This window comes from Epinephelus lanceolatus, chromosome 12 (assembly GCF_041903045.1).
Source record: "Epinephelus lanceolatus isolate andai-2023 chromosome 12, ASM4190304v1, whole genome shotgun sequence".
Taxonomy (NCBI): Eukaryota; Metazoa; Chordata; class Actinopteri; order Perciformes; family Serranidae; genus Epinephelus; species Epinephelus lanceolatus.
Genome location: NC_135745.1, coordinates 38,535,765 through 38,654,529, shown reverse-complemented (window position 1 = coordinate 38,654,529; position 118,765 = coordinate 38,535,765). Strand labels below are relative to the sequence as shown.

The window sequence follows — 118,765 nt, the reverse complement described above, 5'->3', positions numbered from 1 at the left end:
CACCCATTTGTTTCCATTTGTTGTGTTTGGGCCAAGTGAGTTACTGCGCTACAGTGACCTCTAGAGGGAGTTTATGTTATAAAACATTAAAAGGAATAAAGGATCAGTTAATAAATTAATAAACAAAATTGTAACATCAATGATCGTGCTGTTTGATTTGGGTTTTGTTTTAGAGTTTGTCAAACACAAACCATACCATCTCAACGTAAAGATTTGTTCATATTAATACACGATGTGCATAATGTACAGAGGTTACATTTGGGATAGGGCTCTACAGGCAAATATTAAATTCAGCCCAGACACTAAGTAGTGAGGTTTGTGCTTTCATTAATGACTTTTGGAGACTTGCAAATTTCTGTCATCATCTACTTGGCAGCAATTAGACTTTTTAAAAGGCGTTCAGGTTGGGATGCAAAAATGGGATGATTGTCAGCAGTCTATTGATTGTGGTCTGCAATAATAAAGGCACACTAAAAAAATAAACACTTAGGGATTAAACTGTATTGACTGTTTGTTTGGCTTGATGTAAGATATTTTGGTTGCACTACTGTCCCTCCCTATGTTTTTCAGATTTAACAAAGCAAAAGAAAGTTGCTGTAACTTTGCATGGGTGTTCTTATTTAGTCATTTTTGGCTGCTAAGAGCATGTTCTCAGTTTTAACTTTCCTGTCTTTAAACACTAATATAGTGCGTGATAAAGAATATGCAAGACACTGGAAAGTTTAAGTTTAATAACATACCACTAGGGCAAGTGGCAACCCCCAAACTACCTCCTCTCTGCAGGAAAATAGGATCATCCACACACTGCAGCCTTACATTAACCACACCCCTTCTCATGTTGCAGCAAAATACTCGACATCGTTTTTTTCTGTTATTTTCCCAGAATACACCTGGAAAAGTACAGTGACGAAAGTACATACTGGTGGGAAGTTCGACACTATTAAAAGAGCTGAAACTTTTGAACCAATTCAATGGAGTATGCCAGGAATGAGTCCTACAACTTGGAAATTGGTTAGCATTGTACCATTTGAGGTTCCCTCATCTCAGAGTCAATGAGTTTTGGTTAGATGCCTGAATTAAGGTCTGTGGTTAACACAAACTTAGGAGACTTTCATGTTCTGTTCTATGACATAAGATACATAAGTAAAATACTCCACTTGTGAACTTTACGGCATCTACGTGTCTAAAAAAAGGCAATTGCTAACAAGTGGCTAAATGAGACTACGGAACGTCATCACGCGAAGGTGTGCACAACACAGTCTTGTTATGGTGGTGATTTTAGGTGGTGCAACTATAGTGTAATTTGTTAATAGCCTAACATTAGCATTTTACTTCTTGAAATTGCATTTAGGCTTCAATAATCATGAAAATGGTGCTCACCTCTGAACAAACCATGTAAGTATAAAAAACTTTTGTTTGCCACAGAGGTATTTTCAGCAATAATCCAAAACCCAAAGGAAGCCTTCAGAAAAAAAATAAACTCATCCCAGGAGCATTCTGTGATTTGTTAATTTACCTTATTACACGGCTCTATTAAATGCTGTATTCTGATTGGTCAGTAGCGGCATTCTGCGGTCTGATATTACTGTGTAATGACCGCTGCTAGTAGCAACGGTCATTACACACAGTTGCTACGTGGCCCAGCGTTGCTAGGGATGCTGCCCTGCAACACTGCAGCTGTCAAACAACTTCCGAGGGAAAAAACAAACAGAAGTGGCTGATTTTAACGGATGCCACTGAAGAAAAAGAATACCTACAGACTTTCTCTGCCAAAAACAAAAGAAGACGGATTTGAATACACACTCGGCAGTCATGCTTAATGACATTTTACGCGAGTTTTATGCCTCGGTTCAGTCCACTAAGCCTGGGTGAGTACAAAACTTTCACCAAAAGTTGTCGAATCCGGTCGGTTTTAATGCACTTCGCAGAGGCAGACAACATTATTTATTTAACTGATAATTAGCCGTGTAATAAGCGGGATAATGTATAATGAGCTGGTGAATACTGGGAAAATAACTCCCTTCAGGGGAATGAAACCCCTCCGCTGCGCGTCAGGGTTCTATTCCCCTGTCGGGAGTTATTTTCCCAGTATTCACCGGCTCAATATACATTATCCCTTACGTATTGATTCTAGTAGGCTTATAGGTCATGTATGCAACACAAAAAAACAATAATTAAAGAATAGCTGTATAAATGACAACATGGAACAATTTTTTTTTCCATAGAGATTATATCTAATGCTCTGAAGTTCTTGATTTTGAAACACTGATAAATAGAACTTAATTTTACACTGAAAGCAGTATTATGACATAATGTAATATTGTAATAATGCAGGCTTATTAAGGCAGTGAATAAAGCAGTCCTTTATGACAGCTAAATTCAAATGCGCAAATGATAACATTAGACACAGGCAGTCAGACAAAACAATTTAACCAAGTTACTATAGTTTGTATGTGTAGCCTAATGAAAAACACAGTTTTAAAACTAGGCATAAGCATATGAATTCAGAATTAACAATATAGTATGAGCTTTAAAAATATATACAAGTATTAAGGGAGTCTAGCTTGCAACATGCTGGCTTCAGTTGAATCGCATTTGAACGGATCGTTTACGATCCGCCCATCAACAGATGACAACAACAAAACAGACAGAGCTACTGAGAGGGTGTTAGCGTAGTTAGCTACCTGAGATAAACAACTGGTGGTTTTGTCCGTGTGCTACACCATCTCCGCTTGAGTTCGCCAAATTAGACGTTTCTTTTACAGCACCATGGTTAATCCGTGCAACCAGCCATGGTTGTCAGCTATTCTAGTGTAGTTTAGTCTAGCTAACGTTAGCTGAGTGGCTTGCTAAGCTAGCTCTATGTATGCCAAGCCAAAACGGGTTAGCTAGCTAGCCTGGTTGCTAGCTTGTTAGCTAACCAACTCGCCTATGCGAGGTGGAGACCAAGAACGGGGAGATGCGAGCAAAGTGAGGTAAGGCCAACGAAATCACTTATTAAATTAATTCAATGTGGAATCCCATCCTTATACAAATATACGTCTTAGCAGGGGATGTTGGCTATTTAGGCTAATCTTATTACATCTGTCAAATTCAGCGACGTTAGAAATCGCTATCTTGCGCTGTCTTGACAGCTGTGTTAGCTAATAGCCAGTTAGCGCAGTCAGCGGGTTGTTATTGACTAGCTAGCTTGCTAGCAGCTGCTGGTGGCCCCTTGTTAAATTGGCACTGTAACCATGACTAACCGGAGTCCTCGAGGTTAACGTTAATAGCAACGTTAACGGCCAGTGTTCTCAGTCCTTTAAGCAGTAAACATTTGTACTCCGGTATCGTTAACCCTTAATGTTAAGAGGCCCGCAGAGGGACAGTTAATTACGGCAACGAGCTAACGTTAACTAACAGTCACATAGTCTGTGATAGCAACTTAGCGGGTAAGGTGTTTTATGTTGTCATGCTAACAACAGTTAACAGTTAGTGGGTAGTTGGCGCTGGCTGTCCTTTGTTTTATGTTTAACTTGGTGTATTACCAATGTAGCCTTCTGGTTCACCGCTAAACGTCAGCTATGTTAACTGTTTACTTCTTTAGGCAGTTTTGAAAGTTTGCCTTTGTCTTACATCAGACCAGCATATTTAGTGACTTCTTACATAATATAAATTTGACAGTGTCCAGTAACAAACGACATGGTGACTCAGCTTCCAATCTAGTTATTCAGTAGACAAGATAAAGGGCCTTACACGTTTGGGTGAAAGGGGATGATATATTGCCCTTACTTAAAGATTATGTCATAAATCATGTACCGGCACAGGCTATGATAATAGTGTCCTTACGTAATTATACATACATACATACAACAGGTAGTAATCAAGTGGCTTTATGGCATTGTAGTTTGAGTTAATGAAAGCATCACCTCAGCAGATCTTATTTAGTAATAGTAAGTTAAACTAAATGAAATGTAAAACTTGAGATTACTAGCCAAATCATGTTCATGTGTGTGTTATTTTTTCACAGGGTGGCCTTGAATGAATAAATGAGCAAGACAGGCAAATGCGAAGAACTCTGGGAGATTCAACATGAAGTTGTATGTGTTCCAGGTCAACAATGGCAGCACATTGACATTTGACACCGATCTTGCTGTCCAAACGTAAGAAGCAGGCATTTTACTGATAGTAGTCGGGAATAGTGGTCAGTACATCTTAGCTATTGTGACCTAAATATGTTCTTTCTTTGTCTCAGTGTACTGGAGCTTAAACATGCCATCCAAGCCAAATATAAGATTGCAATTCAACATCAAGTCCTTGTTGTCAATGGAGGGGAATGTATGGCTGCAGAGAGACGTGTCTGCAGCTACAGTGCTGGCACTGTAAGTTTCTACAATTTATTAGTGTGTTTTGTATTTGCCTTGAGGATATACAGGTTGCATTTGTGATGTACTGATTACTTATGTTTGACTGTTGCTCTTTAGGAAACCAACCCCATATTCCTGTTCAACAAAGAGATGATCTTGTGTGACCGGGATCCAACGATCCCTAAAACCACCTTCTCCATTGAGAGTGAGATTCAGGTTAAGGTGGAGGAGTCTCTACTGATGCCAGCTGTCTTTCACACTGTTGCCTCGCGAACACAACTTGCTCTGGTAGTTATCTTTTTCTTTCTTAAGCTGCCTTTCACTGGGGCATCTCTGGCCCAAGAAAGTGTGTTGGGATGTTTGCTTGTCACTGTGAGCCTAAGACATAAAATAATTGTAAGTAATCCATTAACTATGAAATGATCCTAACTTGTGTTGTCTTTATTTTTTGTCTCTTCAGGAAATGTTTGAAGTTGCCAAGAAACTTTGCTCTTTCTGTGAACGATTGGTTCACGATGAACACCTTCAACACCAAGGCTGGGCTGCTATTATGGCTAATCTGGATGACTGCACTCTGTCTTATCAGAAGTTGCTTGTGAAATTTGACACTTCATACGCAAACTATCAACATGACCTGGAAGAAATTAAAGTCAAACTTTCAAAGTAAGTATTGGTGTCGATGACATAATAATACAAAGTACTGTATGCTTATATCCGCATGTTGCCTTCTCTGACACGGTAACTAATTATTTAATCAAAATCTTAAATCAAATTCAAATCAATTAAATCAAAATATTAGCTCAGTTAAATAAGTGAAATACCAGTAAATAAATCCGAGTTGTAATATATTCCTCCTAAAAGGAAATTATCCTGATGAACTTGATGTCTTGCTTTTGTTATGGTTGCAGGTTAGGGACATCAGTGTCTGTCATGGCGAGGATACCTCTGCTGGAATGTCTGACCAGACACAGTTATAGAGAGAGCATAGAGAAGTCCAGCTCCACCCCAGGGAAGGATTCAGATGAGACAGAAGAAGAGAAGTCCACTGACTCTGTTCTCTGCGCTACTGATGCACAGAAGCCCTCCAAGTCATCAGCATCCTTCTCTGCTTCGGGGACGGCCACATGTGAGTCAACTGGAGATCAGGAAACAAATGAAATGACTGACAGTGGTGGGCTGAGAGCTGCGCTATTAGATGATGATGATGATGATGCTCCAGAGCTCGCCAACCAGCCCTCCTTCAATGTCACACTGTTAGACTGGATCAACGTGCAAGACCGACCCAATGATGTGGAATCGGTTGTGAGGAAATGCTTCGACTCCATCAATAGGGTGAGTCACAGATGTATAAATAGACACGTCAAAACAGTGCTCTAAATATGTAGTCATGAATTGTAGTGGAAAATCTCACAAGCCTTGACTGAAATGTTGTTTCTTTCAGCTTGACCCTCGGATTATTCAGCCATTCCTGGCAGATTGTCGTGACACAATTGCCAAGCTAGATAATCAAAACATGAAAGCCATCAAGGGGCTTGAGGACAGGTTGTACGCTCTAGACCAAATGATTGCAAGCTGTAAGAAGTTGGTGAATGAACAGAAAGAACTTGCTCAGGTACGTCAAGTAAAACACTATTAAGTTACTCTCTCTCTTTAATTTTTTTTTTTTTTTTATGAATTGTGCTCACATGTTATCTCCTGCAGGGATTTTTGGCCAATCAGAAGCGGGCTGAAAACCTGAAGGATACATCTGTTCTGCCTGACTTGTGTCTGAGTCACACCAACCAGCTGATGATCATGCTGAACAACCACAGGAAGCTGCTAGACATCAAAAAGAAGTGCACCACTGCCAAACAAGAACTTGCAAACAACCTTCAAGTCCGACTCAAGTAAAACTGAAAACCACTTCTTCCCCATTGTGCTTGTTTAACAACCCACTGGTTTCTGTACATAGTGCTATAAGCTTATGTGACTGACTTAAGACTTCCTGGTTTTTAAAAATGCCAAATTAAAGACAGTCATGTTTGTAACTTTAATTATTTTTCATTAGATGGTGCTGCTACGTGATGCTTCATGCAGACCAGGATGGGGAGAAGCTTCAGGCGCTACTCAGACTTCTGACGGAGCTAATAGAAAGAGTGAGGGTGGTGGAGGCCCTTAGTACCGTGCCCCAGATGTACTGCTTGGCGGTTGTTGAAGTCGTCAGGAGAAAAATGTTCATGCGCCACTACAGAGAGGTCAGTGCTGAACGTCATTATTGGACAGTAATCATGCTTTTAGACAGTGTGTTTAGCGCTGAGCACATAATTTACATATTTAGCTCGAACTGCTCTCTGACTTTGCCACTGTTATGAAGAGAGAACAGGCCTATTATGTTGTTTGCTGATGCTTGATAATTAAGTTCATTCTAATCTTTTTTTCTCTTTGTTTATTTGTGTGTTTTGGAGGGAATACTTGCTTTTCAGCATTTTTAACATGTAATATCTAACATTCCTAACAACAGGCGCTTGAGCTGGCAAAATAAACGGACATTGTGGTCTTGTATCTTTTTGAAATGGAACTGGTCTTTATGCCCGTTAATGTGGGGCATCCTATTTAGCAGGCTCATGGAGGACTAGGAGTGTACAGCTGTGCTGTTTGGGAGTTGCGCTATTGGTGGCCACTCCCATAGCATTAGCATAAGGCTAAAGAATAAGGCTTTATCAGCTCTGTAAATCTTTGCTGAGGGCACCTGCATATATATTACGCTTCAACTGATAATGACTGCTGTCTTACCTCTTTGTATTGCTGTGTCTAAATACACAGTAAGAGTGAGAAATAGTTGGAAGCCAACAATGGAAGTGATTTTCTGTTGCGCTTCTTTGCTTTCGCTTTCTATTTTTCCTAAACAGTGTCTTAAGTAGTTTCCTGATCTCCTTCTTTTTAATTTTAAGGGATAATAAGACATCAAGTGTACACTGATTGGCCAGTAATGAAATTGAATAATCTCCTTTTTTGACATACTCATAATATAAAATTGCACAGGACAATTAAAATCCATGCTAAGGAATGCCTCCAAGTTCAGAAAGCTGACATTGTCAGGCACACAAATATTACTTTGTTGTTGTAATATCTTTACTATCAATCTTTTCAGTGGGCCTACGCACTTGTGAAGGATGGGAAACGACTTTATGAGGCTGAGAAGTTCAAAAGGGAATCCTTTGGGAAACTCTTTAGTAAGTGTCTTTTGAAAACTCAGCGGACGACATTTGGGTTGTCACTGCGGAGCTCAATGTGCTTTTGATATAACACATAGATTCCAAACGAGATCGGAGTTTTGATGCATTCACTTATTTCCTTTCAGGGAAGTCTTTCCTCAGAAATCGTTTGTTTAGAGGACTCGATTCATGGCCTCCAACATCATTTTGTGTAAGTTACAACTGAAGAGCATTTTGACCAAGCTGTTTTTGTGTATATTGTTTCCTCTGTATTTTAAGAGGTCTTTTTTCTGCTCTGCTTATTATTGTTTACAGACACGAAAGCCCAGAAGGTTTGATGACGAACTTCCAGACATCTCACTTGATGACCTGCAGTACTTGAAATCTTGTTGTCCTGTAGAGGTGCAGCCTTTCCTTATGTAAGTCACTGTCCTCAGTTATTAAAATGGCTTTAGATATAACCTTATCAGTATTCGTAACACTGCCAGAACTAGCCCAAGATGTGGCCAGTGAAAACATACATGTGGAAGTTTGTGTCCATTTCTAAATCAAATTAATCAAATCAAGTCCATTTATGGTAACTGATGTGTTTTCTGTAGAAAAATAACCAAACATGCTTTGTCAGTGAACACAACAAACAACTTGAAAGACTCCTGATCTTGTTTTCAAATGTCTCACAAGTTTATATATACATCTAATGGTTATTTTCATTATCAATTAATCTGCTAATTATATTCTTGTTTAATCATTTTGTCAAAAAAAATGTCTGAAAATAGTAAATATACCATGTGTTCCTAGAGCCCAGATTTACAACTTCAAATGGCATGTTTTATCCAACTCATGGTCCAAAAATCTAAAGCAATTCAGTTTATTATCTTGTATGATTAAAAAAAAAGCATAAAATTCTCCCATTTAAGTGGCATGAAACGAGCCAATAATATTTCAGTGACCGAAATAGTTGCCATTTTATTTTCTTTTTATCAACCAATTGATCTATCAACTAATCTTTGCAGCTCTACACAAGTAATCCAACAGCACTGAGTATGTTTGATAAGGAAGGGCTGGGGCGCACAGATGTGCAGGAGACCATACATTAGACACAAGAGATGTACAGGCTGTTGATTTTAAAGCTCTAAATTACTGCATTTATTTATACATTTTTATTGATTGCTTTGAAGCCTGATCCTGTGGTGTGGAAACTGGCCTGAGTCCCAACCATTATAGCACTAATGAAGACTTTCTGCCCGAGGCTGTCAGCACTGAAAGATCTCTTAGAAATCTTCTGGTAGTCTCAATTCTGTCCTCAATGTGATTTCTAATATTTTTTTCTGCAGGGTTCCCACAATGTGTGACTTTGAGCCCTTACATCGCCATGTAGACACGCTTCACCAGCTGGTCCAAGCTGCACAGAGTGTGGATGAGATGTCCCAAACTATTACTGACCTGCTAAGTGAACAAAGGGTAATGACAGGTTCATTATGAACCATTATTTGTGTTATTTTATTTCCACTTGGCGTGAGCCTGGAGGGGATCATGTGTTTAGTTGGGGGTAAGCTTGCATGTGTGTATGTGTCTGTCTGCAGCTAATCTCACACTTTACTGGACCAATCAGCCTAATATTTTGTGTGTACAATAGTGACTGTATGCTCAGGGATCACTTGTGGTTTTGGTTATTTACTGTTTTATATGGTCATTGACTGCCGACTCCTCGCTTCTCTTAACCGGCTGGTAGGAGTCACAAGTCATCAGCATTACTTAGCAAAAGTAAAGAGCAAAAGGCATTTCTGGAAATGGTCTCGGCTGAGAACAATAAGTAAGCTGTCTGTTGCAGGCTATATTTTGGCCTTCATTATCGCTCATAATCTGACATCCAAATAAAAGTTTGGTTTTATATTGAACTGGAGCATCTGCAGATTAACTCAATTTCCAATATGTTCTGATCCACTGAATATTACATAAAGAAAAAATGATATTGTTATCTTTGCTGACATCTTGACTGTAAGGGAGCTGGGTGGGACAATTCTACAGGGCGCAGCTGGGCAGCGTACAATATCTAGAATGGCTGCGATCAGCTCTGCTGGCTGGTGGAGATCTAGTTTTTCTAGTTAGTAAGCGGAAATTTAGATTTAGTCTAGAATTAGTCAAGGTTACTGGTGTAATAAATATTTCATTCTCTCCCTCTCCTTTCATTTGTTCTGTCTTTGCAGGTATCCTGTAGTCAGAGATCAACCTTGTTGACCCCACAGTCCGGAAGCATACCTGAGACTACAACACCAAGGTCCTCCAAAACCCCTCCCTCTCTCAGCCTTCAGGGACCGAGCTGCCAGCCACTACATGTTCCCGTCCCAGCTCCTCTAGAGGACTTATCCCCAGACAGCATAGATGCGCAAACATTTGACTTTGAAACCATTGGCCACCCGAACATGGATCCAGTCCTACAGCAGGGCTCGCTTGACTTGGATTCTCTAGCGGAGAGCCCTGAATCTGACTTCATGTCTGCTGTCAATGAGTTTGTGATTGAAGAGAACTTGACCTCTCCAAACCCCATCAGTGACCCTATCAGCCCCGAAATGATGGTGGAGTCGCTGTACTCTTCAGTCATTAACGCTATTGACAACAAGCGTATGCAGGATACCACAATACTAGAGAGGGAGAACTCGAGGATCACTGTCCTCAAACAAGTTATTGATAAGTACCGGTCTGCTGCAGAGGAGTCTCATTCCAATTTCAGAAGTGTAAAGGATGATCTCTATCACTTGAGAGGCATGGTATTAAAAGAACAACATGACTTTGGCTTTGTTTTGAGGAATATGACCACAGAGGTGCGCAACATTGTGGACAACATCTGCCAGACCCACGAACTGGAACTGAAGGAGCAGCATCAAAGTGAGCTTCTCTCCCTTCGGCAAGAGCTTGAGAAGCAGGTTCAGACACTAACAGAGGAAAACCAAGTAAACCAGAATATCGTCAAAGATGTCCAGCACGCGATGCTCGAGCTGGAAGGCCTTATGGAGCGCAAGGAGAAAGAACTGACTCAGCTTGAGAATGAGAAAGAGCGATGGGCTGAAACAGAGAGTAACCAGACGGATAGAATCAAAAACCTGGAGCAGATGATCAGTGATCAAACTGAAGAGATCAAGACGCTCTCAGCTTCTAGAGACTCTCTGACCAGCCAGCTTGAGAATCTGCACTTTGAGATTGAACGTAGCCAGCAGAAGATCCGGCAGGAGCTGGAGGTTGTTGAGCAGTCCCACCTAAAGGAGATGGAGGAGAAACTGAAGCAGGAACACAAGGCCAAACTGGAGACCCTTACCAAGGATCACCAGGAGGCTCTGGAACATCTGGCTGCTGAAAAAAGTGCAAAGTTAAGTGAGGCAGCTGATCAACATGCCACTGCACTTAAAGAGAAGGACAACCAAATTAAGGACTTGGAGGCTCGTGTTACTGAGCTCGCTGAACTCCGGTGCAAAGTAGAGGTGGAGCTAGCCCTCAAAGAGTCAGAGACAGAAGAGATCAGGCTCCTATTTGAGGAGGCCAAGATGCAGCAGGCTGAGGCTGTTAAATCCCAGGTAGAGGCTGCAACCAAAGTCCTTGGCGATGAGCTGGCAGATATCAAAAAACAGCTTCATGTAAAAAATGAGGAGTATGAAGTTGACCTAGCAGAGCTGAGGACTCTCATGAGGATTGAGAAGGATCACTGCATCTCAGAGCTGGTGGACAGACACGAGGAGGAGACTATTTTGTTACGCAGTGAGCTCTCCTCCTTGCAGCGGCAAGCCCAGGATGCTGAGAGGAACCATGCTGAGCAGCAGCAGAAACTCAAGCAGGAATTTGACCAGCAGTCGTCGGCTCTAAGCGAAGAAAAAGAAACGCAGTTCAGGAGTTTCCAGGAACTGGAGCAAGAGTTGAGGACTGTTATCAGCAATTTGCAGGCAGAAAATGACCTGCTCTCCAAAAAGCTAGAGCAGGACAGACAAGCAGTCGAGAAAGATTTAGAAAAAGAAGAGGCCTCTAAGTTTGCATCACCAGATGCCTTTAAAGAGTTAGAGCAGCAGAAGGAGGACATGGAGAAGAGACTCTTAGACAAAATTAGACAACTTGAGAAAGAGCTTCAGGAGAGACAGTCCTCAGAAAGGTAAATGTTCGATCACAATGACACAGGACATATATAAATATAGCTTTGGTTTGTTCTTTTGAAGATAAGATGACTGTAGTAAATTTAATCTGCTTACATTTAAAATGACACTGAAACAACATCTGGGGTCAGATCAATAATCTAGTTAACTGTTAATTGAGAATGAACTGTTGAAGGGACCTATTAAGCTCATTTCTAGGTTCATACTTGTGTTTTGGGTTTCTACTAGAACATGTTTACATCCTTTAAAGTTCGAAAAACACTTTATTTTTCTCAGACTTTTCATGCTGTAAGACCTGTACTCACCCTGTGTCTGAAACACCTAGCACCTGTCTCTTTAAGCCTCCCTCCCGAAAAAGCGCAGTCCGCTCTGATTGATCAGCGTTTCTGTGTCTCTGCACCATTGTTGCAGTTGCAAAATGACTGTAACAGAGTATAGCGTTACTTTCTACCATGAAAGAACTCACCAGTATAAGCTTCTAAACACAGCTAGACATGTTCCAGCAGGAATCTGATCAGAAATTGGGGATAAATTAACACCATTTGGAAGTTTCCCTGAGTTTAGTATGTAGCTACATATAGCAGTGTAGGCTAGATCGTAGAGCCTGGAGCCGATGACCATATAAAGACATCACCAGATGACATCAGAAAAAACTAAAGTAGAAAAAACATTGGAAACAATATTCAGAACGATCTGAAGCCTGAGGTTTTTACATACTTTTACTTTTGTTATTGGAAACTTTGGCCACATTTAATATGAACATCCAACACTGTAACAGAAAATAAGGAAAAAAGCATAATAGGTCCCCTTTAGTATTCTTTGTCTCTGTGTGCTTGTATGTCCTCGTAATTCCTTCTAAGAATTAAAGAGTATTGTGTGCCTTTCAGCAATGTGGGGTTGTCGCTGCAAGCTGAGGGGCGTGCAGATGCCGGAACACCTCTGTCTCTGGACTCGGCACTACAGGAGCGGCTGCAGCAGGAGAGGGCCTCCCTGCAGTCCCAGATGGACCTCCTGGAGAAGAGGAAGAATGAGGAGATGCAGAACCTCAAGACATCACTAATCGCAGAGCAGCAGGTTTGTATTTTTGGGCTGTAAATTGCCGGGGAAGTGCTTTGTCTCATGATGTTAAAGTGTAGTGGTTACTAATCCTTTCTCTTATTTCACTGTAAAACAGTTTAGAGTAGATATTTGCCATAGCTGATGATATATTGTTCCTAATAATCGTAGACTGCTTTAAACTTAATCAACACTGAATTTCCAGCTGCATTGCACACAAGAGATGCAGCTAATGACTGTTCACATTTTAGTTGTGAGTGCACCGCAAGATATGTGAAGATCCACATAGCTCTGCAACAGATAGAGGTGGACACTGAGCTAATACGGTATCCATCCTGTTCATATCAATGAAGATGGACTAAATATTCAAAACACCTTTAGGTTTAATGCAATCCAATCCAACAGCACCGTAAAGTCTCTAAAATGACTTAAGTTCATGAAGGTAGGCTGTGTCACAGGGCTGGTGAAAAGGGTGTACCTAATAACTGGCAACTGAGTGTAACTAAGGTTAACTACATAACAGCACTTACTTTGTAAGTTCTTACTTTGTAAAATCTTTAACTTTTAATAGTTATTGACACTTTCACTCTCGGCCACTTGTATAAAAGCAACTTGATATCCATTATATATTTTGTTGAGTTATGTACTTAGATTATCACAAACCTACAACTTTAAATCCATAAAAATCTGTAATTTTATTCAAGGTAATGCGTTTCATTTGGTCATCTGTCAATGGCATCATGTCCCCGTAACCCTCTGTAGTTGCTCTAACTTCTGAAGAAAGAAGTTGAACACCATATGATAAGTTTGAGAGTCAGCATTAGCTAACATTAGCTTGACTGTTTCATTAGAATGAAATGCCACAACATGAATAAATTCAGTTCAATTCAATTTTATGTATAAAGCCCAATATCACAAATCACAATGGGGAAAAGAAATACGGTAGAAACGTCAGGAAGAGCAACTGAGGAGGGATCCCTCTTCCAGGACAGACAGACGTGCAATAGATGTCGTGTGTGCAGGACAAATCAACATAATAAATTTACAGTAATCCATAGAACATAATGATACATAAAGAGAGGGTGAATGTGAATAAGTGTAAAGTAAAAAAAAAACGGTAACACTTTACTTGAAGGTATCTACATAAGGGTGACATGACACTGTCATAACTATGACATGACACTGTCAGGAACTTGTCATAAACATTATGTACATGTCAAACGTTTATGACTGCTATCATTAAGTGTCATTTTTTGTAATGACAAGTTGACATTGTTTGGGTTGTCTTGATTATGACAACTTGACATTAATTAAAGTGACATTACCAGAAGTTGTCCTTTTAATGACAACTTGACATTAACATAAAGACATCTTCTGGTAATGTCATCCTGGTTAATGTCAAGTTGTCATTAAAAGGACATCCCAAACAAATGTAATGTCAGCTTGTCATGACAAAGACAACTTCTGGTAATGTCACTTTGATTAATGTCAAGTTGTCATAATCAAGACAACCCAAACAATGTCAACTTGTCATTACAAAAACCGATTGACACGTAATGATAGCAGTCATAAACATTTATGACATGTACATAATGTTCATGACAGGTTCATGACCGTGTCATGTCATACTTATGACAGTGTCATGTCACTCTTATGTAGATACCTTCAAGTAAAGTGTTACCAAAAACGAATACATTTCCACATCAGTAAACATGATTTCTGCCAGTCATGTCACATAGATTTTCATCGGCAGCAGTGGTTGTTTATCTCACACTACTTCACAACATCATCAAAGTCCATCTTTTGTTATTTTTTTGATTGATAAAATGATAGAAAGAAGGTGTTTAAGCCCTACACATCAACAGATCAATCTTCATCACTTGTCTGGCACTGATCTTGATCCGTCTGATCTCTTTACACCTAAAGATCCTCAAGAGGCAGCAGAAAGATTTTCTTAAGTTTTAACAAATTGCTTAGTAATGCTATTCATTAAGTTTTTTGTCAGTCATTGATTACAAATATTTCTCTGAATCTCTGTTATGGAGATATTGGACCTCTCTCTGTTACACCACCCTTCATAGTTTAAGCTGATAAGACTTTTGTTTTGCAAAAAAAAATATTACATAATTAATCTGTACTTACTGTAATTTGAAATAACATTTGAGCCCACATAATTATGTTTCATGTTGTTTTTTTTATTTGCCAGGTACAATAAATGGTGAAAAGATCAGACATGGAACAATACAAAAAAACAAATGGATTATTAAAAATCCAAAAAACAACTGTAACTCCCACGGCTGCAGGCTGATCTGCATTATTATTATTCAAACTTAGCAAATCATTTGTGCTTTGGTGTAAATTCTCTGTTGTGACCAAAATGGCTGTTAACCTTGTTCAAACTCTTCTCTCATCTCTTCTGTAGACTAATTTCAACACTGTTCTAACCCGAGAGAAGCTGAAGAAGGAGCAGATCATCAATGATCTCACAGAGAAGTTGCGGAAAGTTACTCAACAGCAGGAGAAGGACAAAGGTTAGTGCTGCATATACTGATGAGGGTTATCAATTTATGTCTAATGAAAGAAGTCATTGCTGCAAACTGTCTTTAAACATGCTGCTCATGTTATGTTAATGTTAAACCTAATCATTGGACTCTACTTCTTACTGCCATATTTCAAGAAAGAAAATTCTTTAGAGTTTTATGTGAAAATAAGCATGTTCTGCCTGTCAGTGGCCCTTATTTATCTGAACTTATTGCAGCTCTGATAGAGACACTTTCTGAGGACCGAGCCAGTGTCATGCAGGAGAAGAAGCACTTGGAAGAAGAGCTTAACCGCCTGCGCAGCACCGCACTGGTCTCCTCTGCCTTCTTCACTCCTAACCCCTCAGCTCAGGAGATCACAGAAGCTGGAGCAGCAGCGAGAGCTCTGCCTGTTGCTGGGGCTTTTTCCTCTGAGCCCATGGCTGACACCGACAGACTGGCCTCTGTGGCAGCCATTCGAGAAGACGAACAGGTTGATTCAGCAGTGGAAGCCAGCATGGTGACCGTCCAGTAAGCATCTCCTTGCAAATAAACATTGTTTTGTTGATACTTTCCGATATATTGTAGTGATTGTGATATAGTTTACTGTTACATGTTTACACACAAGAAACCAGGTCACTGGGAAGAAATCAGGTTAGGGCAACGCCTTTATCTGTTTTAAGGCCTGTGCTGACACGCACTTGTCCCGTCTCCACACCTAATTAACCAAGATTGACACATTATAAGTAAACTAAATTATATATAAGAGACCTGTTTAGTAGTGTGTGACACTAAAGCCAAAAAAAGGATTTTCTTTTTAGGTCAGAGCATTTCTACAGTTCACAGAGAGGACAGTCTGTTTATAGAGAAGCACACAGGTTTTCCTTACTGTGTGTGTGTGTGTGTGTGTCTGAATTTTATAGATAGCTCACTGTTCAGCTGTAGAAATTGAGTTATTTAGATTTAAGTTTTGGTTTATATTAATGTTCCAGCGTCCCCATTCGCGTTCTAGACGGTGCAGCTGTCGCAAAGACAACCAGATTGCTCTGCAACTACCAGTTCCCACAGTTACTTTAGTTGTTCCACCATCCGTCATTTCAGCACGTGGGGATTGTAATTACAAAGATCTTACATTGACACTCTTTGGTAACTGGGGATAGCTACAGGGGAAAGCGCTATCCTCGTCCTGTTTCGGTTGCACTTGCTTTGTGCTGTAAATCAAGCTTTCACTTTCCTGGGAGATTGTCCTTGCGTTCCAATACCCATACTACCATAGTAAATAGTATGCCAGAAAAAGATTTAGTTCTCCCAATACACAGTATGTCAAATGCAGTATGCCAGAACTACAGGATGTTCTACTGCGTCCAGACGCATTTTGCAGTACACAAGCCAGCATGCTTCTCTGGCCATTCTGACCCACAATCCTCTGCGCGGCAGAAGATACATGGCATCGACCACAGATAGATTATAGCTCAGCTGACAGAGGCCGCGATGGCGGATGGCGGCGCATTCAAGTGATGACCAGTGGAATAGATTGTAATAATAAGAAGAGGAGTTGTTTAAGTGAACAAAATAATCAGAAAGATAACCAACAGCAAAACGACATCACTATGACAGAGGAATGCAGGTAAAGTTTAACTTTAATGAATATAACATGTTAGAATCTATAATGTATGCAGATATCCCTGAAGGTTAAAACTACTGGCGAATTCGATGAATGGCGTTAACGTTAAGATCTTGTGCATTCCAGATCGCAAACTTTTTCTTTCTGCTTCAAATTTCACACTTCGGACTGCAACAGATACATGAGTAAGAGGGTCAAAGTGCAGCGTTATGACCAAGTAGTATGTCCCGTTTGTACACATATTCCACACAACAGTATGTACTTTGTCAGGGCAGCTGCACTACATACTGACAGTAAAATTAAAATGTATGTAACCAGGAACACAGGGTGTACATGGTGACAGACAGAACTGCATAGTGAAAGTGAGTCTTACAGGGACAGGTTTAAATGCTGATGGTGTCATTAATTTAAAGCTATTATTTTGTGCAAGTAACATTTACTTTATAATGATAACTTGAAACAAACTTTTCTGTTTTCACCTAAAATATTTTGATGCAAATACACACCATTTTTGATCTCTCCACTGCTCTCACTGCAATACTTTTGAGTTTCTTGTGTTCGTCATGTACATGCACATCTCTGTAGAAAACTGTCACATACAATCTTTATACCTAGTCAAGATATCAGGTCTTCAGCAGAAATGTAGCTCTGCTGAACCAGGTTTCTTTTCCTCCTTGTATGACAGAGGATATTGTGTTGTTTACATGATGTTAAAGAGATTTGATAACTGCAGAAAGCTGACAGTCATCAGGTAGCCATAATGACTGATAACTTACTGTATGTGTTGTACAATCAAAGGTGAATGCCACTGAATTACAGCAATCAGTCTTCAGTGCAGGGGAGTTCTCTTGTCATAATATGCTGCCATTATCTAATGTGTCATTTTGCTCGATCTACCAACAGTAAAAATAAATTTGAAAATTGTACTATAGGTGTACTTCGTTCTTTCAGAGGTTAAGAATATGTTTGGTTTTTTTTGCATCCCAACACTTTTGCTTTTACAAGAAACTAATACATATCATTGTGTCACTTTAACGTGCCCAGCTATTATCTGGAACTGTAATAATTGGAATATGAGCTTATTCAGATTGCTGTACTTTAAGAAAAATGTGATATAGTATTCTTTGCACATTTGTTATTTGCAGTATACCATTAACAAACTTACAGCAGACCTAACAGTGGCTGCGTTTATACACAGTATCAGTTATGACGACATGATACTGGTTGCCAGTTGCTGACAGAAAGCTGCCTTTGCATTTTTGAAGAAGGAATTAACAGACCATTGTTTAAAATATCCAAAAAATGGATGGAGAGAAAGGACATTTGACAGTGGAAGGAAGGCAGGCTAGGATCAGACAGTGTAAGTTTTCCATTTATAACTAATTAAGATTGAGAACTATTAAGTTTTTTCAACAGTATAACATTTCTACATAATACATACAGCTTTGCTAGCATGTCTTGAAGGACATTAATCAATAATCTGATGTTCTCTCTTGTAGTGACAACATCCTGATGTCAGAGGAGAAACAGCGGATACTCCTGCTTGAGAGGGTAAATACACAAACGCTATCTATCACATTGAATTTGAGAGCATAAGACGCTGTGTTTCTGGATGTCTGTCCTCTTTTTAATTGATGTGATGTATGTTTCAGACTTTACACATGAAGGAAGAAGAAAACAAGCGCCTCAGTCAAAGACTGGTCAGTTATTATCTCTGTGGGCTATGTAGCACCTGCTCCACTAGGTGGCAGTAGCATCAAAGAGTAAAATCCTGACCCAGGAGGCCAAAGAGCTCAGAGAAGAGAAATAATTTTTCAGGAACAGTGTTATTAGAATGTGCAGAGGGATGAATTTTAGTGAAATGTGCAAAACAAAAACATGTATACAAATACACATATTAAAAAAGTACTTTTGTGTTTTGATATTTTATTCTAATCAGCCCTGACTTTACATAATTCACAAAGGATGGTGACACTGAAATTAGAGTATAATGTCAGGGTAAAAGTGCTCTTACTAATTACTACACCTATTTCTAGCAGATGCCCAAAATGTTAGAAGTCTGTAGCCAGTGTTGTTAACCATTCAGTGTAACACGTGTAACGTTGCCCTAATCCCTCTCTTTGTAGATGTCTCAAAGCATGTCGTCTGTGTCGTCACGGCATTCAGACAAAATCGCCATCAGAGAGTAAGTGAATAAAAAATAAAGCGTTGTACTGTTGTGATTTTTGTGTTTTAGCTGTTTTTGTTTTTATCTAAAACTCTGACCATCATTACATGCGGTGTAATTATACACATTATTGTATAATTACTTAATGTGTTGTCTTTTGTGATTATCATTTTGCGGAAGTCGGTGTCATCATCCCTTTGTGTCTTTGTGTGTCTCTTTTTCAGTTTCCAGGTAGGCGATTTGGTTCTAATCATCCTGGATGAAAGGCATGACAACTACGTGCTGTTCACAGTTGGTCCCACCCTCTACTTCCTCCACTCAGAGTCTCTCACTGCACTGGACCTCAAACCAGGTCAGCTATTGCCCAAATGTTTTGTGACAATGATGAGAACTGTAATGAAATAAATATGTAACAGTGGTAGTTGGTTATTAGATTTCATAAATCAGGCATGAGTGGATCTATAACAAAGATACTTTATGTACAGGTGTTCTCAAAAAACTGGTTTATGCTTTATTTTGACTGCAGTTTTCATTTTGGGTTTTATGTTACACGCACAAGCATTTATGTGTGGTGAACTGAGTGTTGAGTGAGTTTTTGTTTTTAATGAGTCGAATTGTTTTTACTGTTCAGCATCAGGGACCTCAAGACGGCCGTGGGTACTTGGAAAGGTGATGGAGAAGGAATATTGCCAAGCAAAAAAGGTACAGCATTTGCCAAAAGTTTTAATCTGTTTTTTGTTTTTTTGTGCCTTTAATTAATATTCAAGAACCAGTGTACTGACATAAATTAAATATGGTGCTGTGATTATTATTATTTTTTAGTTAAAATTTCCACACTGGGTTTAGATGTATTTATTTTTGATGTGTTAAATTGAGCCATGTCAGTGATGCTGTAATGTTCATGTATGCACAGTGTGAACCTTCTGTCTGTCTAACGAAGCTTTATTTTCTTGTCTCTTTAACTCCTCCAGGCCCAGAACAGGTTCAAGGTTCCTTTAGGAACCAAGTTCTACAGAGTGAAAGCTGTTCCATGGAACAGAAAAGTATAATAGCCAAGTAATGAGCTAAAATGTATATTTATATTGCTTAATTTTTGAACAGAAACTTCACATCATAATTCATAACTTGAAAATCGAAAGACCTTAAAAACGAGAGAATTAAGATGGTCATCATGCTATTTTCAGTTTGAGTTCAATATCCCACCTGCTACCACATTTTTTTGTTTTCTTTTAAACCCAGATTTGTTATTGTGGACCAAATGCTATTAACTTTATTAGGGCATCGCCCTATACACTGTGGCATTATGCCATTTGACCTGTGTGTAAAATTGAACAAAATTTGGATGTTAAATATTAGTTCTCATTATCAGCATTTGTCCTTTTGTGGAAAATACTGTGTCATTATCAACATAATTAAATAAAAAATATACATTTATTATAAATGTTTATGGAGGAATGTTCATGGCATGCATATTGATATATTTTCTTTGATTTACTTATCCAGATAAATGTTGTAGTTGGAAATGTAGTTAATGCTGTTTGTTACTCACAAAGCAGTGTGGCCCTCTGTCAATACTGAAATGTACATTATGGCTGACTGATGGAAACAGTCGTCTTTGCAATCCTTGAAATGCACTTTCAAAAACAATGCTTTTGTTGATTTGAAAAGGGAAGTTAATTGAGCTGTCAGAACTAAGTAAATATATCAGCACAAACTTCTCACTATCATAGAATATTGATATGTAGAAAGGAATACTTTGTGACTGTGTTTCATTATCGGACGACATTGTACATTATCCATCAGATCACACATGTAACAATAAATGACTGTATTGTAAAAGATAGAGTTTTGAAACAATAAAGGATTGATCCCAAACATATTCTGCTGTTTTTATCATGCCCAATTATTGTTGTCTGTATTTTGGAATTATATGTGATGCTAAGAAATGTACATGATGCTTCTGAGCTCACCGTTACAATCATTAGGGGGTGAAAAGTTTTCCTGGTTCACGGATAAAAACTAATTTACTACACCAGCAGATATCTGGTATTTTTCACCAAGACACTCTCCTCTGCTGAGATTTCTGTATTAACTAGCGAGAAACCATTTTATTATAGCTTGTTACTATTAAATAAAATACAAATAATAGTGACTTTTAGTGCATATATGATAAATAGCTTTTTAATGATGCTTTTAATATTTTCTGGGGGATTCAGGAGTCAACGTGGAATAGCACAGTATAGTGTATTCATTTGATTTAGCATTTTTGCTTTTGTGGAAACATTAATGTTGGCACGCTGCTGCAGGAAACAGACTTCAAAAAGGCTTCAAATCGGGGCCCAAGAACGATGCGGCCCTCATGGAGAAGGAAGCCCACCAACATCACTTTCCCAGTTCACAGCGGGGAGCATAGCAGCTCTCCGCCGAGCACTCTCTACCATGTGGGTCTAGGGGTGTTTTAACAATGTTTAGCTCTATTTTCTCCATTTAGCATAAGCCTGTTGTCACATTTGGATGGCTCCTTCATAAATTGATGGTGTGATTCCTACAATTTCGGGACAGGCCTGAATGACAAAATATGCAACACAACATTCGATACCGAGGTGGCTGGCAAGCACCAACCATGTGCACTGGACAGGCTCTTAGTGTAAATGTTTACAACCCCCCACTGAGCTCAGTGCTGCTGGGAGTCACTCTCATCAGGCTGAATGGGATTTAACATTGCCATGTGTAGTCTCTAGCTAGTTCCACCATTAAAACTGCCTTTGACTTGCTGTCAAACTTCTTTCTATAACACTTGACTACTTATCTTTAGTACTGTATCATATAATTGGCTGTTGTTAGGCAGGATGCATGGCAACTTACAACGTGGTGTGCATCTCCGTTTTTGTTCTGTGGTATTTATTTCAACAGGAATTTCGCATTTAATTTAACAGGAAAAGTAACAATAGTGTTATTTAAAAAAACAGTACATTACAATCCTCTGTTGAGTGTTTCATAATAAATAATAATTAAGTTAATTTCATGTAGAAGATCAAACGTAGAGATTATAAAGTGCCCAACAAGGAAATTAAACAAAATTGTATGGCAAAAAAAATCAGATGATCAAAAACAGAAACCTATACAACATGCATACATATAGTAACGTATGGATACACAGACACTGAAACATATCGCGCAAATTAAATTTTAAAAAAGCCTTTAAAAGAAAATACAAATTTTGCAAGTACGTTTACCATAGAAATACTTTTAATGGACAAAACAATAAATTATACACTATTATACTGACTATCATGCGGACTATTTTCTTTAATTTGTTTTTGTTGTTGTAAATATTAAAAATAATGTTACTGTGTGTTGAATCCTTGGAATGATCTAATTTATGAGGAAAAGCCTCACTAAAATTTTAAATTTAACTTTATACTGATTACTAGCAACATATCTTCATACACGAGTTAATTAAAATTAATCTCTTCTATCAGTATTGTGCAAAAAAGTTAAAAGGCAACCTGAAGTTTCTTACGTACGCAAGCATAAATGCATCACACACATACTCCAGTAATTGTATAAGGACAGGTATATTAATGCAGCTTTCAAATGCCATCAGCTGAAATCCAAAGACACATCATAATGGCTTTTCTTTGCATGTCAACATATGCTGGAGGCACTAAATTAAGGTTTAGACGAGTAAATGTGAAATATCAAAACGATGTCAGAGACAACTCGCAAAGAATGCCATGCAGTCTCAGATCTCGCCCTTTGTCACTGATATCCCCTGTATTTCAAGATAATACACAAGTTGTATTTGATTTCCCAATATCTCTGACACTATACTAGATAGACGGAGCTGCAAATAAACAAGCATTATTCGCAGAGTAAATATATGCATGAACTTCAAATGATGGATAAATGAAAATAAATAGGGAAGCCTTAACATAACATTTATATTTTCGAAATCTAAATGGAACGAGTGTGTTGAAGAAGAGCCAAGAGGCATTAAGGCTGAAACTGCAAACCAAGGAGTAAATCGACTTAATGCCATCACATTTCCACCCTATTCATGCCTAAGAAAAGGGTTAGGGAAAGAGATTAGGTTATATATCTGCTGTCAGGGACTGAAGAGACCAAGAAGAGAACTTCACCTAAACAGAATGATGATCAAACAGACATGCTTTAACAGACATGCTTCATAATCTCATCCGTTATTGTCCCCTCTCTGCCTTGACTACAGGTTCAGTAGAAAATCTTAGACAGGGGCAGATTAAATGTGTGATGAAATGTCTGAGAAATATGTGAGAATGCGCAATATAAGGATGGTTGATTTTCTACCCACATGACGAACATAATCACTATTAGTAACACATATCCACATAAATATGATAATTCAAATTTTAAACACATTTATTGGGTTCATATTGGAAATCATCACCATCTGATGGCATAGTTTTATGGATAATTACCGCCAAAGAGATAATGCAGCATATGAAAGGAAAGCTTTGAGGCTTCTCCACTCACTGGGAGGAGAGTGCGTAGGTTTAGTTGTGCATCTGAGCTGTACCCAAAAGGCAAATATGTGGAAAGTTTGGTGACAAGCATCCAGGCATGTGGTTAACAAGATTGCATCTGGTGAGCAGGAAGTGTAGGATATAACTAAACTACGTATTTAAAGGGCAAATTATTTTCACATTAAGTTCAATGCCATCGGTAATCCTTCCAAATATAGACAGAACTATTTCATTTTCAGTAGGAAAATAATTATTCAAATACCCTATAGTGCAAATCCCGTTAATTTAGTGCATGACACAGTTTTTGATTTCCTACCACAGAACAAAACGGAAAAAGAATCCACTAAACATTAAAATCTGTTGTCTTATTTTGGTAATCTGGCTGCTTACTGACAAGTAAATAATCAATACAAATAGTTCTGAAGTGTCTGAAAATAGACAGGCGATTTAAACTGTAACTAACAGCCATGCATTTTCCAGCTGCAGTGCAGTGTTGAGGAAATGACACCAGCTTTGATGGGTTGTATAGCTTTTGAGATGAGCCTCTTTATGCCGCTTGCAGTTCCATTATGGCTTTGTTCGAAAGCTTGTTTACCTGCTGATAACATACACTGGTGGATTCAGGAGCACCGATCCAAAATCTGCTGCCAAAGTCACTCAAGTCTCATTGTACTGCAGGAGGGGAAGAATGAAATGTTTATGCGGAGGGGAATGCAAATGCTAAATGTGAAATCAAACTATGGGACCAATAAGGGATCAGAATAACTTTGCCAGGTTTTATTTTTAGCCCAGTTGCAATGCTAGCTTTGTGGAACACTCTTCAGTTTAGCCTCTGTGCATCTGTGTGCTTAGGTTTTACTCTGTGGAGAAATGCTGTTCCAATTTTACCAAAATGTTCAAACTGCAGATTATTATTTTTTCAAATAGGTCGAGTCGAACATCATCTAATTCAATCAAGCCGCTTATTACTTTAATTAAACCGTAATAACCTACCTGGTTGAGGAAAATGCCTGATTGTGCCACTGTTTGCCTCTGATAATATTCAATATCAAATAACCAGCAGATCAAAAACTGCTCATCAAATCTCATCGTTGTACATCACTTGAATATTTTTGGATTTCACTGTTAGAAAAGCTATGGTCTCAGGTCAAAGGAATAGCCCCTTGGTTTGCATATTAAAGAGGATTTGCTAGACCTCTGTTAGCCATGCATCCCCATGCAGGCAGGTCTCCAGGGGGCCAGCAGGGCCCCACAGACGGGCAACTAGGGGGCCAGGTGACCCTGTCTCTGAGGTTAGCAGGAAACACTAAAGAGGGATGGGCAGGGAGCTGAGGAGCCACTGAGTGCGAGTGTGCAAGGCTGGTGATGGCAGCTGTCAATGGTTTGGAAGGAGAAGCAGACAGATTGTGCGTTCTGTTGGTGCAGCCAGTTCGCCACCTGGCAGGCTTTTCCTTGTTAGAACTTCTTGCTGTTTCTGTTCTCATCAGAGAAATGTTTTTCCTCTTATCCTCTGTGTTCAGGGGAAGTTAAATTTGTCAAAATGTTTAAAGATGTTTAGTGAAATGCAATTGTTTAAAGTATGCTCTGTGTATTCTACAGAGCTGCTGCTGCTTTTGTTTTTTTAACCAACACGGTAAAGAAGATATATTTATGAATGTAAACGCTGCTTTAAATTACGCACTACTTAATTAAAAAAAAAAAAAGTAGCCACATACAAAATTAAAAAAATACAGAGGGTACGCCTTGTGAGTGTTGACCCTGTGCTACATTATTTAACTGTGCTTGTAAGAAAAGGATATGTTTTAAGGGGTAGGATTTACTTATAATAAATAATCTGGAACTTTCAAATCCCATCATAGCCGTAAATACTGCTCCATGTTGTTCACTTGTTAAGAAGAAATGCAAACGTAAACCATGAAAAGCTTAAAAGTACATTTAAAAATCAAATTTGGCAGTCAGTCCTTGTTCCAACAGGATTAAAAAAAGTCTTTCATTTGATATAAATATATGCAAAGAGAGTGGTGTGGTGATCTGGGTGCCAGAGGTGGCGCTTTACTCTGGATATTCTGGCTTGGGCCTGTAAGGGACATAAATTAACATGAATTAACACATGCATGCAATAAGAAAATAATTAATTCAAGTTATCAGTCACCTCTTCCATTCCAGGAATCTGATTGACAAGATAAAGTAATGTGCAAACTGCTTTTCAAAGCTAACAGCCTGGAGCACCCCTCCTATTAGTTAGTCATTCCCTCAGTATCACACCCGGAATCTGTCATTTCACAATTTTCTCCTATAATGCATATGTGCCGCTCTCACCACTCCACTACAGCAACTGCCATCTAACAAGTTGACACAGAGAATGATACAATTCACGTCCAGTATTCAGTTCCATATACAGCAAGCATCTGAGGCAGACGGGTCAAGAATATGGTACATTCTGTTCTCTCTCAAAATCGCTTTTCCAGGACTCTAGAGAAGCTAGATGAAGCTCCCATGATATCCTTCAAACACCTTCGGCAGTTTTTAGGATTTAAAACACTCAACCAGGTGTAAAAATAGTCTGTGTTCATGAAATTATGCAACATCTCACACCTGTCTACTTTACAGAAATCTTACTGTGATTCCTGGTCGTCATGCTAGTTTTTTTTTTAGTTTTTTTTTACCATTATTAAACAAACAAATGCGTTGTCTATTTTACAGGCCAAAACTAGATGTCACATAACACTCAAAATAAATGCAAATTCATATATAGCATATACGTAGCATCCACAGTAAGACAGGTCCTCAAAGACAACGAGAAAGCTTGACGGTTTAAAACAATTAAATTCCTCATGAAACATGTTTTGAATGTGACCTTTGAGCGCTCGATGCAGAGGTTGTGTTTGCCTATAAAACGTAGCCTATTTTGCAAATTATTACAAATTTTACAAACCCAAACTGGGACGTACGAACATTCAGTTTTGTGGAGTTGCTATGCTACGGCAAATAGCTAACATTAGGCTAGGCTACATTATTGTCTCCATGCTTTTGAATCAATATAATGACATTTTTTATAAAAAATGTTTTTATTAAGAATTTACAGCCACAACAAATAACATGAAGTTCGATCTGTAATCAACACATCTTTAGATAAATAGGTCAGTTAAAGCATTTTCGTCCTTTAGCATGTTGTGTGCTGCATTAGCTAATTTAGCCTGCTAGCATTAAAGAAGAAGCCGGGGATGTTTTTATTTTTTTATTTTAACATAATGGCATTTTCTTATCAATTGTATAAAAATGTTGTAGGGGAGACTGGGTTTGGTTAGCACACAGCGATTTTCTGGTACTTAAAAGGTCACAGAAACAGAAATGTAACATTAAAATGTTTGCTTTGAGGGTAACATTTATTTGTCATAGTATCAAAAGTAAAAAAGTGGTCTTTAAACCAAACGGCGTTAGACAGAGATATTAGAAATGTGTTGCTTCTAGTTAATAGACAAAGGAATCAGCTATATTTTGAAATAGTATTTGAAAGTCTGTGGTGAGTGATGGTTAACATGGCTAACATAATTTCATCAAAAAAATTGGGTCAAATTTTAGCAGGGTTTGGGGGTTGGCTGGCAAATGTGCCAAACAATTGAAAAATTAAGAGTTGTAACTATAGCCTAACAGAATTTTTGAGAGGTTAAAGCAATTTTAAAAGAATAAAAATATTGCTTATATGGTTAGCTAATTACTATTGTTTTGAATGGTCATTAGCAAAAGTAACCGGACATTCCTACCAATAGGCTACATTGCTTAAAAATGTTTGCATTTAAAAATGAACAGCTACTGTATTAAATATTCATGTTTTCTGGTTGTGGTTGAACTAAATGTTCAAATTCTTTCTACTGTCTGCTTCATTTTTTGTGACTATAGCATTTTAACATTGTGCCAGCCAACCCCAAAACGTGTTGCAACCAACCCTGGGATGGGGCTGGTTCGCACAAATGCACAATATGACTTTAATTACAAATTTGCAGCTAAGACTGTACCCTTTAATTTGCTGCTTGTTAGAATATTATAAGATAAATTATACCAGAGAAATATGTACAAGAGTTAACAAGAGTTAGCAAAGCATTTCAATTATTTCTAACATTGTCTGCTATGTTAGCTAGTTTAGCCTGGTGCTTGAGTCGACCCTCGCTAATTGTTCTATTTCTAATACCTGCATTTTTTTAAGAAGTTGGATACGTTAAAACAGCCTTTTTCTGACTTATTAGGCTTTATTTAACCGATCTGGTTACAACGATTCTTGAGTTGACTAGTTTAGTTCAAGTTAAATTAAGCTAGTTAGCAGCATAGCATTGTTAAGCTAGATGGAACATCATTTAGCTAGTGAGCACAGTAGCAAATTAAAAAAGTTATACATTTTGCCAGTTATAATTGTGCTTAATTTGTATTGTCTGGGTGTTTGCTTGTGTGCATATGTTTTGTTAGCTATGTGCAATGTTTTATCATTATGATAATTATAATGCCATTTAAAGAGTATAACGCAGCTATGAAATTAGTTTGCAAAAAGGATTAGTTTGTCAATATGTTTATGAAGTAAGAGCAAAGTGGCTGAGGTAAAGCAAGCTGCAAACCAAACAGCACACTTGTCCAATTTGGGTAGAGAGGAAAAAAAAACTCCAGAGGATGATAGTGTGCACAAAAGTTGTTCTGTTGCCCGTGAGTGTGGTGTCAGCCAGTCCCAGTCCCTGCGGCCCTCACCGTGCACTGTGCAGGCCTGACGGGAAACTGACTGCAGCTCAGGACATGGCCTCGTTTGTTCACGGTCCCCCCTCTCTGAAAAGAGTTATGCTGTCTGTTTTGAATGGACAGCGTTTTTCTTTGTGTGCTCGATCAAAACAGAGGGCAAAGTTAGTCAGCAAGTTGCATAGCTTCTGCATTCTGATTCTTCAAGCCTCTTTTGTATGAAGTTTAGCACAATGTTTTACACTGTGTTTGACCTGAATGGCATGCTGGAGGTAGGAACCTTTTTCCACACTACAAAATAGAAAAGGGTAGAATGTAATTTTGCTATCAGATATTACTCATTCATGCTTTTTTTGCTGTAGAACTAAAGTAAAAATGATCACATGGGTTAAAAAACTCAGCTATAATACAGAAAATGACAGAGTGCAGTGTTGCTGAAATATTTATATGCTTTTATCTGATCTATTTCCTAACCACAAGGTATTTGCCTGCGAATCCCTGGCACTTTTGATATTACCTGAAGGCAAATGGTATATAGATTTATACAAGTTATTTACAACAACAGCCAAGCCATTCCTCTGGAAACTAGGCTGCAGATCAAAGGATTGTTTTGATCTCTACTTAGCATATTTGTTTAACCTAGCCAGTGATTCTGAAAAGTGCACAAGCTTTTCGGTGATATGCAGAGCACCCTTTATCCGTCTTTTTCTTCTGTTAGCTCTGGATTTAAGTACTTTCTGTATTTAGGAGACAACTGGATTTGCCAGCTTTTGAAATTTAGTTGCCCACTGCTAGCAGTCTTGGCACTCAGAAATAGATAACTAGGTATGTTCCACTGCTAATCCTGATCGGCCTTGTAATAGTATTTGCGGACTGTACAGCACTCAATTAGGGCATAATGTGCTATTTTTATTTCCTTTAAGTTGGATTAAATGTGAAAACATGTTTGTTTTTTTTCTCAGTTTCCATCCACTGTTTACCGTGTGGGTACTTTGCAAAGTATTGTTTTATACTGTTTCAATCAGTACCACTCTCTCCACACAGGATTGCAAAATGTCAGGAGGAAAACAATGTCCAAACGCTCTCTAAAAAAGGTGCCAGGGCAATCAGGAAAATTTCTGGAATGCTTAAGAGAATGCATATGCACACAATGCCCTAATTCTCTCTTACTTTGGGTTTGGGAAAGATGAGCCCAGGTTTATTGAGAGCCAAAAAAGGGGGCAGATGGCTCACAAGAGGGATAAACCTGGGAAGTCATGCTGTAAATGTGTTTTACAGAAAACAATGAAAGGAGCGGACAAAGCGATTGTGGCAAAGTCCTTTGGAAAATGGAAAAGCAGCTCTCTAAGGTCCAGGACCATGGAGAAGCCGGATGAGCCGTCCGAGGAGAGTAAGGAGGAGAGCCTTTCCAACTGCACCTGTGAAGCCCCCCAACTCGGCAAGAAACCAGTTGGTAAAAGTACCTTATTTTCTTATTTCAAATCCATTCACACTGCTGTGTCTCTCAGCTTATTTTTTTCTTGTGGCAATTTTAATTATTACTGTGGTGACTTTTTTTTTTTTCATTTGACTCTCTGGCCTGCCATATCCGGTGAACAAACAAACCACATTGTTGGGCAGGAGAATTCCTTTTGAGGCAAAGTGTGTCTCCGATGATACAGTGTTGCCAGAAAAAGACAAAGCAAAAAATAGCAAACACAAAAACAGTCACAGGTGCATGGGAAAAAGAGAGAACCGAGTGAATGGTCACTGCGGTCCCCAGGAGGTCTTTCAGTGTTAGCCAGTGCGGTGGGTGGACTTCTGACAAGGACGTTGGTTAGCAGCCAGGTGGAGTGTGTAACTGAGAATGCCTCTGTTTATTCTTTTCACATGCTAATGTGGCTCCTATGTGACTTTAATGCGGCAAAACTTTTTCTTGGAGTTAACATTTTTGTTGTTTCAATACCTGCTCTTGTATCACAGTGGTGGGCTGATTCAAAGGCTCCACGCTCTTTCATATAGGCTTGGGACGGTGCCAGGGATAGAGATATATTAACTGTGCTGTATGTAAAGAAAGATTTTACACCGGTGGAATATTTTCAGTACAAACGGGTACAAATTTGGCTTTTAGAAACATGAACAGGACATTGTCATTTGGGTTAAAATCATGATTATGGGACATTTTTTTAAAGCATTAACATCACTACAGATTCCTGGAGGAGGCAGTTCTGGTGGTTCAGCGTTTATGTGGTGATAGGTATGTAACAAAGCAATATGGTCAGGCAAAAATGGCTTTCATCTGCTCTTTATGATGAATATTAAACCACGCAAGATTTGGCTCTTGTCTTATTTGCAGCCAATTATGCTCCAAATAGTATAAAATGTGTACTACAGTATCTTATAGACTCGCATCCATCCAAATAAGAGAAATGAGGCTTCTGACACTGCAATGAAAGACTACATGAGGGCCCAAGTCCTGAGCAAATGCACCCCTATGTGGACAAAGTAAGAACAGTGGGGTATTTAGATGAAACACACCATGCAGTCCTTATAGTGCAATTGTATCTCTTTCCTACATTGCTATCTAACTTGTTAGTATAATGGGCTATCAATATTGCAGTAAACATGCTCTAAAATATATCTTTCATTAGTTCGTGAGCCAGCCTAATGTCTAATCCAGGAGCACAAAAGAGCAATATGGCCTCACACTATGGGTCTTTCCATACCTTGTAGTGTACGATCTGTAAATAGCTTAAAAGGCATTGCATCTGCCATCTGCACTTCTAGGAACTCTTCTGCATAACCATTAAAACAAGCTGTCTCAGAGGACATCATTCGTATTTCAGCCTCAACCCTGAATTACTGTGTGTTCATTATAATTATAAGGGAGGAGTGTTGCCAGGCTAGCCTGCAGAATGCCAGGTGCACACTTCCATAATCTACCATTTTAAACAACTCAGAGCATTAACAACAGTATCTACATGCTATTCAGCCATTAGTTCACTTTGGCTTTCATGCTCAAACTCACATCAGTCATCCGAGCATTTTGTTTGCCGCAACAGACATACAGGAAGAAAGTGCAATACTTTGTAGTGTTCCATTTTCCTAAGCCTGCTTAGGTTATGTGACTGAGCCATGCCGCTGTGTGAAATTTTATCCCGATACTGGCACTGTATCCTTGTGAGGGAGTCTTGTAAAATAGGTTTACTTAGCGCCTTTGCTGGCATTTTCCGAAGATAGCAAATGCACAAACACTGTCCATGATCGGATTAACTGTTCAACAAAATGATGTAACTCTTTGTCTTTCTTGTGTGGCATAGGTTTCTCTGCTTAAGTTTAGTGGTCATCCGGAAGAGAATGGAAACATTTGAAATCCAGTCACATCATTATAATCCATATATTATAAATGTAATAGATGACAACCCTGGTTAGTCATCCTTTGTCACATAAATGTGCCATGTGACTATACCCCAGAGTGAATCACTCATCCACTAAATTCACTAGATTTTCCAGATACTGTCTCAAACTGCACAACAACGATCCTTAATTAACACAAGTCCTAATTTGTAAGGCATTTAATTTTGAACTTAGCCTGATGTTCCTCTCCAGTGTTGAGGCACAGGATTTAAATTGCATGTGATAAGTGTGAAAGATTTTTTTTAAGCATCCATATACAGTATAAAGTACGCTATGCCAAGTACACAGAGAACAGGAATTTGCACCTGAGGACATATAGCTATACATCCAGAGTCACAAGGTGTGTCAAGACAAAATGTTAATTACACAATTTATGACAGAAATCAGTTGAAATATCTCCACGGATCTCGCTTATTTACATTTTAATTACTACTATTACTTATTCTTATTTTTTGGATGTGACCTTAGCAAGCCCAATTCCTCCCCTACACTAGAAAGGAGCAAAATGACTGTTTTCCACTGGAGGTTTAGATGCTTGTTTATCACTTTTAAATACCATCATCTTTGCTGAAATCCCCTCTCAAAAGAACCTTTCACTTGCTGGAATAAATTCAAATTAAAATTTAAATCCCTCTTTGCATTTCTTCAGCCTTTTTTAAAATAGCTGCCTCCTTTTAGAAAGCTGTTTATGTAGTGATCTGTTCATAATCCAGTTTGTTTCTCAACAGCGAAAAACACAGAAATCGTATTATCACTATCTTGGAGAGATGATGCGAGAAATCAGGAAGTATAAATGTCTGGATCTGTGGAAGTTTTCAAAGTTGTAAAGCTGAAGAATGTGGCAAAAGCCTTTTCAATAAAGTAGTCTGTAACACTGCGATTTGACTTGCAAATATGCAGAAATATAAAGTACATTGTGCCGATAACTCAAAAAACATTTCACCAACCTTTAGCAGAGCTAGTGTACAGATAGACAATGTGTGCTCATTCAACAAATCCACAATATTTTGGCATGTTTCAGACAATGTAGACAGTATTCCTCACATGCTGCAGATAGATGGCTCATCAGAAATGTTGATGTGTATGACATACAGCTATTTGACTGAGAACTGAGAGATTAACCCTTGGCACTGAGGCTGACAGGTCACGCAGATCTCTGTAAAGAGCTCTTTTTAACCTCTTCTTAATCTTAGGAGGCGCTCACCTTCGAATACACAGAGAAAAACAATATCTAATCAGAAATGTAACAAATATAAACAAAATAAGCAGACATTTACATGCAATGCCTTTTGATAACAATCCGTCTCAGATGTAAAATGACGCAGAAGAGGCCATAGGGAAATTTAATTTGCTCAAGCTAGATTGGATTTATTGTTTGGAAACAAATTATAATTGTGTCTCCAGAAAGTTAACCAAGATCTAAACAAAAGGAAATCAATGACCCACCCCCATTAATCACTCAAAGCCAGCTACTTGTGCTGAAGAAACTAACTTCATAATCAATTTCTTTGTTTTGCTCAAAGGACATTTGCATTTTAGTTCATGTCAGCAAGCTTCCTGTGTCTGGTGCAATCAAAAATTGCAAGCCATCCACATTAATGGAGTTTTTTTTTTCTATTTATTCAAGTGCATATCTCTGAATACTCAAGATGATTTTAGCTTATTATGCAAACTACCCTACAAATATTTTAAAGACGGAGGAAAAAAATATCCTTTTGAGTGGCAGACTTAACTTTTCTGATGCTTCTCATGCTTCCAGTGTCACAGTAAAACATGCTTTCTGTATGCTACATCCTCTGACATGTTTTCTTTTGGTTTTAATGACTAACCAACCAATATCTGCGCCTTAGGATCTTGCAATTGAGCACCCACGGGACTTCTGAGACCAGACAGAAATGCCTCCTGTTAGTTGTGTCTAGACATACTATTACGGCCACCAAGGTCATTATCAAAGCACGCATTATACACACCTGTTACCATTGTTTAGATGCTCGTTTTTGGCTGAACATCCAAGCTCTTATCTGGCCATTTGTAGGCGTGTCTGCTTCATTGTCTGCCCGCCGGAATAGAAAAGATGGGCAGGGACCCCTAGAGACGCCCAGATTTGGACCTAACCTCTCAATGACACAACACAATAAGTCCACGGCCTATGAACTACAAAAGCCAGACATCGACTGACCGGTCATGCATTGATTCCTGAGATGTAAGCAATCAGATGCTCTCATGTGAGGGCAGTAAATGTAAGGAGCCAGCAGTGACCACTAATGACTGATGCTTTTAGTTGTTACTGGATCATTTGAACATGCAGTAATATGTATAATTATGACATTTAACCATGTTGATTAACATTTTTCTGGATCAGCGTGGTTTAGGGAATTAACAGTGAATGCTTATCTTCCATGCACCGTCACATACAACTTTTCATGTGATTTTTACACCACAAACATTGAAGCTTCGTAGCTTGTCACTGATCTGTGGCCAGTTAGTCTCAATCAGATGCTCTCATTTCAGGGCTGTTAATGTAAACAAGTAGCGACCACAGATAATTTATGCTTTTAGTTGTTACTGGATCATTTAAACATGCAGTAGTATAGATTATTATTAGTTTTAGGGATTACCAGTGAAAGTTTGAGGGCGGTAAATGTAGAGAAATAGTGCTGACCACTAATGACTGATGCTTTTTATAGGTACTGATAAATAATTGAGATAATTACAAACAACCGCCATTTTAATCAACTGTTTTTCTGAAACCATGCAGATTTAGCAACTGCAAGTAGACGTTTATTACCATGAACAAAACAAACAGTCTTAATTGTGATTTTTACATAACTAAAGTTGAAGTTTGGTCATTTGTCGCTGATCTTCGGCCAGTTAGTTGCATCAGATGCTCTCGTTTATGATAGTAAATGTAAAGAAGAAGTAGTGACCACTTGTGATTTATACTCTTCATTGGTATGGTAAATAATTTATACCTGCAATTATACAGATACTTGTGAAAGATGACCATTTAAATTAGCCATTTTTCACACAATGTACAACTTTAATTGTGATTTTTACACCAAAAAAGTAAAAGTTTGGTCATTTGACCACTAATAATTTAGGCTTTTACTTCTTACTTGATCGTTCAAACATGCAGTAGTGTAGATACAGAGTGCTGTAGACATAGTAGTATAGATTATTGTGAAATTTAACCATGTTCATCATCCTTTTCCTGTATCTGCATGGTTGTAGGAATTACCAGTGAACGTTATTTACCATGCACACAGTGTACGGCTTTAGTTGTGATTCTTACACCACGAAATTTTGCCATTTGTGACTGATCCTTGGCCAGTTAGTCACAATCAAATGCTCTCATGTGAGGGCAGTAAATGTAAGGAACCAGCTGTGACCACTAATGATTAGTGCTTTAAGTTGTTACTGCAGTAGTATAGATTATTATGAATTTCAACCATGTTTATCGACTATTTTTCTGGATTCGTTTGGTTGTAGGAGTCACCAATGAGCATTTATTTCCATGTGTGCAACATACAGCTTTTAATGTGATTTTTACACCACTGAGGTTGAAGTTTGGTCATTTGTCACTGATCTTTGGCCAATTAGTTGCAATCAGATGCTCTTATGTGAGGGCAGTAAATGTAGAGAACAAATAGTGACCACTACTAATTTATGCGTTTTAGTTGTTGGTAGATCATTTAAAAATGCAGTAGTATAGATTATTGTGAAATTTAACCATGTTCATCAACATTTTCCAGGATCTACATGGTTATAGGATTTACCAGTGAATGTGTATTACCATGCACACAATGTACGGCTTTAGTTGTGATTCTTACCCACTAACTTCTTCACCATTAATGTTGAAGTTTGGTTGTTTGTCACTGATATTTGGCCAGTTAGTTGCAATCAGATGCTCTTATGTGAATACAGTAAAATGTAAACTACACGTACTGACCCTCAGTGCCTGATGGTTTCCATTGGTACTGATGAGGTCAATAATTTAGACCTGTGATTATTAAAGATAATCAGTGATTGTTCTAGCACCACAAGGATTTACCAACTTCAACTAGACTTTCATTACCGTGCAATCAACAAACAGCCTTAATTGTGTTTTTTTTTTTTTTAACACCACAAACATGCGTGTTCGGTCACTTTTCACTTTTAGTGAAACTGTGTCCTTGGCTACCTATTTATTATATCAGTTTTTGAGGACTACCCAAGTATGTTATACCCCATGAGATGACGATTTCATGAGTTTGGACAACAAACTCCAACATAACAGAGACCTAGTTCCAAAAGGCATCAGTTGAAGGCAGAGATAGAAGACATCCTATATTTGTCCATAAAACATTTGAAATGTTATTGAAGTGTCTTCAAAGGACACCGAATAAACATATTGTAAGGTTGCCCACGGTCACACACACAAATCGCCCCAAAGGGGATTGCTGGGAAGTAATCTAATCATTTCTTTTAACTGAGACACAGTGACATGCAGTGTAGATAATGATCCCCATGAAAAATGTACTGTATTTTCAAAAGAATATTCCCTGTCTGCTGACATTAACATAAAGATAGTTCTACATCCTGGAGCCATATCAACAACATGTACTTATGTTTGGTTCCTCATATTTGCATATGCAAATATTTTTTTTAAATTTTAATTCAGTCCTTTTATGTGACTTTGTGTGATGAACAAGCGGCATCAAGTGGTTGCACAATGAGGGTTCACCACCACCAAGAAGAAGCATTTATGTCATTTTAGACCAAGCTTATAGCATTATAGCTGAAATTAACCACAGTTTAATATAGATTTTTACACATCTATCATATTCAATGGCACAGTGTGAATATGCATTGTTGTTTGGGTGTATGGGCTGCCATGCGAAATTAGTCGCTTTGCTTTGTTGGAATAACGGGGCGGGGTGTTGAGTGAGGGGGTTTGTTGAAGTTATACCGCTGACATTTTGATCTCTGCAGTGCATTAGAAGAATTCAGTTAAACATATTTGTGTAGGTTTCACGGGAGGAAGGTATAGTGCTCGAAACAACAGGGTGCCGTGACCCTTCACTTTGCTTACATAATTTGCAGCAGAATGCAAAAAGCTTTTAGACACAGATGTGACCCATTGTAATACCTTTCTAAATGCAATCAAACACTTTCTACAAATATGAGCAGGACTTTTTAAATGTGAACCCTTGTTTGACATGTAATTTTGTCCAACCCACTCCTCTTTCATTTCTCCATCAGCTCTCTCCAGTTATGCCCACATTTTCAGTTGATGAAATAGCTTGACAAAACACTAGTTTGTGTTCTATGCCTGCTTTGAATGAGGTCTTTTTTTTTTAGAGATTTAAACAGATGTTGGGGCCAAAAGAAAATGTAACATTTTGTAATGGCGGTGCAGTGTGGTTCTCAATATGTTCCTCTCTCACAATTTATCAAGATTGCTTTACATGAGTTTTTTGTGTGTGTGTGTTTTCTTCCTGATTTCTAGCTCAGGACATAAAATAATCATCCCCAGAACAAGCTGTTTGTAACCTCGCATGGAGATTGTCTGCATCAGCAAACAAAGAACATGTTATTTGATAAGATGCTTAGATAGATGATTCTTTACTTTCATATGTCTGCACGATTACAAGGCACAAATGGTGAAAAGAGGGGGAAACCAAGCAGGTCGACTCTCTTTGTATGTCTCTTTCACAGTGTACCATGAATTGCCTCTTGAAGACAGTTAGAAATTAGACTTTCAAATGAGGCATTAAACAAGGTGATGATCAACTGCCAAACCTTAAGTAATGATATTCTCCATCCTCAAGTCCCCAGCCTTGCATAACCAAATGCACAAATCACAGAAAAAAGAACTGAAAATACATTATTATTACATATTGTGTTCACACGTCAGTCCCCGGGGACCGGGGGGGACATCACCGACAGATAAGCATGTTTGGGTGGCCCCTACCATCAGCTGGGGAAGGGCTGCGCTTGGATCTTGAGGGGGGCCCCCTCATGGGTATCACTTATTTTAAATCCTGAGCCACACCATCTCACCCCCCCTCTCTTTTGCCCCCCTCGCCCCAGGCTCCACCCAGAAGTGTGGTTGCCTTTGTCATTGTAATCTGGCCCTGTTTGCTAAACGCTTCCACTGTTTACTCTCTGCTATGGGGGCTTGTATGAACAGGAGTCAGCAGGACGCAGGGTGACATCACTTTGGCTGGGGGGGTGTTTGAAAAGCTGCATTTGTGATTTCTCGGGGCCCCTTTCTTCTTTTATTCTTCCCTGTCTCTATCCAGGCCTGTCGAACGCATGAGCTAACTCAGGAGGCTAACATGGCCTACAGGGAGGAATTACACCTAATTACTTGAATAACTGCTAGGCAGCAGCCTTCCGTAGTCACCGAAAATCATTTCCAGGTCCCTGCCTTTTACTGATAGCCAGACTTCTTGTCACAGAAAAGCCCAGACAAAGCTTTTACATTCAAATGGTCCAGGAGAAATGAAACAGACTGACAGGTACAAACATTAAAAAGGGGGGAAATCAAATTAACAGACAAGGATTTCATATCATCTATTTTTGTTGTTGCCGTAGCGATAAAGTCGCAGACATTGAAACTGGTCTGTTGAGCCATTGTTATCATCCCTGGCCATCTGCTGCTGAGGAGTGACATTCCCTCTCATTTGCATGATGAGTGATGTATGAGGAGCTTGGGAGGGCATATGCCCTGGTCTTATGACAAAGCAAGAGAAAGTTTTTTTTAAACACATAGAATAAGGATTGATATATATGAATAAGGCTGGAAGAAGGAGCAGCTAAAAAAAGGGAATAAATCACCTGTGAGTGTATATGTGTGTGCACACGTGTGTGTTTGCCTGCATTTATGTTGCATCTTCGCTAAGCGCACACAAATCTGTGGTGTCTGTGCATGTGTCTGTGTGAGTGTACGCGCGCATGAGTAGAGGCTAGTGCGCGCATCTGCCTTCTTGTGTGCCTGTTTGTGTGTTTTGCGGATGTGGGAGTAGAGCGAGGAGGGGGGTTGGTGGCTGTTGATGTGCAAATGTGCATCATGTTGAAGGGCTGTGAATGGGGAGGTGTGACGTAAAAAGGGACCCGAACGCAGGTGCTTATCTCGAGGCTGTCAAAGGCACAGTATGTCATATTCCTGGGGACTACCTTTCAAAGCCACAGCACCAGCTCAGCTATCAAGAGACTGGGAGAAAATCAAACTTTTTGGATCACAGCACTAGGTTGGTGTCAAAGTTCTTTTTATTTAATATACTGTCAGTTTGGTCAGCATTTATCATCACTGATACTCTGTGTCGCATACGTGAAGCCTTTTAGCTCATGCTGTTAGATGCTGTCATGTGAAAACAGGAGTGTTAAAAACTTAGATTTGCACTGAGATTTACTCAGCTGCTAAACTTGTGTTCTGCGGATTTCACGAGCTTATGTGAAATAGCATTGTGCTGGCAATTGTTTTCAACTGTGTCAGGCAGTATTTAGAAAATATTGCACTGCTGATGAACATTGTTTGCTTGATACAAATCAGTGTTCTTAAAATCTTTGCTGGAAAGCGAGCGCAGCTTCAGTGCAGGTTTCAGACAGTTTGAGAAGAGATTAAATGGCTCAAACTGTTTTTTGAGAGGCATGACCTATTTTTGATCATCCAGATAGCATGAGATACTGTCTATCTAGATTAAATTCACAGCATTTGTGTGGAGTATAAGCTTGTCTTAGAAGAGCACATGTTCGTATTGTGTGCAGAGACAAAGCATTGTCAGGTTGCCTGTGGCTTTGACAGTGACAGCTGTACATACAAGACCACTGAGCCTAATGCACTTAAACATTGACTCTGTGTTCCAATAACATATTTGAACAGTCAGTGAAGTATTTTATTGCGTCCTGCTCTGGCTTTCTGTAATTTGCATTGTAAGTCTGGTAAAGTTAGAAAACTACATGCTAATGTTGACTGTAGTGTGGCAGTAATATTGTCTACAAATCAGATTTTGTGTTATAATTTGCCTTAGATTTGTCTTAACTCATCAAAGCATTACATCCTGATCTGAATATCTGTAATTATCTGCACTGTGACTGTGGTAAAGTTTAAAAAAAGATATGCTAATGCTACATGTAGTGTGATCACAGTCTACCAGTGAACTTTTGTCTTATATGTTGGCAAGTTTGAACAAATTCAGAGGGGCAAAAGCACTCGACAGTCTCCAGAGCAACTATTGATTTAGGAGGACGGATGTTGGTTGGAAAAGTTCATCATTTACTAGTAACGTGCGGCACACTAATGGCTCAGGAGCTGCTTTAATATCCAACTTTAAGTTGTGAAACACAAGTAGGATATTTTTAAATGAGAGCAGATTTAGGCCTGAGTCTTTTTAGATTCAGATTATTCTTATGAGCAGCAGAAAATGAACAATCTAGAGTCTATAAGTGAGAATATGTACGTAAACTAACATCTGCCAGTCATATCTATTGCCATGTCTTTCAGAGACTTTATACTCTGCGACTGAGGTGTTAAATCATTTTTAGGTTTGGAGAATTTCACCGGAAAATTTGGAAATTTTTCAGTGCTAAAATAAATTGAAATGCCGGTTGTCATTCTGCCTGTTAGCCTCCATTTAATCACAACTCTGATCAGCTTATTCCAGTCAGCTCGCATCTCTCAACAAACAAGAAAAGAGCAACAAAAGACATTAGATAACGCAGCATTGTGTAACAGTGTCACATCTCGGTAATCCTTTGAGAAAGTTTGGCGAGTTATTCAGAGGCGATAAGAAGACAGGACCTGTGAGCGAGGTTATAAAGTTACACCTCGACTCTTTGTTTTAATTAAAAGCAGCACAGGCTGCAGCAGGGCTGTGTGGTACAGCAGTGATAAGTGAGAGGCATTATTCCTCTCTGCTCCCCGCCCTCTGCTTCAAAGCACAGGGATGTTAGTTGCTACACAACATATAAATGTAACCTCTGCTCGCCTCCAGGAACTGTCCATGGTACCTGCTGCAAAACAAAACTGGAGCCACTGACTTATTCACACAGCTGCAATGCACACGAAACTTCTGTAGTGGAAAATAAATATTTTCACCTGTTTCTATCAATCTTCAAAAAATAAATAAAATATAAAGTTATTCAGATTTCTAATACCTTCTTTTAATTTTAAGTCAACAGCCGTCGGGTGCACACAATGTACACGACAAAATCACGCGAAAATGCTCAGCATACATGTCAGCCTCTTATATATTGTGTTACCTGCTTTTTTTTCACCCTACTCAAACTTCAGTTAGTTAATCCAGGAAAATGAATTATGTGGATTTAATTCAACAAGGTCTCAGAAATGATCCATCTGCTGTTGAGCAGCTGGTGAAAGGATAAATGTAATTAATTACTTAACTTTTGAACAGTATTCCAGACAAAAACACTGCTGTTTATGTGTCCTGCTGGGAAAAAATGTAAAGCAACACTGTGATATATATACACCTTTCAAATTATTATTTTCTCTCTTTAGTTCTTAGAAACATATTTTAATTAAATAGTCTGTTCAGGTAGCCTCCTATATCGTTTAAAATTAGTATTGTGTAAATGTATAATCTATGTATGTTTAAATATTTGTTATAATATATGACTTTAAAATGTTATTAGTAAGATTGCATAAATTAAATTTCAGCCATAATAAAAAATTAAAATAAATATTAAAATATATAATTAAGTGTGTAGAATTGTAAGTAAAAGCAATCCTTATTATATAAACGATACAGATTTACACTGTAATTTTTTTATTTTTTTTTCTAGTTGTTCCTTTAGAAGTGGACTGATCCTGTGCAGACACTAATTATTACTACAAAAATCATTTTAAAATCTTAGTTAAATGTTAGTGTTGTATAATGGCAGTCATATTTCGTAGCTTGGTTCTTCTTTACAGCAAAAATGATGTTAAAATGTTAACAAGGTTAAAACAGGTGGGATTTTCCTAAAAAAGATAATTAAAAAAAACAACAACACACACATTAAAAAAAAAAACCTTTTTAGTAAATACTTATATTTGCTTGACAGGGCAAGACTATGAAATGTTCCCAATTAATATTACATGGGATTTTATTCCGCCTTTCTTGTTTTAAAAATATATTTCAGAATTTACCTTGATTGTAATATACCTCATTGGCTGTGGTTTTGTTTGTTGGCCTAACTATAAAGGATCTGCTTATACCCTTGTGGGTTGGGAAGAATTAGGATTTATGAATTTATTTCCTCTGTTGTATTGTTTAAACAGCTTTGGTTTAGTTTTGATCCCTTCCTCTTGCCTTTGAGGCTGTTCCACGGTGTCAGCTGTTGACTGATAGTAAGAGAACTGCCTCACAGTGTGAATGAAAGAAAACTAGCGGTTGGTAAACACTGATAAGGGATAAATAGAAAGCGGTCAGGCAGAGATAGTTCTGTGGGAGCCCAGATTGTGTGCGGTCTGTTAAAATGAGATTCTGAGCCTGTCCTTTTTATTCTTCCTCCCCTCCCCTCCCCTGTGCGGCGTTTGTCTGGAAAATCTCCAGTGACCCGGCTCGGCAGTCCCAGGCTGCAGTATTCTCTTTTTGTATTTGTTTTGTTTTCTAACAAGGGTCAAGTTGGCCAATAGACACGTCCCTGATGCTTATAGACAGCTGTCATGACTTCAAGTACTTACAGTAGTTACATTTTACACAGATTCATGGTTCTGCACCAACAAGCACTGCAGCAAGAGATTTGGTGAAAAGCTAAATATGCACTTGATTTTGAAACCAGGTTTTCACGTGTGTTTATTACATATCGTTTCATAATTTACCTCCAAAATCCTGCAAGATTTTTTTTTTTTAAAAGCTGAGTAGCAGCTGAACATCCATCTTTTCTTATATCACCTATTACATATGTGCTCAGAGTATCATTTTCAAGTCAAAGCTACATGTATATATATCACATGCTATATTAATTACAGTCACATAATTACACATTTACACTCTCTTCACTACAGACCCCAAGGAATATAAATCTTATTTCTCAATTAGAATCACTCTAAATGACTGTTTTATTCAATTCTTTTTTTAGGAGCAATCTGTCCTATCCAGTAGTCATTGATTTTTTTTTTTTTTTTTTTTTTTTTGCTGGGGTGAATCTATCTTTTATGTGATTAAAAAGACCTTCAGAGGTCTTACCTTGAGGATCACCATGTGGTGTATTTACACAGAAAATAATTCAGCCCATTGTAGCCCAGCAGCTAATGAGATTGGTTGTTAAGTGAATGACACAAAGGCTACAAAAAAAAAAAAAAAAAAAAAAAAAAAAAAGCTTAGCGTTTCGGGTGAATATCACTGTGTCCCTGTACACACACATACATACACACACACACACACACACACACACACACACGAACCAAACACACTCTCTCAGCAGCGAGACTCTGAACTACCCTGTACCCCACCTCGATATCCTTCTGCTCCGTCTCCTCCCCGATGTCACTATGAGATGCAAAACAAAGGCTAAAAAGGGCATGGTAAGTCGAGCTCGCGCATTCTGCCCTGTCGGACATGTTAACATGGGTGCATTTTAGATGCAGGAGACAAGTGATGCTGTTTGTCTGTGTGAGGATGTGCTGTGTTGTGTAAGCCTCAGGCTCAGATAAGTAGATTCATTGAAGGGTCAGTGACAGTGATGCTGTTTTATGTGACTCAGAATAAGATCGCCACGTTTTTTCTTGACCATTCTTAACTTCTGAATTGCTGCTGAAACTTTTCTCTCCATTTCTCTCTGTGAGCCACTTGGACTTGAACTCCATGTTTTAAAAGTAAAAAGGTTAATTTTTGGTGCCTGTATTTTTGTTAATGGTGCAGGCTACTCACATGTAGTTTATTGTTGTTGATCCTTGAGTAAAGCTTGACTCAGTGTCGTCCAAGGATTTATCTAAAAAGCACTGAGAGGCAATAATAGAGGAAGGCATGACAGCACGAGAGAGGGTCTTGTTAAGCACCCAGACTCAGTTTGTATCGATTGCTGAGCTGTTTAGATACTCACTCAAAAGTGAATTGATGTTGTCTCGACACAACGCTGTGCAGATATCTTGCACCTTCCCTCGGACTCCTCGTTTTGATCTCTGAATAGCAGCATCAGTGGTGATTGCTGAAACACAAACATTTAAGTGCATTAGCTTATCATGCTCCACTGTCAGGCTGGAAACTGGGTTAAAGTCCATCGCGTATATTAAACCCTGGACTTAAGTCAAATTTACATTTTGTTAAAGATTACTCCTTTTATTGATGCATATAATCATATTCATGGACCATCTGCTGATTTGGCAAGCATGGATCAAACTCACAAAACAGCCCTGCTAACCTTTTAAGTACAAAATAGTCTGGCTTAACTCTGCTAGCCCAGAAGTGTGTGTGTGTCGTGTGTGTGTGTGTGTCGGAGAGAGAGTGTGAGAGATTGTATGGATATTGGATAATACTTAATTTAGATCCTCCAGGCTGCTCATGCCATATTTTATTTTATCATGATCGCTTTTGGTGGCAGACCAGCGCTTGTGTTTGAACAACTGAGCAAATAATGTTTGTCTGACAATAAGCAAAGCGAAATCTTTGTATGGCACGAGGAATCTGATTAAACTCTTGACCACAGCGTACAGCTCTGAGTTTATATCCGTCGCCATGGTTACGCGGATTTCACAGTGCAGCGTTGCACACTTCCACCTGGTTGTGAACAGCCATACGGGCCTCACCTCTTGTGGTGTAATAAAACACCGCTTAAGGCTTTTTTTTTTCTCTCCTTCTTCTTGTTATTTTGATAACTGATTTAGTCCTGAACTATCTGCCAGTGTGTGTTTCACAGAAATAGGAATTCACCATTGGGCATCCTTACTGCATGAAATACTTATGTTCGACTCATTCCAAACAAAGCTTACGCAGATTGAGAATTCATATGCCAGAGGTAAATCCGAGTTAACACGGATTTATACTGGCATGAGTTAAAGGACTAGAGTTTGTAATCCAGGTGGCCAAGGGATTTTACCATACAGTGGCAAAAATCACTTAAAACTCCCCCAACATCCTAAGCCACTGAGCTCAGTAAGCAGACAGATTGTTCAGAATTGATGACAGCACAACTATATCAGAGCTGGACTCTGTGTTTGTGTGTGTGCATGTATGTGTACCCACGTGTTTGTGTGTATGCCGAGTGTGTTTGTGTGTGTGTGTGCGCATATGTGAACATGTTTGCTTCCTATATATAGTCAATTAGTACTAAATGGGCTCTTTAGAATAAGACCTTGACAGATTGGTATTATTTTGCTTCAACAGGGTAGGGGAGGTGTATTGGGAATACTGCCTTCTATCTGCATAAACATCAGTAGCCTGAATAAAAAGGCAGCAACCTCTGACTGATTAGCAAAGTGATCAAAGTCGCTATAATATTCAAGTAATCAATGTCTACAAAGTCTTTTGCTTGATCGCCATATCCAATACATTAAAGATACTGGAAGAAAAACAAAAGTGCGCCTCTATATGTGTATGGGTTAGTGTGTGCATGTGTGTGTGTGTGTGTGTGTGTGTGTGTGTGTGTGTGAACGCACGCACCCGTGTGCACATGTGTGTGGAGGACAGAGGAGCAGAGATAGAGTGGAGTTGTTTAATGACAGGAACAGCTGACTCATTTAGAGAGAGCAGTGAAAGGTAATTAACCCTGGGAAAACTACAGCTGCCATGCGAGCTGTTCACTTCAGCGCAATCTGATTAGGAATCACTGCTCGAGTCCCTGACTCCTTTCAGACACTGTGTGTTCGAGGTAAACTTTTCCCTTTGCCCCGGAGAGCCCCGGAGCACTGGAGACCTGCCTTTTGTGACGGGGGGATTAGCTGGAACGGTTACTACGTTTCTCCAAATTGCAGACCACCTGGTAGCATTCATGCAACCTCCTCCATGAAAGGGCCTCCTTGGGCAGGAACAATGAGCAGGATTACTCTGCTCATTGTTACACCAGGGCTGGAACTTCTTTTTCCCCAAACACCTGTCCCCAAATTAGACAGGTTTGAAAAAACATGTTCATGACAGAATTCAAAGATTCAAACTAACATGAGAGTGGTTTGGCAGACTGGAGACTTGCCAATGGACGGATTGTCTGCCACTCCATTTATTATGCTATTGATGCATAGTGTAGTGCAAGAAGATACTAATTTTATTTGTCTCAATATTTTTGGTGTTCTTAATTGGATTGAAATTCACAAATAAAATAGCATATCATCTAGGCCCCTTTCATACGATAAGGGAACTCAAAGCACCAGAAATTTGGTCAAAAACAGAAATTGGCTCTTTGATGTCAGAAGAAACAATCTGGACTTGGTGCCTTTGTGTGGTCCGGCTCCAGATGAACTCAATTTAGAGGGAAGGCTTTGGGATGACTTTGGAAAGCGATTACAAGATTCATAAATCACCTCGGCAAAGGTGTCACCATCTGACTCTTTTATGGGACTCTTGCTAACTCCGTCCAATAACAAGTTTCCCCTGTAGTTATGCCATCATAACAAATCATTGAAGCGATAGCGGCTAGCCAGGCTCCTAATTGTCTGTTAAGAATTCTCTGAGCTGTGTTCTTTTATTGAAGCATCTCTGTCTTGGAGAAGTGATAAGATGCCAATACGCTCCTCTATAAAAGTACTCTTTGGCAAAAGGCACAAACACTTTGCTTGGCCGTCAGGGTAGCTGTGAGGCTGTTATATCTGAAATCGCAGTTGACTTCAAGATTTTTGACTGTGTCTGCATGAATCCAGAAACCTCCATCAGAAGGAGGAATGCTCATAAATTGCCGGCAGAATAATTTTCTTTTACAGCATTTTTTTTTCTCTTTTATTTGAAAGGGCATATAAGCACAAGTAAAAGTCCGATATTTTTCCTTGGTTAAAATTTTCACAACACTCATCTTAATATTTAAATCATTCAAGGTATAAAGGACTATAAATGAAGCACATTTTCCAGTGTTGATTAGCTGTCAATTTTACTATGTAGGTGACTGATAATTTAACATAGTAATATAAAAAATAAAGATTTTATGCCAAGTTTTAGACATAAATTAGACATACTAAACCCACTTTGTGCCCCCCCCCCCCTCCTAAAATATATCTCAGCCATTATTCTAATGTCCAGCTGGTATTTAGGCACACAGGGCGTCTGATGGCTCCCTGGCCACCTCACAAAAAAGACAAAAAAAGAAAAGTTGTTTATCTAAATACTCTCTGAACAGAAGTTGATTTTAATCTCTGAGCAGAGCTTAATTTACTCACCACGAATTCCATTTGCATCTCAATGAAAAATGGCAAAAGCAATCGCCTGCTTTCTGCACACAATTCTACCTGCTTTCCACAGAATAGGTGTGAGCACAAGCAGGTACGCTCCTGCCAGCTCACCTTTTGCTTCATCTAGAGTTTATGTTTGGCATGCTTCTCTGCACACCTCAAACGTCCCATAGGGTAAATATAAATTATGATCAGTTCGCTCTATCCTCAGACATTCATTACAAGGAAATATGAAAGTAAAAAGGTGCTATCTCCTTGCCGTTTGCTCTTTATTATACATAAACAGAAAACACTTAGCATGTAAAATTAATGTGAAAATTATTCCCGGGGTAAACTATAAACACAGAAGTTACCCCGCACATTTACCCTTTTTTTCTCCTTCCCCTAGATCAGAGTGTAATTGCCAGTAATCAGGTCTGTTTGCTGCTGATAAAACCACTCTGAATGCGAGGAACCCTCTTTGTGTGATGACTCAATTATGCCAGAAGTGGCTCATCAAACCTGGCCCATCAGCTGCTTTAATAAATAAGGAGGAAAACTTGCTGCAGGCGCATTATAATTCCATTCATTCCATAATTAAATCCATTCCAGTTTTAACCCTTCACTCAGTGTGCTTCTGGAAGAGGAAACAAAAACAAGGAGAGAGGGAGAGAGAAAGAGAAGGGGGGGGTTGATACACACCAGACAGTGACCTTGCACAGAGCACCCATCCGTTCCCTATAATTCAAAATGATACTGTTGAAGAAAGGTTAAGAGAAAAAGGCTCGTGGAGAAAAGGATGGGAATCAGTTAAGACGTGGCTCCTGTTTTTTATGTATGCATTGTTTCCACACACAGCCTTAGACAGTAATTATATTAAAGGAGTAATCTAATCATAACAGTTGGTTGGTTGAGTGTGCAGCACTGACATTTTGAAATCTTATTTTGTGTAATCTCATTTGCCTCTATCATCTCGCCTGCACCCCCCACCCCACCCCCTATCTAAAGGAAATGTAAATAATGTAATTAATTTTATGGTCTCCAGAATCTTACTTTGCGACTCCGGGCCTGCTTTATTGGTTTCAAGATGAGGTATCAGCACAGTACCACTGAGTTTTTTTTAAACTCACATCACAATAATGTCTGTGTTAATTACATGAGAGCGTCCCAAGTGCGCGGATAAGCTGGGAACAAGGGGACACAAAGACTCAAGGTCAGTGATGAATATCCACAGCAGCTGCACGGCATTAATAAGGCATTATATGAAAATAATAATAATAGCATCACTTACAACAAAATGTGGTTAGAGTGTGGTTAGAGTAATGTCAGGAGCGCCGGGGTGTTTTACAGATATTTCCTCACCACCATCTCAGCTTGGATCCAGCCTTTCTGATAATGGTGCGAGGCAATGGTTATTCATGATTGCTGGACTGGGAAGGTCCCTCTCTTTTTCTACCCCCAGTCGCAGCCCATTCTCTCCTCTGTGGTGGGAATGCTAGCAGATGGGGTTAGGGGGGAATGGGCTGGGCTCAAGGACAGCTAGCAGCCAGATTAACACATAGAAAATCTCATAGACCCTCAGCATCAGGCTGCCTCCTTTCCCCCTGAGAAATCTGCCCTAGACGCAGAGAAACACTCCTCTGAGAAGCATTATTTGTGTTGGACTTGAGGAGGGGTGGGGGGTGCATAAATATGATTCAGCAGATGACGAACCAGCTCAAATAGTAGTGAGTCTTTTTTCATATGCTAATGAAACTGAGTGAATAACCCTCCCTCGCTCCCCCCACCTCCTCTTTTTTCCCCCAGTTTTGTTTTTCCGGGGAAGCGCTCTGTGAGCTATAATTAAGAAGATGTTTTTTTTTTTCAAAGCTAACAGAAATAAATAATTCCATAATAAGATCTGTGAAGTGAAGAGGCTTAATGTACTCATTGTGTTCATCCTTGTTTTCCCTCTTGGATGTTTTGTATTAATTAGAAGCAAGCAATTTGATCTCTGTCAAGCAATCAATTTGCATCGTGTTTCTTATTCCATGTGAGGTATTAATGTGCTCTTTCCACCTTTTTTCCTGACTGCATGTTCACATCCATGTCTCCAGATTAGGAAAATGCAACGATAGAAACCCCCAAAAAGACAAACCAATGATTTCAAGATACACTAAAAAAAAAAAGTTGCAGATTTTTAAACACATGTATCTGGTGTTTTTTTGTCTGTTATAGATAATGAATTACACGATCACCTCCTGAGAGATAACAAGTGTGAAAGCATTAACCGGGGTGGACAGTGCGGATCCGGCATCTTTTCCTACAGAGCGCTCGGAAAACTACAATCAAAGGTAAACAATCGGACACAGACGGAGCTTAAACGCTGCACACAAAGTGAGAATGACTTCTGTTAGGGACACAAAGTCTCTAAATGGTTGTGTAACAGTGTTTTGGATAAGTAGCACGCTAAGTGGTGGAGTGTCACTGCACCTTTGACCACAGTGATCACAAACTGAGCTTGTTTTTTTTTTTTTTTTTTTTACTTATGCAGAGCTGTGGGTGGCAGCCACATAATATACTCTTTTAGAAGGCATTGCTGAGTCTGCGTTTTCTAACATGTTGGTTGATACTCAGGTCGTCTCGGCTGGATCTGTAGCTCATGGAACTTTCTTTGAAATCATAATAAAGAGTTTGGAGAGATTTGCTACGAGGTTTTGAGGTTTAGACTGTAGCTTTGTTTTAACTAACCCACTACAATCATTTTAAAATACATCAAACACACAGTAAAATAGAATATACGAGAGACATGTACCCTTCAATATTCACGAAACTAAACACATCGTACACCATAAACTGATGCAGAAAGACACAAATATGTAAATAAAAAGTGTTTGATGCGCAATTTTTTTTGGCGGAGGACCCCAACATCCACCATTTCACATGTGCCCCCTCCAGAGTTGAAACCTACGCCTTTGAGATACAAGATCTTGTGTTTTGGAGGCAGTGATGTAGAGTGAAAATGTTCTGTACTGCTATCAACCCATGAACAACAGCCCCAGTTGTGTCTTTACAACATTTTACAAGAGTTGTTGGCAACTACGCAGAATTTAATGCCAGAGAAGACGTACAGAAATCACAGGAAATCTAGATGGGGATACGCATTGTTTGAACACTTACATAATTTTAGGTGAGAGAATTACTTAAAGAAAAGAAAAAGAAAAAAGTATTGTTGTATGTATGTTGAATGTATTTTTAATTTCCACTAGCAACACTGTACTATGACTTCCCTATTTAGCATACATACATATTTGATATATTACATTATCATGTAGCTGTATGCAGACAGAAGTAAGTTTTAAGTGTTTATTAAGGTGTGTGGTATAACTTCTATAAATTATTATTACACCTGAATATTGTCACTATTATCTGTTGGTCGACCAGTTTCCACTTCTGGATGTCCACAGAAGGAGCTGTATTTGTTGACCAAGGCATTAACACACACTTTTCCCACTGTTCCCTTTCATATATCCAGGATCTAAACACTTTATTTCATAACACCACACTCTGTATAGAAAAAGAATGATACATTGACCAAAAGAACTGCCGCACAATAATAATGAAAAGGTAAATTATATAAAGCCCTCGGCCAGATTGTGTAGGGAATGTCAAATAAAAGCTCTCGTTTGACCCTGAATGCATCTATTTGTTCTGCTTTTGTAAACACTCTGCGTCACATGTTTGTCCATGTTGTTGCCATGCCAGGACTACCTGTTAGTACACCAGAGCATCTACGGAGGCCTTCCTTGTTCTCTTGTTACTTGTCACTTCCTGTTATGTGAATTAGAAATACAGTAGCCTCTGCTTTGTCCGAATCTGCTTGTAGCTTTTGTCATAATTATGTCAGAAAGGCACAAGTGACGCACTTTAAAGGCAGCGTGAACAAAGGAAAGGTCGCAGTCTGCTCGTCAGTCTTATATAATATGTGAAACTGGATATGCAGCTCGCGGTGAAATAATATGCTGAGGTATAGTCGGACGTATAGCGCAACATAATTGTGTTTCATTGGTTGGACAGGCACCATAAACCACTCATTATTTGGTGTTTTTTTTATGACATTATTCTTAATGAATTCAGAGAAATAAAAAGACACATAAAAGAAAAACAATCTGTGTTGTAAATGTAACAAGTTTAATGATAAAATACTGTTTTTAAAACATTTGCATGAGAAGGGCACTTCTAAAATGTCAAATAAAAAAACCACCGTGGTAATAAACACGTGTGAGTCAGTGGTGATATTTCGGTACACTGATAACATCATTTGAACTTTGATTAATGTCCGTGTTACAATCTCAGGTTGCAGCATGTAAGAGCAGCATTTTGCCTCCAAAACAACAGATTTACACAAAATGTTGAAGCATGTCTGTGTGGAAAAGTGTTACAAACTAATGAGGTACATTCGTTTTTACAGAATGTAATCTATAGTGTTTGGGAGTTGTTTGTCTCAATAGGCTGTAGTAATCAAAAGTAATGAACCTATTATGAGCAGGACCTCTGAGGGCCCGGCGTGGCATTAAGAGTGTGGCACATAAAAGGTTTATTAAAGGAAATTAAGGTCCATCACTGCCACACCTGCTCCCCTATTATAAATGTATGACAGGTCAGTGCCTTCAATCACAACAGCAAACGAGAGAGAGGAGTCATGTTTCCCATTACCAGGGAAAAGTAACAGCATATCCTATGACTCACAGATTTCACTGGCCTGTGACCACTATACGCCACCATCAGCCTGGAATAATTATGTTTAATAGGTTTTATTTGGGACCCACAAGCAACAGCCAGCGAGAGTGGATGGATTTTAGCAACTATTTTTGTCTAAACACACACAGCGAGGTGCTGTCCGTACTTTAATGTCATTATTTAGTGTCATTACATTTTTACTCACCTTTGAAACTTTCCCCCCCCCCGAACATTATACTTTATGTGTTTGCATATTACTGATGTTTTAGGAGCTCTTTGTGATGTTGCACGCAAATTGATTTTAAGGCTCTCTGGCTGACAAAAAAAATCTCCAATGATCTACGAAGCCTTTTCCCATTTCTAATAAAAACAATAAATACATTTAAATCTGTGCGTTCAGCGGCTCATGTGTACATTGCGTGTTGTGTTTGCAGATGGATTCTGAAGGTGAGGAGCAAACCCTGAAAACATGTAACAGTAGCACAGGTGAGTGCAGCTCTCAGTTCTAGTTTGCTTTTAACTAAACACACATGCATGCACGCTCACACACACATACTCCACTTATCGCCATGGGTTAGGGGTATCAGTTCAACAATCCAACTTTATAACTGTCAATTTTATGTATTATCTTACCGGTCTGAAGAGCACTGCACTGCCATTTCATTATTCAGAGGGGAATAACTTCATTAAATTGTGAACACTGGCTCAAATTAGTTAAGGAGTGTGTATATATTGTGTGATTGAAAACCTCTAGACTGGATATGTCATTATGCAAGTGTTCAGGGCCTCTGAGGCCCGCCTGCTCACGCTGGAGCTATTACTACATCTGGGGAAATTCATGAAAAGTGTTATTATTGGTTGTGCTTCATGGGAGTAGGGGTAGAACTTGTGAATGAGATTTACGGCGGGCCCCTGGGAAAATTGATTTACCCTTTTAGATCATGTTGTCAACGTTGTCAAAGGATGAGCTACCGATGGTCTCCCGGAGAATGAGCAGACTGAATGAAAAGCTTTTCAGATCAATGACGAGACCACTTCTCCATCCTTGTGCTGATTATACCCCATGGCATTATAAAACAGAATAAAATCTATGGCTAAAGGCTGCGTAACACAATATTAGCCCAGGTGGTATCATCCCTAAATCATTATCCAAAAAACAAATATTTGCAGAACATTGTAAAATATTTCATTAGCAATAGCCCAAAAGTCGTGAGTCGGCTTGAACCTTTGATGGAGAATATGTCGACAGATGCTGTGCTACTGTAGTGGAAATGTAAACACCACGTTTTATCTGTTCTTTTTTGGCCTTTATTCCACAGGGCTGGCCAACTGCATCACCGAGACTCACAGGTGAAATTTTATGATGTGAATTTACTAATTTACTAAAAAAAAACAAAAAAAAAGGAAACATTTCAGATTATTGATGTTATTCATTAGAGGGGTTTTAACTCCATAAAAGAAAACCTCCAATTTTAATAGTTGCACCCTTGAAATGAGCCAACTGAGGCCTCTGTTGACCCTGCTGTGCCTTTTGTCCGTTCCCCTCTTCCCTCCAGCCCATATGGGTCCATGGCGAGGAAGAGGAGTGCTCAGGAAGGGGTGCAGGGCGCCCCCGTCAACAAGAGAAAGTCCCTGCTGATGAAGCCCCGCCACTACAGCCCCAGCGAGGCATGTGAAGAGGAGAGCGAGGACCTGGCACCGCCACAGGACAAAGAAGAGCTGAGGAACATTGACACTCCAGCAGGTAAACAGATGTCCTGTTGTTTTGTCTGTTTTGATGAACAATTGACGCTGAATTTTAAAATCCCATCTGTTGCATTCATATTTCCCTCCCTCTGCCATCAGCCAGCAGCCGCAGTCATTGTGCAGTGGAAGTGAAAGACTACACTGCTGGGTCCACATTAGTTGTGTCTCACGTCCACAAATTGAAGTTTTGACAGCTGATCTGCCATGATATTTTTGGCGTGGCTTTACCCTCTTTTGATGAGGCCAGATTTCAGACCCCTCATCTGTCCTTTTTCAATAGCCAGTCCAAAACCCATTGAATCCATAGAATGAAACACTGAATGGGGGAGTGCACCAGTTCACTTTGATTTAAATTAAACTTCCTCCATTCTTTTGAACTGAATTAATATTGAAGTCGCCTATTGTGAGAGACAAATGAGGCGTCAACACTGCCTGGCGTATGTTCTGATGTTTCACTGTTTTTATTTTCTACCAAACCATAAAAACATTTTCATCAACAACAGTTAAAAATTGTTTACTTTCACTTATGCCACTGTCCTTTTCAGGAGCAAAAATGTTTTCTTTTTTTCCTAATGAATTGAATTTTGTGCATTTTGGCAACAATGCTCGTGGTGTACATGTGCATTCTCGCCCACTATAATCTGCACTGATTTGGTATATTTTTAACGATGTAACTAAGCAACAAACGTAATTGTCCCTTTCAAAAGCTTTTGTTAGGCCCTCTAACACAGTCTAATACATAATTAGGCATAATGTCTACAGCTCATTATAGTACACATGTGTGTAGTTAAATGGACCAGGAGAGTAGCTCACTGAATTGTGTGGATTCATTGGAAATGGAATTTATTTGTTTCCTGTGTTCATATTACATTACAATTATCTAAGTAATTCACTGTGCATCGTCAGTTTTTCCTTTTGTTGTTGTGTATTCCTTTTCTTTTTATCATCCAGTGTTGATTGACTGCCGTATATTTTCCTTAGTTGAACCTGATATTCAGTGGACGAGCTTTAAAACAAAACAAAATGCTGCCAGAATGAATAAAAAAAAAAAGTCTGAAGAGTGTCAAATGAACATGGATATTGATAAACAATTTCAGAACATATTTTGCTGTTATTGTCAGATTCGGGGGCTATTTTCTGTGGGAAAAAAAACAAAAATTGGAAAAGTGGACTGGAGGCAGTAAGAATTTTTTGCTGTGGGAAGCTGGTCATATCTGCATTTTAACAAAAAGGGAGAAAAATAAGCCTCTCGTTTGGTCGAGCCACACTGCGTTCAACTCCAGCCAACTGCAGCCCTGCTGCAGAGTGCTGGTAATGGCTATTCTGGAGTACAAACTGTTCACCTGTTCCAACACACAAACCACCGGAGGGATCCAAGTTTTTTTCCTCCATCTCTTTCCTTTTTTCACTGCACTTCTGTGTCCCTGTGTTTGTATGTGTGTGTGAGTGTGTATACGTCTTTGTGCTTGTCTGACTGTATGCGGCTGTGTCAGGCCGTGGAGTCCATCTGGATGAAAAACAAAACCCTTGTTGCTCGCCTCATAAATGTAAATACGTGTAACTGGCTTTAATTTCTCATTCAACAGGGTTTGTCTTTAGACACCTCTTTTATATTTCACAGCAGGGAACTGATAGTGAAACACTGTAATGTTGCAAAAACGCGAACCAGACATGTCGAATCCCACTGCACTTGAACAAATTCACATATTCACAAAAAACAGTCTCTTTATTAGCGCCACATGTTTTATGTTAAAGCTCTTTTGGTGAGGATTAAGTTTTTGTGCCGCTCCCATTAATAGTAATGCCTGTATCTGTATCATCCTCAACACTGTGTGATCTGATTCTCACAATCCATCTCTATCTATCTGTCTTCTATCAAATATCTGATGTCTGGCCACTTAAGAGGATCTGGGCCCACAGTCCAGCCTACTCAAAGTAAAAACCCTCGCAGCCCAAAGAGCCTTAATCGAGCATAAGTTTGAATGGTTTTGGAGGATCAAGAGAGATTTTGTTGAATCAATCCAGATGATAGCTTTCCATTGTCCATGACTTAATATAATCAGTGGTGTTAATAAAGTGTTGTTTCAGATGCACTTAGGATAACCCTCTTTGTCCGTTCCACTGATCAGACTCTCACTGCGTTTAAGGCTTCCCACAATCTTGTGGCTTTCTGTGCATGTGACCCGGACTCCTGGAGTTATGCTAAAAGATAGACGCCAAAAGGTCACTGCAAATTAAATTATAGAGAGCACTTGGCAAAATAAGCGAGAGAAAAGGCATAGCATGAAATGAGTGAAATGCATGTTATTAATTGACAATAATGATGCTACATGTGTCGTGTACATGTATGTATGATATCTTATTACATCTGTGAGGATTTTAAAAATCAAAAGCTGGGAATTAAAAGAGTCATCTTCCTAAATAAATCCATGACAGTATTAGAGAAGCTCTTCTAACTTTGATGAGCCATTAAAATCCATGATCAAAACAATCCTTTCCTGCAGCATCTTGCATTGTAAAAGTCTATTACGAGTTATATACTATATGTTTACACTAAGCAAGACTAGTTACTGTTTAAAAACACAGAGCTTATAATAGAAAGAAAACTGTTTGAAACATTACAAAGCACTGTTTTATGCACACTGATAAAGTTAAATTAATTCTTAATACCTTGACATTTCATTTTTATTTAATCTCTAAGCTGTTTTTCAATCACTGTTTTTTCATAACCATTTTTTTAAAGAAACTGCAGGTGAACTAAAGATACAAGCTCTTATCAAATTTAATCCAAACACTTGTATTTTTCAGTAATTTTTTTGGTTCATGTTCACTGAACAAGCCATTCATTTCTGTGGGCACTGTTAGCTGTTGTGCTTTTATCACTTTTTTGTAACCAAAAATTGTCAGTTTTTTGACTGAGGTGTATGGTTGGCTTCTCCTAAACCATGTCCTGCCACACAGACAGCAGCAGCTAACAGAGATTTCTCTCTTTTATCTGCATGTTTGTGGTTTCCTCCATCTGTGTTTTCAGGAATCCTCTTCACTTTTCCTCGTTCACATCTCAATTATGTGTTTTTAAATCAGTTTTTGTGTGTGTGTGTGTGTGTGTGTGTGTGTGTGTGTGTGTGCAGATGACAACATGCTGCTGCTTAGTTTGCACTTAAAAATACACATAATTAATTAATGATGTTCACTGTCCACCGCACAGTAAATCCCTCCGTAATCTTGTCCTAAATCTTTGTTGGGTTGTTGCTCCAATTGGAGACAGAGAGGAAGAAGAAAACAATTTTGTTTCTCATTTCCAGGTTTCATGTTCAACTAGCAGACAGCAGGGTCGTGTATATGTTGTCTAAAACATACTTGAGGAATTGCTTGGAAATCTTGCAACCTTATGATTATTATTTCTATTGCAGCATGTGTTCTTCTAAATCCTCTAAAAAACATGTTTTTCTCAAGATATTATTTGTAGAAAAGTAACACAAAATCCAAAACCTTTAAAAGGATTTGGAGAAGATTATCGAGGACATAACAATTCTTATCCTGCATGTGACCGAGGGGTCATAAAAGAACATGTTTGGTCTGTTAAGTCTTGAAAACACATAAAATAATAAGTGTTTTCTTGTTGTTTTAGATGGAAACTTAAGTGCAATCAATGGAGTTACCTACAAAAATGGCTGCCACGACGCGGCAGCAAAGTCCAGTGATTCTCTCGGATGGTCAGAAGTGACATCCGATGGCTCTCCGCAGTGTGAGCCGGACACATCTGAACCTCTCATGGATGAAGATGAAGAGGAGCTCCTTAACAATGAAAGAGAAGACCAAAGTCAGGACAGGATGAGTGGTACGTCATCGCCACAGAGTCCATATGAAAACATGAGGGAGGCCGAGTGGGAGCCTCTGTCTCTGTCCGCCAAGGTGAACGGCTCCAACTGCAGCCCCTCCGGAGCCTCCGAAGACCTTTCAGGCAGGAACGGCATTGTGAAAGAGGAGCCTCAGTCAGAGTTAGGTGGTCCGATGGGTAGGGTGAGTATTTTTCAAGCTGAGGCTCTGAGATACAGGCCGCTCCCCACAGAGGAGGACAGTGAAGGGGAAGCAGAGGCGGAGAGGCCACCTCAGCTGGACGGCTGGGCTCTGGGCCTCCACGAAAGAGGCCTGGACATGGGCCGAGGGAGGGTGAACTTCAGCCTGTTGGAGCAGGCCATAGCTCTGCAGACAGAGCAAAGACAGGTCCTGCACCATGCCTACAGGGAGATGGACCGGTTCCTCATGGAGCAGATGACCAACGACAGGAGGCACCATAGGATGATGGAGATGGACAGTAGACTAAACTATCACGGAGGAAAAGGTAACAAAATGGCGGGAAAAGACCTGTGATGTAAAATTATTTAAAGACTAGAGGAAGTGAAAACATCAATAAATATCGTCCAATCTAGTCTTGCTCCCAACTTGTCAAATACTGACGCTGGTCAGTGACCCTCAGCGTCAGATACCAACGCACAGAGGCAATCTTTTAGCGCCTGTATGAGATGCATGGGGCAGCAGCATTTTTTGACGCTCTCAGCAACTGCCATAGTACAAAAAGCGAGACAGTCGGCATAGGATGGAAGGAAGGGAAGGTGGACTCCGGACCAAAAGCCAATTGACTTATTTTAAGTACAGCTTGTGTACTAGTATATACTTATTGTCAAACCATGCTGTTTTTTTCCTAAACCTAACTACGTGCTTTTAATGCTTAACCCAAGGAAGTAAATTTAAAACCACAGTTATGTACCTACGTTCTAAATTTATTTTCAAAAGACACTGTATGCATTTAATAAGTAAAAACTGCATTTCCTGTGAAAATGGGAGTTTATTTTGAAAAGACACAATGCATGTATGGAGTGTAAATTGACACGCCAATCCTGAACGACCAACACCAACACTGGAGGTGTGTCTAGAGTGTCATAGTTTGACTTTTAGGGCCACTGATCAAGCGCCCTCATTTGACGAGAATGTGTTGTATTGTCATCTTTAAGATGCGCTTTTATGCGGGAACATTTTTGGCACGTCTGTGTCACTATTTCCGTCCAAGCACACCTCCGTCTTAAACGCTTAAACAATGCTTGCGGCATATCGCCAGACAGACAATGGCAAGCAGCCAAGAAAAAGACAATGAGGATACTTACTGATGTCGTCTCATATCAATCGCAGGTTCCTGAACTGCATGAAAATCATATCGTCGCACACTTTATGATATCACTAAATATCACATTGCTGTCCAAAGCATCACCATAATATCGTATCGTGATGAAACTTGTGATGTACACCCCCAGTAAAGACAAGCAGTCTTAAGAATCAAAAGTGATCTTTTTTGGGAACGATCACTTTTCACGTATGTACCTTCATCCAGCACAAATCAGATAGACCACTTGTGATTTGGATGATTGGGCGCTTTGAAAAACATTAAAAGGAATAAAAGAAGCATACGCACGGGAGGGGGGAAATCAGAGGGAGGAAATCCTCTTAAGTATTAAAAACATTTTGGCAACAAGTGAAGTAATAAATAAACAGACTAAAATAAAGAAGAACAAAATTTTCTGATGGAATTGCTACTACTCAGAATATTGGATTTTGATAGGAATCAACTGGATATTTAACCATGACCATAAGTCTTAAATCCTCCTAAAGTACCTCTCATGTTTCCCTCTGATTCTTCAAATGACTGCAGCTAAATGTGTAATCCTAGATGTAATCTTTCGATGGATGGGCATTAAGAAGTGAATGTTGAACTGCAGCCTTAACTAAAATGACAGATTAAAAGATGCATTTTGTGAAAAAAAAGTATTTAGCTTTGCATGATATTTCAATCTGTTGACCTATGTACAATATATTCTCACGAAAGTGCATTATGTGTGTTTCACTTCTCCATTTCTTGACAGAGCACAAAGACAGAAAGGCTTCAGTACGTTAGGGGAGTGGTTGTATTATTTTGATTTATTGTGATATCTTGTTTTACTGTGTCCGCAGATTCTCCACGCACAGATAAAAAGGACATAAAGTGTCCAACTCCTGGCTGCGATGGCACTGGTCATGTGACCGGCCTGTACCCACATCACAGGAGTTTGTCTGGGTGTCCTCATAAAGTCCGAGTTCCTCCAGAGAGTAAGTCACACAGGCAGTTCTGTGTATACATGCTGTATAATGGATGATTTATACTTACTATACTTACTTATACTATACTATATTTATACTACTTACCATTTGTAGGATTTATAATCAGTCGGCGTAATTGAAATCCTCTTAAACCCAAAGACAAGAAAGACCTGCTTATACATTTAGTTCAATTCAAAGATGTGCATGAAACTTTTCAAATAAATTTAAAGGATTTTTTTTCTCTCTCTCTCTCTCTTTCTCTTAATGTGCTGTAATGTGTGAATATTGAATTCTTCTCTCTCCCCCCCCCCCCCCCCACATTGGCGATTGTTAAGTCATTTCAATATAACTCAACAAACATTCGACATTAAACAGTAATGTTACAAAAGGAACAGAAAAAGTAATTAACTTTTTCAAAAAAGCGCGTGCTCTTAGACTGGAGGCAGTATTTGCAAATCAAAGGGCTAGCTAACGCAGCATTCAAAAATAAATAGACAACTCCAACAAACTAATTGGAGAATATGTACAGAAAAGAAGTTTCTAAGGATACAGAGCGGACCTTTAACGACGCGTTTGTTTTGAAGAATATAATCAGCTGTCTTGTTACGCTCCTCTTTGCACTAAGCTATTTACATTTCAGGCACATTACAGCATTCCTCACAATGAGAGAGCCTTTTGCTTCTTTTTCTCCAGCGTCTGTCTCTGTAGGATCTTTGCTCTATAGGCACTAATGTACCAGCCAGTTACATAAATCCCCATTTAATGTATTTTTTTATTTCCAGAAGGCTCAGTAGATATATATATATATATATGTATTTAGCATCTTATAATCTTTCAGCTTGATTATGTCTTAAATTATTTTGGACTCTGTCTGAGCTTATCTCCTCTCTGTGTCCTCGTCCCCTCAGTCCTGGCCATGCATGAGAACGTCCTCAAGTGCCCTACACCCGGATGCACAGGAAGAGGCCATGTCAACAGCAACCGTAGCACCCACCGGAGGTACGACCACAGCAAAAAGCCATTAGAAATCTGCACCCTGTTCATAGATGGGTTACAGTATTAGACTAATGTATTTGTTTTCCTCCCCTTCCAGCCTCTCAGGCTGCCCCATCGCTGCTGCAGTGAAAGTCTCCAAACCTCAGGACGAGAGCCTGAAATGCAGACAAACACCTGACCGCTCACCGAGGTACAGCACACTGCCAGATAATGCTGTGGATTTTCACTGCTATCAATGTGGTCACATGTGCAGGACAATAATTACAACAAGCACCCAGAAATCATAATCAGCTCTGGAGTGGACTGAAGTTGTAAAAGCGTAACTGAGGTTATGCAAAAAAGTGATAAACACTATTATTGTTGAGGGGGGTGTGGGATATTTTTATTCACTGATCCCAGCAGAACGCACAGTCTATTTCGAGCTTTCCAAGCAGACATAAGCAATGGTTGCTAGTCCTGTGAGTTCCTCTCTATTAGAGATGATAAAAGAGCAGAACTCTTTGTTCCCTGTGGATATATCATGGGCAGGATGCCCACTCCTACTATATTAATTAGTCTGGCAACCTGGCTGTGGATCTACAACACACATCAGATCCCAGACTCTATGTGTACAAAAGCACTGGCATCCCTGAATGGTTCAAAACAACGTCTATACTTAACCGCTTAATATGAGCTTGTTGGGCACTTGTTATTTCACGAGGTTTGCACAATAAAATGAAGCCTTTTTTCCCAATTTGTTCTCCTTGCAGAGCCATCGGCTTGATAAAGAAGTTCGAGATGAACCAGCTGAACTACAGGCTCTCTCATCCAGTAGCAGCCTTGCAAACGAGCCTCACAAAAGACATGGACAAGTACAGCAGAATCCGCTTTGATTACGCCAGCTTTGATGCACAGGTCTTCGGCAAACAGCCTCTGATGGGGACCAACCAGGACCAGGAAATGTCACATTTCCCCGATTGTAAGTTTCGTTCATTTTACAAATACGTTTTTTGTGTGTTAACATGGTATTAAAGGTGAATACATTTTTTTGTGTCACGTTTTAGGTGTAGAGCCTTTGTTTTGGCCACAAATAAATATTATTCCACAAATCTACATGCAAACATTTTAACATTTTTAGGACTGCATCAATCTTTTTGTGTCAGTGCCTGTTATTAAACCGACAAATATCAACCTCCACCTTGCTTTCTATGTTCTATCAAGTTTGGATAGTAACACCTGGTGTCTCAGTAACTATATTATCCGCTAATTATTTGTCTTTTAGCACCTCAGCAGTATCCTGGCTTCCTTGGTGCTCCAGGTGGCCGCTTGCCCACCTCTGGTCAACACAGCCCGCCGAGTCAATTCAGAAAAGAAGACGGTCTCCAAGCGGCAGCAGCGACAGCCGCCATCCTTAACCTCTCCACTCGCTACCGGAAGAACATGGAGGCTGTCGCCGGCCGGCCCTTGGCAACCTCCACAAAGGTAATCAAATTAGACCACTTGGAAAGGTATTTAATGTGGTCATTTTAAAGGAACTCTGATTTGTGTATAAAAAGGGAAGACATCAAAAGACAGAATTTGGCAAAGGGAGCTTGGCGCTCTGGTGGCAGAAAAACAAGGAGGTTTCCTCTCCATAAAGCTTTAATGTACACAAATGAAAATTTGTGTAATCACATCAAAAGAAGAAATACAATCAGCCTTCTTTCCCAATTACAACTACTCGTCTATTTTTTTAATAAAACATGTGGTACTGTATTTTGTTTCGACATCAGCTGGCATGTAAAAACCCTGAACTGTTGTCTGAAACTGCATCTTGCCCGCTGCAGATGGCAGAGGATATTTTGCTTAGTTATATGATCCAGGATAGGCTGTGTGTCTACACCAGACAGCATTTAAAAGCATTTCAATGGATTAAGCCAATCAGCTAAAGGAGTTAACATCTGAAAAGTTTAATTCACACAAAATCCAAACTTCTTGGAAATGTGCGCAGATCCAAAATCTCTTCTGCTGTCGTTTTATCTCCAACGTGCCATTGTGTTCGGCTTTTTCCAAACTTCATGATTAATATTGATCACATTCTGTGGGTTACATACGTGCACACTGTACTGTAGATGATTCAAGGTTTCCACACCTACACAGCACAGATCCTTGTCTCCCAGCTTGTTGAGCTGAGAATGTGGCCCCGTACCAGGTACCAGCCCACTGAATGAATAAAACAGTGTTAGCAAGTTAATCATCTGTTCTCATTTACAGCTTAGTTGTCTTGGAGAGACGTACAAAATAAAGAACAGCTTTCAAGTCTGAAAAAAAGGGGCCATATTTAGAGTGTTATATGTCGTCGGATGCTTTAACTTATCTGCATATGTATATTATGTGTCGAGATATCGCACACAAAAAGCACCACATAGCTGGCCTTTGAAGTGTGAATACAAGCCGATTCTACTTATTTAAAAATGTGAGACACTTAAATGACATCATTGGGAAAAAGCAGAAAAATAAATATATAAATCCTGACTTTTACTTTTTAGTTGCAGCTAAAAACAACATTAAAATCTGAATAAAATCATGAAAGTCTTGCTCATGCTTTACACTGGTGTTATTTTGAATAGGTGCACACGTCGACGAATGGCTGGATAATTTAAGTGGACAGCCACGTCCGATGCTCATGTAAATTATCCCCTTTAATTAATTTTAAAAGCTCCCTTTTGTTTTTAAAAAAAATAATGATGTATAGGGTTTAATGAAACATATGCGTTGAATAATTGGTTTCGTTTATGGAAAAAGGATTTCAGCATTTAATGAGGTAAAACTTTTAATACCATAAAACAGCCATAAGTCATCATGCTATTGCGTTTCAGCACAAAAACGACAAACACATCTGTCAGCGGGGAAACTTATGCCACATTAAGCTTTTTAATTTTTGCTATAATAATGATGACCTAAAACCAGCAACCCCCCCCTCCCCCCCCAGCTGCCATCATAGTTGTGTGTCCTAGAAAACAGATGACACAGCTGTCACTGAAAAACCACACACCAGTGATTATTTTTTTGTGTTCAGCAGAATTAACGCTGGCTTAGTTTGGTACTTTGTCTGGTGTGAGATAACCACTGTATGTATTATTTAAATATGTTTGTTTGCTCTGCGTTTCAAGTCATTTTTTTCATGTTTACAGAGAAATGTTGTTGGGTTCAAGTTTACCATATCGCTGCTGTCATATTAATAAGACATCGTACTGTTTTATTTACACTGTAATTAGAAAATAAGGTCTATTTATATCCCCTGATTCATTTATTTTCATATGTTAGCATGCCCTGCACTGATACGTGAGGCATACTTTGTTTATTGTACCCATCGACGACATGCTGTAATGTCTGAATCCATTAAATGTTGCCTCTAGGACATGCTCATAGAGGTGGATGAAAATGGCACCTTGGACTTGAGTATGAAGAAGTGCAAGGAAAATGTAAAAGCCCCGACAAAGACACCTTTGGACGACCCGCTGTCCCCTTCTGAGTCCAGCGCGGCCAAAGGCGGGAGCGTGCTCATCAGCCCCGCCTTCTACCAGCCGCTGTGTGAGAGAGACAGCTGGGAGAGCCCCGTCCCTGTCAACTTCAGCAAAGCACACGCTTTACAGGACGCAGAGGTAAAAAAACAAACAAAAAAAAACACACAACAACTGACACTTTGGTTGTAATCTAAAAATGTAAGATATGCATTAAGTGCAGACACAGCAGTGAGACTGAGCAGCACAGTAACAGACTGACAGTTAAAAACTAAAGATGGAGATTATTATAGTTTCCCTGGTAAGCTGGAGTTTATAAACACTGAGCCTACAACTGATTTCTCATTTTCTATTTATTCAGTTGAGCTGTGCAAATACATCTTCTCCAAGTATCCTCTAAAACAAACGTTCATTCATGCATTGATTCATTATCCGTAACTGCTTATCCTATTCAGGGTCGCGGGGTGGCTGGAGCCTATCCCAGCTGACAATGGGTGAGAGGCAGGGTACACCCTGTACAGGTTGCCAGACTATCACAGGGCTGACACAAAGAGACAGACAACCATTCACGCTCACATTCACACCTACGTGCAATTTAGAGTCACCAATTAACCTAACCTGCATGTCTCTGGACTGTGGGAGGAAGCCGAGGGACCCTAAGAAAACCCACGCTGACACGGGGGAGAACATGCGCACTCGACACAGAAGGGCCCTGGCCAGAAACTACTTATTAAAATAACTATTTTAGAGCTCTCTCTCTCTATTGTCCCTATCATTGTTACCACATTAGGATTTTATTTGAATTTATAAGCACAACAACTCAAAGGAGCAACATAGCACAAAACACTTGAAAGCATTATTAAAAGCACTGAATTCAAAAGTGGCCCTATATGAATATAACAACCATAATATATGGAAACATACACATCGACGGAAACAAACAAGTTGCAAATAAACCTGCTACTCCGCCCTGCATCTCCACGTCCATTCCTCCCTCAAAAGCAAACTGACAAACTCACAAAGCCGCCTTAACTTTTGTTTTTAAAACGGCCTTTGTTTAATATGAAGATTACATACCTGTTTTACTGTGCATTACTGTTGACAAGGACAAAGGTTTTATGTCAGTACTGGGGGGACATATATGAAACGGGGATCTGGGGATCCTCCGCCAGTAAATTTTGAGAATCAGACATTTAATTTTCCTGTATTTTGGTGAATTTTCCACACCGTTTCTGCATCAATTTATGGTGTAAATGTCTTTAATTTGGTCAAAATAGATAAATAAATAAATGGTCTTTCAAGTTTTCAGGGAGGGGACAAATAAACATGTTTCTAAATATTGAGAGGGCCATGTCCCTTGCGTCCCCCCCACACCACCACCAAAGAAAATCTACAGCTTTGACTTACTTTTACCATTTCATTTCCAAACATGAATGTCTTCATGCTGTTTCAAAGCTTAAATACTTAGTTCTCTATTTATTTCTTTACTTTATTGCCCAAAAAGTTGTCAACTTTTGTCCAGAAACAGTCCAAGTGGTCAAATTCAGTCCCAGAATTACTTCAAGTAAAAAAATGTAGTCTAAAAAAATGGCTAGTGTAAAATATTAAATCACCTTATGTTGCCAAAATCCCCTAATTTTAAATTTTGTGACATTTTCCAAGTAGGGCTGGACGATATGGAGAAAATCAAATATCATGATAATTTTTGACGAAATACCTTGATGCCAATATTGCAATGATACTGTAGGGTTATTGGTGCTTTCACAAAATATCTGCATAATAAGAACACAACCATTATTTTGTAGATATAATAACCAGTCTCATAAGTTCAGAAAATGACATCACCTTACTGTAACGCAGCCTTTAACACCAGAAGACAAATGAATGATGCACGATATCCAAATCTACGACTATATCCAGGCTCAATATCAATATATTGTGCAACTAAATTTCCAAGGCACAGCAGCTTCTCCAGTCAGATCTTTAAATCTATAAATCATATTAATATCACACTGAGTTCTGGTCTCTATGTGTCATTCAAGTACCTGGATGGATCTTTCCTTTATTACACATGTGGCATTCATTTGTAGTTGAGGGGTAACCACATTTGACCTGCTTTTAGAAACCATACACAACATCTGGTGACTGCACAATCTTGTTTGTATAAAAAAAAAAGGAGATCCATACGTCATGGCTTTACCTCATAAATACTACGTGGATTAAGTATGACTTTAAATGGATGTATGGTTTACTGCAGTATAAGTATCCTTAAGCATAATCGCACTTTAACCCCTCAGGGCTTGTGTTTTAAGAGTATTATATAGTGCTTTTCATTAATTATTCACTTTTAGGTCATAGCAGCTCAGGTCAGGTTTGATGTTTCGGACAGTAAAAGCCACGTTTTCACTTTTTTTTGTCTTCGCCAGGAGGATTACGATCATGCCTCCTTGGAGGACCAACACTACCAAGGAGACGGCAGCATGATGAGCCCCAAAGCCAAGCTGCTATTACGAGACGCAAAGAAAGAGCTTCTGAGGTGCGTTATGTTAAAGAATGAGGCGACTGTGTGTGATGTGAGCATCGCTGTTAGCTGGCAGATGGTCAGTATTAACGACAAAGCATACCTTTGTTTGAACAGGACGGTTTGATGTAAGTGAGTCAAAACTAGGGATGGGACGATATACGGTTTTATCGCGTATCGCAATAAAAAACACAGTAAGCTGACTGTGTATCAAAAAAATCATTTTGTGATTATTTGACTGACGTGACTGCAGTATGAGTCAAAGTTTTAATGCAATGGAACTTTTGCATTTCATTTTCACTAAAAAAAAAGGTGATGTGATTTTTGCTGGGGTCTGAACCAAGCATGTTCCCTTACATTTAGATTATGACTTGTAGGCCGGAGCATCTCTGTAGCACCACAATGCTTCATTTTACCTTTATATAAAAAAACTGTAGCAATTATTGCGATTTCGATAATGTCTCGATTTATTGTGCAGCCCTTTTGAGATAATCGTAAATATCATGTCCAGCAGCACTCTCATAAACTGCTGGGTAACAAACATTTAAAAAGAGACTCTACAAAAATAGGCTGCATGTGCACTAAGCTCAAAAAACACAATCAAGATGCTATGTTGTTATATTTCATATCAAATAATATGATCCCATTTTAAATAGCAAGACTGCTTTCTGCTATAAAAAGATGTCCCGTGTGTGATGCAATAAAAATATGTTTTTCTTAATAAAATGTAAGGTAAAGTGAATCCAGTATGTTTTACTGCCATTTTTAGTGCAAAGCATATTTCGATGATTATCGCGATAATACTGTGAATCGCGATTCTCTAGACCTGAATAATCGTGACATTAAATTTTCATATTGTCCCATGCCTAGTCAAAACGCACTGAAACTCCCTGTGTTACACATCATTGTAACTGGTATGTCTGCAGGTTCATGTGGAGCAGAAATGTATCTATTTGAAAGTGAGTTTCCTCCCTGTACATCCCGTACAAGCTTTGACTCTTGTAGTTAGCGTGCATGCTCTGCTGGGTCTCCTCTTGAGAATCACGCCGCGACAAAAAGTAGGATCCTCTATAGTTCCGCAGCACAGCAACCCCCCCTCCTCAGTGACATTCAGAGACATTATTAAAAACTGAATGTTGAGCAGTATATTAATAAAAATTCTTCTACTAAACTTCCCGCTGTACTAACTCAATTTTTTCTAGTTAATGCCCGTGAAAAGGTGCAAAAGAAAGATTCAGTTCAAGCTGTGGGAACCAGAGTAATCTGTGTATTAAACGCTTTGTGTTCTCCTGCAGCTGTCCGACCCCAGGCTGTGACGGCAGTGGCCATGTGACGGGGAATTATGCATCACATCGGAGGTACTGTAAATAATTACGCTCTCATTAACACCGGCAAACAGATATAAAGACAAGAGAAACAGTGCTGATTGTTTAATCGTGTTGAAACAGTTGAATCGTAGCTCATAGAGTTTGATTTTAAATGTCATTTTTTTAAAACACGGTGACACGTAAAAAGCTTTCTCACGAAGAGAAGGTGGAATTGTGTTTTCAAATGATTTTGTATAAATATGCTTTGAGACATTGTATTAAGATTATTTAATTCAGCTGTGATCAAAGAGTGCATTAAAGTGACTGTTAGCTCTTTATCCTCTCCAGTGTGTCTGGATGTCCCCTGGCTGACAAGACACTCAAATCACTGATGGCAGCCAACTCTCAGGAACTAAAGTATGTGTTTTCAGAACTGTTATTGTTACTAAAGGATTTTGCACATTAAACTAGGCAGCTTGTTTTTCTGCCTCAGTTTAGGTCAATGCTTCTCCTTTTCTTTCCCTTCTACTACACATTATGCATGATTTCTATGTACTCCACATGAAGTTGTTTGGTATTTGTACTACCTTTCTGCATATTAGCATGAATGCAGCGCTCTGCTCGCAGTCTTTGCTGTAAAAAGCACCTGGTCTCTGTGTCTCTCAACCTGCAGGTGCCCAACACCTGGTTGTGATGGATCTGGACATGTGACTGGGAACTATGCTTCGCACAGAAGGTAGCAGAGAAAAATCATCGCAACTGAGCATGAAATACATTTGTCAGATGCATGACATTCAAACAGATGGTGAAAGTCTCACTTTATGCTGCAAACATGCTGCACTTTTTGAATTCTTGTTTTTATTGATTTATTTGGCTGCCAACTTCTCCAGTGATTAAACATTTATTTATGTAGATTTATAGATTTGCTTGTGCAAATTCAAACTCAGCAGACCCTCCTAGCTGCCTGTAACAATTGAGCTTTTATTTTTACTCTTAAATAGATTTCCTCCATGTTAACCCATACTGTCGCCAATCATTTTTAGCTTGTCAGGATGTCCACGTGCCAGAAAGGGAGGTTTGAAGCTCACACCAAACAAGGATGACAAAGATGAGCAAGAGCTTAAGTAAGAGATTTTTTTTTCTCATCCCATGCTGTCATGTTTTTTTTTGTTTCAAAAATAAAACAAGAAAACATTGTGATAATGTGTCATGCTTTTGGGCCCGGGGCATTATACCTGGAGGCCATTAAGTTAAACAAAGAAAATAATACTTCTCTTGTCGTAACATTAGTGAATTATTTTCTGAGGATTAGCAGTGTGTTTTTGTGGGATTTTTTTTTTTTATCTTTTCCTATTTTCTGAATGGGATATCTGGCTTATTATTCTTCACTGAGTGCTTTCTTTATAATTATAGTATATTAAGAAAATGCCCGCTCTGATGGCATTGCACTCATTTGCAGCTTAATCATTGTCTGTGAAAGTGTTATTGGAAAAAAGAATAATGTAATTGATTTGCAGTTTAAATCCAAAGTCAGATATATGAGCCCTTGTTTACTTATACATCTGGACACAGATTTTTTCTTTTTAATTACTAATGCAAGGGCATGAGCTTAGGAATTAGACTGGAATAGATCTCATACACATTAAGAGAGAAAGGGAGAGAAAGGGGGAGGGTAGCAAATGTCCCTAGATTATTGTAAATAGTGGGCCATATGGCATGCCTCCATTGTCCTGGTGCCTTGCATCAAGCTACCTACCTGTAGTAGATGTAAGTAATGGGGCTGGTGTTGTTTTGTCCTCTAAGTGCTGCTGCTGCTGCTGTCGAGTAACAAAATGCTGAAACAGGCTTTTTGCAGCAGCACTCTACAGCATGTGTGCCATTTGTATCATCTCAGGTGACCTTTCACCTTTATCAATAAGGGAAGGGGTGAGCCACCTCCAAATTACATTCTTTCGCATGAGGGGATACATGACAATTATCTGTAATTCATGTCACTCCATTACTGACCTGCAGAAAACAGGCCCTGAAAATGCAACTCTTAATGATATTCAGCGTGACTTGTGCTTATGTTTTCAAGCACAAACATCAGCAACCTCCAAACGTATGCGGCGAACACACAGAGCGCTCGCTCAAACTCAAGTTTCACTGGATTAGTAACTTGTAGTTAATGCGATTATTTTTAGTTTTGGCGACTTCAATTTTAATCAGCATTTGGCTGGATTAATCAACTTAATGGTTAACAAATCTTCCGGTCTAGTTATTGAAAGAGAGTTTTTTTTGTTGTTTTTTTTAATGATATTGTTATTTTATGTCTTTCTCTGCGGCACAGAAATGTTATTAAACACAAGTTAGTTCTATTTTTCCTTGTGTGAGTCAGCTGTGTTTACAACATGTACGACTGTCTGTGTGTTTCTCTGGTAGGTGTCCAGTAATGGGATGTGACGGACAGGGCCATATATCGGGAAAATACACATCCCATCGCAGCGCAGGCAGTTGTCCGCTTGCTGCCAAAAGACAGAAGGAGTCGTCCATCAATGGGCTGCCCTTTGCCTGGAAGACCAATAAACAGGAACTGCCCCATTGTCCCTTGCCTGGCTGCAATGGCCTTGGACATGCCAATAATGTGTTTGCCACTCACAGAAGGTGAGGTCGCCTGTCCTCCATTTTATCTCTAAACAATACTGCTGGTCGACATGTTGCATTCTTTACTCTTGTCCACAATCTCTACTGATGCTAAAGTTCTGTCCCAAAAATTGTCATTCACGACCTGCTGAACTAGCTTGTCGGGTTGCCCACTGAACGCACAGAGCATCAAGAAAAAGCACTCGGAAGACGAGATGATGACCATCAAACTGAAAGCCAGCAGTGGTAAGCTACTCTGACATGCTGTGTGGTATGAAATCAGCATTTTGCAGTCATATGCATCTTGGCATGGACAGCATCAGTATTGTCAGCTTGAACATGATAAATTAGATTATATGCTTCAACTCAGGTGTTGAAAACAAAGAAGATATTCAACATTTGGATCATGAAATTAAGGAACTGAATGAATCCAACATGAAAATAGAAGCAGATATGATGCAACTTCAAACCCAGGTAAATATCTACTCCGACAAGTTTATCTTTTAGAGGACAAAAAGGTCTGAGATCTCTGCTCGCTCAATTTGACGAAATTCCTTTCCTTGTACACGAAAGCAGATCTCGTCTATGGAATGTAACCTGAGGACAATTGAAGAGGAGAACAAGATGATCGAACAGCACAACGACAGCCTTCTGAAGGAGCTCGCTCGCCTTAGCCAAGCTCTCATTAACAGTCTAACAGACATTCAGCTGCCTCAAATGGTACAGTAAGCCTTGACCACAGACTGCACTACAACTCATTATATCTAACCTGTCCTGGAAGAAATCTAATTTTCTATGAATTGTCATTTTCTGCTGTGCTGTTTTCACTAATAGTCAAACATGTTTTTGTTGCAGGGACCCATCAGTGAGCATAATTTTGAAGCCTATGTGAACACATTAACTGATATGTACAACAACTCGGAGCATGAATACTCTCCAGAGTGCAAGGCCCTCTTGGATAATATCAAACAGGCTATTAAGGGCATCCATGTTTAAGCTGTAGAGCTACCAAGAGGTTTCTTTGACTTGGGATAATGGCACTAGATAGCTCTATTTTACTGAAGAGTGCTGGCTTGGCTGCATGTATAAGACAAGGCTTTTGGAAATGTGTTTGGCATTTCCCGGTAAATACACTGCACTGAGAAAATTACCAGCCAGATTTGTAATGCTTTTACTGTTTCTGCATTCACTTGATATGTTTATCCTGGTGAGATTTTTACCCCTCTTGCACTTAATTATTTTGTATGGTTTGCTTGATTTTAATCTGTATGTGTTCATGTCATTCTTATATTATCGCTATTTATTATTATATTTGTTCATCAGTGTATTTATTTCCTCGATTTTTATTTATTTCTTGAATTGTAAATGCTTAATATTTGAGAAAATCTGTTTGACTTTCTGCACATTGTAAATTTACATAGAAGCACATTCCAGTTTCATGGCATACTTTCGCCATCTAGTGTTGAAAAACTTATATTATTATTATTATTATTATTATTATGATTATTAAACCATGAGTTGGATCTCTCTTCAAAGTAAAAACCTACCAAAACGACTAAGCATCGATATTTTTAAGCATTGCTTTTGCTTTCTTTATTGGAAACTGAATGTATGGCAAGACAAAGTGAACACTGAGATCAAAAAAAAAAAAAAAAAAAGATGCAATGCACCTGTACTGTACCTTTTCCTTCTTAACCAATAACAGCTGAATGCAACCGGGAGGTGACACTGAGCAAAAAAAATGCAACATCATTCAGTGAACTGAATGTCAGATTCTGCTTTGCATAGCGTGCCACAAGAAGAGTGCAACACAAATCAAAAATCCACTTTGTCAAGATGTCTTTTTTTTAAATATAGATATTAAACTGCCTTCTGTGCACACACTCTGGAGTGTGCATATAGTATGTGCCTAAATGTATATGAATCCATAAAAGTATACGAGTACTATGTTTTGTGGTAGGACAGTATTATGTGGATGGTGTCTAATTTATTATACAGTACAATTATTTTCATAGGAGGTTCCTGATGACTGTTTAAATACCGTTGTCTCAGTAGCTGTGATCTCAGAGTCAGGTTTTGAAATATCACGACTGAGATTGAAAAGTCTGGTGATTATTTTAACTTTTGCTAGCATGGAGAGGAGGAAAAAGGAAGGAGGGAATTTAAAAAAACAACACACAACAGCATCTATTCCTGTTTTATCTTAAACTGCTTACAAGCCTTAACATTTCAACCAGTCTTACAGTTTGAATATTCTTGTAACGCTTGGGGCAGATTTGAATAGTAGCTATTTCAAAACCGAGCTGACTACCACGACAACTCGCATTTCGGTTTCAATCATTAAATGCAACAGAAAAAAAAGGAAGACAAAAAAAAGAAAAGAAAACATAGACAAATGGTAGTTGTTGGCTAATCAGTTGTTTGTTTGCATCAATTGCACTTTTGTATTATTAATTATTTTGTATTTTTAGTTCACCGCACTGCCCTTGACTTCAACGAAAAGCGGGGAATGGGATGCAGTAGTCGCATCACCGTGCTACACAGCACATGTCTCAATTTTAAGTTAAGCCCACAAGAAAAATAATTCATTTGAGCAATACATTTTTCATTTCTGCAAAAATAAAGTCAAAGACATGTAGCCTAGGACATTTCCAAGAAGAAAAAATATAAAAGCAAAAGAGCCAAATTAAAGAAAAATGAGACCCTATTTTATCCAAATACTCAATATGTTTTAAAGAATTTTAATCTTTCAGAAAATTTGAATCAAATTCTTTAAACCTAACAATCCTTTATTTATAATTTCTTATATTTAATTCCTATACCACACATTGTTTGCTCAGGAAGTTTTGTGAATAATATTTATTTTTTCCCTGTTAGTATTTGATGTTTTGTAATGTGAAATGCTTTTTTGTGGAACGATATTAGTATGATATGAAATTGTATTGTATTTTCTTTTCTTTTACATTAAAATGTAATGCTTTTTTTCAGTTGGAGTAGTTTGTAAATTGAAACTTCCTATTACTTTTACTATTTCATAATAAACAGATATGCGCTGTGTTGTACAGTTTGTGTATGGTAGAAATAAACTTTTCAAATGGTGGTGTGGTTTCTCAAAGCTTCTCAAGTCCACCATCAGTCAGACGTAGGTAGACCCAGTTACCTCTGAGGTACCGGGGAGGCATCATGTTTCCTTAGGCATTAGCATCACCTTGTGGTGGATATGAGGTATTACATCTACAGTAACAGGGAGTGGCCAGTAGAGTCAACATACTGAGAGCTGCTGGGGTTAGAAATTAATATACAGGTTTAATATGATGACCATGTAATCGTCCAGTCTAATGTCACCTACCTTCATGTTATCTCTCTACACTAATAAAGGCAGAAAATGACCAAAAAAATACTTAAAATAGATCAGTGCACTTTACAATCACCCTCACTGCTTTCAGTTTAAGGCTGCAGCTAGGGAGAATTTTCATTATCAATTATTTTTTTCGACTAATCATTTGTACTATGATGTGAAGAACTGTTAAAAATGTAGCTCACAATTTCAAAGCCTGAAGATATTTAGTTTACCATAACATAAGACAAATAAAGACAGCAGATCCTCACAGTGCATTACTAATGTCAGGTCATTTTCTCTAAACATTCAATCAAAATTTCTGTCCATACACTAATCAATTAACTGACTTATTCCACTTTAAATAGAATAAAATGGACTAAACTTTGTCATCCAGCCGAGGCAGGAAAATATAAACATAAAACACATCCATAAGACAAAACCATCACATTAACAGAACAAATATATATATATATATTCATACTATGGTGTACAGCCTAGAGTTTCATAGTTACATTTAGTTTGTGCACTACTTCTAACTCAGATAATTTTATTAAAGGGGAAACTAGTTTGGTTTCCCATGTAGGGATGCAGCAGTACACCGTGAAACCATATAATGTAGTATGAAAATTGACGGTTATCTTACCATGTATGTTAACTTATCTCTGGTACTTTAAAAAATTGCAAGCCGGACAGACACCTAACATTTGTACGCACATCTCCTTTACTTCTTCATTTCCTGTCAGACTTTTAACTTTTAGTCAAAAAAATATTTTTAAGTTTAAAAGAAATTAATTTGATTAATTCCTTTTGGATCATAGTAACTGATAATAATAATAATAAAAAAAACCAACAAATTTACTACTACTACTACTACTACTAATAATAATAATAATAATAATAAAATAATAATAATTGTGTGATACTGCATGCCATGAAACTGTGATATTATCATTAAAACGCTTAGGTACAGTCAAAAGTATTAAAAGAGAAACAAGTCAGACAACATAAAACAGACGGCCACAACAGCATCAACACTAACACACAAACTAATAAATATTCAAAAGGATTTTAGTCCAGTTCAGGAGCCTGGGCACTACATGTAATCAATAAATCAATGCATAAATAAAAGACTGACGAAATTTGGTGCACTTGAAAATGGGATCAATAGAAGTGGAAATAAACATAAAATAAAGCCTTAAAAATGAACTTCATAAATGTGCATAAGTACTGTCAAACAACCGTATCTCAGGAAACAAGAAAGTATCACATGTCCTTTGCTAATGTGGGCACAAGATATCTTCAGCACACTCAAAACACTTTCAAGAATACTGGTGGACAACTTTCAAACTGAAGTGCAGTTTTAACTCCAAACACTTTTTTTTAAAAACTTAGTGGGGCGGGGGTCATTAAAAATCAGATAACATGTTATATGGACCGTCTGCCTACAGATAGTTTATAGAGTCTTTGTCGCATTTCACGCATTTATTAGCTGAAACTCAAGTGTTTTACTTTATTGTGTAGATGTTAATCTGTTTGTGACAACAGTGGTGTAGTGGTAGTTGATGAGGTGGATGTACTACTAGGTAGGTTACCGATGAGGAAGTGGGAATACTCTCCTATATTACAATGGCTGTTTTGCTGATAGGTGGGTATACTGTCACTGGATAGAAAAAGAAGTGGGTATACCCTGTATACCTGAGTATACCCTCCACTACACCACTGTTACAATTTTGACAACATATTCTCAGAATAATTGAGGAAGTAGTTCAACTGAATCATTCCAAGAACATGTAGTTAAGCTCCTGAATCGTCACATACACTCAAAAGACAATCTCTTAAACATCAAAGTACAAAGTGAAACAGTTAAATTGCTGAACCTCAGCTAATGTCATTAATACTCCATGAACTATCTGTAGGTGGACTGTCCAAATAAAGTGTTAACAAAAATCTTCCTGTGGAGCCTACATCCTGTTTCTTTATTTTATTTAATTGTTCTCCAGCTGTCTTCATCAATCTGAAACCAACACAACAAATGTTGACGATGACTCATTTTCACTCCTGCCACTTAAAAAGAGCCAAAAACGCTCTGATGTTACTACTTTTAAGTCACATGACATACGTAGAGTAGGAATCTGGCGTGAACAGCATGACTGATCTTGAAAACTATTTCTGTTATACTATGCTGCAGTAGAGTTCACAGAACGATCGAACAATCTGCTTCATTTAAATCCATCCCAAAATAATCTGGGCTGCTCTAATTGCACATCAAGGATCCCCTGCAATGACAGTTAAATGTATTCTTCAATATTCTGGATTGAATATTAAGGCAACAGATGAGCATTTACTCAATTATATTAGATTTCTTTATGGAATCGCATAGAAGGATAAACAACACTCACCAGCCACTTTATTAGGTACACCTGTTCAACTGCTTGTTAGCGCATATAGCTAATCAGCCAGTCACGTGGCAGCAACTCAGTGCATTTAGACATGGTGAAGACGAGCTGCTGAAGTTCAAACTGAGCATCTGAATGAGGAAGAAAGGTGATTTACACACGGGTTTTCTCACCAAAACTGGACAATAGAAGATTGGAAAAACCACATTCAGATGGAAGCATGGATCCATGCTGCCTTGTATCAACGCTTCAGGCTGCTGCTGGTGGTGTAATGTTGTGGGGGAGATTTTCTTAGTACCAACTGAGCATGGTTTAAACACCACAGCCTACCTGAGTATTGTTGCTGAGCGTGTCCATCCCTTTATGACCACAGTGTACCCATCTTCTGATGGCTACTTCCAGCAGGATAACGCACCATGTCACAAAGCTCACATCATCTCAAACATGACGATGAGTTCACTGTACTCCAATGGCCTCCACAGTCACCAGATCTCAGTCCAATAGAGCACCTTTGGGATGTGGTGGAACGGGAGATTCTTATCATGGATGTGCAGCTGACAAATCTGCAGCAGTTGTGTGATGTCATCATGTCAATATGGACCAAAATCTGTGAGGAATGTTTCCAGCACCTTGTTGAATCTATGACACCAAGAATTAAGGCAGTTCTGAAGGCAGAAGGGGTCCAACGTGGTACTAGCAAGATGTACCTAATAAAGTGGCCAGTGTGTATTGTCATCTGAATGACACAAAGTTGAAGATATTCTAAAAACCTTAAAGCCCATGCACACCAAACTGACTGAAATAGCTGGTGCCGACACAACAAATCAACAGAATACCTCGAGTGAAGAATTCTTGAACATGGATCCGACTTGTGGTGGTTTGGTGTCTGCATTATATGACACTATTCAAAAGGGTTGCCTCCCATCATTTAATCACTTAGCAGGACAGTGGCAGGGTGTAGATAATAGCGGGCAGGCCACAATCTCATTGGCACACTCATCATCAATATGTTTTAGACACTGGCTGTAGCAGTTTAAGAGTAAGCTGGGCAAACTCTAGCCTGGATCAGACCCGAGCTGCATCAGGTGCAGTCGGGACTTCTTAGTCCCCAAACTGACCCCATTACAGACATCCACCCTAACCCTTAAAATGTGTTGCTTGGTGTAGTCCACTGTGGAGGATATAGCATTCTTCCCTGTACTTGCTAGATGTCCGATTCTCCTAAGCTGGGGACAGGTCAGACCACCATCTCACAGATGTTGGGTGGAGGAGGTAATGTCCCCTCTCAAGCTCAAACATCTTAATACACTGTCTGAGGCTCCACCCAGAAGTACTATATGGTTTGGCAACAATCTCCCTCCCTTTACTAGTTTATTTATTCATGTATGCACTTCAGTGCACCTTCTGCACCTGCGTGAGAGGAAATTACCTGTCCATTCCAGCAGGTGGCAGTAGCCTGTATTCATCATTAAAAAAAGGGAAACTGGAAGACCAACAGGACTGATTCAAGATGCTAGTTAGCCAGTTAGCACATTATGAACACAAACCAAAGTTGAAAGAACAAATGATATTTACTCTGTGCCAGCAAACAATAACACAAACAATTACAAAATGTTTCTGCTAAAGAGCTTCATGGCTTAAAATAACAATCTTGAATAATATGACAAGTTTTGACTTTAGCTGTTTGTTTACTTTCCTCACTTTGTTTCTCTTCATGTGCACTGAGTTGACCTGCCAATCAAAGTTGTCTCACTCATGGATGGGCTCCACAATCTCCGACATCGATTTAAGGGTGCTTTCACACCTGCAGTTTGGTTCATTTGCTCCACACCAGAGGGACAAAATCATAAATTCCTGTTCACACTGACCTCTTGTAAATGAACCAAGAGGAGTAAACATAAAGTCCTACTGACTGACATGTAACTCGTTGGTTGGACAGTTTCGGTGTTTGTCATCCTGAGGAAATTTAATTCCAGTGACTGACAGAAGTTTATGCCGCAGCACTTAAATGCTTCCTAAGTGTTCATGTCTATATTCTTTGGTTTCACAAAGACTTCACAGAGAAATAACTGATTATAAGCATCATTAGTTGGCTGTTATTAGACTGCAAATCAATGGCATGTTATACTTAATGACCTACACAGAGACAGGATGAAAAGAGCTCTTGTAGAGTAGATTCGTGGCTCATGTGTTACCATGGTTACATGTAGGTATAAGCAAAAATAGGTTAAAGGATATAAATGGCCTTCATCAGGGTCAATTATGAGATCACGGACAGATTTCACTATCAGCAGATGGATTTATTTTGGGTTAAGCTGTCGAAATCATGCTACAATCACATATCTGCGATCACAACATCATTTGGTTGGTTCTTTTTCTTTTCACACCACAAACTAACCACACTAGAGTTTGTTTGGAAGCGGACCGAGATCTACCTTTTTTAGTGGTCGCAGCTCAGTTGTTTGGTGCGCACCAGGGTTCATTGACAGCTTTCACACCAGCCCAAACGAACCGTATGGACCGCTACCTGAGCTCCTTTCACCCCAACTGAACAGGTTAGGTGTGAAAGCACCTCAACATGCTGAAATCATTAATAAGAAGCTGACAAGGGCTGATTAATGCCAAGAGTGTGGGAAACACAGAAAAACTAGGGCGACTGATGCTCACCAATGGCCGACCAAGCTTGGTGTGTCAGGGCCCAAAAAGATTCTGGACTTTTAAGAACACATTCAAGGCCAGGATGCAGGATTCAAGCTACAACTGTGCGATATAATGACTATGTACGATATATCGACATATTTTCAAGCAAGATATAAATTCAGACAACACCGTTTATATCAATATAGGGTCGCAACGACAACACAGACGTTTCATATACAATACGTACAGGCCTATAACGCAGACAAAGTATCTCTCGCTCCTTCCCTCCTTCGTCCTCTCTGTTGATACTATGTGTACAAATTAGATTAATAGCCTACATAATTTAAAAGATTTAAATCATTTTCCAGCTCTAGATTCATTTGAAAGGCCTGAAAAACCTTTTAACTCCCCCCACAAAGATTGTTAATTGTTATAAACTACAGTGGATTTCGGCCTCCTTGATACTTTTATACTCATGTCATAGTTTTGTGTCCTGTGCGGCAAACCTTTAAACCTCTGTAGCTTCAGTGCTGTGTGCAAAAAAGTTTCTTTGCATTTTATTTTGATCACAGTCTGTTTTTATAAAGTGCTTGTGACATCTCAAATGTGGCTCTGACTTGCAACTGAACATGTAGCTCATTTCATAGATATATATATCGTGTATCGCCAGTCAGCCTGTTAATACAGAGATATGAATTTCTGTGCATGGACAGCTGAGAGAAAATGGTTAAAGTTACACAAAATGATCTCCTCCAGTACATATCTTAAACCCGGGATTAGTTTTACATAGGTACGTGGGGTAAAGTAATAATTACCAGAGATTTTAGTCCCGTCCGAATGTGCCATGTCAGTAATCATTACCACACGATGTCAGAAAAGATTACCGCGACTTTTACCTTCTGTAAAAGGGTCCCGGGCAATTACCTCAGGTAATACTAATCCCGTGCGAATACACCAGCAGTAAATATGTGTGTAGATATTTCGTCATATCCTGTTTACAAGTGGTTTGTTGCAGATTTTCAAACATGGAGGCTCTTGAAGAAGCACTCAGTTTTGCACTTCACAGTCGGACAAGTCTGTGTGAAACCTCAGGTACTGTGGGCCTTCGACGAACACGAGTTTGGTACGCATAGGAAGCAACATCATACGCACATGACGGCAGACGGGGATGGCAGTGCGTGAATGGATTTACCCCTCCCACATGTGGTAGCTTTACTGATATTTCTTATCCTTTGCGAATTGGCCATTAATATTACTGACGTCCTGTGGTAAAGTGACATTACCCCACGTGCCCATGTAAAACAAATCCTGTCCGAATAGTGCTTTAATCTCTGTATCTTTGATGTAGTCACTGACCTTCATTCAGGCGAGTAAAATTATAGTCAGAATATTCAAGTTGCTGCTGAAACAAAGGCAGCATTTCACCCAGATACTAAGTTTAACTCGTGGTATACTCACAGTATTCAAAATGTGAAACTGTTGGCTCACACTCAACACCACTGCAGACATAATTTCCGTCATGAGGCCCCGTCTTCCTGTAATGTATATGCTGTGTGTGTAGACTGTGAGAGCGTCAGTGCAGATATATTAAGAAGCTTGACGGCCACATACATACTCTGACCTCAGCTAACCCTTCTGTAGACAACAAGTCTGTTTACATTTATCTAATGATGCAGACGGCTACAAAATATTTGGATTCATGGAAATAATATTAGGAGCAAGTGTGGCCAGATCCAGGATCCTGTTTTGTGTGAAGTATTATATGCTTTCACAAAAGGCCTTAGCTTTGGGAACACTGAGGTCATGTCCTCACTATAATGACCTGAGGAGGAGGTCACACTATACAATTACACAAGTTACACATAGTCTTATATCTGTGCTAGTGTTTCTAAAATCCTGGTCCTGGTTCCTTGTATCATGTACTAATTATGACGCTAAAAGCAGGCCGTGCTAAGTAGAGATACTGATCTTGATTAGTCAGGCCCGATTGACTTGAATGAACCCACACTGAAGTCTGCAACCTTGTGTATTTTGTGGTCATGCAAGTCGGACTCAATGCGTCTGTGTTATGCAATGAAACCACAGAGAGCGGAAGTCAACAATGTCTTCACCTTAGAAAGCAACCTGCTGGAGAATAACAGCGCACACTGCAAAACAAGGTCAGGCATTGTGCTACAAAAACATTCACAATAAAAGAAGTTGAAATAACAACACCCCACTATGACTCCTGATGGATTTTTTTATCTACTCTATCAGCCACTTTGGCAGCTAATGAACCAGAACGCTTTGTGCTCTAAAAACAATTTGGGCTGCAGAATGCAAAGAATTGACTCATAATATTCTGTATAAATGCTACTATACTATCCATGCTGTTAATGTAGGAAAATACCGGCAGACATTCGGGCCTCAGCAGGCTGAGCAAAAACCGTGAAAACAGGATAAATGCGGCTTGGTTTGAAAGTTAATTTACTTGAACTGACTGCATATCTTGCACGCAAAACCGTCCTTTTAAAAAAACAAGTAATATATGGGATTATCAAAAGACAGGATGAAGTGAGGTCCCCTGAAACCTCGCCTGTCTGCTGGCAACTGTCCATTCCCACACTTCTAGAAAACCAGCTGCAGGCTAAATATAAACCTCTGCTTTAGGGGACCGTGTGAGGTTACAAGGTGGGTGAAACTTTCCAGGATCTTTACAGAGTTGTACTCGCTAGTGGTCACTAAAGGACACTATAACGAACAGGCCTGAAACAGTGAGGTCAGCCATGTCATTCCACAACTACTTAGTCTGTATGTTTTTGGTCAGCTTTCCTCTGCAGAAAGATAGATGGTATTTTGAGCTAATCTAAGCTAAGATACGCTACAATAAGATATAAAATATACAAGTATAGATAATAGGTATTATGTATATAGAACTAAAATCAACAGAAGCAAAAATATAAACTATACAAAAGCACTTAAAGACAAAAATAACAGTGGTGTGATGTGATTAACAGCAGCAGAGTCACTATGCAAATGTGTGTGTACATCAGATTAATGTATAGTCGCACTATAGTGCAATATATTACATAATAAATCCTATAAATCAGTCCAACAGGGAGAAATTAACTTCAAATGCCTGAAAGGAAACATCAGACTAGATTGTTTTGACAGAAAATTTTTAACATAAACTACACCAAATATATGTTTTTCCCTAAGCTATTTGCTCTCTGTAATGGATGTATGCACTTCATCCACTTCATCAGAAATACAGCCTAACTCTCTGTAATAGATGTGCTTTTGTCTGTATACTTTATAAAAAATGAAAACATAATAATAACAATAATAACAGGCCTATAGCCAAGCTACACTTCACTCTAAAACACAGATGAAAAAGTAGAGTATGTGTGCCTTTGATATTGTAAAATCCAAGGTAGAATTATTGTGTAATAGTAGTAAAAACTATTTGATGACTAGCACTGAAACACACTCCTAAAAGTGCATTTATACAAAAAAGGTACAAGATAGATAGATAGATAGATAGATAGACTAAATAAACAGTGCAAACAAAGCCAAAATATGTGTATTTTATGTGTCTTTCAATACTATTTTCCACTCTGATAACATCACTCTCTGTAATAGATGTGCTTTTGTCTGTATACTTTATAAAAAATGAAATGAAAATGAAAAATAAAATAATAATAACAATAATAACAGACCTATAAGCAGCTACACTTCACTCTAAAACATAGATGAAAAAGTAGAGTAGCCTATGTGTGCCTTTGATATTGTAAAATCCAAGGTAGAATTATTGTGTAATAGTGGCCCCTAAAAGTGCATTTATACAAAAAGGTACAAGATAGATAGATAGATAGATAGATAGATGCCTGAAGGTGAAAATTCAAACTAAAGATTGCTGTAAAAAAAACCCTAAATAAACAGTGCAAACAAAGCCAAAATATGTGTATTTTATGTGTCTTTCAATACTATTTTCCACTCTGATAACATCACTCTCTGTAATAGATGTGCTTTTGTCTGTATACTTTATAAAAAATGAAAACATAATAATAACAATAATAACAGGCCGATAGCCAAGCTACACTTCACTCTAAAACACAGATGAAAAAGTAGAGTATGTGTGCCTTTGATATTGTAAAATCCAAGGTAGAATTATTGTGTAATAGTAGTAAAAACTATTTGATGACTAGCACTGAAACACACTCCTAAAAGTGCATTTATACAAAAAAGGTACAAGATAGATAGATAGATAGATAGACTAAATAAACAGTGCAAACAAAGCCAAAATATGTGTATTTTATGTGTCTTTCAATACTATTTTCCACTCTGATAACATCACTCTCTGTAAAAGATGTGCTTTTGTCTGTATACTTTATAAAAAATGAAATGAAAATGAAAAATAAAATAATAATAACAATAATAACAGACCTATAAGCAGCTACACTTCACTCTAAAACATAGATGAAAAAGTAGAGTAGCCTATGTGTGCCTTTGATATTGTAAAATCCAAGGTAGAATTATTGTGTAATAGTGGCCCCTAAAAGTGCATTTATACAAAAAGGTACAAGATAGATAGATAGATAGATAGATAGATGCCTGAAGGTGAAAATTCAAACTAAAGATTGCTGTAAAAAAAACCCTAAATAAACAGTGCAAACAAAGCCAAAATATGTGTATTTTATGTGTCTTTCAATACTATTTTCCACTCTGATAACATCACTCTCTGTAATAGATGTGCTTTTGTCTGTATACTTTATAAAAAATGAAAACATAATAATAACAATAATAACAGGCCGATAGCCAAGCTACACTTCACTCTAAAACACAGATGAAAAAGTAGAGTATGTGTGCCTTTGATATTGTAAAATCCAAGGTAGAATTATTGTGTAATAGTAGTAAAAACTATTTGATGACTAGCACTGAAACACACTCCTAAAAGTGCATTTATACAAAAAAGGTACAAGATAGATAGATAGATAGATAGACTAAATAAACAGTGCAAACAAAGCCAAAATATGTGTATTTTATGTGTCTTTCAATACTATTTTCCACTCTGATAACATCACTCTCTGTAAAAGATGTGCTTTTGTCTGTATACTTTATAAAAAATGAAATGAAAATGAAAAATAAAATAATAATAACAATAATAACAGACCTATAAGCAGCTACACTTCACTCTAAAACATAGATGAAAAAGTAGAGTAGCCTATGTGTGCCTTTGATATTGTAAAATCCAAGGTAGAATTATTGTGTAATAGTGGCCCCTAAAAGTGCATTTATACAAAAAGGTACAAGATAGATAGATAGATAGATAGATAGATGCCTGAAGGTGAAACTTCAAACTAAAGATTGCTGTAAAAAAAAACCTAAATAAACAGTGCAAACAAAGCCAAAATATGTGTATTTTATGTGTCTTTCAATACTATTTTTCACTCTGATAACATCACTCTCTGTAATAGATGTGCTTTTGTCTGTATACTTTATAAAAAATGAAAACATAATAATAACAATAATAACAGGCCGATAGCCAAGCTACACTTCACTCTAAAACACAGATGAAAAAGTAGAGTATAAGTGCCTTTGATATTGTAAAATCCAAGGTAGAATTATTGTGTAATAGTAGCTGCAATTTTCTCTGTAGTAAAAACTATTTGATGACTAGCACTGAAACACACTCCTAAAAGTGCATTTATACAAAAAGGTACAGACAGAATATACAAGATAGATAGACAGAAAAATTGACTAAATAAACAGTGCAAACAAAGCCAAAATATGTGTATTTTATGTGTCTTTCAATACTATTTTCCACTCTGATAACACCACTCTCTGTAATAGATGTGCTTTTGTCTGTATACTTTATAAAAAATGAAATGAAAATTATAAATAAAATAAGAAGAAGAAGAACAGGCCTGTAAGCAGCTACACTTCACTCTACAACATACATGAAAAAGAAGAATACATGTGTGAAACCCAGGTTAAATTGCTGTACTGTATAACTGTATAACTGTATAACAGTAGCTACAATTTTCTCTGTAGTAAAAACTATTTGACTAATTAGATAGATAGATAGATAGACAGATAGATAGATAGATAGACAGATAGATAGATAGATAGACAGATAGATGTGAGCAACAGTGCCTCCCTCTATCGACAGCAGCACTTTAAACCACGTGACCTGTGTTTACATCCTCTCCTCAGCTGTTTCTTTCTTCTTCACTTCGACACCACGGCTCGCCGTTACTACTTTACCTTTCCATCCCGACCAGCTGAGCACAGTTAGCACAGCTAGCCGGCAGTTAGCTTCTGACAGGAGGCTGCTAACGTCTCAGTGTCACTGACCGTCGCGTTGCACAGAGCATCCAGCAACAAGGACTGAGTTAATGCGACACGGCATTGTGAGTATCTTTATTTTCCTTTCAGCTAACTGCCGCCTGTGTGCGTGTGTGTGTGAGTGTGTGTGTAGCCGGTTTGCACGGTCGGCAGCAGCATTGTGTCCGCTTTATTAAACGTGACAGATCCAGACTGGCTGTTTGTGTGTTAGCTAGCAGGCAGGATAAAGATGTGAGCTTACCTAACCTGGCTTTGTCTCTGTTTTGATGATGGCGCACTCAGGCCCACACAAGCTAACGTTAGCCAGGTTCACTGGGAACTCACGCGGCGTTAACCCGACACTTGACGTCAACTTACACACTTAAACACAACAATATGTAACGTGTCAGTGTGAGCGACGTTTGCAATAATACACCCTTTGTTTTGCGTCTTGTCGTGTCGGTGTGTGCGCGGGTTGGAGGAGACTTTTCTGTCACAAACGTTTACCTCACCAGGCGGAAGAAGCTCCGAGAAATCAACGTTATGTTTGTTTGTTTTGGTGTTGTTGTTGTTGTTTTCCCGCAGCGGTTATTGCACACGCGCAGGGATGTGACAGCCTCTGTTTTTTCAACAAACCGGTTTAGCGAGTCGCTGCCGACAAAGATTGAGGTTAATCGCACTGCAGAGAGAGCTGGCCAGCAACTGCGTTTATGGTCGACAAGTGGGAACAAAAGCTGGATGCGCACACACACACACACACACTCACACTCTCTCACACACACACAGTGCAGTGTGTTCAGTGTGTGTCAGCTCGTGTCACGGATGCTGTTCGTGTCTCACAGATGTGCACGGGCAGGATTTTGAAGAAACAGCCGTGATTAATAACGCTTGACAACGTTTCATGAAAGCGCTGTTGTTGTTTTGCTCCATCGTCACACGCAGTGCGAAGAAAGTGTCCGGGCAGCTGATTGGCTGACGGGCTGCTGTCTGTGTGGCAACTGCAGCACGTGACCAGGTAGAGAGCTGATTGGCTTCATCAGGTGTCAGTTGTGGGGATATAGGAACATCTGTATGCGTGTATAAGGAATGAGCAGGAATTAAAATAACATCTGTGTGCTGTACTAAGCACAACTATAATTAAGTTTACTCTGAAAGTGTCTGACTGAAAAGTGGGTTAAACAATATGAGAAACACCCTGGAAAATGATCAACTACTACAGATTATACTACTAAGAGGGTGAGGGGTGCAACTACTGATCACTGTATCCATTAATCTGTATGACAATTGTGAAAAATGCTCATCTCAGTTTGCAAAATCCAATAGAAATACTTAAATTTTGTCCTATCAGCAGACTAAAACCTAAATATAATCAGTCACCTGTCACATAAGACAAAAACAGCAGCAACTGAAAAGCTGCCAATCCAGGTGTGCCGGGAGATTTTGTGATAACCACACATTATTATTATTATTATTGCAGTATTCACCTGGGTCATGAATTAATTTTTAATTGACTGTATCAGTATGTTGTGTGCACCCATTTCCTTATAAAGAGGCAAGAGGGATGATAACAAGTAACCTCCTGAGACCTGAAGTTTTGTAATGTGTCCTAGCTATTTGGGATCAGTAGGACCTGATAAGTGTGAATAAAAACCTCAACATTGCCGATGATAATTACGTCCCAATGTCCTCCAACAAGTACTTCCTTGTTGCTAGAATTGGTCAAACTTGTTGCCATATCAAACTATAAACATTATTAATCAAAAATTACAAGTTTCAATCATAAAATGTGATCAGGTTTTGAACCTTTGACTTGAGATGGCTGCCATCTTGTTTTTCCATTGATAGGTGTATTGTGCTCTTACTACCACTAGATGGCACAAAAATGTGTCGATGAACGAGGACAACAGGTGGAATTTAAATAGAAGTATAAGGGTCAAGTAAACCCAAAATGTGTTGCCCTCATATGAGGACACAGGGTCGGTCTCAGGAGGTTAAAAGGAATAAGCAGTGAGTGGGACAAACGGATTGATTTATTACAAGCACCAGCGAAGACGACCTACCACCGAAAGAAAAGAGGAAAAAGTAGAAAGTATCATGAAAGCTACCTGTCTTATTTTTTTCTTATTTTTACTGTCTTACGTCATGATCAGAGTGATGACACATGTTATAGAAGCTTGTGTGTGCAGATAGAAATTGAGGTGTGCCTTGAGATATTGGCTTACCCTGTGGTGTGCACAAAAAGTTTGGAAACCACTGATCTACATGATGGCAAATCCTAATGACTGGGCAAATCATTTTCTCAAGTAATGTGGCCACAGTGGCATCCTCAGATGTCTTGCTTTGTCCTATCATCATTTCAAAACCCACGTTTTAAGTCTGATGTCATGTGAAAAAGAAAAGCAGCATATATTTATATTTCAAAAGTAGAACCAATACATTTTTGGCATTTTGGTTTAAAGGGGCAATAAGCGGAAATTCATAATTTCTAGATTGAAGGAATTAAAAAAACACTATGTGAAGAACTAGAGGTGTAATTTCATCTGGAGTATAGCATGACCTCACACAACCTCTCTCTGTGTTGATCTCCAGCCCCTTGTTTACAAGCTGGTCCGGCTGCGCGTTCATGTACATTCATGTGAACCCCCCCCCCCCCACCCCCCACCCCCCCACCCGGAGCCCTTGGCCCTCCCTCTCTATAAAAGGCTACAGCCAGTGAGCAATGGCAGCGCGTATTGTTGAAGCTAAATGGCGGAGAGCAGAATGAAACATTCACCTGAAGACGACCAGGATCCGACATTACCTTTAAAGAAACAAGATGGCGAAGAAGTTGTCGTTTCCAAGGTGGAGAGCACTGCGAGAGCTAAAGGGGCTACAATTTGACTCGGAGCTAGCTCTTCTTCTCATGGACAGGTAGCCTAAGTAACAACATAAAGTCAAATAACATTAGGCACATGTCGCTACGTCTATGTTACAATAGTAGCATGGGTTAATGTCCGGAGCTTTAGTTATTAGCGGCTCGGTCCCAGCAATGGGTCAGGCGTTACGGTTGTGTTAGATGAGTAGCCCGGCAGCCTAGCTAACATTTGCAATTAGCATTGTAAAATGTGGCCAGGCTAAAACATCGCTCTCACTCATGGAGAAGAGTAGGAACGTTAGCGTTAGCTTCCGGTGTTAGCACTAGCTGGGATCCGGCGATGGCTCTAGCCGGGGTGTGACTCATGACACACTTTGTTTTGGTCTACAGGCAGTGCACAACAGCAAACCTAGCGGTGAAACAATTTCGCTTTTTGCCCCTTTAATAAATATGGGAGGATTAATTCAATTTAATTCAATATAACTTAATTTATCCCAAAGAAAATTGTGCCAGAGAATGCTTCACATTCACAACCAGTAACATTACAACCAGACAACCAGTGGGTTCCCTGGGTCAGGGTCTCTCACTGGGCCCAGTTTTAGAACAATATAGTATTAAATATCTGGCCAAACATACAAATATACAAGATAACAAGTGTTTTCAAGGAGCCAAAGCAAAACCAGCGTCTAATACAGTGACAATAAGCCTAAGATAAGCACAAGAGTTACTAAAAATGAGCTAAAATGGTGGAAAATAACTGACTGCGCTTGATAATTTGATACAATAATGTGCATGAATATTGTTGTCAGTGTCTTTCATTAATTGAAGTTAACAGAAATATTGGCAATCAATTTTCTTTCGATCTAATAATCAGTTACTCCCCTATAAGCTTCAGGTCTGGTTAAATGAAAGCCCCTGTGACACAAGAGATCCATGACAGGGCTGCATTGAAGTCTCTTTGCAAATTTACCCAGAACCAAACAGCGGTGGCCTCATGCTGCCCCAGTGTGTAATTTTAGACACACACTGGTGTTCTGTGTTATGGGTGTGACGTGTGACACAACCGTGTTGGCCTCCAGTGTGACATAACATACACGTCACACAGTGCTTCAGTGGCATGAGCTGGCCATAACAATCATTTACTGTTTCTGTTATGTGACTGTTAATCTTGTCCTCTGCCTGGAGGGTAAGAAGCTCCCCAATTTGCGTAAATTTTCATCTGCTGTTCTTCTTCTTTGAGTTAGCTGACAACTGTTGCTTTCTAAATCTCTTGTGGTGAGTCGGACACATAAGACATTGTCCAAATGCACACCTGTCCCATCCTACCAGCTGTCCCTTTTACACAGATGTCAATTAGGCGGAAGACCTTCACAGTGAAATTAGTATGCAGAATTTTTGTTCAGGTGTCGACTGAAAGCAGTGCACAAGAGTTAAGTTCATGGCCTCACTGTTATCATTCTCATCACACATCAGAAAAAAAAAAACGATGAATAAAATGTATGCAATGCAAGACACAAATGTTTGCAGGTTCATTTAGGTGCCACACATTTCAGGAAAGACACAACAATGTTTATGTTATGTCTTTCCCAAAGCTGTATGACCTTTTTTTCTGAATACACAGAGACAATAGGAATCAAAGTGACAGGGTTCAGAAGAGAATAAGTTAAACAACTAAAGTTCTGGTAAATTTTGAAAATCTAAGATGTTTCACACCCACCCACTCATGCAGTCGGTTCCTGTTGTTCGCCTGGTACAACAAACGCCTCTAATCTCACATCCTGTGTTGTCTGTGGCTAATTAATACAGAGTCCAGTGGTCAAAGTCACATAAATAAAGACGGAAGCAAATGCATTTTTCATTAGGCCTAATCGCACCATGACACTACCCTGCCCTTTTGAGGTACCTGGGGACTGAGTCAGAGCAGAAGCCATATTGTTACCTAAATGAAAGGATTTGTCCACTGCTGAGCATAAAAATCTTCAGAGGTTTTCATGGCAGTCTTTCTTATATTCTTGTCAGATGATGGTACGAAGGGAAGGGGTCATTATATTGAGCGACTCATTAGACTCTGAAATGAAAGTCTAGATCTGATAGTACCACTAGCATTGCCCAAAACTTTATGTCGGGAGAGGAAGACACACCACTGTAAGAGCAAAAATGTTTTTTTCTCAAGTAGAAACTGGTCTTAATATAGTGCATTATCAAGAAAATCCTGTCACACAGGACTGGATGGACAACTGACTTGAACCAGTTAGTCCAGGGGTTGGTGACCTTTACAATCAAGAGACATTTATAAAAACTAATAGTCTGTCTGGAGGCGCAGAACAGTTTTGAGCCTAACAATGAAGGTAACACAGCCTATTAAGTCTAAATTAGCCTATTTCGTACATAACAAGCCCAGATACACCAAACTGACATCAAAGGACAAGTGGTGACGAAGGCTATTTGTTGTGTTACCTCCTGTCACCTGTGTCTCTGCCAGAAAGTTGCACTTGAACACACCACAAAAACTACAACAAGATGGATTTAAGACACTAGTTAGCCGATTAGCAGATTAACAACACAACCTGGCATTAAAAGAACAAATGATATTTATTGTGCACTAGCGAACAACAACACAAACCATTACAAATTGTTTCTGCGAAAGAGCTCAGTCGCTAAAACCATAAACATTAGCGGGCTCTGCTGGCGATTCAAAGTGCTGAAACGGCTGAAAAAAAGCCAACAAGGGCCAACCCGTGCCAACATTATATATTTCCATGTATTTTTTTGTCCTGGCCAAAGGCAGCTGCCGTGAGGGGCTAAAGAGCCACATGCAACTCCGGAGCCGCAGGTTGCCTACCACTGATATCTACAGTACAGGCCAAAAGTTTGGACACACCTTCTCATTCAATGCGTTTTCTTTATTTTCATGACTATTTACATTGTAGATTCTCACTGAAGGCATCAAAACTATGAATGAACACATGTGGAGTTATGTACTTAACAAAAAAAGGTGAAATAACTGAAAACATGTTTTATATTCTAGTTTCTTCAAAATAGCCACCCTTTGCTCTGATTACTGCTTTGCACACTCTTGGCATTCTCTCCATGAGCTTCAAGAGGTAGTCACCTGAAATGGTTTCCACTTCACAGGTGTGCCTTATCAGGGTTAATTAGTGGAATTTCTTGCTTTATCAATGGGGTTGGGACCATCAGTTGTGTTGTGCAGAAGTCAGGTTAATACACAGCCGACAGCCCTATTGGACAACTGTTAAAATTCATATTATGGCAAGAACCAATCAGCTAACTAAAGAAAAACGAGTGGCCATCATTACTTTAAGAAATGAAGGTCAGTCAGTCCGGAAAATTGCAAAAACTTTAAATGTGTCCCCAAGTGGAGTCGCAAAAACCATCAAGCGCTACAACGAAACTGGCACACATGAGGACCGACCCAGGAAAGGAAGACCAAGAGTCACCTCTGCTTCTGAGGATAAGTTCATCCGAGTCACCAGCCTCAGAAATCGCAAGTTAACAGCAGCTCAGATCAGAGACCAGATGAATGCCACACAGAGTTCTAGCAGCAGACCCATCTCTAGAACAACTGTTAAGAGGAGACTGCGCCAATCAGGCCTTCATGGTCAAACAGCTGCGAGGAAACCACTGCTAAGGAGAGGCAACAAGCAGAAGAGATTTGTTTGGGCCAAGAAACACAAGGAATGGACATTAGACCAGTGGAAATCTGTGCTTTGGTCTGATGAGTCCAAATTTGAGATCTTTGGTTCCAACCGCCGTGTCTTTGTGAGACGCAGAAAAGGTGAACGGATGGATTCCACATGCCTGGTTCCCACTGTGAAGCATGGAGGAGGAGGTGTGATGGTGTGGGGGTGTTTTGCTGGTGATACTGTTGGGGATTTATTCAAAATTGAAGGCACACTGAACCAGCATGGCTACCACAGCATCCTGCAGCGACATGCCATCCCATCCGGTTTGCGTTTAGTTGGACGATCATTTATTTTTCAACAGGACAATGACCCCAAACACACCTCCAGGCTGTGTAAGGGCTATTTGACCAAGAAGGAGAGTGATGGAGTGCTGCGGCAGATGACCTGGCCTCCACAGTCACCGGACCTGAACCCAGTCGAGATGGTTTGGGGTGAGCTGGACCGCAGAGTGAAGGCAAAGGGGCCAACAAGTGCTAAACACCTCTGGGAACTCCTTCAAGACTGTTGGAAAACCATTTCAGGTGACTGCCTCTTGACGCTCATCGAGAGAATGCCAAGAGTGTGCAAAGCAGTAATCAGAGCAAAGGGTGGCTATTTTGAAGAAACTAGAATATAAAACATGTTTTCAGTTATTTCACCTTTTTTTGTTAAGTACATAACTCCACATGTGTTCATTCATAGTTTTGATGCCTTCAGTGAGAATCTACAATGTAAATAGTCATGAAAATAAAGAAAACGCATTGAATGAGAAGGTGTGTCCAAACTTTTGGCCTGTACTGTATATGAAAGGTACAATGGGGGACAGAGTTGTTTCGCATTAAAGGTGGCATCAGAGGTAGTAACAGTTAGGGGTGAGTTCCTGTAAAAAAACCTCTAAATGTTTAGAGTGGGTCATTTTTATAGTGTAAATGTGTACATGGGTTTCACCGCTGGGTGGTGCTATTGCATTATACCAGTAAAGCCCCAGTTATCTGAATACCAACCGAACAGGCCATTTAACCAACAGTTACAGGCCACCACTCCGAAATATCTCCATTCCGACGGTCCACCATCCCGAATTCCGTGTCCTCTCACTGCGGATGCTGTGATTTGATGGCCCAGTACTCATTGTAGCCCACAGGCGAACAACCCCCTTAACGACCGTGCCGTTTTAATAGAACAGAGCACGTAGGCTAATGACCTGTTGCCAAACCCGGTCTCACACCATTTTTTTGTCATATTCACACTCTATCACAGTTAGTCAACAATTAGTATCACCCCCCTCCCCCCTAAAAAAAAAAAAAAGTTTTTCGTGTACTAATTTTTCATAACCGTTTATGATCTCAAACATGTGTAAACATGTACATGGACTCACCCCTAGTAACAGTGCTGAAATGAGGTCTGTATAAACAGGACAGTCAGCATTACGGGATCATGGACGGCACGGGTGTGACAATTTAACAGCATATTATGTGTGCAACCCACAGCGGGAGATTTAGAAAGTAGCTGCTAGCAGTTAGCAGCTAACTCAAAGAAGAAGACGAACAGGGGGTGACAAAGTCTGCAAATTTGGGAAACAATGAGGTCCTGGAGCTCCTTATCCTCCAAGCAGAGGATGAGATCAGCCACCATATAACAGGGACCATAAATGATTGCTATTGGTATGTGATGTCATTGTTATTGTTTATAAAGCACTGCCAATGTGTATGTTATATGTCACATTAGAGGCCAATGCTGTTGTGTTATGTTACACTCGTCACATGTATTTTGCTTCTGCGATTACAAATGCAAAGGCGGCACAAAATAGGGATTTCGTAGCGGCCCTATAGCACGACCTCTGTGTAAAAATGGCAAGAGTAGATCAACGTGGCCCTTTAATAGAAGTGCAAATATGGTCTATGATCATGGGGGTCAAAAAAATTAAAGCATAATCGTGCTACAGTGACTATCTGCTCTTTAGAATATGGAAAGAGACATTATGTGTAAATGGTTTTCTGTGGTGGCGACACTAGAAGAAGGGTCAGTAGGTCATCGACATTCAAAGGATGTATCCTCTGAGGACCATGAACATATTCAGCAATCCTCCCCATCATACTCCACTGTTCAGATTTGTAGGTATATAATGAAAAATTGGACTTCAGTATAACAGTGGTGCTGGAAAAAAGGTCATTGGGTAACCTAAATCATTATGATTTATCTTCTGCGTGCCATGGATACCCACAGCAGATTTAAGGGGAATTGGGTCATTAGTTTCTGAGGTATTGTGTCATGAAATAAAGTGTTGAACAAATGAAAGATTTTCACTGCTGGTAGAACTAGATAAGGACTCAGCATGGCTAAAAATTAATACAAATTTCATAAAGGGTCATATTTATCACAGGAATATTATTTTGAAATACAACACCATGTACAGGTGTTCTTCATCTCACTTGGTGTGCATGGGAACACAACACAGTTCCTCCTTTTGTAGTTTGCACAGAGGAATATCCTGATGTAATATATGACTCCAATAACAGCGAATGAGCATTTGTAGGAAATTTACATTTGTAGAGTGTATTTGCACATATGTTGTATTAATAATACATGTGACACTGCAGAGAAAATTGTCACTTAATATAATCCATACAGCCTGATCTCATTAATTACATCTTCTAAAGTCATTTATCGAGTGTTTTATCCTTCAGTGTGAACTCAACATGCTCACTTTTTTGCTGCAGTGAATATGGGACAAAGCTTTCACTCACTGGCCTCAAGAAGTGTAATCTCACAGGCAGGATCTGCATATTCACAAGCAGTTAAGAACAAATGTGGAAACTGATAATATTTTTTTTATGTCTATTGTAGCTTTAACCACAAATTAAAAATGCTGTAATCTGTCGTTACGACCTAACAAATGGAAAAGATCTGTGACTGTAGATTTTTTATGTGATTATTTTCTCAGACCAAGAGTCATATCCTTCTGGCGTTTTGCCACAGAGGTGTGGACGTCCCTTCCTCTGCTGACAAAGCTGCAAAGGAGCTGATAAAATGTCTTTACACTGTAAATGCTTGTAACCATGAGGATTATCAGTTCACCTCACACTGCCTGCTGAGCAGCACTGTGTACATGCCGGTGTGCTGCCTCGACTGGCCCTTGGTTTTTAGTTACAGCACCAGGGTTGATCTTGTGTTGCCACAGGATCTGTTACGTGTTTCGTCATCCTGTGTGGCTCAGCGAGTGAGTCCTTAGCTGGGTCATAACAGCAAGTTATGACCTGACATGGCGTCAGTGCACTTTCTATACACACCAGGGGTCAAACCAGGACATCCACTGTGTGTTTACCAGTGGGTTCCTGTTTATAAAGAGGGTTTGTTTATCTGTACAGGAATAGCTTCACTATAGCAACAAATGTTATTACCTAGCTGGTCCTTTTTATTTGTCTTAAAGGAGTGGGTGAATGATGACCCTTGTTTCTAGACTCTGGATTATCATTGGTAAGACTGTACAGCAGTGCCCAAAAGCAATTTGCTTGTAGAATACCTTGCCTGACCCATTTTCCTGGATTTTCTTTCAACTGCAGGCAACTCAAAGGACTGACAGAGAGGGTGGAGGGGGAAAAATGGGACAGAAAAAAATACACTGCCATACAATCAGTGATGGTGAGCGAATCAATGATTCTTTTCGCCTGCAAGAAAGAGCCAATGGAAAATTACCTTACCAGGCCTCCCACTACAAAGTCACCTCTGAATTTAATCTTTATTAGCTGAGTCAGATGTGGAGATGCTGAGGAGGCAGAGAGGGAATTCAAGACTTGTCTCCCTCGGCTGAATCTCCAGCTATACCCTCTCACTGTGTTCCACTGTGGGGTATTTTTGTCATCAAAGCATTTATAAAATGCTTAAAAACAAGCATGTGGTAGGACTTTCCTTTTTATTGCTGCGATGTGGCTCGATGTGAGCCAGTAGCTCAGTGCTCGCAATGTAAGTGACTTTCACATCAGCAGAGATTAGTTTTAATTGACCCAGAGAAGTGAAGCAGTGAATTCTTGGCATTCAACTAATCAGTTTAACTAACAGCATTATGTACAGCATACAGCACAATACACTGTGCATGTAGGACATAACATGACAAATAGGGCCTTTTCACAACACATGTCATGTATATGCAGGAAAATCACAGATGTACCAAACTGCATTAATGATGGCTTAGTTCCATAAAGCCATGCTAGTGAGCCAGCATGTATTATACCAGGGATCTTGAACCTAAATTAAACGGAGCCATCTTTAAGGTTATTAATTAAACTTGGGCTATCAAAATGTCTGTTGGGAAAAGGGCCTGTATACTCAGGCTGTGCACTGGGAAGAATCTGGCAATACAATACGCAATGTTAGGGAAACTACTTTTAAATCAGTAGCTTACCAAACTACAAGCTACTTCACAATGAAAAGTAATTAAACTACATTGTAGCTACTCTCAAAAAAGTATAGCTTGTTAAAGTAAAAGTATTTTCAAAAAGTTGCTCCACTGCACCCAAACTACATCACGGCAAATGATCACAATCTGATTCTGCAATCTCAACGTGTTACACAGAGATACAACTGAACTGACACTGAGTAAATGGTAGGTGTGTTTGATTTAGGGACTAGGGCAGCCAGTCCTCACAGTCCAAGGACATGTTTTAAGGAGAGGGTAGGGAGCAATTTAAGGGGCTGATTCAGAAAATTTGCTTTACCTCTGGGGCAATTCGTAGTATTCGATTGCAGACATCTTGGTTGCAAACCAGAAGTGATTTTAGTCAAGTAGCAGTTTATTAAATGTCATTAAATTACAATTGTGGCCAATGAGCCGTAGCATTGCACCATATTACATGGCAAGAAATATCATGAGAATACTATGAATATGTAGTTTGTAGTTAACTACATGAACTACATGACATAAATCCAACTACTGCAAATTGTAGTGAAACTAGAAGTTGAACTACATGTAGTTAACTTCTCCCCAACACTGACGATAGATATCACGGTACAGGGGTTGCAATTCAATACGCTGCTCCAAGCAAGGTGAAATATTGCAATGTTTTTTAATCTAATTTTAGGAAAACTGTCATAGTGGGTATGGGCCGCATCTATTTTTTCACACCTTAATACCCTCCTGACATTTTACCGGGGTATACAGTATATGATGGTATTAGTGTGCAGCACTACTCCAACCCCACCCCTCCAACCGGCAACTTTCCGCAAGCACTCTTAGCCTTTTTTGGTCTAATAAATACACAATACAAACTCGCAAAATGACAAGAAAGTTAATACTCTGATACCCATTTTCCTTGTTAAATGGATATATACAACCGTTTACTGTCTGAGTTCAAGTTTCTCTCTTTCACTGAATTAAGACTACCTTAATCGCCTTGATAAACATGTACAAAAACACAACAGAACTCACCAAAACCATATTGGTTTGTCTTGTTAGTCATGTAGTTAGTTAGTCCAATATCCCAACAATCACCAGTTCTGGTTTGATTGAAATGAACCCTTAAAGGGATAGTGCACCCAAAAATGAAAATTCAGCCATTATCTACTCACCCATATGCCGAGGGAGGCTCAGGTGAAGTTTTAGAGTCCTCACAACGCTTGCAGAGATCCAAGGGGAGAGGAGGTAGCAACACAACTCCACCTAATGCAGGCTGACGGCACCCCAGATTCAAACGTCCAAAAACACATAATTGAAACCACAAAATATCTCCATACTGCTCGTCCGTAGTGATCCAAGTGTCCTGAAGCCCCGACATAAAAAGTTGTTTGGAAAAACGTCATTTGAACTCTGTTTTTAGCCTCATTGTAGCCTGTAGCTCTGACTGCCTCTCTGTGCACCACGCTCACTTCACCTGAGCCTCCCTCGGCATATGGATGAGTAGATAATGGCTGAATTTTCATTTTTGGGTGCACTATCCCTTTAATTCACTGTATTAGATGTGTGAATATGCTGTTTTCTCCTGAGATCTCTCTCTGCTGCTAGCTAGCCGGGTGTTTACAGTCCTGTAATGTAATCCCCAACACTCACAGTCTCCACGTGTCTTAGCTCAGCTGCCTGTTCCACCAGTAGAGACTGACCTCTGGTGGTGTGTGATGTGCACTGCATACAGTACATCCAATACAACATCTCTGCATGAGTTGAACAGACAGAGGAGCGTCTGTATTTTTGACGGTATTGAAAATCATACTGTTGGGTGTGCAGGTATAACAGTGGGGTCTTCATTTGTATTCATCACAGTCCCTTTACCACACTTGTGACATGCTGTTATGTGTGAGTGGAAAAGTCAAATGGCTTAAGATAGATTACAACACTGTTATCTATCACAAAATGAACCACTGCCACAAATTTTTGCTTGTAAACTATTAAAAATCAATAGTGTTTTTGAGAATCGATACAGTATCATAAAACATAATATTGTGATACTTAAGTGTATTGATATTTTCTTACACCCCTACTGTATACTTTGAATAAAAGTAAACAGCTGATACAAGGGAAGTGTTTGTTTGGGGGTTTATCTCTGTTTAGTGGAGGCATTGTGATATCTAAAATCTTGAGGCCACAAGTTACATTATCAAATCAAAATGCCTTAATGTTGTATTATTGGATTGTTTTCAAATATGACATTTTGGTGAATATAATGTTTGTAATATATTCAGATAGACCCGGCTATAATGTTTCATTAAGTCTTTTATGAAACTGTTTTCATTCGGAAGGGAATTAATTTGGAGAAACACTGCTGTGTAATTCTTCATTCTGTTTCTGTCACAGCTGTTAATTTTTTCATCAAAAGATAATCCCAGTTGTGTGAGAAAATGAATAAATCTTAACTTATATCAGAGAGTCTTCAATCTGCACTTTACTTGCAGATTAAAACAGATGCTGTATTCCCCGAGCAGACATGTTGCCATAACGTGTTAATGTAATTTCTCTCAGGTCACTTGCTGCCTGGACATGACCGTAGTCTGAACTGACGCTTGAGGAGTCACTGCAGCAGCATCCTTCAGGTCAGCCATTCATCTCCATGCCACTGTGAGGAGGAATCACTCATCCTGAGCACGAGTTTGGCCCTTGTGTTTCTCTACTTTTCACCATGGGGGGAGCCGTGAGCGCTGGGGAGGACAATGACGACCTCATTGATAATCTGAAAGAGGCCCAGTATATTCGCACAGAAAAAGTTGAACAGGCTTTTCGGGCCATAGACCGCGGTGACTACTATCTGGACGGCTACCGGGACAGTGCCTACAAAGACTTGGCGTGGAAGCATGGCAACATACACCTGTCTGCACCGTGTATATACTCCGAGGTGATGGAGGCCCTCAAACTGCAGCCTGGACTTTCTTTCCTCAATCTGGGCAGTGGGACTGGCTACCTGAGCACAATGGTTGGCCTTATCATCGGTAAGCATAGTGTACCCAGCTGTGTTTTTCATGTGTGGGAAGTGCTCAGATGTTCTTTAAAATCTAGGTTAAACAAATTTACAGCCTAAGTACACCGTGTGCCAACAAATCAGCATCAGAGACTACGTCTACATGCACAAGATATTTTAGTTTTTGCCTTTATTCCAAACAAAAAACCCAAACATTTCCTACTAAGCTGTTTACATGGCAAATTGAAACAAATATTCCACTGTTATTCCTCTTTACATGCAGCTGTGTGTACTCTGATTAACATGTCCTAACATGTTTAGCATTTTATGAAAAGGAAAAGTGGAAAGGCTGGAGCTGCCTCCACCAGTGGCGGACTTGTTTGACCTTGCTAACACAGCCTCCCTCTTTAATTCCTCCCACCACCCTCTTGAAAAGGTCAGAGTTGCGATATTTGTGCATATCAAAAACCTGTTGATATCCAATCTTTCATAATGTTTGAATGACCAGAAATGCCTCTCTAGCCCAGCCTTGCAAACTGTTGGCGAGTTGGTTTGTGTACAATGCATCCATGACAACGCACAGAGTTGGCCTGCAACAGGGTGTGTCCCAAACTGTGGTTAAAACCCCAACTGAGATGCATATTCAGAATATGCTGTATCATTGTCCAAAGAATGCTGGTGAAACCCAAATGATATCGGCATATCCAACATGTCTTAACTGGAAAATGCCACATTCAGAATATGGGGTTTGATGTTTACATGACCCGTATCAAGTTCAGAAATATTGTCATATTTGGAATATTAGTAGAACTCGTCCATACCCATTGGTAGCTTTGTCACCTTCTACCTATGCCAATCCTCAGTGCCTATGTGTAGTTTCACATAGATTGACCACGTCAGTAGCTGTGTTTCCATCCCAAAGTTATTGGAATCATTGGGAAATGCGCATTAAAAGAAATAAAAATCCTGAGTGTTTCCATTAAATGTACTACGAACTCGCGCACGTTTTCTGCAGAACTGGAAACAAAACAAGTTGTTGTTCTTCTTCTATGTTTTCTGGTGGTTGGCAACCAGCTTGTAAATACATTACCGCCTTCCTGACCCGGAGTGTGGATATCACCATTGAGAGAGGTGCGCTACGTCAGAATTAATTCGAACATAACTGTTTCCATCCCCCGTTTTGCGAATCAACATTTTTTCGAATCAACCAAAACCCGGCTAAAGCAAGCGTATTTTAGTTTGTGTGAATCAGGGGATTTTAATTCGAATTTTGGTGTTTGCATCATAATTTTCCGATGTGATACTTCTAGATGCGCATCTAAACAGGCTGATGGAAACATGGCTAGTGAGTAGAAAAACGTGGGACAGACAGAATGACTGACTGACAGAATGATACACTGACAGTTTCCGTGATTATGTACAGCATACCATACCATGACTTAGTCATACCAAAAATTTGAAAAAAGGAAAACATTGGTCCACAGGGGGAGCCACAGCGATCGGTCACATTTTAGCCATTTTTAAGCATTTTGAAGCATTTTTCTGTTGTTATAGCGCCACCCAGTTGCCAATTACAGTTAAATTTCTCCAGTCACCTTGAGGCGTCCTGTTCTACGTATCTACCAAGTTTAGTCAAAATCCATATGGCGGTTAGGCCTAGATAAGAAATGAGCTCTCTAGCGCCCCCATTTTGTTTGATGGGGTCAATAATGGAGGGGTCCCCTCAGATTATGTGTGGTCATATGCCTACAAAGTTGCGTGGTGATGGGTGAAACCCTTGAGATGTTATACACCTTTATGTGATGAGCCACGCCCTCCGCAATATTCATTGCCTTATAGAAGCTCAGTTTTAGTAAGTTTTCCAACTTTTGCCAAGAGAGAACTTTAGATATTGGTCCCTAGATTATGTTCACCCAGTTTCATGCAGATCGCTCCAACTTCCTAGGAAGAGATCCGTTTGAAGTGTTTTTCAAAAAAATTCAAAATGGCGGAAAATCTATATAAGCGGAAGTTATGGGTTCTTGAGGCAAATTTGTTCCTCATGAGGAGAGGCATCTCTGTGCAAAGTTTCATGTCTCTACGACATACGGGGCATGAGATATGCCCATTCAAAGTTTGCAATTTCAATCGGTTGCTATAGCGCCCCCCTTTGGCCAACTGATGTAATATTGCTTCATTCACATCCTCCCATGACCCTCTACCACTGTGCCAAATTTCACATGGATTGACCAAGTCAGTGAAGAGAAAAATGTGGAACAGACACACAGACAGAGTTTTCGTCATTATATAGTAAGATATTAGTGTGCATGTAAACGTAGTCAGTGACAATAGCATTGCAAGGATTATTTTTCATAATTGTTTTATCTGCAGATTATTTTCCTGATTTACAGAATAATTATTTCGTCTGTAAAAAGGTGGAAGCTGCCCATCACAGTTTGCTTAAGCTCGAGGGACAATCTACAAATTGCCTGTCTTGTTAATGTCCAAAACTCATAAAAATTTAGTTCGTTATTATTTAAAACAAACAGACTCGGTACATTTGGCAGATTTGCCAGAAAAAAAGACTCAAATAACTATTCAATTGTCAACATAGGTGCAAATTAACTTCTTGTGTCAATGAAAGCATTAAACAGTTGAGCTCAACATGACATCCCAGTAGGAAGCAGGTAATGCTATGATTGTTCTTCAATGAAAATATTGTTCCTGTTGTGTCTTTTTTAACCAGGGCCATTTGGTGTGAACCATGGAGTTGAGCTCCATAAGGACGTGGTTGAATATGCCAGAGAGAAACTGGATGATTTCATAAAGAATAGTGACAGCTTTGATAAGTAAGTACATGCTTTAAAGGAATGTTTCATTTTGGCAAATACGCTGATTTGCTGTCTTGCAGAGAGCAGTGTTTCCCACAGAGTTAAAATGTGTGTGTGTGTGTGTGTGTGTGTGTGTGTGTGTGTGTGTCGGTAGCTGATGACAGGTGGTCGCTAAGTTTCTTATGGTTCCTTTTTTGTTTAATTGCCTGTTTGTCTTTGTGTATCAATCTGTGTCCCTTTTAAGTTCTGAGGTTTTTGCAGGTCAATGAACACAGCACAGGTGGAACTGTCCTCATGACTTCTTTGTTCCCTCTGCAGCAGTTTGTGGTGTTCGATATATGATCAGTCAGTGTGATCAGAGCTGATCAGATTTATTGATGAGAGGAGCAGTTTGTGAGTGAATGCAAACTTTAGACCCGGTGCACTGAAGGTTAAGTTTCACTTCACTGCGCCTGTCATTCTGCTGCTCCATCTTTGCTCTGCGCTCCGCAAGTATGATGCAATAAATAACCGAACAGTATAAAGCCCTGTTTCCACCAAACACTTTCAATATGGTACCTTTGGAACCAAAAGTAACCTTTCAGACATGGTACCTAGACCCTAGCGTTTCCACCGCAAACAGTTACATGTGGGCGGGGTTGTTGTCACTCACTGCTCCGTCTATTTCCTCATCAGCGGTGACACCGAGGGAAGTCTGCACCTTGTTTATTGTCCACAGAACGAGGCTGCACGCTGAGATTTTCAGAACAAAATACAACAGGCTGCAGTGAGAGTCTCTCTCCATGGGATATTTAAAGATATTGGGTTTGTGCATTTAGTCCTTCTAAGACAAGCTCAGGGGTTCAAAACCAGACACAACTCAGCCCTGAGCAGAGTGACCGTCCTCTATTGACCAATCAGACTGCAGTGTTCACAGCTCCACCTTTTAGTGCCAGATCTGTGTGCTAGGTACCCCAACAGAGGGGGGACCAAACATGGAGACGGTACAGAACGGTTACATTGGTACCATCCACAACTTTTCACAGTGGATACGGAAAAAAGGCCGTTCTGAACTGCTCGGTGGAAACGGGGCTTAATGAACAGTCCAGCTCCAACATGGCGGCCGATCTTTTAACTGTGGCGGCCGCCACAAACAGCTGAATGTGTCAGAAGTCCTGGAGAGTTAGATGAGAAGATCGTCAGAAATCCCAAATCTGTCTGTAAATTATAAGTCAGCAGCTAGTTGAACTGGTTGGCATAAAGAGTGGAAACAGGGAAGCAGCTAGCCTGGCTCTATCTGAAGGTAACCAAATCTGTCTACCAGCACCTTGAAAACTCACTAATGTTATATCTTGTTTATTTTGTTTAAAATAACAATTAATTAACAAAAGATATAAGGTCTTAAATAGCGAGCCTTATTAGATTATTAGCATATTCCTTTTTTTTTTTTTTTTTTAAACAAAAACTGTATGTGTTCACACTACAGGCAGTTTTACCTGCTGGTTTTGCTGTTGTGGACCATAAGACTTTGTCTTGCAAATTAAATACATTTAAACCTCTCTAATTATACTCATCTCATCTGCATAATTCAGTCACAGCTCACAAATGTGAGGATGAGCGTGAAAGAAAGAAAAAAAAAACCTGTTCTCCAGTGTTGCTTAATGCATTTTTTCCACTATACTTGTTATTCTTTCACAGGTTTGAGATCTGTGAGCCTGTCTTTGTGGTGGGGAATTGCCTTGAAATCTCAACCGACAGTCACCAATACGATCGCATCTATTGCGGTGCCGGAGTGCAGAAAGACCATGAAAATTACATGAAAGTACTGCTCAAAATTGGAGGCATTCTAGTGATGCCAATAGAGGATCAGGTAAGTGCTGCGAGACTTCACAGTGATACAGAATCAACACATCGTGGTTGCTATTCAAAATGCTAACAAACGAGGGAAAACACGGTAAAATGGCTTTGACCTACAAGAGTGGTTATGCAACTTTCACATGCATTATTGAGCCACAACTGTCCCTGGATTTGAGCACACACGGGGCTGTATAAATAAATGTTTTATTTAAAATGGTGGGTGTGTGAGTGTGGACAGACTGTGGGGCATGTAAGCTGGCATTTTGAATATTCTGGGGAAGTGGTGGAGAAAATAGTTGGCAAGAACTTTTTCCAGTGAGAACCTGACAGATTCATGGTCAAGGATTTGGGGAAATTTAAGCAATTCAAAGGGAAATGGAGCTGAAGTGCAGCAAAGCTTGACTAAGATTCAATAGTGTGACCTGAGATTTAGATATCTGGATTATGTTGTCAGTTATTTAAGGCCTCAGTGTATTCTGGAGTTCAGAGAGTGCAATATACTTAAAAGAAATCAGTCAAATGGTATGCTGTTTTTAAAGAAGGTAGAAGGCTTTAGTGAAAATGAAAACAGCCTGCACACACTTATGAATCATGACGGAGAAAATAATTACACATAATTTTGATCAGAAAACTTTGTAAGATCTAAACAGCATGAAAGCCCTGCAAGCCAAATCCACTTATGCATGTCCACGCTAATGCTAATAATTTCAGCTTTTTTTTTGTCATCTTTGTTGTGGCCTTTCATCAGTCCCAAGCCACAGCTCTCTACCACCAAAAAAGAAGAGCTCTGTAAAATTACTCTCCAGAGTACACAAACATGAAACATGTTGTATGAGGAGAACAGAGCTTTCTAAACATGCTGACGTACCGTATGATTGAGTATCTTCAAAGACATGGCTGGGAACTAATGTGAAGAAGTAACACTCATCTTGTTTGTCATATATAGTTGGAATCATAGAGGTAGATAAAGTAGAAAGAGCATTGAACTGTTTGCTGTGGTCATTTGAGTAGTACAGAACAAACTGGTGATAGTTGTTCGTTGCTATGGTGACAACGCACGTCAGTAGGGCCGTCAAGTGTCGCAGTCAACAGTTTGAGAACTATGTTTGGCCAACGCTTACACCTATCCAGTCCAAGTTTCTTGATTTCCCCCGACTAACTTTAACCTCAGCTTAACTGCCTTGTTAACTCACTTCATGTAAAGTCGACAGAAACAAAATAAAACTCACTGAAACAGTCTAATTTAGTCTTGTTATTCATCTAGTTCGTTAAACAGTCTGTGTGTCGTCCGCATAGCAATGGAAAGACACGTTGTGGCGGCGGATGATCTGACCGAGCGGAAGCATATAAATAGAAAATAAAATTGGACCTAAAATTGAACCTTGCGGTACACCACAGGTAATCTGAGTTTTCGAGGATGTGTTATTACCTATGGTGACCGCAAAAGTTCTATCTAAAAGGTAGGAATAACATAAAAAGGATCTTAATGTGTATCCTCAGGAATGCATTTATGACCCTTAATCAAGATACAATTTTAACGTGCCCAGTTTAAATAGAAAAAAAATGTATACGTCTATATTAAGGCTTTATCGAAAGAAAAAAGAGCAGTATCGTGTTAAATGAAGTACATTAAACATGACTATGATCGGATAAACCGTACATTTGCCTTCAAGGCATCTTCAGTATCTGCTGATATTAATGGACCTGTTGTGTGCCACTTGAATGCTCCCCCGAAACCACTACACCTCCCCCTAAGACACACGCTCCCTTTATTACTATGCATGATGAGTCCATAGCATCATGTGCTTTAATTGTGTTTTGATAACCGTCATGCTGTGGACTGGTAATTACTTGTTATGGCCTGAGCCACCAGATATTTGTCGATTCCTCAGGACCACATCTCACATTTTCTCTCTCATGTTGATGATGCGTTTGATAGGGGTGGGTGATGTGATGATGTACTGTGTAGTATGACTTAAACAGTTAGTTGGATCATTAATTAGTCAATTGGCAGAATTAATTGGCCACTCTTAAAAATTGAAGAATCGTTTCGGTCATTTTTCCAAGCAAAAATGACAAACATTTAAGGCTCTGGCTTCTCAAATGTCAGTGCTTTTCATAGTCTTACATTATAATAAACTTAATAACTAACTGTGTGTGACAAAACAGGACATTTTAAGACGTCACCTTGGACTTTTGGAAAGGTCGTTGCCTTTGAAAAGCAATTTCACTGTCTTGTTGATGCTCAGACTTAACTCAAAGCCTGTTAACATTGTTCCTTAGGCCCATTGGCAGTAATTTGCTCACGTACAAAGCAGGTGTGGAAAGAGTTTCATGCACCAGTTTGATACAACAGCATGTATGCAAATGTAAGAGTGCTCATGTCTCCTCCAGGGGTACGATTTATCTTTACATTGTGAACTGAACAGGTGGATTTTGGAGTAACATCATTAGAGGTGTGAATGTTTAATAAGCAAACACTTTTATTTATACAGAGATAATTGCAACAGTGTATCTGTAGAGAATCAAACAGACACGTCCCCAAAAGAATCATCTCTACTCAGGTGGCAAATTCCCAAAAATGCACAGTAAGCAATAATAAATATATATATATTGTGGAGAAACTGTTCTGGTTTAGGCCCCGAGTTCTTGCTCCCGAGTGTCACACAGTATTTCACATTTTATTTTAAGTGTTGAGTTCAGGTTTTGTCTCTTTATGCAGCTGACCCAGATAACCAGGACTGGCCAGTGCACATGGGAGAGCAAAAACATCTTGGCGGTGTCCTTTGCCCCCTTGGTCCAGCAGAGCAGAGCTGATGGAGAGAAGCATGACGCTGTCCAGCTGCGTAAGTTCTCCAACCTCAGCAAAACAAAAACAAAGACAAAAAAAACTTTGTGTTTTATTATGCCTAACTGGTCTTGAAGTGTAAAGCAGGCAATATTTCAAAGTCAGACAGTACATTCAAAGTGATGTGACGAGACGATTCCTGCAGCAGTATTCGCTTTGACATTAGAAGCTCGCCCTGCAGCTGCTCCATAGAGCCAGTTGTTCCCTTTTCCTTGAAATACTGAGACACAGTTCTCTCTCTGACAGCTTCACTTGTTTATGCTGCCCTAGTTGAAGGACTGGTGCAGTCATATGGACTATTCTTATTGTTGTGGTGCATTGCCCTGAAGGACTGTGTCATCTCTATTTGTCCTCAGCCCCAGTGACTGTCCGCAGCCTTCAGGACCTGTCTCGGATCTACATCCGCCGCACTCTGAGAAACCTGGCCAACGAGGACAGCCAGGGGAAGGGGATGGTGCAAAGAGTTCCCCAGAAGCGCAAACGCAGGCGCTGCCGACGGCGACGCATCAACACCTACGTTTTTGTAGGCAACCAGCTGATCCCCCAAATGGTGGAGAGTGAGGAGGAGGAGCACGCTGAGGAGGAACACAAGGAAGTGGAGGAGGAGGAGGAAAGAGACATTGGCGACATTGAAATCATCAAGCAAGTGAACATGTTGAGAGACCAAATAATGGCGTTACCACTGCCTGAGTCACTTAAGACATACTTGCTGTATTACAGAGAGAAATGACTGATTAACTCGATATCCACTCTTACTGGGTGCAGCGCCTGCTGAGATGCTTTTCTTCACCCTTTTCAGTACAAATGTAGCATTATTTCCATTAAATCTTGATGGCAAAACTGTAATAGAACGAGACGTCATAGATAATATTGGATAATAATGTTATGATTGTCACAAGTTAGTTTTTGTTGACATTTTCTTTTGATTTGTATATCAAAAAAAAAAAAGATGTAAAAAGTATACTAAATGGACATAGTTTCAGAAGCCCGTTTTGAGATTCAGATTTTATCACAATGTCAGGATTTCTGCAGAAATGTGCAGATATAAAAAATTGTATAAAAAAACAAAGTTCTTATTATATTTGTTAAAATATGATCATGCTAAGATGAAGACTTTTATTGCAGCCTTTTTAGAAGCTTTAACTTACAATCAGCGTCTGATGATTTAATGGTCACCAGAAAAGGAGTTAAAGACACCTAAGGGTAAATAAGGCCACATCCTCCCATTCTGAGTCAAAGGTATACTCTGCAGGAAGTGTTGTTACTGGTTGTAATAGGGATGTCAATGGTTAACCATTATTTGGTTAAGAATATTTTTGACCGGTTACGTATGTTGGTCTATAGGTTAATTTTGCTCACCATTCAGGTTGGGTGGGAGCTAGCTAGTAGCGCCAATCATTTGGCAGTTAGCGCTAGTAATGCTGTCTCCACCTGACAGTGTTGCTGTGGAAACATTTTGCCTAACATGGATGTATAAGGTACAGTGTTGAACACGGTACATTCCTATGAGAGTTGTTCAGTGGTGCATGAGGCCAAAATGGTTCAACTGCTACATATGTTATTGCCCTGATGATCCGCGGCCGAGTGCGACCAAGGCACAAGACTTTCAAAGTGATATCGGACAGAGTGAATCAAATCCTGAAAGTGAAATTTTGCCGTGGTTGTGATGCTAAAAGAAAAAGTATCGACTGTATACAGGTGTCTCTTTTACCTTGTAAGTCAGTGGGAACAAGTCTTTATGGTCCGCAGGGCATCATGTGACAAACCCCAAATATTGCAGTACCACTGTTAGGCCACTATGAAAATTGGCCTCAAAGTCTGGCGCACTTCCTGGGGGCTTGGTGCCGACCTTCCAGTGTCCCCCCAGGTCGCTCCAGTCTCCCTTCAGGTCACCATTTAGCATTGTTAGCAGTGCTAGCAGTGTCAGCATGACTAGTGTTGATAGCATAGTTAACAATGCTAAAGGCGCTCAAAATGAAGCTGCTTACTCACCGGGGTGATCTTGGGGAGCACTTAAGGGTGGCTACCATGTTTCTTTAGCAACACATCTCACCTTTGGAATAGCATATTAGCATTAGTCGCTATATGAGTGGCGCTGCTAGCCAGCTCTGTTAGCTAACCAGTGGAGAACGGAGGGCGGGCAGTGGCAGTTTCCGCATGTTAGCACAGCTAGCCGGCTGTCTGTCAGCAAAGCCAACAGAAAATAAAATAAAAGGCCAAACTTTTATAACACAAAACAAAAAAATTTCACCATCTGTACATGAAAAGCACTTCAACATGCAGCTCTAAATGGAGCACAATGGAGCACCGGACTCGAAAAAAGGCCTCTGGTTTTTCCCATATTTAGGGCTGTTGAACGCAAACGTACCAAAACTGACATCTGTAGTTTGTAAATAACATTCAAGCTTGGCCACTCCTCCATACACAGTTTGTGCGTACACTGCAGGCTACTGTAGGAACATTATTTGTTGTAATGATACTTTAGCATGCTAACTAAGCTAACTGCACCACCTACCTGTCCAACAGAAAACAGGCCAACTCTACATTGCCTTTCATCCCCATCCCCTCCTCAAGTGCTCATCAGTTTAAGTTAAAGTTAAGGCTAACCACAGATTTACTTTCACTTCAGAACGAGCTTTGTGTACTTGCCGTTTCCCCTCTTTATATTTGCGTCTTTTTCCCCCCGCGGTACTGTGTCCACGATCTTCTTAGCTTCCTCTCGGATGCATGCTGCTACTATCTGGTCGCCACCTTTTTATAAAGTCCCGACCTCACTTGTGCGCTGTGCTGAGGAACGCCTTGAAAACAGCAAAATAGAAAGAAAATACAGGCAGACGGCAGAGTCTCTGCAGATTAATACACCGCTACACACTTGTAGTAGGTCACGAGTGATGATTGAGAGGAATAAGACTATATACATTGTTTCATAGGAAAATCCTGCATAGTATACCTTCTTAAAGAGTAAGACATTCTTGCATAATCATGAATTGGGCACTTATGTCATTACTCTTGTTGATATTTTGTTTCCGGTCTACGTGTTTTGTACCTTCTTATTACGAGAGATCATTCAGAGATATGATTCATTTTTCTACAGGGCACCTTTTAATGTAACTTTTTCTACAGAGTGTTTACATACTTGTTTCCTCACTTTGCATACGAGTAGCCGACATCCTACTTGATATGATAAGGTGTTGTAGGCCCTCTCCTCTCCATGATTTCCCTTCCATTGTTGATGCGAATAGTATATTGATTAATCATATCAGAGGTTTGGGATAGCGATCAAACCGTTGACGGGCGTTCACTGGTGGGTCACATTTTCAGCTTTGCTTTAGAGGGAACTGGTAAAGGGGAGATGTTTGTCAATAATGCATGAATATACTGTATATGTGTTGGGTGTTTCCTGACTTTACTTCACATCTTATGGTCACTGGAGGTGATGTCCCAGGTGATCAAGTGCGGAAATGTTTTGACTAAAGGAGAGAAGAGTTTAAATTTTAATCAATTAGATGGCCTTGAGACAAATCTCAAATTCTGTATAGTACTGCTTTTTTTATCAACAGCAATGCAAATCAGAATCACTGAGGATTTTGAAACCTTTTGTATCCTGGACTTTAGACGTGTCCAACAAAGCACCTTAAGTCGCAGTCCTCGTGAAAAAAAAAAGAATATAATTTGTACAGTGGACTGGATTTGTTGTAATGTAAATCCTGTTTAATCAAAGTACAATTTGCTTGCAGAACTTCCCTGATAGTGATGGCTTTTAAGTGCCAACATACCCCATCACATTAGGACTTCTGTGAGCTTCCTGGCACAGCAGATTTACCCAAACGATGGTATATTTCTACAAAAAAACATTCCAAGGTGAAAAAAAAAAAAAAAGAAAAACAGCACATCACTGATAGATGTCACTTTTTCTTCATGCTTTACAGTCACACAGACTTTGAAGATTTCGTTCATCTTACTTTGAATGCGTCATTTAGTATTCCAAAAGCTGAGTTGAATGTTGTTGATATTAATTCTATTCAATATAAAAGTGATATATATGTATTATCATATGATTCTGCATACAGTTTAATTTGCATTTGGTTTGTTGTAGCGCCCTCTTGCTGTACTGTATCTTGACACTGGGAACTCTGTAGATCAAAACTCCACTGCTGTCTGTTAAATAGATAAGATATATTAGTGCTATAGGTCTTCATTTTGTTCTGGTGTAATGAAAAATATTTTGTTTGAAAACGGGAGTGATTATTCTATTAGTAGTTTTTGTGTGTGAAGAGGTAACATTTACTTTATGTAAGGTTTTTTGTTTTATTTTATTTTTTTTTTTACATTCATCGGAAAGCTTTGCAAGTAAGCAATAATGGAATAATAATTTCTCAGCTCATAATTATCAATAACAACATAGTCCCATTTGATTTGCGTAGTATCCATTAAAATTCTCATGAGCGATCACAGGCATGCAAAAGTTTATATACCATTATCTAAAATGTAATTGCTAATTAGAGAGCACATTAAATATTGAAAGCAGGGGACCTACAACCTCGACTCTCAGGTCACGCCTTGCACCAAAGTTAATGGGACTGCTGTGATTACGTTTAATGTGGACGAGATTCGACTACAAAAATGGCACCCGGTAAAGACCAAGTCATAACCAATTCTGTGCTTTTATATTAAGTTAATTTGTTAAAAGCCAAAACAGTTCTGTTACTGTTTATCAGGCCTAGGATGATTTCTCATAGTGTGTGCTGTTCATCTTGAAAATGTGTTGTTTCTCCGTAAATGTTTGGCACAAAATAAAGGTCACAATCACATTATGCCTCCTCTAATCATTGTAAATGTTTTGTGTGTGTGTGAGAATGTGTGTGTGTGTGTCTTGTTTTGTCAGATGGTTTTGTTCCCCGACGTGCGACATGGTCAAGGAGTCAAATGAGTCGTTATTGCGAGCAGATAGGAAGCACAAACAGCAGTTAAAGTGCCAGTCTGGCATTCTTGGCAAGCGTGCAATGACCTTTTTTGTTTTTGTCACTGCTACGTTTTATTGATAACACAGAGAAAGAGTTTCCATTGACCCTCACTTAATGGCTTTTCTTACAGATCTGTGGATTTGCCGCAACGACCTGAAACAAGTAAACAGGCCTTTATCTGCACATAAAACCCAAGGCCATGTGCATTAATAATTTATAGTGTTATGGGCTTGATGTCTGACATAACTCTCCCACCTTTGACTGCAGGAAACAGCGAGGTAACATGAGCAAAATAATGTTTTGATGGAAACAGAAGCTGCTGATCCGGCTGTTTTTATAGTGCAACTCAATAGCTTCTTGCATAAGATGCAGGTTTCCTGTGGTTTTAAATCTTAACCCCAGGCTAAGATAAACCTGATGACACCCAGATGACATCCTCAGGGTCATATTTTATTATTTTTAACACTAACATTGCACTGTGTGTATGCATTAGTGATATATGAGAGGTACAACTTAATGTGCAGTGTAGTCACGCATGGAAAGAGTACTAGAATATTCTACTCAAGTACACAACTGTTACTTTAAAGACATTTTACTAAAGTAAAAGAAAAAAAAGTACATGATGATGATGTTAAATATGATCACCTTGACCCATGATATAAAAAAGTGCATTAACATGACACTAGCACAGGCTATAGACCACACATCAAAGCACAGAGCCCCTCTGTCACAACCAGCCATAGATTTCTTTACAGACATCACTTTGCACACAACTGATTATCATTACAACACAGCACAGAGGACAAAACTCAGTCACACAAACATGACAGACGACAAAGAGAAACAGTAGCAGGACACCAGGGCAGGCGCATCAAGCAATATTAAGCCACATAAATTAAATAGGCTGACACTTCTTGTAAAATCAACAGCAACATAAAACAGCAGCAAAGCAGACAGCACAGACATAGCATCAGTATAAACTACACATCGTGACCAGTCACACACACACACACACACACACACACACTGAGCCGACCCAACACTTTAAGTGATCAAAGCAGTTTCTTTGGGGCCCTGGTCGAGGACAATTTTTTTTTTTTTTTTTTTAAACGAACAAAAGGCAATGAAATAAAAATTCCAACACACACAACATTTTGTGCCATTTTTGCCAACAAATAATGACAAACAACATGCCCAGAGACGGGCCCAACAGACAATTTAAGTAATAAAATCAAAATAAGTAATTTACTGTCCCCTATGAAACAAGCACTCCAAGCCACACACAAACAAAATCACATTTTGTGGCTGTATTAGATATAACAAGTTAAACAAATTTAACTTAATAAAAAGAACAACCAGGAAGTCACCACAAACTGGAACACATCTGCACAAGCTATTCAACAGTTTGCAAACACTGCAGCCCACTTTTTAAATGCTTATTTCTTCATTATGGGTGCTTAAACTTGCATTTAGAATACACAAGTTGGCTCAGTGCCACAAGAAAGGGTCCCCTAAAGCAAATCCTGCTTGGGGCCCCAATAGTCTAGGAGTGGCCCTGCACACATTAAACAAAAACAGACCTGCACTTTTTTTTTTTTTTTTTGTTACACATTTAGTGCACACACGCACGTGCACAACGCTACGTTGCCCCTAGCAACACTGAAGTCCTCCTCTGCAGAAAGTTCAACATCACCATGAGTGTGTTTATGGTACTCACCTGTGTGAGGACACTCTGTGAGCCACGTGCACCGCGAAGTCCTCGACAGTCTGCCCCAGGTGCAACTTCCCTGCGTCTTCATTCCCAATCCACATCCAGGAACATTTAGATATAGTTTCCTTGATGCATTAGTCCACTCTGCCTCTCTATCGCACTGTAACTACATAAAGTTTCCAAACATGCTGAGCTGAAAGACTTCCTGCTGTCACACACCTCAACAAAGGTAAAAGTTCCCGAGTGAATTAATAAATTACTGCTGGAGGATCCATTATCGCTCTGAAAGCGCATTTAGCAATTAGTCAGACAAAACGCGCACCTGTTAGTGACGCAACACGTAGGTGTGCTTGATGTGGGTCACTTCACGTGCCCCCCGGGTGGTGCAGTAAACCGGTAATGCAACTTTTTTTTTAAAGAGATATAAGGCTTATCATCGAACTGTGCATAAGCTACAAGACTCATCCTTGTTGCGACCACACCTGAGCACCCCCATCACCTGGCCAATGAGCTCACACATTCAACTATGTGGAGCTCCATGTCCTCCTGCAGCTACAGACAGACAGAGACAGACAGGTAAATAGTCACACCTTCAGCCTCTTCTCTGCTGCAGCTGACTTATCTCCTTTCTTTTGTTCTCTTCCCACAAGGTGAAACCTGTCATGACTTTTCCACGGCACTTTTGTTTTTACTCTTACTTTTTCTGTTGTTAAATATTTTATTTAATTTTTTCAAAATATACAAAAGCACACAGTCACAAATTGTGAACGTTTCAAAAATAAATTAACGGACAATAAGATAAATTGGCATGTAACAATGCAAATAAAAATGTAACTAATAAAATTAAGTACTACACTACAAAAATGGGGAGTGTTTTGTTTGAGAGATAGGGTAGTGTTATCCACAGCTGCATGGTCTCTTAAAAATAGACAGATCATGCAGACAGTCATTCGATCATATGTGATGGGAGATATTCCATATAATCAATAAAAGGTCGCCATATTTTATAGAAAGAGTGCAGTTTAGGAGAGTAAAATTACAGATTTTTTAAATGAGTCGAACAGTACAAGTATGCCTACACACACACACACACACACACACACACACACAACTACTTTGTATCAGTAACTGTATTTGATTATCTCCTGCACATAGTCGTCTTAACTTGACGTAGACTGTGCTACTTCTGAGAAACCTTAGGTTGTATTTAACTATACTTAATTGCAATAATTACGAACTTTACCATGTATTTAACTCAGTATCATACTTAAAAATCAGTTTGAGAACATTGAAGATATATCATGTCTATACTGAGTACAAATTAAATTATTTAAATAGACCTGAGTAGAATTTAATGGTGTCTCATGTAAGTGTAGTCTCAGTCAAGTATATTTGAAGTCTTTGCCTTCATGTCATTAAAGCAATACTTCTACATGTCGGGCACTTATTTCATTTTTTTGCCGAGAGTTAGAGAAGATCATTACCAATCTTCTCATCTAGTGAGAAAGTGAATTAGTGTGTTTTTCAAAATGTCAAACTCTTGCTTTCAGTGTAGTCAAGTATATTTTTAGTTGTATACTTATCTATCATTATCTGCAAATCAGCAGGTTGAAGACAGCACCATTTACAGGTTCAGCGTGTAGAATTTAGAGGGATATCTTGGCAGAGATGGAATATAAGTATTATTTCTTCAGTGTGTAATCACCTGAAAATGAGAACTGTCATGTTTTTGTTACCTTAGATTGAGCCATTTATACTCACATAGGGAGCGGGTCCTTGTGCATAGAGTCTAACATGGTGTATTTGCCGTATTTCTTCAGTAGCCCAGAACAGACAAACCATATATTCTTAACATGAAACTGCTTTATTAAGTGTTTCAACCATTTTAAATCATCAGGATTGTTTGTTTTAAAGAGAAAGAAACCTCTGCAGACAATTCGGCTCCCAGTAAAAACCTCCTGCCCATCTGTGGCTGATCCACAAAGCTTCTTAATACTAAGAGTTGCTCCTTGTGATGAAAGACAATTCCTTGAATTATGATATTTTCTTAGAATTTCTCCTTAAAGTTAAGACTAAGTCCTGGTAAAGAAGTTAAAAGAAAAGTTATTCACGAAGCATCTTAGACATCTTAGACTTTAAAAGAGCTCCTAAGGTGAAAAACTGTTCAGAGTAGAGAGGAGGACTTTTAAGAGGCTTAAGAGTTTCTTAATCAGAGGAGAAAATGGTGGAAAGACGAAGAAGTTGGAGGAATATTCTCCAAATGCTGGATGACAGTGAGTTAATGAAATGCTACAGATTTGATGGTGCAGGGAGAATATGTGTGCTTGAACACATCAGGGATACACACATTTCCCACGCCAGAAAGAAAATGATCCCTTCCCGTCCTTGCTTGAGAACTTTCCGAAATCACTCCTACGCTAGGACTCCTTACTAAAAACTTTAAGGCTAAGTTATGAGTTCTCTGAGAGCGTTCTCGGAATACAGCCCCTGGATCTTGAGTTATCAGAGAAAGTAGGTGAGCACACATTAGCAGGTGCTGGGCTGGTGACCTTAACAGTGTAGGAGAAACACTGATTTGTAACATGAAACTGCTTTATTAAGTGTTCTTACAGGTTTAACTCACCTGCTCCGTTTGTTTATAAGAGGAAGAGACCTCAGTGGATAATTCACCTCCCACTAAAAACCTCCAGAACAATGAACGCTGAGGGAATTTTAATAAGGATAATTTTCAGCTGGTTGCAATCTTCAATCCTCACCACTAGATGGAACTAAATCCCCTTAAATCTTACACACTGGATCTGGCACACTTTAAAGTCCAATCATAACACACTATACATACGTCAAATTAGTGGAACACCCACACATGAGAAATAAAAGCCACCACACATGAGCCATGTTATAAAAGGTCTTATTTATTAATTTATTACACAGCATATTTGTTAATAAAACATCTGCAAAAAATAAAATAAACCTCACTCTCTAGGTCCGGTGTTATAAGGGTATATGCAACCGAGATCATTTTAAAGCACAAAAGCGTCACTCAGACTTTCTTTGCATAGACTGCACCACCATTAGTCTCCCTCAGACACTCATGTCAGCTTAACAGGCCCACACAGTACGAAGCACTTTACTGACCCCATTTAATTTACTATCCTCTAGAGTTTACTTACCCACGGGCCTCTTCTGTTTGGAGTCTACTCTGTAAATGGAAGGTAAGAGCATGACTAATTGCGCTAATTGACCTGAACTCTTTTGAATATGATAGTTTAGTTGTCACTCTGCTGCATTTATAAACAGTTTAATGCAGAGTGAGGTTTAAAGGGGCATCTCAAACCTTTGGAGGCCATGACGCTACATATTTCTGTTTTCCTCGCCGTGTGTTTCGTTATTGTCAGTGAAAAGTCTTCATATTTACAAGCTGAAGGAAAAAAAACAAGGATAAAATCTTCCAAAAATACACCATAGCTGATTTTATTCTTCTGAATTGGTCCATAGATTAAATGATGACAAGAGCACCAGGTCATGAGCTATCTACCTGGTCGTCTCCGGTACACATCAAATTAACAAATGCCATAATCCCTACAAGTAATCCCTCAAGTAATCGCCATAATTCATAACTCTTTGAGTTCATCTGAATGTCAGTGTTTATTTACATAATCCAGTTTTAGGGATAAAAAGCTATAAACATTATGGGAGGTGTTTTCTAATCATCTTTAGAGTTGTATTGTCAGATAATGGTAGTGTGGATGGTGATTATCAAAGTGTCATTCTGTCATCCATACAGTAAAAACTACACCTTCATTCAGCCTTTCAATCCAATACACCAGGAAATGGTTATATTCTGACCATAACCTGCAGGTATACTTCATATACAGAGAAAAATAAACGAGGGTACTCAGTATATTCATACACAAATACATCTAAAGTGTTCATTTCAGTCACTGCTGCCAGCAAACGTCTGTGTAATAAAGGAATACTTCACCTGCAAAATGCCCATTTGTGGATCACTTACTCACCGTGTGTTACACTGAATTCATAAAGAAAACTTTGTTTTTCTCTTATGCCTCCACAGTGAATGGAGAATCCAAAAAAAGGCAAACATTCTTTATCAACTGCAGTGACCAGAGTTTATGTTCAACAACAGCAAAACTATATCAAAACATCCATTTATAAACTCTCACACAACCTGTGCAGTATAATCCAAGTCTCATTATCCAGTCGTATGCTCAGTACTTCCCAAACACATGCACTTTTGTGAAAACATATGATTTAAAATGAATAAAAACAGTCTCATGCATGGCCAAGTAGCATAGCACAAATACATGTGATTGGGCAACACATTCTCACTCCCAACTCGCCCTACACGTCAAAATATGACCAAGTAAGTAGCCTTCCAGCCTCAATTTTGGACGCTCAGGGACGGTGTGTCAATTTTCACTCATAACATATACACTGTGTTTTCAAAATAGATGTACGTTTTCACAGTAAAGGAACAATTACCCCTTGTTAAATGCATACAGTCCCTCTTCAAAATACATTTAGAACAAAGGTAAAGACTTTTTTAGATTTTCTTCCTTGGGTTTAGGCAACAAAACCACATGGTTGGGTTCAGAAAAAAAGCCATCATGGTTTGCCTCAAAATAGGTCCTTTCCTTACTGACGTCACAAGACATACATCATCAGCATAGAAGGCTACACATATTACCTGTGCCTTTGAGTAACTTGTGTACTTATCTTACTCGTATTGTTACTCTGTTAGACACTGGTTTCACTTTTTGCTCCTTGAAAACACTTCCTATCTTGTGTATTTGTATAATTCTCCAGATATTTAATATTGTTTCTAAAGCTAGGCCCAGTGAGTGACCGTGACCCGGGGAACCCACTGGCTTTGGTTGTTACTTCATGAACGTTAAATTGCGGTCATTGTACATTTTGTTAATGTAATTTGAAGCATTCTCTGGCAGAACAATTTCCTTCAGGATAATAAAGTTCTGCTATATTGAACTGAATTGTTGTTGTTATTAAAATGATTTGATTGACTTTAGTGCTGTGTCTCAAATCGCGTACTTCTGTACTTACACTTAATATTGTGAGTGCATAAGTGGGTTCACACTGAGAAGTATGGGAAAATGCAGTGCACTATGAGTACCCGGATGGTGCACTCAAAACGGTCAAGAAGTTGAGTGTGGAACTATGGACACTTCTCGTCCTCAATGGTCGCCATCTTGGCTATGTAGCAGAAGGGGAGGGACCACTTTTCAAACTGGAAATGGCGGCCGAGGACTGTGCGACCATGAACATCCCTGCATCATACAAATACACGTATACTGTTGCTGGGTATAAGCCAGCAGTATGTTTACTGGCTTAATTTAGCAGTCTGTAATGATTTGGTACCGCGAACGATAACACAAATGCTAATGCTAGTTTGCTTACTAGATAATTTGCAGTTGTCATTTACGGTGAGTGCACAACGGCCGTGTTTGGTTTGAGACAACACTACCGTGTCGAAATTCGCACACTACGCCAATGAGTAC

At 39.2% G+C, this 118,765-nt stretch overlaps 3 protein-coding genes across 7 annotated transcripts; all 3 read left to right on the top strand.

Annotated features, from left to right (window-relative positions):
• Positions 1-2,634: 2,634 nt before the first annotated feature.
• On the top strand, positions 2,635-20,921 carry rb1cc1 (RB1-inducible coiled-coil 1). The gene is made up of 23 exons (XM_033650378.2): positions 2,635-2,975; positions 4,010-4,142; positions 4,235-4,361; positions 4,464-4,634; positions 4,807-5,009; positions 5,255-5,678; positions 5,788-5,958; positions 6,048-6,232; positions 6,394-6,580; positions 7,477-7,558; positions 7,687-7,751; positions 7,856-7,959; positions 8,875-9,001; positions 9,748-11,675; positions 12,564-12,750; positions 15,155-15,263; positions 15,491-15,782; positions 18,375-18,426; positions 18,528-18,575; positions 19,002-19,060; positions 19,267-19,394; positions 19,674-19,744; positions 20,014-20,921. Exons 2-23 carry the CDS (start codon positions 4,072-4,074, stop codon positions 20,089-20,091), a joined length of 4,869 nt encoding a protein of 1,622 aa, XP_033506269.2. The 5' UTR covers positions 2,635-2,975; positions 4,010-4,071; the 3' UTR covers positions 20,092-20,921.
• Positions 20,922-28,408: 7,487 nt separating this feature from the next.
• st18 (ST18 C2H2C-type zinc finger transcription factor) lies at positions 28,409-72,016 on the top strand. Of its 5 annotated transcripts, none has more exons than XM_033651174.2 (23): positions 28,409-28,538; positions 29,545-29,719; positions 49,157-49,272; positions 52,093-52,144; positions 52,978-53,008; positions 53,215-53,402; positions 57,036-57,749; positions 59,411-59,545; positions 60,445-60,535; positions 60,630-60,722; positions 61,282-61,490; positions 61,794-61,993; positions 63,910-64,155; positions 66,441-66,550; positions 67,831-67,893; positions 68,191-68,259; positions 68,516-68,578; positions 68,886-68,966; positions 70,264-70,485; positions 70,622-70,710; positions 70,835-70,938; positions 71,041-71,184; positions 71,320-72,016. In XM_033651174.2, the coding sequence occupies exons 1-23, from the start codon at positions 28,485-28,487 to the stop codon at positions 71,458-71,460; spliced, it is 3,390 nt and encodes a 1,129-aa protein (XP_033507065.2). In that variant the 5' UTR covers positions 28,409-28,484; the 3' UTR covers positions 71,461-72,016. The 5 variants fall into 5 exon arrangements, with proteins under 5 accessions (XP_033507065.2, XP_078029531.1, XP_078029533.1 ...); XM_078173405.1 differs by having other exon boundaries at positions 71,038-71,184; XM_078173407.1 differs by lacking the exon at positions 68,886-68,966.
• A 12,984-nt stretch (positions 72,017-85,000) lies between these two features.
• pcmtd1 (protein-L-isoaspartate (D-aspartate) O-methyltransferase domain containing 1) lies at positions 85,001-111,367 on the top strand. The gene is made up of 6 exons (XM_033650607.2): positions 85,001-85,232; positions 98,630-99,093; positions 101,788-101,890; positions 103,550-103,721; positions 106,431-106,554; positions 106,913-111,367. Exons 2-6 carry the CDS (start codon positions 98,787-98,789, stop codon positions 107,284-107,286), a joined length of 1,080 nt encoding a protein of 359 aa, XP_033506498.1. The 5' UTR covers positions 85,001-85,232; positions 98,630-98,786; the 3' UTR covers positions 107,287-111,367.
• Positions 111,368-118,765: the final 7,398 nt, after the last annotated feature.

What these genes read in the sequence shown, in the direction of transcription:
- st18 (XM_078173405.1), top strand. Translation starts at nt 28,485, where the DNA reads ATGAAGTTTAGCACAATGTTTTACACTGTGTTTGACCTGAATGGCATG. An exon ending in TGCATCACCGAGACTCACAG is followed by an intron (nt 53,009 to 53,214) that starts GTGAAATTTTAT and finishes TCTTCCCTCCAG; the next exon opens with CCCATATGGGTCCATGGCGA. An exon ending in AACCGTAGCACCCACCGGAG is followed by an intron (nt 60,536 to 60,629) that starts GTACGACCACAG and finishes CTCCCCTTCCAG; the next exon opens with CCTCTCAGGCTGCCCCATCG.
- rb1cc1 (XM_033650378.2), top strand. Translation starts at nt 4,072, where the DNA reads ATGAAGTTGTATGTGTTCCAGGTCAACAATGGCAGCACATTGACATTT. An exon ending in AACAGAAAGAACTTGCTCAG is followed by an intron (nt 5,959 to 6,047) that starts GTACGTCAAGTA and finishes TATCTCCTGCAG; the next exon opens with GGATTTTTGGCCAATCAGAA. An exon ending in TGCACTGGACCTCAAACCAG is followed by an intron (nt 19,395 to 19,673) that starts GTCAGCTATTGC and finishes TTTACTGTTCAG; the next exon opens with CATCAGGGACCTCAAGACGG.
- pcmtd1 (XM_033650607.2), top strand. Translation starts at nt 98,787, where the DNA reads ATGGGGGGAGCCGTGAGCGCTGGGGAGGACAATGACGACCTCATTGAT. An exon ending in AATGGTTGGCCTTATCATCG is followed by an intron (nt 99,094 to 101,787) that starts GTAAGCATAGTG and finishes TTTTTTAACCAG; the next exon opens with GGCCATTTGGTGTGAACCAT. An exon ending in GCATGACGCTGTCCAGCTGC is followed by an intron (nt 106,555 to 106,912) that starts GTAAGTTCTCCA and finishes ATTTGTCCTCAG; the next exon opens with CCCCAGTGACTGTCCGCAGC.